This window comes from Perognathus longimembris, chromosome 28, assembly GCF_023159225.1.
Source record: "Perognathus longimembris pacificus isolate PPM17 chromosome 28, ASM2315922v1, whole genome shotgun sequence".
In the NCBI taxonomy this organism is placed as follows: domain Eukaryota; kingdom Metazoa; phylum Chordata; class Mammalia; order Rodentia; family Heteromyidae; genus Perognathus; species Perognathus longimembris.
In genome coordinates this window covers 59,856,248-59,959,883 of record NC_063188.1, presented here as the reverse complement: position 1 = coordinate 59,959,883, position 103,636 = coordinate 59,856,248, and the positions used below count along the sequence as shown (strand labels likewise).

The 103,636-nt window shown below is 44.3% G+C and overlaps 3 protein-coding genes and 2 pseudogenes across 3 annotated transcripts; 3 read left to right on the top strand and 2 right to left on the bottom strand.

Annotated features, from left to right (window-relative positions):
* The first annotated feature begins 12,348 nt into the window (after window positions 1-12,348).
* Window positions 12,349-22,377, top strand: Pin4 (peptidylprolyl cis/trans isomerase, NIMA-interacting 4). The gene is made up of 4 exons (XM_048336750.1): window positions 12,349-12,546; window positions 17,621-17,694; window positions 21,533-21,652; window positions 22,191-22,377. Exons 1-4 carry the CDS (start codon window positions 12,366-12,368, stop codon window positions 22,347-22,349), a joined length of 534 nt encoding a protein of 177 aa, XP_048192707.1. The 5' UTR covers window positions 12,349-12,365; the 3' UTR covers window positions 22,350-22,377.
* A 6,037-nt stretch (window positions 22,378-28,414) lies between these two features.
* Window positions 28,415-57,737, bottom strand: Ercc6l (ERCC excision repair 6 like, spindle assembly checkpoint helicase). The gene is made up of 2 exons (XM_048336491.1): window positions 57,603-57,737; window positions 28,415-32,535 (listed from the first exon to the last, which is right to left on the bottom strand). The coding sequence occupies exons 1-2, from the start codon at window positions 57,671-57,673 to the stop codon at window positions 28,896-28,898; spliced, it is 3,711 nt and encodes a 1,236-aa protein (XP_048192448.1). The 5' UTR covers window positions 57,674-57,737; the 3' UTR covers window positions 28,415-28,895.
* On the top strand, window positions 32,605-33,148 carry LOC125344033 (annotated as a pseudogene).
* Window positions 49,365-50,076, top strand: LOC125344032 (annotated as a pseudogene).
* Window positions 57,738-88,505: 30,768 nt separating the features above from the next.
* Window positions 88,506-93,878, bottom strand: Rps4x (ribosomal protein S4 X-linked). Its single transcript, XM_048336484.1, has 7 exons — window positions 93,798-93,878; window positions 92,922-92,999; window positions 92,337-92,517; window positions 92,029-92,126; window positions 90,463-90,634; window positions 89,747-89,904; window positions 88,506-88,718 (listed from the first exon to the last, which is right to left on the bottom strand). Exons 1-7 carry the CDS (start codon window positions 93,798-93,800, stop codon window positions 88,617-88,619), a joined length of 792 nt encoding a protein of 263 aa, XP_048192441.1. The 5' UTR covers window positions 93,801-93,878; the 3' UTR covers window positions 88,506-88,616.
* Window positions 93,879-103,636: the final 9,758 nt, after the last annotated feature.

Below are 103,636 nucleotides of genomic sequence, written 5' to 3'. Positions count from 1 at the left end.
TCTCTCTCTCTCTCTCTCTCTCTCTCTCTCTCTCACACACACACACACACACACACACACACACACACACACACAATGCAATAGGTGTCCTGTGCTGGATGGCAGGACAGGCTTCCACACTCCTGCTTCCAATGAGTTACTGGCTATGGCCTACCTCTGCAGGGCACAAATGTGAGTAAGGCATTTCTATACTACTGAGACATTCTTCAAGTAGTGAACAGCTATGTTGGCAGGGCTCCCAGTACATGGGCAAGAAGTCCTTCCTTGAGGTTAAATCTCAGTGACAAAGGTCTGTGTTCACCACAGACACTTTCTCCCATAAACAGCACATGCTAAATACTTACTGATGCCTTTTTGTTTGTTTGTTTGTTTGTTTTTGGCGAGTCCTGGGCCTTGGTCTCAGGGCCTGAGCACTGTCCCTGGCTTCTTTTTGCTCAAGGCTAGCACTCTACCACTTGAGCCACAGCGCTACTTCTGGCTTTTTCTATATATGTGGTGCTGAAGAATTGAACCCAGGGCTTCATGTATATGAGTCAAGTACTCTTGCCACTAGGCCATATTCCCAGCCCCTTACTGATGCTTTTTTGTGGTAATGGTACTGGGGTTTGAACCCAGGAACTCTTGCTGGCTAAGCAGGTGCTCTACTATGTGAGCCATACCACCAGATCTTTCTTTCAGTTAGTTTTTGGGATAGAGTCTAGAATTTTGTTTTGTTTACCCTGTAGCTTGCTTTAGATCACAATCCTATCCATGCCTCCTGAGGAGCTGGGATTACAGTGTAAACCACTATGCTCAGAATATTTGTTGAGACAGGGTCTTGCTAACTTTTTTGCTAACGTCTGGCCTGAAACAAAGATCCTCCAGATATCCACTTCTCAAGTAACTGAATTACAGGTGTAACCCACATCTCAGCCTTTAGTTCATATTTTTTTCAGATTGGGTGTCTCACTTTTTCCCAGGCTGATCTAAACTATGCTTCCTGGCATGACAGGTGCGTGCTAAGCCCAAATACTTATTTTCTTGGTACACTTTTGTAGGGTCTGGGTTTGAACTTGAGGTTTTATGCTTGCTCGGCTTGCTTGCTCAGCTGGTGCTCTACTCCTTGAACCACACCTCTAATCTGACTTTTTGCTGGTTAATTAGAGGCGAAATCTCACAAACTTTTCTACTTGGCTCTCTTCAATCGGTGATCCTACAGGTGTCAACCTCCTGAATAGCTAGGATTACAAACATGAGCCATTGGCACCTGGCCCCAAATTCTTATTTTTTAATGTCCCTTTTTATAGAACTCATCCATTCCATTCTCCAGACCAATTGCAGTTCATTGGATGAGGTTGACAGCTGTATTAAATAATCATCCCCACCCTGGGGCACAGGCTAGCCACCTCAATTAGATTTTTGTGTTTCACAGGCCCCATTAGTCCCCATTAGGAAACTCTTTCCAAGGCATCTCATTAGGTGTCATATGCAAATGGTAAATGGATCCATCATAAAATGCTATCATTAAAATGGTATTCACAGCTATCAAGCACCTACCACAGACAGGGCTTTGTATGCAAATCCATCCACTTCTTTATTTCTTTTAAACACAGGTGATGAAGTCCCACTGTAAGCTAGGCAGAGTCCTAGATGCAGGTGTAAAGCACTGACCAGTGCAGATGCCACGCCTGCTCTTTTGGACACCAGGCCCAATGTTCCTGACATTGCTTTCAGTAGTTACCATCCTGGCTGCAAACTAATCATACCTACTCTTCACTCTGCTCTAGGCTTCTCCTCACCTCTATCTTCTGCACAGAGCCCCGTGTATCAGGACCGATAAATACCCCAGTGGGCCACACAGAAAGCCCCTGTCAAGCCAGGTGCCATTAGTTCACCCCTATAATCCTAGCTACTAAGGAGGATCTGAGGAGCAAGGTTCAAAGCCAGCCTGTCCAAACAAATTCAAAATATTCTTATCTCCAAGTAACCACCAAAAAGCCAGGAGTGGAGCTGTGGCTCAAGTGGTGGAACACGAGCCTGGAGAGGAAAAAAAAAAGCTAAGTGGCAGTGTCAAGTCCCTGGTTTCAAACCCAGTACTAGCACAATAAAGGAAGAAAGAGAAAGAAGACAGAAGGGCTGGGAATATGGCCTAGTGGTAAAGTGTTCGCCTCATATACATGAAGCCCTGGGTTCAATTCCTCAGCACCACATACATAGAAAAAGCTGGAAGTGGCACTCTGGTTCAAGTGGTAGAGTGCTAACCTTGAGCAAAAAGAAGCCAGGGACAGTGCTCAGGTCCTGAGTTCAAGCCCCAGGACTGGCAAAAAAAAAAGAGAAAGAAAACAGAGAGGGGGGGATGGAGAGGGAGAGGGAGAGAGAGAGAGAGGAAGGGAGGGAGGCCCCTTCAACATCTTCCTTAATGTATCTCCGCTGAGAACCTTCCTTCTCCTTAGGCCTCCCCTCAGAGATTCCTTCCCTCAGCCAACACTTCTGCACATGGAGGTAGCACAGGCCTCTTGCTCCCTCTCCAATGCCGCTTCCAGACCAAGGCTGCTACACCTGTTAGGTGTAAACCTTCATCTGGGGTCTTCCCACCTCCCCATCATACCCAAATGCAGATCACCTCAGCATTCATGTGGAGGATTGATCCCACACTCTTTGTTTCTCATTCCTCCAATCACCTTCATTTGTGCCCCAGGTAGATATTTTTATGGCTTACAAGCAATGGACCACTAAAGGGTAACCTCTTCAATTCCCCTTGCGCTCTTAGATCTTTTTATTCCTCCCCTTCAATTATTTCATTACAGTGTTCAACCTTGTTGAAACTTACATAGTTCGTCATAAAAGAAAATATTCGAATATCTGATAAACATGAAAAGGGCCAGGTTCCCATGACTCATGCCTGTAATCCTAGCTACTCAGGAGGCTGAGATCTGAGGATCATGATTCAAAGTCAGCCCAGGTAGAAAAGTCTGTGAAACTCATCTCCAATTAACCAGTAAAATTCCAGAAGTGGAGGTGTGGCTTAAAAGGTAAAAAGCTAACCCTGAGCAAAAAAGTTCAGGGAGAGTTTCTAGTCCCTGAGTTCAAGCCTCAGGACTGGTGCGCCCCCCCCCACACACACACACAGGAAAGGGTGCCTAATCTCAGCCAGCCAGTCATGGTGGCTCATACCTATGATCTCAGCTGCTGGGGAGGCTAAAATAAGGAAGGTCAAAGTTCCAAGCCAGCCCAAGAAAAGTCATAGAGCTCTCATTTCAACCAATACCTAGGCACTGTGGTACAAACCTGTCATCCCAGCTACATGGAAAGCATAAATAGAAGGATCATAGTCCACACTAGACCCAGGGAAAAAAAAGAAGACCATAAACCAGGTGCTAGTGGCTCACATCTGTGATCCTTGCTACTCTGGAGCCTGAGATCTGAAGATTGAGGTTCAAAGCCAACCTGAGTAGAAAAATCCAAGAGACTCTTATCTCCAAATAACCAACAAAAAGCCAGAAATGGATGCATGACTCAAGTGGTAGAGCCTAAGCTGTGAGTGAAGAAGCCAACAGAGTGAGATGTCCCAAATTCAAGCCTTGATTCTTTTTTTTAATAAAAAATAAAAGAGAAATTCAGAGAAGCTTCCAATTTTCCAAGAAAAGAGTGTGCTGGGCTTCGCTCTACTCTCCATCCACGTGGGGAGAGGTCCTGGGCTTATCTATCTCTTCCGCGTGGGATCCATACTCACTCTCTCACGTCCCCCCCGGCCGGTAGGGTTTAGACGCGGGAGCAGGGTCCCAGGTGAGCCTCGGTTCACGTGTGGTGGCGAGAACCCCTTGCCTGCCAGCCCAAGGAAGAAACGGGCGCGTGGGGTCTCGGAGACCGTCTCTGGGGCAATTCTAATTTATTCAAATGAGAAGCCACAAAGATATACCCCAAAGGTGGGCACAGGAGAGGGACAACAGATTGGCCACGAGAGCTGTCCGTCAAGTGATGCTGGGCGGAGGCCCAGCCCCCAAGGATTGGGTTCCTGGGGTTCCCGCCATTGCACACGTGCTCGCCCCAGGAGCAGGGAAGGGCTTCTCATCCTGTTAAAGGTGGAAGAAGAGGGGATGGGCCAAGCCAGCTGTGGCCTCTTAAAGGCACAGCTGACCCCAACAAGAGTGGACAGCAATGTCAACCCGTATCCCTCCTTGCGTGGCAGAGTACATCAGAGCAGGGCCTGTCACAAGCTTTTGCTGCTAAAACAAAAAATACTCTTTCGTTTTGTTTTGTTTTCTGCCAGTCCAAGGCCCAGGACTGGCCAAAAAAAAAAAGCCTGGTACTGGGGGGAGGGGGGAAAGAACAACATGGGGTGTCTTTGTCCATTTTTGTGCTGCTATAACAAAATACCAGAGACTTACTAATTTAGAAAAACAGTTCTGGCAGATGAGAAGTCCAAGATCAAGGCTTGAGCAGGTGCTGGGGGCCTTCTGGCTGCCTCAGCGCATGTGCAAGGGTAGAGAAAGTGTGGGGGGTGGGGATGAGAAGAGGGAGGCTGTAGGAGAATGAGAGACTAAACTTCTTCTTCTTTTTATTTTTTTGCCGGTCCAGGGGCTTGAACTCAGGCCCTGAGCACTGTCCCTGGCTTCTTTTTGCTCAAGGCTAGCACTCTGCCACTTGAGCCACAGCGCCACTTCTGGGCATTTTCTTTTTTTTTTTTTTTTTTTTTTTTTGCCAGTCCTGGGCCTTGGACTCGGGGCCTGAGCACTGTCCCTGGCTTCTTTTTGCTCAAGGCTAGCACTCTGCCACTTGAGTCACAGCGCCACTTCTGGCCATTTTCTGTATATGTGGTGCTGGGGAATCGAACCCAGGGCCTTATGTATATGAAGCAGGCACTCTTGCCACTAGGCCATATCCCCAGCCCATGGGCATTTTCTATATATGTGGTGCTGAGGAATTGAACCCAGGGCTTCATGTATACGAGGCAAGCACTCTTGCCACTAGGCCATATTCCCAGCCCCTAAACTTCTCTTTTTAAGGAACATACTAGCTTAATTGCTTCTGTAATAACAGCATCAATACAATGAATAGAAAATCAATACTATCTGATCACCTCTTGAAAGTCTCGTTTCTTTTGGTTTATAATATTGTTGGTAGTATTAAAGGATTGAACTCAGGACCTAATGTTCACTAAGCAACACTCTAAGCACTTGAGCACCCTCAAAGCCCTCATGGTTTCAGCTTTTCAGACAGGGTCTTTTGTACAAGCCAGCCTTAGATCTAGATTCATTCGCCTCTACTTACCTACTGTACTCCAGCCCAGGTCTATGCTAGATCCCTTCTCCCAGTCTATGCTTCTGTGGCCCAGGAAGTTCAGCAGAGGTGGACACACTCCAGGCTGATCAACCAATGCCCTGATGTATAAGCCAAAGGTAACTTATCTATGTCCTGCACTGAGGCAGAACAGTTCTGGCACACTTCATGGTCCTGGGGTAACTGCCTGTTAAATGTGCATAGTAAACAGAAGAGCTTGGGTTCTTGAGTTTCTTTTCAGGAGTGGCAAAACCTGATGGCATGGTATTCTGGAGACTGTATTAGACCTGACTGTAGAGACTCAGCCTACCACAGATTCTAGGTAACTGGAAATTAAGGTATGTTTCTTGAATTCTATGAGTCTATTTCCTTGGTTCTGAAGTTGAAACAGTGGTATTTTTACAAATAAGTCTGTTGTGGAAATTAGAATTGGTTTGGGATATATCTCACTAGTAGAGCACCTGTTTAGTATGCATAAGACACCAGGTTTAATTCCCAGCACTAAACACACACACAAAACACAGCAAAATTAAAAACCCGAAAGAAATACTGGTTCATAGTATGTATGCCATTTGTGTTCATTGTTTTCTACTGTCTCAAATGAATATTGCCTCTGAAATAAACTCACCAGAAATCGTACTTCTTTTGCATAGACAAAGCCAGAAAAGCATAGAATCTTCTCTGAACCCTCCTTTGAAAACGAGTCATTTCACCTGGTGCTGGTAGCTCAAGCCTGTAATCTTAGCTACTCAGGAGACTAAGATCTGAAGATTACAGTTCAAAGTCAGCCGGGACAAATCTAAGAGAACTCATCTCCAATTAGTCTAAAGGAGCAAAAAGTCTAGAGTAGCCAGGTGCTGGTGCCTTACATTTTACTCCTAGCAATTCAGGAGGCTGAGAGCTGAGGATCACGATTCAAAGCTAGCCACTTTGATAAAGCCTGAAGTAGAACTGTGGCTCAAGTGCTAGCCTTGAACAGCAAAATCTCAAGGACAGTGCCCTGAATTCAAGCCCCAGTTCTGGCACAAGAAAGTTGGACTGGTGCCATGACTCAAGTGGTAGATTACCAGACATAAGTGAAAAAGCTGAGCAGAACTTGAGGCCCTGATTTTAAGCTCTGAAACCAACATGAAGGGAAAGGAAGGGAGGGGAGGGGGAGGGAAGGGAAGGGAGGGAAGGGAGGGGAGGGGAGGGGAGGGGAGGGGAGGGGAGGGGAGGGGAGGGAAAGGGAAGGGGAGGGGAGGGAAAGGAAGGGGAAGGAAGGAAGGAAGGAAGGAAGGAAGGAAGGAAGGAAGGAAGGAAGGAAGGGAGGGAGGGAGGGAGGGAGGGAGGGAGGGAGGGAGGGAGGGAGGGAGGGAGGGAGGGAGGGAGGGAGGGAGGGAGGGAGGGAAGGAAGGTAGAAAGAAACAGAGAGAGAGAGTGAGCAAGCCAGCCAGCTGCTGGTGGCTCAAACCTGTAATCCTAGCTACTCAGGAGGCTAAGATCCAAGGATTTTGGTTCAAAGCCAGTACGGGCAGGAAGCTGGTGAGACTCTTATCTCCAATTAAACACCAGAAAACTGGAAGTGGCACTGTGGCTCAAGTGGTAGCGCGCTAGCCTTGAGTTGAAGAGCTCAGGGACAATGCCTAGGAGCAAGTCCCAAGACCAACAAAAGAGACACAAAAGAGAGAAAGAAAGAAGGAGAGCAATGAAGGAAGGGAGGGAAGGAGGGAAGGAAAGAAAACAAAAGAAAAGGAAAACTGAAGAAAAACCAGTCACTCAAAGCCTCATTGCCACATTTCTGGCTTTTTCCCACTCTAGTTTCAATTTTGAAAAGTAACCTTTCTGTACCCTTGTTCCCAGAGTCTGGGCCCCAGTGTTCTCTATATATTGACCACTTATTAATTTGATCAACTAAATCTCTGTGTCTCTGTTGCTCCCAGTTTACCTGTGCAGAATATCTTAAACAGGAAAGACATTGTAGCGAGTGGGATGGGGCAGGGGGTCTGGGCCAAAGTATGTGAACCTCTGTCCTGGGCAGGGGGCTGCCAGTGACCTTCCCTGATTTTGCAGGTTTAAGTAACATATAGCAGCCTGAGCCTGAGGAGATAATTAGCAGTAAACACAAGTGGAGCCATTACTGACTGAGTTATCGCACACTCCAGCAGATGTTTCCATGGTTTCAAGGCTGAATCTTCCTCCTCCCTGCTCCCTGCTCTCTCTTCAGTTAATTTGTCACTCTGCTTAGCAACCTCCTCCACAGTCAGCCTCCCCTGACTGGTGCAGACTTAACCCTCTATAGAAATTGACTTTTTTCTTGTTTATTTTACAAATAGCATTTCTTGCCTCTGTGTGTGTGCACGTGCACGCCCGTGCGCATGCATGCATGCACTAGTCCTGGGCCTTGAATTCAGGCCTGGGCACTGTCCTTGAGTTTTTTGCTCAAGGCTGGCGCTCTATCTCAAGTCACAGCTCTACTTCTGGCTTTGGGGTGTTAATAGGATATCAGCGTCTCAAAGACTTCTCTGTCCTGGCTTGCTTTGAACCCTGATCCTCAGATCTCAGCCTCCTGAGTAGCTAAGGATTACAGGCGTGAGCCACTGGTGTCTGACACTGGCTTTTTTTTTAACCTTTGAATATAAAAAGTATACATTTCAAGAGCTATAAGAGAATATAATACAATCAAAAAAGTGAAAATAACTCATAAACTCACATTCCAAAATATTGAAAAATTTCTATTTCCTGCCCTATCTTTCTGGTGCATCTATACATAGCTGAGAGTCTATGTGATTTTTCATCTGAGTGTCTAAAAGTGTTTTTGACCTTGAACTCCCAGCAGACCTATGCCCATCTTTTTCTCCTGGGAGTGGTTGGCTTTGAATCACCACTTTGGACACAGGTTCACAGACTTATTATCATTGTTGTTGTCATCTGGTGGAACGCACAGAATGTTCTTATGTTCCCAGCACATTAGCCACATTCACTGGCCTTTTTATTTTTTTCCTTTTCTTTTGTTCCCATCCTCTTTCCCCTCCCTCCTTCCCTTCCTCCCTCCCTCTATCTCTCTTTCTTTTTCTTTTCCTCTTTGACAGGTCTTCCTAAATAGCCTAGGTCAACAAGCTGATACTGAACTCTTAATTCTCCTACCTCCACCTCCCAAGTGCTAGGATCACAGGTATGCAGACCCACACACAGCTTGCTTGCTTGCCTGCTCCCTCCCTCCCTCTCTTTCCTTCCTTCCTTTCCTTCCTTCCTTCCTTCCTTCCTTCCTTCCTTCCTTCCTTCCTTCCTTCCTTCCCTCCCTCCCTCCCTCCTTCCTTCCTTTCTTTCCTTCTTTCTTCCTTTCTTTCGCCAGGCCTGGGGTTTGGACTCAGTCCCTGAACTTCTTTTCCTCAAGGCTAGCACTCTACCACTTGAGCCACACTCCCTTTCCAACTTTTTCTGTTTGTGTGACACTGAGGAATCGAACCCAGGGCTTCATGCATGCTAGGCAAGCACTCTACCACTAAGCCACATTCCAAGCCCCCACACAGCTTTCTTGTTGGCTCTTCATTGGGATCTGGGAACTGAACTCCTATTTGCTTCATTTCTATTCTATTATGGCCATAGCCACTGGTCACAGTAAAAACAAACAAACAACAAAAACAGATTTAAAGGGGCTTCCTGGGTCTCATGGACATGAGGCAACACTCATTTTTAACCCTCCATTTCCCAACTGGACCTTGAAAGTCATTAGAGGGGTGGGAGTTAGCTCAGATGTCAGGGAGCAATGATTCTTGCACCACCGGATAGGTTTCTCTCAGTTGGTTTCTCCCAATATAAAACAGGATTTGTCCAGAAGTCATAGCAGTACTTTGTAAAAAAAAAAAAAAAAAAAAAAAAAAAAGCTCCTTGTTGTATCTGATTTGGGAATGAGTACAATCTCAGAAATACCTGACCTTCTGGTTTGGGCATGAGACCCCCTCAAGTCCAGGAAAGACTATATTCAAACTCAGCTCTGCTTGATATCTATGTTCATGCCTGTAATCCTAGATACGGTGAGAAAAGAGTCTTTTCTGTAAGTAGTTTCCTTCCTTTCTGTTAATCTTGAGAGAATTGTTTTTCTGAAGGGTTCTACTTTGGCTTGCCCCTTGTTAACTACATTTTAGCTACATACATCTTTTGCTTGTGCACTTTAATTCGAATCCTGCTAGAAGCTCCTTCAATTTTAGTTGCATCCTGTTAAGCCACATCCTTTGCAGATTGTAAACCTGATCTCAGTCAATGCAAGGAGAGGAGCAGAGCCTGCTGGGTCCTGTGTGCTTGCTTTCTAGAGTTTAGGCTGATGGTTCATAAGTAAACCTTGTATTGTCAATTTCTTTTGGAGTTGGTGTCCTCATTCCTATGCAGCACCCCAACATCCAGGGCTATTTCTAACACTACTCAGATGGCTGAGATTTGAGAATTGAGTTTCACAGGTAGCTGGGTGACATTGTCCATAAGGAAATGTGCTCATTACCTAATCCTTCTGTATATCACCTTTATAATAAAAATATTTTTTCAAATAGCTGAGGCAGAAAACTCTGTGGGACTCTATCTCCAACTAACCAGCAAAAAGTCAAAAGTGGAGCTCTGGCTCAAATGGTAGAGCACCAGTCTTGAGTTAAAAGATCAAAGGTGAACATAAGTCCCTGAGTTCAAATGCCCTCTAGCTGAACTTGTGCCATATGTCTGTAATACCAGTAGTTGGGAGGCAAGAGGATGGGAGAAGTCTAGGCCAGCCTGGGTGGATATTGAGACCTGCCTCAACAGGGGGGTGGGAAACAATTATGGTCTGGTCTAGAATGTAGTTCATGGGTAGAGTACTCGCCTGGCATTCATAAAGCCCTTGGTGTGTGTGTGTATGTCTGTGTGCGTCTCCTGGGGCTTGAACTCAGGGCCTGATAACTGTTCCTCAGCTTTTTCACTCAATGCTAGTGCTCTACCACTTGAGCAACAGCTCCACTTACACATTTGTTTGTTTTTTGCCAGTCCTGGGGCTTGAACTCAGGGCCTGAGCACTGTCCCTGGCTTCTTTTTGCTCAAGGCTAGCATTCTACCTCCTGAACCACAGCACCACTTCTGGCCTTTTCTATTTATGTGGTGCTGAGGAATCGAACCCAGGGCTTCATGCATGCTAGGCAAGCACTCTACCACTAAGCCATATTCCCAGCCCCAACTTAGGTTTTTGGTGGTTACAGGTAGCAATCTCACTGACTTTTCTGCCCAAGCAGCCTTGGAACTGTGATCCTCAGATCTCAGCCTCTTGAGTAGCAAGATTACAGACACAAGCGACTGATACGGGGCTGAAACCCTAGGTTTGGTCAACAACACTGCAGAAACAAAAAAAATGAAACTCTGAACTGAAGGAACTATGTATTCTGGCTGGCAGGCATATCACATAGTAATTGCCAATGGAGGGGGGAGGGCTTGTGGATAACAGGAAAGAAGCATCTCCACACAATTTTTAGTCATGTTTTATGTGCTTCACAAATGAGTTACTTTTTAAATTTTTCTTAATACACTGTAAAACAGGATTCCATTTCAGAGATGATGAAAGTATTTCAGAGAGGTAATTAATAGACAGTGACTTCGAGATTTGGAACCAGGCCATGTGGCTGCAGAATCCATACTGTTAATGACTTTCAGATGCTGCACCATCATAGGGCTTTTGGAAAACATACAGAAGCATACTCAACGATGTTGAGACTCACAGCAGCACATTATATTTTCTGGTACTCTGCAGCCTGCCTGTCTTCCAGATACATCGATTCTCCAGTACATGATACTATTAGGAAAAGGAATCATTCACATCTTGGTCTGTAACCATCCTTAAGGATATTTACCTGTACACAAAGCATTACCGTGTGTGTGTGTGTGTGTGTGTGTGTGTGTATGTCTGTCCTGGGATTTAATTTATGGCCTGGGTGCTGTCTCTGAGCTTTTTCTAAACTCAGAACTGGCACTCTGGGGCTGGGGATATGGCCTAGTGGCAAGAGTGCTTGCCTCGTATACTTGAAGCCCTGGGTTCGATTCCCCAGCACCACATATACAGAAAATGGCCAGAAGTGGCGCTGTGACTCAAGTGGCACAGTGCTAGCCTTGAGCAAAAAAGAAGCCAGGGACAGTGCTCAGGCCCTGAGTCCAAGGCCAGGACTGGCCAAAAAAAAAAAAAAAAAAAAAGAACTGGCACTCTACCACTTGAGCCACAGCTCCACTTCCCAATTTTTTTTTGCCAGTCCTGGGGCTTCAACTCAGGGCCTGAGCACTGTCCCTGGCTTTTTTTTTTTCCTCAAGCACTCTACCACTTGAGCCACAGCGCCACTTCTGGCCTTTTCTATATATGTGGTGCTGAGGAATTGAACCAAGGGCTTCATGTACAAGAGGTGAGCATTTTGCCACTAGGCCATATTCCCAGCCCTCCACTTCCTAATTTTTGATGGCTAATTGGAGGTAAGAGTCACATGGACTTTCCTCCTGGCTTCGAACCATGATCCTCAGATCTCAGTCTCCTGAATAGTTATGTTTACAGGCATGAGCCACCAGCGCCTGGCACCATCATTATTTTAAGCAGTGCCTTTTTGTGTGAGTAATACATGTATTTCAGCAGTACTCTACTGAGAATTCTGCCTCCAAGTCTTTGCAGAGTCCAAGAGGGAGAGAGGTGATACACACACACCTTTTGAACTTAAATCAAGTACAGCTGCAAAACAATTCTTTAAGAAAAAAAAAACCACCAGGGAGGGCAGGCTTGTGTGGGTGAAGATGGGTGGAATGCGTGCCACCCCCACAGCTCTCTGCTCTCTGTTCTTTTCCTTTGTTTGGCGGCCCCCAGAGATTGGCCAGAGACAGAGCCGAGGTACTGCAGAGGCCTGTGGCTCTCACCACGCACGCGTGGAGGAAGTAGGCTGGGGGAGGGGAGCAGAAGGAACCAAGATTCTGGGGCAAACAAGGGCGTGTGAAAGAAGTAACAAAAAACGCAGAGGCGGTCTTTCCGGTCCGGTTGCTACCTTTGTCTCCGCCCCGCCACCCCCATCCCAGCTTCCTACTGGTCAAACATCTTAAACCCCATTGGTCCAGGAGTCAAAGGATTGGGTCTGTCCCGAGCGATGCCTGTTTCCGGAGAGAAGGTAGAAAGCGTTGATTGCTATGTCTTTTTCAGGCATTGTTTAGGACATTCCACGGGGACTTTAAGGGGCTTTTTACAGCTTCCGGAGCAGTTGGGAGGTCAACAGCGAGTTGAGAAGATGCCGCCGAAAGGAAAAAGTGACTCTGGGAAAGGGGGGAAAGGTAGAGCCAACAAAAATCAACCACGGAGTGGGGGCGGTGGAGGGCAGAGGAAGGACCAGGTAACTCTCGGGGTCCGGAACGGAGGCAGCAGATGGCCAGTGATCTCACAAAGCTGCAACCAATGTCTGGAGTTGCTTAGGGAGGGGCTACCGGAGTTGTGGACGGGGTAGTGCGTACAGTTAAATACGATGCAGGAACCATCCTGGTGGGTAGTAGAAGCTGGTAGGTGTAGATTTTCGGAGGCGATATCTTGGGGCTGCTGATTCAAGGAGGATATTACAGCTGTAAAACTTAAATCCTGTCAGCTGGTTGCTTGGTTCCTAGCTACACAGGAGGATGAAATCTAAGGATCTGTTTGAAGCCAACCGGGTCAGACAAATCCGAGACTCTTAGCTCCAATTAACTACCAAAATGCCGGAAGTGGACCTGAGGCTCAACTGTAGAGCAGCGTCACATTTAAGGGAAAAAGCCAAGTGAGAACACACACACACTTTTCTTTGCCCGTCTTGGGGCTTGAACTCAGGGCTTGGGCTCTGTCCCTGAGCCTCTCTGTGCTCAAGACTAGCTAGCACTCTACCACGTGAGCCATTGCACCACCTCCGGCCTTTTCTGTTTATGTGCTACTGAGGAATCAAACCCAGGGCTCAATGCATGCTAGGCAAGCATTCTACCACTAAGCCACATTCCCAGCCCAACACTTGTTTTAAAAAATCTGGGCTGAGAGCACCTGGCTAGCATGTGCAAGGTCCTTGGTTCCATCACCAGAACTGCAGGAAAAATTCTTATCAAAAGCCAGCAATAGAAGGAAGCCTTTATGGTTCCCTTTAACACTCACAGAACAGCATGCTTTCCAGGATTAAGGAAGGACTCATTCCTTCCATTGAACACAAATGTGTTGGACACAGTGCTATGCTCTTGAGAAAGGACTTAGTCAGGAATGTTAGTACACACCTGTAATCCAAGCTTCGCGGAAGGCGTAGGGAATTGAGGTCTGAGACCTGCCCTGGGCAAAAAAAAAGGCAGACCTATTTGAAAAATAAAGGAGAGCAAAAAGGACTGACAGCATGACTCAGGTGGTAGAGTGCCTGCCTAGCAAGTGCAAGACCACAAATTGAATCTCCAGTACTGCATGGCTGAACGGCTGATTATACTCAAGTAATGGGGAAGATTTCTAATAACCAAAGTACTGTATTAAATGCAGTGCTGAGAGACATGTATGAGCTATTATAGAAGCTGAAGATATGCTTCATCTAGCCATAAAGCAGGAAAGGAAGCTTCCCGGGTGATGAGTTGGGCAGGTCATGGTGGGTGGTGGGCATAAGATAAAGCATACCAGACAGAGGGACCAGCAGCTTAAGCATTGAGGTAAGAAACATCAGTTTGGTATGTTGTGACTGGAGAAAAACCTCAAGACCTAGTAGTGAGCATTAGTACAGAAACAAACTAAATCCCAGAGAGTGCTATACATGGTACTAAGAAGGCTAGTTAAAGCCAGGAAGTGTTTTGAGATGGTAGAGGCCTGAACTAATGTAGTGGTTATAGGAAACCCAGAGGAGAGAAAGAAAAAGGGAGTGCAGAAGAAAGATAGCCCAGAGACTTAAGGAATTACTGTTTTAAAGGAAGAGGGTGTGGGACTAGGTGAGATGGCACACACTTAAGGCAAGAGGATGGAAAGTATGAGGGCAGCCTAGAATCCAAAGGGAGTAAAAAGTGAAGGGGGGGGTGGTAATGGCCTTGTGAACCATGGCAAAATGACCAAATGAGATGAGGGCTGGAAACAGCCTCTTTAGATTTAGAAATTAGAGCTGGCATTTGGCACAAGTGGAGTAAAAAAGGTAGATTGCATTGCAGTGAAAGAAGTGTTAGGTTGGGGATGATGTGCACTTATTGGAGAAGATTTTTATTGTGTGCCGGTTCTGGGGCTGGAACTCAGGGCCTCACACTGTCCCTCAGCTTTTTCTTCTCACTACTAGTGCCCTACCACTGGAGCCACACCTTCACTTCCAGATTTTTGCTTGTTGGAATCAAGAGTCTTCAAGATTTGTCTTCCCCAGGCTGGCTTCAAACCTCAGTCCTCAGATCTTAACCTCCTGAGTAGCTAGGATTATTGGTGTGAACTCCCCACACCAGGCTTCTCTGGAAATTTTTAATAGAAGAACAGAACTAGAATGATAGAGGAGGTTGAAGTATTAGAACATTTTGTTTCTTCAGAATGGGACAAACTTGAGCCTGAGACTGAAGTGAAGGATCCAGGAGATGAGGATAAGAATTACAAAAGAGAATTCTAAGAAAACAGAGTCCAGGACTGATTTGCAACCATTAGCCTTCAAACAGGAGAAGGGCACTGTAGGCCCTTGAAGTCCTGAAGAAAGAGATAAGATGGGTTTGTAAAACTCAGCAAGGAAGAGCTGGGTGCCTGTGGCTCACACCACAGCTACTCAGGAGGCTAAGATCAGAGGATCACAGTTTGATGACAGACTCAGCAAGAAAAGACATGAAACTCTATCTCCAATAAATTACAAAATAAATCCAGAAGTGGAGCTATGGCTTAAGCGGTACAGCACTAGCCTTGAGCAAAAGAAGCTCAGGGACAGCAACCCAGGCCATGAGTTCAAGCCCCAGGACCAGCACCAAAAAAAAAAAAAAAAAAAAAAAGACGTGAAATTCAGCAAACCCATGTAAGAGATTGGCTTAATAAAACTCTTTGGGCAGTAATATTTTCCTGGGCTTTTGCTGGGGTTTTCAGTTTCATTGCACATTTGCTTTGCACCTGTTCTGTGCCAGGTACTGCACTAAATGTTGGAGATAGAAGTTGCATATTCCTTGGGCTGGGAATATGGCCTAGTGGTAGAGTGCTTGCTTCGTATACATGAAGCCCTGGGTTCAGTTCCTCAGTACCACATATACAGAAAAATCCAGAAGTAGTGCTGTGACTTAAGTGGTATAGTGCTGTAGCTTTGAGCAAAAAGAAGCCAGGGACAGGCCCTGAGTTCAAGCCCCAGGACTGGCAAAAAAAAGTTTCATATCCCTTAATCAAAAAGCTCACCAGAAGTGTTTTAGATTTCAGAGTTTTATGGATTTTGAAATATTATAGAAAATCAGTTGAGCATCCTTAATCTGAAAAATCTGAAACTTGATATGCTGGGAAGTTTCAGATTTGGAAGGATTTCAGATTTTAAAATTTGTGCTAAGACAAATGTGAGAGAGCCTCTTGCTTAAAACGTTTCCATAATTCTCTATTCTGGGGTAAATTCCAAGATCCTGGCTGGGGATGTAGCTTGGTGATAGTGTGCCTGTCTGCCTTACAATTGCAAAGTCATGTCCCCCGCATGTAATGTGAAGTGTTTATTGAACACAGTGCTCAGTCCATCTGTAACTCTTAAGGAACACCAGCCTCCTAACAGTATGGATACTGCCTGTGATGCAGAATTCAGTAGTAAATTGGAAGGTACTGTCTGTGCTTGTTAATTGGAAAGTTATTGATTTTTCCTAGGATGACATTGATAGGCAATATTAGTAGACTCCTGGAATTTGTTCTTTCTTTTTTTTTTTTTTCGGTGGTCATGGGGCTTGAACTCTGGGCCTGGGCACTGTTCCTGAGCTCTTCAGCTCAAGGCTTTGACCACTTTGAGCCACAGCACCACTTACAGTTTTCTGGTGGTTAACTGGAGATGGGAGGCTCACGGACTTTTCTGCCCTCGCTGCCTTTGAACCACAATCCTCAGATCTCAGCCTCTTGAGTAGGTAGGATTACAGATGTGAGCTAAGGCGCCCAGCATTTTTAAGTCCTGGACTTAAACTCTGGGCCTGGGTGCTGGCCCTGTGTTTCTTTTGCTCAAGGTGAGCACTCTACCACTTGAGCCACAGCGCCACTTCTGGCCTTTTTTTTTTTTTTGAGTAGTTCATTGGAGATAAGAGTCTGGTGGAGTTTCCTGCCCAAGCTGGCTTTGAACAAGGATCCTCAGATCTCAGCCTCCTGAGTAGCTAGGATTACAGGCATGAGCCACTGGTACCCAGCTAATATGTTCTTTTTTTAAATTTTAAGTAGTTGTAGAAAGGTTTTTGAGTCCATAAGTCAGAGTATAAGTACAGTGCGTCTTGATCAGTTTCATCCCTTCCGTTGTTCTCCCCATCTTTCCCAATACCACCAATACCCTCAAGTTAAATAGTTCCATTTCTACATATGTACATTGAATATTATAACTACACTTGCTCACCATTCCTTTCTCCATTTGTCTGCTTTCCTTTCCCCTTCCTCCAAAACAAAACATGTTTCACCTTCCTGCTATTCAATGAATGAATATATTCTTTAGCCAAATATATTCTAAATAGATTCTTGGGGATTTTACTTATTGGAATCATGAGTACTCAAAAACAAAGTTGCAGTATGTATTAGGGAACTTGTAAGAGGTTGAGGTTTTACCCTTAGAAGGCAGGACTTGAAATTGGATGCAGAGAATCTGATTGTGGGGAAACACCTATGTGTCCATTTTTTGTTTTGTTTTTTGCCAGTCCTGGGGCTTGAACTCAGGGTCTGAGCATTGTCTCTGGCTTCTTTTTGCTCAAGGCTAGCACTCTACCACTTGAGCCACAGCACTACTTCTGGCTTTTTCTATATATGTGGTGCTGAGGAATCAAACCCAGGACTTCATGTATACGAGGTGAGCACTTTACCACTAGGCCATATTCCCAGCCCCCTTATGTGTCCATTTTCTGGGAGGATTTGTGTAGGCCACATTTCCTGGTTTAAGAGAAGCAAGTGAGGACCAGGTGCCATTGTCTCATGCCTATAATCCTAGCTATTCAGATCTGAGAATTTCAGTTTGAACCCAGGCAGGGAAGTCTGTGAGGCTTATCTCCAAGTAATCACACATACATACACAGCTCAGAGACAGCGTCCAGGCCCTGAGTTTAAGTGATGACATGGGTTTGTTTGGCTTGACATAGTTCAGCATGGCAGACTGCCCTTCTGAGCTTGGTGCTATATTGAAGGTTTCAGCATGTGCTGGGGTTTAGGCCTTTCTATAAGGTCAAAGTGCAGCTTAAATGAAAACCTGTCATCTCTTCTCCAAAGGGGGTACAGCTTCTGGGAGTGACAGCGCTGACAAGAAAGCTCGGGGCCCCAAAGGTGGTGGCAATGCAGTAAAGGTGAGTTAATTCACTTGTTCCTTTTTTTTTATATATGGCATATTAAGTGCTGTATGTGTGTAGATATGTGTGTTTTGTGTGTATACATGTGTTGTATATGCTCATATTGTGTGTGTACATATGAGTGTGTTGATATAAAAAGCAATATGAGCTGGACATTGATGGCCTACACCTGTAATCTTAGCCACTCAAGAGGCTGAGATCTGAGGATCATAGTTTGAAAGCAGCCTGGGCAGGAAAATCTGTTAGACTCTTATCTCCAATAAACTACTACAAAATTGGAAGTGGAGCTGTGGCTTAAGTGGTAGGGTGCTAACCTTGAGTGAAAGGCTAAGGGATAGTGCTCAGGCCCTGATTTCAAGTCCCAATACCAGTATGTGCACACACATGTACACACACATGCGTGCGCACACACACACACACAACGACAGAGTGCTTAATTCTTTAAATTGTTATTATAAAGGTGATGTACAGAGGGGTTACAGTTACCTAAGTCAGGTAATGAAAGATTGCCTTTCTTTTTTAACAATGGCACCCCTTTGCTCTGTCCCAGTTTATGCTTCATTTTTATCATGGAGGCTAACCTAACACATAAACCCAAGATGACACAATTGGAAAACAGCCCAGTCTTATGTATGCAATTTTAAATATTTTCTCAAGTGCTTTTTCTCAGGCATCCAGAATTTCTTCGTACTTTGAGTATTGTTCCATAAAATATATTGACTTAGATGATCTTAGTGAATGATTTCTCAGGAAAAGGTACTGTTTTATGAAACCAAGAGCTTAGGTATGTGTTCAAAGCACCTCTGTTGAATAATCAGGCCTCATTAGAAGGCTTCCTACTGGTAAGCTACAAGCCAGGGCACTAACCATGAAAATGAGAGTGGGAAACAATTAGGAAATAATTACAAGAAGTTTATAATATAGCTCTGGAAGGGTGTTTGCTATGAGAAAATTCAGTCTGAAAACAGAACTATGCAGCTTGTGTTGTCGAACAAGGGGATTTCCATGTGTTAGCTAGGATATGGGAACATACAGCTTGACTCATTCATTCAGGAAGGATTTAGTGACATTTGCCCCCATGCCACACCGTGTACTAGACTTTGATAATGAGAGTGAGCAAGACACATAGACAGAGGGATGTGGGGCTTAAATTCCCCATCCCCCCTCTTTTCCCGGGGAGATGCCAAGTCCCAAATTGTGAGGGACCGTCGGCTCTGCTTCCCCTGCCCACAGGAGAGACAGAGCGTGTCCCTATTGGGCTAAGCTGAGCTGAGGTAGGATGCTGAAACCTCCCCCCGTCCCCCTCACGTATCAGGAGCAGACACGGGACAGAGATTCCGGGGAGCTGGTTCCATGTTCCACCAGTCTCAAAGGGTTTTATTCAAGGGAGGGGTTTATATAACAGTAATGGTGGGCAGGAAGAGGAGGGACTAACTGGTATTAACGATTGGCTAATGGGATGTCTATCAGGTGATGTCACGAACTTTCTCTAATGGGCGGAGACCACAGCCCCCCAAGGACCGGGTGGGTCTCCGCCATTACACACGTGGCCAAGCCGAGAGGCAGGAGCTGCTTTACTTCTCTTCTGGTTGAGGCCGGAAGGTGGGAGGGGCTACCTTCCACACAGCCCCAGGGCTGGGGGAAGGGCAGCATCTCAGGAACTCTCCTCGCCCTTCCCCCTTCAAGGCCAAACTGAATCCCCAACAGAGGGAGAGAATATGAGACAATGATATAGGACCTATTCTATCCATCTTGCTTTTCAGGAAACCTTGCTCCAGAGAGAGGAAGATAGGAGGCATAAATCTGCTTTTTTGTTCTTGTCCTCTTTTTCTGTATGAGCATCTAATTGTGCCCAGTGAATTCTGGTGTCCAAAGAAAAATTTTCATAAAACATGACCCCTAAGTATAACCCGGTTACTTTATCTCATGTTCTTTCAAAGAAGTAATCATTGTCACGACCTAGGGTTGTTGGTGGTGGGTATCTGGCTATTTGGAGATTAATAAGAGCTGACTTGTTGGTCTCCAAAATAACACTTAAAAGGGGTGTTCTAGCTGGGTGCCAGTGGCTTATGCCTGTAATCCTAACTACTCAGGAGGATGAAATCTGAGGCTTGAGGCTCAAAGCCAGTCTAGGCAGGAAAGTCCGTGAGATTCCTATCTCCAATTAACTATCAAAAAGCCTGAAGTCTCATTATTTTCCTGTCCAAGCTCTATATAGTGATCCTCAGATTTCAGCCACCTGAAGAGCTAGGATTATAGACATGAGCCACTGGTGCCCAGCTCCTTATCTGTAAGGTATAAGGCAGAGATGTATATCACCTACAATCACACTGTAGGTGTAAAACAGCTTGTTTTGGTTAAATGAGACATGGGAAATCCTGCAAAATATAATATAATAAAAGTCAGCTTGTGGGGCTGGGAATATGGCCTAGTGGCAAGAGTGCTTGCCTCATATACATGAAGCCCTGGGTTCGATTCCTCAGCACCACATATATAGAAAAATCCAGAAGTGGCGCTGTGGCTTAAGTGCTAGCCTTGAGCAAAAAGAAGCCAGGGACAGTGCTCAGGCCCTGAGTTCAAGCCCCTGGACTGGCAAAAAAAGGAATGGTTGTTAAAAGTCAGCTTGGGGCATGGCTCACTGTTCACTGGCAAAGAGGCCCTGAATTCAAAGTCTACTGTGACAAAAAGAAAAAGACAAAAGAAAATTTAAAGATAGATGTTTTGTTTTGTTTGGTGCTAGTCCTGAAGCTTAAACTCAGGGCTTGGATGCTATCTCTGGTATTTTTTGCTCTAGGCTAGCATTCTGCTGCTTGAGCCACAGCTCAGTTTCCAGCTTTCTGCTGGTTAGTTGTTCGGTGTCTAACAGACTTTCCTGCCTGGGCTGGCTTTGAACCATAATCCTTAGATTTCAGCCTCTTGAATTGCTAGGATTACAGTTGTGAGCCACCAATGTCCAGCAAGATATTATTTTTATTTTTAAAACCACCACTTTATATAAACATAAGTTAAATGGAATACTGGTATAGTTATGAGTATTCTAATATTTGAAGTCCGTTGTGTTGTACACCTGTAATCTTAGCACTTGGATGGCTGAAGCAGGAGTATTGCCAATTCAAGGCCAACCTGGGCCACATAGCAGCTTCAAAGCCAACATAGGCTATGTAGAAAGATTGCCTCAAAAAAGAAAAATTCAATATGTAATAACTTTTCACCTTTAAATTATGAGATGGCTTTATACAGAAAGCATCTGTGGTTAAAATATTTCCTAGTAGATTTTTTATGCCATTCCCCATGCTAATGAAAGCATAGCCAACAGTTATTGAATGCTAGTTGCATTGTCTTTCCAATCCTAGGTGAATATCAGGTACAGTTATCTCAGTGTATGTGGTGAGACACTTGGAGTTCTAAAAACCTGGGTGCATGACTGAAATGGTAGAATACTTGCTCATCTAGCAAGAGAGAGGTTCTGGGTTCAGTCCTCAGTACTGCCAAAACAGCAACCATTTATCAGAGTTAGAATTGTATTCAGAACTAAGACTCTGAGGTATTATTTTTCCCTCTCTGCTATCACTGAGGTACATGGTAAAAGATGGGGGAGTCCCACAGCCAGGTTCCCATTTTCCATCTAAATGAGGGTTCTGAGATGTCTTCAGATAGGAAACAGGTTTATGGTGATCACCCAACCAGGCAGACTTGCATGACTTTCAATTATTATGAGTTAATATGTTTGGTTTGTTTTTACTGGCAGGAATAATCCAAATGTCACTGGTGTATAGAGAGAAAACGTTTGGGTCTCCAAGTATTAACATGGACATATTTTCTTTTTCCCTTGTAGGTCAGACACATTTTGTGTGAAAAGCATGGCAAAATCATGGAAGCCATGGAAAAGTTAAAATCTGGAATGAGATTCAATGAAATAGCTACCCAGTATAGTGAAGATAAAGCCAGGCAAGGGGTATGTTGCTGTTAGCATTTTAAGTTTTCTGTCCTTAAGCTCCAGGTAGATCATGTACATAAAGTCCTACACTTGATTCTTAGCATTGCAAAGAAAACATAGAAGCAGGGCTTATTTCATTGTTCTGCTATCCATTTTAACCACATCTCAATGTACGTATCTTAAAAGCAGAAATGTCTGACTTGTGGGGCTAGGATGATAAGTCCAGTAGTAGGACACTTGCCTGGCACATGTGAAGTCTGGGGTTCTATTCCAGTCACCACAGAAAAGGAAAAAATGTCTACATTATAATAAAAATCACCTGCATCTAAATGTAGGCATAACCAAACCTTTGCAGCTAACTTCACATTCCACAATATTGCAAGTGCTTCTGTTCAGCCAAGGGTTAATCCAATTCTGGTTTGTCCGTGTTGGGCTCCTACATGGACCAACTGAATAACCCTAGTAAGCTTCATGTTGGGAAATACCCTCAAGCTACAGGACAGCTTATCCCATTTCAGGACCATTTGAAATATCATGTTATCTTTGGGTTTTGCAGGGCGACTTGGGCTGGATGACCAGAGGGTCCATGGTGGGACCCTTTCAAGAAGCAGCGTTTGCCTTGCCCGTGAGTGGGATGGATAAGCCTGTATTTACAGACCCACCAGTTAAGACAAAATTTGGATACCATATTATCATGGTTGAAGGAAGAAAATAAAATCGTACAACTGAATAAGTTTCACACATTTTGTTTATTTTCTTTAAAGATGTTAAATACTTGTGCTTTGTGATCTGTTGGTGTGAGTTTATAGGTAGAAAACAGAATAATATATAGGGCAGTATATGCTCTAGTAGATTTCAATCAGTTCTCATAGACATACTTTTTTTTGCCAGTCTTGGGGCTTGAACTAAGGGCCTGGGCACTGTCCCTGAGCTTCTTTTCCTCAAGGCTAGCACTTTACCACTTGAGCCACAGTGCCACTTTTGGCTTTTTTTTTTTTTTTGCTTATATGGTACTGAGGAATCGAACACAGTGCTTCATGCATGCTAGGCAAACACTCTTAACACTAGGCCACATTCCCAGCCAGTCATATACTTTTTAATGTGTGTTCTCCTTCCTCCCAAGTATAACTCATACATTAATTCAGAAACATCTTTGTGAGGGAGATCTCAGCTCAGACTGTGCCAACTAAAAACATTGGCTATCAGAAAGATTAACTAGTATATGAAAATCATAGGGTAAGTTCCCATGCAACCCTTTTGGACTCTTATGTCCAGTTAACCAGATACGTAGTAGTAGCTCCATTGTGTAACAGAGTATATGACACCTAGAGACCATTCAACATTAATTCCTTCCCTTTAAATAAACATCTTTTGAGCCAGGCGCTGGAGGCCTATAATCCTGGTTACTCAGGATCATGGTTCAAAGCCAGCCCAGGCAGGAAAGTCCATGAGACTCTTCAATTAACCACCAAAAAACTGAAATGACCCTGTAGCTCAAAGTGGGAGAGCACTAGCCTTGAGGGAAAAAGTTCAGGGACAGCACCTAAGTGGCCCTGAGTTCAAGCCCCATGACCAATTTCAGTTAAAAAAAAGCACTTAGTTCTTCCATGTGTGGTTTGTAAAGACTAAGCAGCCATTCACCAAGTGCTGAGTAAAGGGACAAACATCCACATAAAAACATGACTCCTTCATCTTCAGTGTGTGGGTTATATGTATTATGACTCTCCCATGGCTAATATTCTGCATATGTATATTTAACCATTTTAATTGTGATATATAAAGGATAATATACTGCTTCTCAGCTACATCTTACATTATACATTATATTATTCCAACTTATATATGAATCTAATTTTGCCTAGAGACTGAAATTCCCATTTTGGAAATTTCTGAGCACCTTAAGAGCTTTAGGCCTCTGTGAGATTTTCCCCACTGAGCAGGTATGCTAGTATGACAGAAAGGGTTCAAAATAAGCTGGGTGTTCTTGTTGTACACCTACAATCCCAACACTTTGTTGAGGGGGCAGGGGAGACAGAGCAAAAGGATCATGAGTCCAAGATCACTCTGAGCTACAATGAGACCCTGTCTAAATACCACCCCCAAAAAGGGAGAAAAAAGATGCTAAAATAGTAAATGAAGTCAGATGCTAGAGGCTCACCCCTGTAAACCTAGCTATTTAAGTTGCTGAGATCTGAGTATTACAGGTCAAAGCCAGCCAAGACAAGAAAGTCCATAAGACTCCTGTGTCCCAATTAACCAGCATAAAGCCAGAAGTGGAGCTGTGGCTTAAGTGGTAGAGTGCAAGTCTTGAGCACAAAATCTCAGGGACAACACCCAAAGTTCAAACCCCAGGAGTGGCACCCCTCTCCAAAACAAACCAAAAGGTAAGTGAAGAAACTACATTCACTTAGCTTCAAATAAGCTAAACACACTCAAATATCCAGGGGTACAGTGGTAGGGAGGGGTTCAAACTCCAGCATGGCAAAATAAACAATTAGGCTGAATACCAGCAGCTCATGTCTGTATACCTAGTTACTGAGGAAGCTAAGAAAGGATCACCGTTCAAAGCCAGCCTGGGCAAAAAGTCCATGAGACTTCTAATTAACCACCAAAAAGTAGTACAGTGAAACTGCAGCTCAAGTGGTAGAACACCAGCCTTGAGAGGCAAAAAAAAATCTAAGGAACAGTGTTCAGACCCTTAGTTCAAGCCTCAGTACCAGCATACACACACGCAATTTTAAAAATTTAGTATCTGTCTAAATTAAAATATTCTGAAAATCTTGAGGCTTTATAGCAAGAGATGCTACTGAGCTAGAAAATTTTGCTCAAGACATTGGCTTAATCAGGGTTACATGTGAATTTGTTGTATGGATGTCACCAAAAGAGTAACTGGAAGGCAAGCCAGAAAAACAGCCTAAGTCCTAAGTCCTGTGAACTAGGGAGAGGGCAGGAACAGGTAAATTAAGAGCAAGTAGGGATCAATGAGCCTCTAACACCAAGTTTCACTTTAGGAAGTTAGCCTCTGGCTGGCAACTAAGGGAGGGAGTTGGTACAAGAAAAAAATTAAGGATTTCTACATGTTATAGCAGATGCATTTAACTAAGGTTTCATCTCAGTGAGTTCAGTGTTTAGACAACAAATATTTATTGTAGAAAAATAATTGTAAATTAAACCCACTTAAGATCCTACTTTTTATCTGATTGGTACAGTTCAGACATTTAACGTATTGCTGGTGAGCCTATTCATACTAGTGAATAGGTATTTACTAATGATAGGAATATAATTAGAGCCTCTGGAGAACAATTTAGCAAAACCTATCAAATTTATAGATGCTTGGCCCAGCAACTCTAATTCTAGGAACTTATGTTCGTGGGTATAATCACATATAAAAAGTACAAGGATATTCATTACATCATTATTTGGAAGCAAACTAAACGCCCAATAGATGATAAATTATGGCTTGTCATATCTCTGGCTATAACTTGGATAGAAAAGAAATATATTCATTGGGTAGGGGGTGGAGTCCCAGTGGTAGAACACTTACCTAGCATGCACAAGGTCCTTCCATCCTTAGTAACACAAAAAATGATGTGAGAGAAAGACACTCTGGGAATGGCATCCAGCATGGGGACAGACAGGAAGGAAAATTTTTACCTCAGGCCCTTGGAGTCTTATCTTTTTGTTTCATGGAGCCCTTTGGCAGTGTGTTCAAACTTACAGATTCTTTTTCATGTTGATACAATACATATAACATATAGGGATTACCAAGGTGATATTGAAATATAGTAACTAAGCCTGTGTTCAAGCCCCACCCAGTACAAGCACAGAAAATAACTGCTTTGGATACTATTTTAACATGGAGGTTTTCCCTAAAGCCCTGTCATAGTACACATTGGAACAGAAAGTGCATTGTGATGGGCTGGGATGTAGCTCCATACTAACAGTTTATCTAGTATGCACAGGTGTGATCCCCTGGAAAAGAAAGATAAAACAGAGCCTGAATTTCCAAGTATTTGTGTGCCCAATGGAAAGGGCTGAAAAAGATGTGTGCAGCTTTCTGCCTGCATTGTTGTGGGAACCCACAGGTCATGCTGGGATAGACTCAGATTCAGACTGAATTAAGGACTCAGTGTTATATCAGAATTCTCTAATGCTATATTCAGTCACATTATACTAAAATACAAGTCACAGTTGCTCTTATTAAAGTTTTGTTTCATCAACTTGTTTAAATTTCAGCTTCGTGTGTGTGTGTGTGTGCGCTTGCGCACGCGCATCTGTCTATGCCTGTCCTGGGGCTTGAACTCAGGGCCTAGGCATTACAGTTAGCACTCTACTACTTGAGCCACAGTTCCACTTCTGGCTTTTTTGGAATTTAATTGGAGGCTAAGACTCTCATGGACTTTGATGCCCAGGCTGGCATTGAACTGCAATCCTCAGATCTCAGCCTTCTGAGTAGCTAGAATTATAGGCAAGTCACCAGCACCTGGTCTTCAAACAGCACTAAACTAATATATGAGAAAAGAGTGGGTATTTTAGTTAAATTTTACAAGCCACTTTCATGTGTGATAGGATAGGAAATACTAGCTAAGCGCAGTAGAGTCCATCTTATAGTTCTCAGGAGGCTCTGGAGACTTGTTTGAGCCCAGGAGTTCAAGGCCAGCCTAGGGAATCACCTGTTACCGTTTCTCTTATGTTGAGGCCAGAGATTTTTTTTTTTTGGCCTGAGCACTGTCCCTGGCTACTTTTTGCTCAAGGCTAGCACTCTACCTCTTGAGCCACAGCGCCACTTCTGGCCTTCTGTGTTTATGTGGCGCTAAGGAATCAAACCCAGAGCCTTGTGCATGCTAGGCAAGCACTTTAGCACTAGGCCACATTCCCAGTCCCTCAGCACATTCCTGAGCTGCTTGTAGGCCCTTAGTTTTTAATCCTGTACTCTAGCACATGGTCTAGTACTCTAGCTGGTACTCTAAAGGCAGTGTCTTGTCCTTACAATTTAGGTGGGAAGAGGTAGTCAAAAAAACTTTGTTGAATGAATGGCTCTTCATCCTCATGTTATTCAACACCTGTCCCCTAACATGTTGTTCCACACTTTGGAGTTACAGCAATGAACAAAGAATGAATCCTTGCCATCATGGGAATATAGTTGGAAAGTTGGGAGTTTTTAGAGGCACAGGATTGGAAGCTTTATATGGGTGGAGGTGTTAAAAAAAAATGGTCTTTGTCCTTGGTTCCTGACACATAGCTGTGTGTGTATGTGTGTGTGTATGTGTTTGCCCATGTTAGTGCACATGCACCTGTAATAGAGCTTGAACTTGGCCCTTTCTCACTTAGCTTTCTCAGCTTTTTTGGTTCAAGGCAAGGCTGGCACTCTGACCTGAACCACATCTTCTGGCTTTTTTTGGCTAGGAAACTAGAGATAAGAATATGATGGACTTTCCTGCTGAGGTTTTTTTTTTTGCTAGTCCTGGGGCTTGAAATCAGGGATTGGGCACTGTCCCTGAGCTTCTTTTGATCAAGGCTAGCACTCTACCACTTGATCCACAGCGCCACTTCCAGATTTTTCTGTTTATGTGGAATTGAGGAATTGAATTGCAGGGCTTCAGGCAAGCACTCTGCCACTAAGCTACATCCCCAGCCCCCAGGCTGGTTTTGAATAACAGTCCTCAAATCTGAGTCTCCAGAATAGCAAGGATTATAGGCATGGGCTAATGGTGATGACTATCTCTTTTCAGTATGCTGTAGATAGCAAATGGCTAGAGGCCTGAGAAAAGCTTGAAGACCCAGGCTGGTAGCCAGAAGACCAAGGTTCAATTACAGAGATGGGGCTGAACCTCAAGGGCTGAAGACTGAATCATGTCTACTTAAATGAAACTATCACAAAGCTCCTAAATTGTTCAGTCTCTGGTCTGCAAAAAATAATGAGTTTGGAGAGCCTCAGCTTAGGAGAATGATATATCCCAGTGGGCATGGAAGACCTAGGCACACAACTGTTGTTAGTACTAGAAGAAAATAATGGTTTCATGTATTTTAGTGAATTTAGGTAAAAGCTTAAAAAAAACTTTCATGCATTACTCTATCACCATGGGCAGGTCATAGTCTTATACCACCCTAGAAATTTCCTCAACTGAAAAACTAGAAATGTTATCCTCCTTCTACCTCAAAGGATTATGGTAAGGAACCATACACCAGTGGCTCATGCCTGTAATCCTACCTACTCTGAGACTGAGATCTGAGGATCATGGTTTGAAGACAGCCCCAACAGGAAAGTCCATGAGAATCTTATCTCCAGTTAACCACCAACAATCCAGAAATGGATCTGTGGCTCAAGTGGTAGAGTGCTTAGCCTTGTACAAAAAAGCTCAGGAACAACACCCAGTGCTCTGAGTTCAGGCCTGAGGGCTGGTATGCACATTTCTTTTTGTAAAAAGGATTACGGTAAGGATTAAATGAGAAGCCAGTGTAGATAACTAAATATGCCATAGATACCTCAGAAGAAATTGTTTCTCTTCTCTGGCGGCATAGTGCAGACTGCTATGCTACCCTTGGTGTTTCTGAGAGGGAATCAAAATCCTTCCTGGTTTACAACCAAAGGGAATGTGATAGTGTGTATCCAAACACAAGCAGAGATGCACTGAAGAAAGTGAGTGGAAAACGGCTAACTGGTCAGTCAAGTGACTCTATGGAAGGCTGCCAGCAGCAGAGAATGACAGCACCGGTACCTTTTGTGCACTAAAAGCATTAAAAAAAACATGTTAATAGGGATGCCTTAGATCTGGAATGCTGATGACAAGCTCCTACTTGAATTTCACTACAGATTCTGTATGCACCTGAAATACCATCTCAGTGAAAGAAAGCAAATGAAAAGAAAAAAAAATTGAGAAAAGTAACTTTAATTTTTTTTCTCAATGGATAACCAAGTGATGATCCCTTTCAGAGTAAAATTAGTAGAATCATTTTACAAAAACCTTAAGTATCCATTAATAAAGTAAAACGAGTAAAATGCTTCAGTTCTGATGTTGATGGAGTATGCCTACAAGAAAAATAGAAGAACACTGAAGTGAAGAAATATTTAATCTAGTGCATAGAAACCAGAATATAACTAGGAAAAGAAACCATAGGGTAGGGGTGAAGTTGCTTTTTGAAATCTTTCTTGTTTTAAGCATGAGTGCTTCAAGCGCTCAAATAACCTAATTGTAAGAAGGAAAAAAAATACTTTATATTCAGCTTCAACTTAAAATGAAAGGAACAGGTTATAAAGTTCTCAAGTGTTGCTAAGTTGCTTATACAGACTTAAAGTCATGAGCATGACTTCAGGATCTGCACTTTTTATGTCAAGTGCCTTAACAAAGCAGTCGAGCGCCTCCTGTATTTTTCCGCACTCTTTCAGTTCTTTCCCACGAGCCACAAGAGTCTCATAGTCATTGGGAGCCTCCACTGCCACCTCCTGGGGCAAATCCACTAAAGGTTCAGCAGATGGAGGCTCAGGAGCAGCACCAGAAGAGGTCAGCAGAGCAGGAGAACCAGGCTCAGACATCCTTAGCCCAGTAGACTTGTCTTGGGAAGGTGGTATTTCACTAGGAGGCTGCTCTTCTGTGCACTCATCACTGCCAGCTTCTCCTTGGGGATCAGCAGCAGCACCTTGTGCTTTACAGTTATCATCAAGTTCTTCTTCCATATCCTCCACATGGTCTAAAGCCACATTAATCAGAGACCTCCTAGAAGCCAGAGATCTTCTAGAGCTTGTGGATTTATTTACACTCTCAGGCAGTTTAGGTGAAAAGAACCTTACAGATTGACTGGTATTTTTGGGAGTTGAAGCATCAAATTGTTTCACAGATGTAAATTCAAAGGGAGATGTGCTGAATGGACTTGTGCTTGAAGTACCTTTAAAAAAATCATCCTCATCTTCATCATCTGAAATTATCCTTCTAGCTTTGCTTCTGGTGTTAACATTAACTACTACTTCTTCTGTTTCATCTTGCACTGACTCCACTCTGGAATTAACTGCAGAACCACATGGGCTCTCTTCTTTCCCAACATGCTCCAAAGACTGATGGGAGAGATTTTGTCTGTTGTCTGCAGAGTCTTCCAGGAAGAGATTAAAATTACATGCATATTGTGGTGGAGATGCTAAAGCTTTTTCTTTTGCATCAGCCTCATTTTCTTGAGCAACCTGCAGTGCGCTATGAGATGCTGACAAGCTGTCATGAGATATTTCAATAATGGATGTATTTGATTCTTCACTTTTATTTTCCTTTGTCACGGGATTAATGGGCCAGGGACTGCAGCTATGTAAAACCTCAGTATCCTGTACATCTAGATTTGGCCCAGGCTCAGCTTCTGCTCTGACTGATTGACTAAATGAAGGAGTCAAACTTCCCCGGGGACTCTCTTGCAGTGATTCTTGCTTAGGCCTCTCTTGTAATGCCTCCTGCACAGCCTCATCTTCAATTCCACAGACTTCTGCTGTTCCCCCTGAAGATTCAGTCCACATGTCTTCTGCACTTCCAACCCCCATGGGTAAAGTAGTTGCAGAGTCAGCATCAAATTTATTTTCATATGGGTGACAGCTATCTTGCATCATGGTAGCATTCACTGCAACACTGGAAAGATCTTGTGGCTCACTCTCTTGGGACTGATCATCAAGGTGTATGTTTGCCATCTGAGAACCGATGTCATCTCCCTGGGTATAATGAGTAGTTATAAAAGGTGAAGGCCGAGGCTGTGATTTGTTCAATTCAGGGCATCTCTTCTTTGTTTGAGAAGGTAATGAAGATGCTCTCTGCCAGACCTCCTCATTTTCAGTTCTTTGTTTTCCCACTGTATTTTGAGATTCAAATTCAACAAGGAATTGAGCTTTCTGAACTCTATGTTGAATATATTGAGATTCTTCTATCACGTCAAGCTCTTCTTTAATAGAGAGATCATGTGTGTAGATCAAGTCATGGTCTGAGATTCCAGCAATGCCCAGAGAGTGCAGGTAGGCAATGTGTTCATCTAGCGTCTCATCAGATTTCCTCTGAGCAGCATGCAAAGACTGAAGCTGCAGCTGGGTTGCAGAGTTCTGAAGATCCTCAATTGTAAAGAGCTCTTTTAATTCTTGTTTGGTAAAATAGCGGAATGGATTCTTCTTATCACCAGTTGTCTGTCTGATTAATGAGTCCTTGAAAACCTGCCGTCTGTATATTTTTTCCTCTACCGTCCCACAAGTGATTAGCCTATAAATCACAACATTTTTTTTCTGTCCAATTCGGTAAACTCTATCCACAGCCTGAGCATCAGTTGCAGGGTTCCAGCTAGGGTCAAAAATGACCACTCTAGTGGCTGCGGTTAATGTCAGGCCAACACCGCCTACAAGAGTGGTAAGCAGGAAAACAGAGTACTCTTTATTTTGCTGAAATAACTGAATTCGTTTTTCTCGTTCCCAGAGACGAGTAACTGTGCCATCAATTCGCAACACCTTAAAGTGCTTACTCTTTAAGAGGCGTTCAACAATGTTTAGAATTTGCCTTGACTGGGAAAACACCAAAGTCTGATGCCCTTCATCTCGAAGCCTCTTTAGCAGGTCCATCAAGAATATCATTTTTCCAGATTCTTTCATCAGTGTTTCATCAGTTACATGATCAATGTTGTGCACTTCTGAGGAATCTTCTTCATTTATATCTTGAGCAGAGAACTTGACATTCGCCAGATTCAGCAAGCCATAAACCCGTGCAGACAGCAGCCTAGGATGATCACACAATTTCTTTAAGACACTTAGTTCAGCCAAAGGAGAGCGAGTCTCCATTAACAACTCCTTGATGTGATCTAGAGATGTGAATTTCCTATAAATTTCTTCTTGCAGAGGTACTAGATGTATCCATATGATTAAATCATTTTTCCTGGAAAGGGATGGCATTTCACAAATGGGATCAGCACCTGCAGTGTTCTCATTGGGTCTCACCTCTGGGTCACTTGGCTCTTTCTTCTGTACTTCTTCTTTATTCCTCCTGAGAAAATAGGGCTTTATGATTGCCATTAAGTTTTCAGAGATCTTAAGTCCCAAGGCTTTTTCCCCTGGGGTAGCATCTTTCTCTCTTGCGCGAACAATAGGATGTTCATACTCCATTTTAAAAGTTTTTAATGTTCCTAGTAAGGATCCTTGGCAAGCAAAGTCAAACAGAGACCACAATTCTTGCAAATTATTCTGGATTGGAGTTCCTGTAAGGAGGAGGCGATTCCTTGCAGGGACAGCACGAGCACAGATTGCTGTCTTCGTAGAGGAGCTTTTTATTTTATGGGCTTCATCAAGGATCACATAGTCCCACACAAACTCTTGACCACTAAAGCTTGTAAGGTGCTGCCAGTTATTGATTAACATTTGGTATGTGGTGATAATGATGCCATTCCTTTGTTGAATTCGCCAGAGGTTTCTGGTACGTTCATCCTTGCTAGGACCATGAAAAGTCTTCACTCTCATTCCTGGAGTCCACTTGGCAAACTCTTTGATCCATGTGTTGATGAGACTGGTTGGCATGATCAACAGCACATGCTTCACAAAAGAAGCATCAAACATACCAGAAAGGAAAGCAATGATTTGAACAGTCTTCCCTAATCCCATATCATCTGCCAAGATACCCCCTTTTTTTCCATCTCTATAGAGGCTATAGAGAAAAGCGACACCTTCCTTCTGATACTCAAAGAGCTGGTTATGTAGTTCTCGGTAAAGCAGCAAACCTGAGTTGCACACGTCTATAAATTCATCATTTTCTTCTCCTGCCAACTCCTCCAAGGCCTCCTGTAGTTTTTGGATTCTGCTCATCACTTTTTCATTGGGAAAAATGTCCTTTGCCAAATTGAAAAGTTTAAGCGCTTCTTCCAAATCTCCATTTTTAGCTGCTTCTTTGGCCTCTTTCACATATCTACAAAAAAATGTTTTAAAAAATTACATGGAACCAAAGATGTAACTCAGTGCAAAGCACTTTCCTCACATGCACAAGGCTCTGGACTCAATCCCCAGCATTGTTAAAATGAGAGAGAAGAAAAACATCACACACACACACACACACACACACACACACACACACAATTAGAAAATCAGAAAGAAAGGTAACAGGTTAAGCATTCAACTTAGGAAAGCTCTAGGGTCCATTTCTGAACCCAAACTATAGTTAGGCTTTAACACCCTCAATTCATAGACTGTGTTTCCAAAATGGTGATGGATGTGGACACCCCAGGTGGTACCAACAGTGGCAGTGGCAAGAAGAGCTTTGAAGTGAGAAAGTGGAATACAGTAGCTTTGTGGACCTGGCATATCGTGGTTGATAACTGTGCCATCTGCAGGAACCATATTATGGATCTTTGCATAGAATGTGGAGACTAACCAGGCGTCTGCGACTTATGAAGAGTGTATGGTTCCATGGGGAATCTGTGATCATGCCTTTCACTTCCACTACAACTCTCACTGGCTCAAAAACACAGCAGGTGTGCCCTCTGGATAATAGAGAGTGGGAACTCCAAAAGTATAGTCACTAGAAAAAGAATTCCTCAATCAAGCCTATTTTGTTATTCATTTAGTGGCTAGGCCCTCTTTACTTAATTATGCACTAGCTAGAAAGGAGTCTTTTCTCCTTTGTCTTTTCAGTTTGCTGTTCCTGCAGCAATACTGCATTCTGGGTCAAGTAAAGTCCAGTTGTATTCTTAAAAAGGGGGAGGGGGCTGGGAATTAGGCCTAGTGGCAAGAGTGCTGGCCTCATGTACATGAAGCCCTGGGTCCAATTCCTCAGCACCGAATATATAGAAAAGGCCAGAAGTGGCGCTTTGGCTCAAGTGGCAAAGTGCTAGCCTGGAGCAAAAAGAAGCCAGGGACAGCTCAGGCCCTGAGTTCAAGCCCCAGAACTGGCAAAAAATAATAATAACCCAACCTAGGTCAGGCATGGTGGCTAACACCTATAATCCTAGCCATTTGGGAGGATTATGGTTCCAGGCCAGCCCAGGTAGAAAACTGTGAGACTTCATCTCAATGGAAGAAGCTGGGCAATGTGGTGCACATGTATCATCTGATCTATAGCAATGGGAAGCAAAAAATAGGCAGATAGCGATTCAAGGGCCCACCTACCAGGCAGGAAGCAAGGCCTTGTCTTAAAAAAAGAGAAAAAAGCACAAGAACAGAAGGTAAGGCTGGAGAGAATGCCTGCCTAGCAAGTGCAAAGACCTGAGAACAACCTCAGTTATGGCAAAAAAAATTAAAAATAGAAACACCTTATGATCCATATCATTTCTGGGTATATACAAAGTCAGTTTACCATGGGAACACCTGCATACACATGATTACCGAGGCACTATTCATAATAGCTAAGTTATAGAATCAGCCTGTTGACCATCCACAGATTAATGCATTAAGAAATAATGCTGGGGGGCTGGGGATATAGCCTAGTGGCAAGAGTGCCTGCCTCGGATACACGAGGCCCTAGGTTCGATTCCCCAGCACCACATATACAGAAAACGGCCAGAAGCGGTGCTGTGGCTCAAGTGGCAGAGTGCTAGCCTTGAGCGGGAAGAAGCCAGGGACAGTGCTCAGGCCCTGAGTCCAAGGCCCAGGACTGGCCAAAAAAAAAAAAAAAAAAGAAATAATGCTGGGGGCTGGGGATATGGCCTAGTGGCGAGAGAGCTTGCCTCGTATACATGAGGCCCTAGGTTCGATTCCCCAGCACCACATATACAGAAAACGGCCAGAAGTGGCGCTGTGGCTCAAGTGGCAGAGTGCTAGCCTTGAGCAAAAAGGAAGCCAGGGACAGTGCTCAGGCCCTGAGTCCAAGGCCCAGGACTGGCCAAAAAAAAAAAAAAAAAAGAAAGAAATAATGCTGGGGCTGGGAATATGGCCTAGTGGCAAGAGTGCTTGCCTCCTACACATGAAGCTCTCTGTTCAATTGCCCAGCACCACATATATGGAAAACGGCCAGAAGGGGCGCTGTGGCTCAGGTGGCAGAGTGCTAGCCTTGAGTGGGAAGAAGCCAGGGACAGTGCTCATGCCCTGAGTCCAAGGCCCAGGACTGGCCAAAAAAAAAAAAAAAGAGGGGCTGGGGATTTGGCCTAGTGGCAAGAATACTTGCCTCGTATACATGAAGCCCTGGGTTCAATTCCCCAGCACCGCATATACAGAAAAGGGCCAGAAGTGGCGCTGTGGCTCAAGTGGCAGAGTGCTAGCCTTGAGCAAAAAGAAGCCAGGGACAGTGCTCAGGCCCTGAGTCCAAGCCCCAGGACTGGCCAAAAAAAAAAAAATGTATCCAGTGCCTAACATATGAAACTGTAACCTGTCTATACATCAGTTTGATAATAAAAATTAAAAAAAAAAGAAGGAAAGAATGCTGGGTGCTGGTGGCTCATGGCTATAACCCTAACTGTACGCTGACTGAGATCTGTGGATCATGGTTCAAAGCTAGTACAAGCAGGAAGGCCTATGAGACTGGTATCTCTGAATAACCACCAAAAAGCTGGAAGTAGAGCTATGGCTCAAGTGGTAGAGCACTAGTCTTGAGCAAAAAAGAAGCTCAGGGACAGTGTCCAAGCTTTGAGTTTAAACCAGAGCTAACACACACACACACACACACACACACACACACACACACACACACACACACACACACACACACACACGAATAATGGAGACTGGAACACATACACAAATGAATAATGGAGCATGAAATCCTCTAACATTCAACTAAGTCAGAAACAGAAAGACAAGTAGTGTGTGTTTCTCTAATATGTAGAAACCAATCAAGAAAAAAAAAATTGACAGGATCTAAAAGATATTAGGGATTGGGAGCAGGTTGGAGGGAGAGTGTGGGGGACAGGGTAGAAGAATGAGGAGTGAATGTAACTCTTACATAATGTATACATTGTAGAAATATTGGTGAAACCCAAGGAGCTTTACAATATGTATTACTACAATTTCTTGTGCCAGTGCCAGGGTTTAAATTCATGGCTTCATGCTCTCACTTGGCTATTTCCACTTGCAACTGACACTCTACTACTTGTGCCATGCCTCCAGTCCAGCTCTATTATTTGGGGAAATCCAATTAACCACCAGAAAACTGGAAGTGCTGCTGTGGTTACAAGTGGTAGAGCACTAGCCTTGAGTAAAAAGAGTTCAGAGACAGCACCCAGGCCATGAGTTCAGATCCCACAACTGACACACACAAAGAAAACAACTAAGAAGATTCAGCTGGGTGCTGGTGGTTCACACTTGTAATCCTAGCAACATAAGAGGCTGAGATCTGAGAACTGCAGTTCAAAGCCAGCCGAGGCACGAAAGTCCTTGAGACTCTTATCTCCAATAAACTTCAAAAAAAGCTAGAAGTGGCACTGTGGCTCATCTAGCTTTGAGCAAAAGAAGCTTAAGGGCAATCCTTAGGCCTTGAATCTAAACTCCAGGCCAGAATCAAAAAAATTAAGAAATTCAAATACAGTGTGCCTTTAGTTAACAACTTATAAACCGTCTGTTGAGCAAGACTCCAGTGGCTCATGCCTATAATCCTAGCTACTCAGGAGGCTGAGATCTGAGGATAATGGTTCAAAGCCAGCCCAGGTAGGAAAAGGCTCATATTTCCAATTAACTACCAAAAAGCCAAAGTGGAATTGCGGCTCAAGTGGTAGAGTGCTAGCCTTGAGCAAAGAGGCCAGGGACAGTGCTCAAGCCCTGAGTCAAAGCCCCAGGACTGGCAAAAAAGATGCTGAGCAAAAAGAAGGTAGGCATGAAAGAATAGAGGCCAGCTAGGCATGGTGGCTCACTCCTGTCATCCCAGATAGAAGGGAAGTACAAACAAGACAATCCAAGACAGTCTAGGCATAAACATGAGACACTATTCAAGAAATAACACAAGCAAAAAGAGCTGAGAGCAAGGATCAAGTGGTAGAACACCTGACTGGGAAGTATAAGGCCCTGAGTTTAAAAAAATAAGCAAACAAAAAAACACCTACTTTCATAGCAGAGCATTACAAGGCCCAATAGCTATACCCTTAGAAACACATAAGATGATGCTAAATGAAATGAACTCCATGATATGGAAACAAGTGATATATCACAGTTATAACTACTTTCAACGTCCTATGTGTATGTGTAGTTTCTATTATTGATGATGTTTTGTATCACCTTCCTATGTTTGTACCTACACTATCTCTGTAATCTTATCTGAGTATATTGGAAACCGTGTTTACTGGTATTGGAAGTAGGAAATTCAAAGGGAATACCAAATTCGAGAGACACAGGGTAAAAAAAGAGAAATAACTACAAAAGCAATACTTGCAAAACTGTTTGGTGTAAGTGAACTGAACAAAAGGGGGGGAGGGAAAGGGGGGGAGGGAGGGGGGCATGAGGGACAAGGCAACAAACAGTACAAGAAATGTATCCAATGCCCAACGTATGATACTGTAACCTCTCTGTACGTCAGTTTGATAATAAAAATTTGAGGAAAAAAAAAAAAAAAACACCTACTTTGCCCATAGACATCTGCTTCTCAGTTTGAGTCACACAAAACTGGCATTCATAGGTCAACATACTGCAATATGGCTTCTTAGGCAACTATTCTCACCAGTGGCACCAAAAGTCACCACATTGCCAAACTCATTGACTATTTCTTGTTCCTTTTCATTCCTTGGCTGTTCTGCATCATTCATTCCTTCATTCATGATCTTACTTAATAGGCCCTGTTGGCTTCAAACTTGTGATCTTCCTACTTTAGCCTCCTGAGTTCTATGATTGCAAGCATGCACTATCATGCCTTGTTTCTGCTCAATTTAAAACTACTGATTGGAGCCGGGAATGTGGCTTAGTGGTAGAATGCTTGCCTAGCATGCATGAAGCCCTGGGTTTGGTTCCTCACCACAGAAAAAGACAAAAGTGGTGCTGTAGCTCAAGCAGTAGAGTGCTGGACTTGAGAAAAAGAAGCTTAGGGACAGTGCCCAGGACCTGAGTTCAAGCCCCAGGACTGGAAAAAAAAAAGAAAAAGGAAAAACAAAAATTTTAGGCTGAATCATGTTCCCTAGAATTTCATTTGGGCTAGAACCTGTGAATGTGACCTTATTTGGAAAATCAAATTAAAATCAAATTAAGATGAGGACATATTAAATGTGATGGGATAATCCAACATAACTTGTGTACTTAGAAGATGCAGACTAGGTCACAGAAACAAATAAGAGAATGCCATATGAAAATGGAAGTAGGCAAATGTATATATAAGCCCCAAAATGCTCCAAGGATTGTGGGTGCTCCAGAAGCTAGAAAGAAGTTTAGAACAGACTGTCTCTTATAGCCTCTAAAAAGAAGCTATCCCTGCTGATGTCTTGATTTTATATTTCTAGCCTCCATGACAATAAATTTGGTGGATTTAAAAATTATGATAATAATACATAACACATATAACTTGCCTTTTTTGTATATGTACCAGTACTGGGACTTGACTTCTGGGTTTCATTTTCTCCCTTAGCTTCTTTTGTGTGTGATCAAGGCTCGTACTCTACCACTTGAGCCACAGCTCTGCTTCTGGCTTTTTGGTGGTTAATTGGAGTCTCACAGATTTTCCTGCCCTATTTGGCTTCCCAGCTGGATCCCCAGATCTCAACCTCCTGAGTAGCTAGGATTACAGGCATGAGCTACTCTCACCTGGCCTGAACATCTTTTTATAATGGGACTGAAGTTTGAACTGAGGACCTCTTATTTTCTAAGCAAGCACTCTACTAATAAGAAGGAATGGTTAAATGATAATACTGAAGTAACATGTGAACAATGATTATCAATGTGTGAAAAGGCTGATAGGCAAATGGATATTCAAAGGATGCTAAAGCATCTCCAACCTATTACTTCCTCATCCAAAGTAAATGCAGCTTTGGAAAAGGAAGGATCAGACTGACCACTGAAGCTTGTGATCCATCTTAACATTATTGACAGCATGAAAACTAGACATTATTTGCTTGCTGATATGATGCAGAAAGTATATAGATACACCTGTGAAGTATTCCTGCCAAAGAAACTAAGCCTTAATCTCCTCAAGCCTTTACATTTAAATTACAAAAGACAACAGAACCATCTAAAGGTACTACAAAGAAGCCATTAGGCTAACTCACATCTTTCTTCATTAAAAGAGGATTAAAAAGGATTAGAGGGGCTGGGAATGTGGCTTAGCGAATAGAGTGCTTGCTTAGCATGCATGAAGCCCTGAGTTCAATTCCTTAGCACCACATAAACAGAAAAAGCCAGAAGTGGCACTGTGGCTCAAGAGGTAGAGTGCTAGCCTTGAGCAAAAAGAAGCTGGGGACAGTGCTCAGACCCTGAGTTCAAGTCCCAGGACTGGCAAAGAAAAGACTAGAGGGGCTGGCAATGTGGCCTAGAGGTAGTAGAATGCTCACCTAGCAGGCATGAAGCCCAGGGTCTGATTCCTCGACATCATATATACAGAAAAAGCCGGAAGTGGCGCTGTGGCTCAAGTAGTAGAGTGCTAACCTTGAGCAAAAGAAGCTCTGGCACAGTGCCTAGGCCCTGAGTTCAAGCCCCAGGACTGGCAAAAAAATGAGGGCTAGAGTGTAGCTCAACAGGAGAATGCTCACCTTCCTTGTTCTAGGCCCTGGGTTTGATCCCCAGCATGCCAAAAATAGAGAAGTAAATTTGTGCTGGTACCAGGGCTTGAACTCACGGCTTGGGCACTGTCTCTTAGATCTGTCTCAAGGCTGGAATACCATCACTTAAGCCACAGCTCCACTTCTGTTTTTTTGTTTTTTTGTTTTGGATTTTGCTAGTTAATTGGAGATAAAGAGTAGCTCAGATTTGTCTGCTGGGGCTGGCTTCAAATGTCAAACCTCAGCCTCCTAAATACCTAGTTTTACAGGCATGAGGCACCAGTGCCTGGCTAATATTTTAAAGGCTCAATTCCTACCAAGCGCAGCCTGTAAACCAAAACTTTCTATAGATCTTGATCCCACCAAAACTGATAAGTATATGTGTGCACGCATGCATGCACACACACACACACACACGCACATACACACAGTTTTTTGTAGTACTGAGGTGTGAACTCAGGACCTCAAGCCTGCGAGGCAGGTGCACTTCCAGAGCCAAGCCTCCAACTTCCCTATTTGAAAATGTCTGAACATGGCCTATGACTACCTAGGAATCCATAAGAGGCATGTGACAGCTGGGGGTGGAAAGCAGGAGCTATAGGAGGGATAGGAGCTATAATGGTTCACAGGACAGGACTGTAGTGGCTATAAGAGTGCAGGACTTATTTAATTCATTTATATCTTCTTTGCTCAGCTTGAACAGTTTATATTTCTCTAAAAATTCATCCATTTCTGTAGTTTTTCTTCTTTAATGAGTATAGGTTCTGGAAATAGTTGTTTATAATTGTTTGGATGTCCTGGATGTTTGTTGTAATTTTTCACAATAGCCAAGATATGGAAACAACCCAGATGCCCCACTACAGATGAATAGACCCAAAAATGTGGTAACTGTACGCAATGGAATTCTACACAGCTATTAGAAATGATAAAATAACGGCATTTGCAGGGAAATGGACAGGTCTAGAAACAAATCATGTTGAGTGAGATAAGCCTAGAGCACAGAGACAAACAGCAGCATGGTCTCCTTGATATGTTGGTGTTAGAAATAAATAACAAAGAGACACAACAAAGAAAGCAGGACCCAAGGTACCAATTCACAGGGAAACAAAAAAAAAGTCTCCAAAGGGAGACCAAAAAAAGTCAGTAGTGGGAGAAAGGCACCCAAAAGTAAAACACAAACACTAATTCATATGTATATAAGTTAATATCCAGGCTGAAAAGAACTCCAAAGATAAGGGAGCAAGGGGCTTCTTTGTAATTAGTCTTAGAGAATTTAAAGGACCCTATACCTTTACCTCACAAAAGGTGAAAGAAGCTGGAAGGAGGGCACAGAATGAGTGGAAAATGGGAGGGGGAGAATACAGTAGAAAGGGCCCAACTGCTGCAATGGACACTGATGAGAGCAAACTAAGCATTCTCAAGGGCGGCAGGGAGGAGGGAAGAAATTAGATAAAAAGAAGGAACAGATTACAGTAAACAAAAGAAAAGAAATGTATATGTATATATCACCCGATCTGGAAGGAATTGTTTTACTATTAATAATCATAGAGATCATAAGCATTGTAGACTAGATTGACAATTTCCATCAAGGAAAATATTTTTTTTTAAATGAAGAAAGCAAGGGGGTAGGTTGGGGGTTGGGGAGAGGGAAGGAGGGAGAAAAATGAGGTAGGGGGTAACAAGTAAGACAAGAATGTATATGTATTCACTACCTTAGGCACGTAACTGTAACCCCTCTGTACATCATCTTGACAATAAAAATTTTTAAGAAAGAGTGCAGGACTGGGTCTGGGAATGTGGCTTAGGGGTAAGAGTGCCTGCCTATCATGCACGAAGCCCTGAGTTCGATTCCTCAGTACCATATAAACAGAAAAAGCCGGAAGTGGCTCTGTGCCTCAAATAGTAGAGTGCTAGCCTTGAACGAAAAGAAGCCAGGGACAGTGCTCAGGCCCTGAGCCCCAAGCCCTAGGTAGGACTGGCAAAAAAAAGGAGTGTAGGACTGATGGGAAACTAAACTTCCTGTTGAACCAAAGTACACATTTACAAGAACATAATGGAAAGAATACCTATGATGACTGTGATGCCATGTCTATAAATTTACTATCTTCAGATGGTTATGAATTTATTGTAAAAAAGAGAAAGTGCACTAAAATCAGGTACTAGTAACCCACACTGTAAAATCCTAGCTATACACACACACACACACACACACACACACACACACACACACACATGCATGCACATTTAATGGCTCAGGTTAGTCTACTGAGAACAAAGTTAATGAGAAATCAATTTGAAAGAGATCCCTTCACATGTTCTTTTTAAAGTTGAGTGCAGTGAGTCATATCTATAATCACAGGTATTCAAAAGACAGAGATTGAGGGCTGGGGATATGGCCTAGTGGCAAGAGTGCCTGCCTCAGATACACGAGGCCCTGGGTTCAATTCCCCAGCACCACATATACAGAAAACGGCCAGAAGCGGCGCTGTGGCTCAAGTGGCAGAGTGCTAGCCTTGAGCGGGAAGAAGCTAGGGACAGTGCTCAGGCCCTGAGTCCAAGGCCCAGGACTGGCAAAAAAAAAAAAAAAAAAAAAAAGACAGAGATTGGGAGGATCACTTTGAGGGCCAGCCTAGGCAAAATGTTAGCAAGATTCCAACTCAAACAAGCAGGTAGTGCTGGGCACTGGTGGCTCATGCCTGTAATCCTAACTATTCAAGAGACTGAGAGCTCAGGATCATGGTTCAAAAACATCCTCAGGCAGGAAAGCCTGAGAAACCTTTATCTCTAGTTAACTGCCCCAAAAAAGCTGGAAGTGGAGCTGTAGCTCAAGTGGTAGAACACTGGCCTTGAGCAAAAAGGCTCAGGGACAGCTCCCAGGCTGAGTTCAAGCCCCAGGACCAGCACAAAAAAAGCAGGTCAAAAAATAAGCTGGGTGTGGTGGTATACACCTGTGGTCCCAGACACATAGGAGGCCAAGTGTAGGAAGACTGGGGTCCAGGCCAGACCATGGAAAAAACTCGAGACCCTATAAATAAACTAACTAAAGTACAAAAGTTCTGGATGTATGATAGAAAGAAACCATGAGTTCAAAACCCTAGTCCACCCCCCATAAAAAGTATACATATATTTTACCTACTACACCAGCAGCTCCAAGGTTTCCAAATTCTCAACTGCACTTGAAACTACACCACAATTGCTGGTGACTGCAGTCCAAACCCCAGGACTGGCAAAAAATAAAATAAAATAATATAAAAACTAAACACAGAGCTTCCCTGTAGCCCAGAAATTCCACTCTTGGGCATTTATCCAAAAGAACACAAAAAGGCCACAATAAGGCTGTTAGCACAAGCAGATTTACTGCAGCATTGTTTACCACAGCCAAGATATAGAATCAATCCAGATGCCCCTCAGTGGATGAATGGATCAAGAAAATGGAATTCTACTCATCCATCAGAAAGAGGGATAGTGTACCATTCATAAGAAAATTGAAAGTCTATGAAAAAATTATATTAAGCAAAGTAAGCCAGACCCAGAGAAACATAGGTTGTATGGTTTCCTTCATTTGTTGTAACTAGAATGTGCCTATAAATCTACAAGTCTACAGGGCTGGAAATATGGCCTAGTGGCAAGAGTGCTTGCCTCGTATGCATGAGAGGCCCTGGGTTCGATTCCTCAGCACCACATATATAGAAAAAGCCGGAAGTGGCGCTGTGGCTCAAGTGGCAGAGTGCTAGCCTTGAGCAAAAAAGAAGCCAGGGACAGTGCTCAGGCCCTGAGTTCACGGCCTAGGACTGGCAAAAAAAAAAAAAAGTCTACAATTAAACATACTAAATGGCAAAATAAAAAAATAAATAAACTGGGACATGATAAACTATACAGGTCTCTATGTATTCACAAAGACTGAGACCAAAGGAGGATATTCTTAGGAGGATCACATAGGCATAATAGCTATGTGCATCTGACCATATAAAATAGTATTTATCAAAATCAACTCCAGGAAATGGAAATAAGAGTTTTTTTCTTCTTTGTTTCCATTTGTCTTCTTTGTTCCTTTATCTGTCTTTGGGAAGGTAAGGGGGAACACAGAAATGGTGTGACAAAGGCTGAAGGGTGAACAAATGCAGCAGTGATACTCGCTAGACATTATGTTGAAAATGAACTATACAACTTGTAGATGGGAACAGGAAAGAAAAACTGTGAGAGCAAGGGAAGGGGTGACACTATTCAAAAACAAATGTAGGGCTGGGAAGATGGCCTAGTGGAAAGAGTGCTTGCCTCAGATACATGAAGCCCTGGATTCGATTCCTCACTACCACATATATACAAAAAGGACAGAAGTGGTGCTGTGGCTCAAGCGGCAGAGTGCTAGCCTTGAGCAAAAAGAAGCCAAGGACAGTGCTCAGGCCCTGAGTTAAAGGCCCAGGACTGGCAAAAAAAAAACCACAAACAAACAAAAAAAAACCAAATATACTCTTTATCTGACTTATGGTAACCATAACCCTTCTGTACGTTACCTTTACAATAACAATAAATTTTTAAAAAAAGAATCCAGGCACAAAGAGAAAAAAAAACGGTTGACCAAAATAAATCCCTCCTCCATTAAGTTGTATGCCAGTTATGTTATCACAGAGACAAGAAAGTCTGACTAACATGATCAACAGTTCCTCTATTCCCACTTTGCTTATTGGTAAGGTAAAAATATAGTCTGAATGCTTCCTCTCTTTGCGCCTGAAGGCAATTCAAACCATCCAAGTTTCAGCCCCTGCACAATAACTTTACTATAGCGCTACCCTCCTAACCTGCCACAGAAACCCAAGCCTACAGCTTTTCCCTACTCTCAACCAGTTTTCACATCAGTTCCAGACACTTGCCTCACTTTCCCCAGAAAGCCTCAATATGTGTTTAACAAACTTTTATATCTTCTTGGTTTTATGTATGTAATATCCTAAATCTTGATATCTAAACTAAACTTTTAGTGGGAGGAAGTCCTGTCTGAGTCTGTTTTCGTAACAAAACACCTGAGGATGGGTTAATTTATATACAAAGAAGGTTTACTTAGACTCACAGTTCTGAAAGTTCAAGAGAATATTGCAGCACCTACATGCTGGTGAGGACCACATGCTGCTCTATGCCTGGCAAAAAAAGTGGAAAAGGGAAAAGAGGTGGGGTGGGGGGGAACAAAAGGAACTGTTCTAATAGGAAATATCTCTCAAAAACTATGGGTTGGGGGATGGAGGCATGGCTCAGTTGATAAAAATGCTTGTCAGTGAGCAAAAGTGGCCACATGTACCAAGTTTGAATCCCTGTCTTAGAACAAGAAAAATAAAAGAAAACTGTGTTGAACTTAGTCCCCTGTTGGGGTTTTTTTTTGCCCCTCCCGGCTCAGACTCTTCCTTCTTTCTTTCCACCCTCCTTTTTCGCCCTCTCCCCTAATCACCCGACCTGCAGGTAAGTTAAGAGTGGAACGGGGGGCCAGCTCCGACCTGACGTGCACAGGATCTGCTGCAGATATGTGATCGCCTCCTTACGCTAGAAGTCTGGCAAACATATGCAACGGGGTCAGCTTCTTAGAGCGAACTGACTTTATTAAGAGAAGGACAAGGGGAGATGATTCCGAGGGAGGGGTTTGGCCAGGATGTCGATAGGCTGAAAGGTATCACCTGACCCCCAAGGGCTAACGTCACTGGAGCGCACAGGGCTGGCTAGAAGGTTGGGGGGCTGTTTGCCCAACCGGTTCCTCTGGATTCCAATCCAGAGGGGGTAGAAGGGCCGCATTCCCCAGGGCTGGGGGAGGTGTATCAAGCCCCTTCCATCAAGGGGAAAGATGGATCCCAACAGTCCCCAATGCAATACTCAGAAGAGACTTTTGCAAAATGATTAGGTCATGATGGCTCTGATCTAATCAATGGACAAATTCACTGATCAAGTCATAATTTGTTGGAAGCATTGGAAGGTGATGGAAACTAGGGTACGGATCTAGTTCAAGCTTCATCCAAAGCAGGCTTATGGGTATGCACCAAGTTAAAACTTGTCCACGGTCATTTCTTCCTTTTCTCTGCTTTCTCAAGCTGCCTTATAAGGTAAGTAGCTTTCCTCCACTATGCCATGCCACAAGTGAAGAACAATGGAGCCAGCTGACCATGGCACTGAAAGTTCTGAAATCTGACCTCAAACAAATCTTTAAGTTAGTTTTTCCAGCAACAGAAAGCAACGAAGACAGGAGCTGACTTACTTTTATGAGAGCCAATCCCTTCATGAACACAGAACCTCCATGACCCCAATAATCTTTTAAAAGCCCCACAACTCATAAATAAAACAGCAATCAAAAAAGTGAACCTCAACATGACTTTTAGTGTATGTAAACCATAATCAGACCATAGCAGGTGCTGGTCTTTATCTCTGCAAGGTGGCCAATACAGGAGCAGCCATAGTAATTGGTAAAAATGAAGTACATGACAGAACCATGATAGCAAGTAGAGTTAATGGAGAAGATAAAAAATTTGGAAAAATGGGCTGAGAATATGGCCTAGTGGCAAGAGTGTTTGCCTCATATACATCAAGCCCTGGGTTTGATTCCCCAGCACCACATATATAGAAAACAGCCAGAAGTGGCGCTGCGGCTCAAGTGGCAGAGTGCTAGCCTTGAGCAAAAAGAAGCCAGAGATGGTGCTCAGGCCTGAGTCCAAGGCCCAGGACTGGTAAAAAAAAAAAATTGGAAAAATGAAGGAGGAGGTAACAAGTTTGATAAGAAATGTACTCACTGTCTTACATATGAAACTATAACCCCTCTGTACATCACTATAACAACAAATACATTTAAGAGAAAATAAAAAAGAGGGATTAACAAACTGCGAATATGGAGTACTAGGGAAAAGATCTATATCAATATTTATTTATTTAAAAGTCATATTGATATGCTCTACTGCAAAATACTATAAGATTTCCTTAACATCAACATAGTATATAGTGAATAGATGAACTAGAATTTAATCTAACAATTTCCCTATCAGTCAGTATATAGACTAGACTAAGGATATAGTTCAGTGCTACAGTACTTGCCTAGCACTTGAGAGGCCCTGGGTTCCATTCCCAGCACAAGGGAAAATATGTAGATTAAAAAACAGCTATCACATGGGGCTGGGAATATGGCCCAGTGGCAAGAGTGCTCACCTCACATACATGAAGCCCTGGGTTCAATTCCCCAGCACCACATATATAGAAAATGGCCAGAAGTGGTGCTGTGGCTCAAGTGGCAGAATGCTAGCCTTGAGCAAAAAGAAACCAGGGACAGTGCTCAGGCCCTGAGTCCAAGGCCCAGGACTGGCAAAAAAAAAAAAAAAAAAAAAAAAACAGCTATCACTAGAAATACTACAATAATTCATATACACATGTACATGTTTACACACACAAATACATTTGTCCACTCATGTAAGTATTTGAAGAAGAAAACACTAGAATTTCTAACTCCAAAGAAAACTGGGGAAAATGAGGGAGGGGGTAACAAGTTTGATAAAAAAAAAAACGTACTCACTGACTTACGTATGAAACTGTAACCCCTGTGTACATCACTTTACAAGAAGTAAACTAAAAAAAACAAACAAACAAGAAAGCTGGGCTAGGATCATGGCTCAAGTGGTAGAGTGAATGCCTACTAAAATCACAGTCCTAAATTCACACCCCAATACTGCCAAAAATAAAGTAAAAATAAGACCAGTGTGGTGGCACATACTTGTAATGTTAGCATTTGGGTGACTAAAAAAGGACTGTAGTTCTATACCAGCCAAAGCAAAAGTTATTAGCAAGATTTTACCTCAAAAGCAAGCCAGGTGATGTTTTCTATTTTGTTTTTTGCTAGTCCTGGGGCTTGAACTCATGGCCTGAGCATTGTCGCTGGCTTCTTTTTGCTCAAGGCTAGTAGTCTGCCACTTGAGCCACAGCACCACTTCTGGCCTTTTCTATGTATGTGGTGCTGAGGAATCGAACCCAGGGCTTCATGTATACAAGGCAAGCACTCTTCCACTAGGCCATATTCCCAGCCCCGCAATCCAGGTGATATAAGCCTGCAATTCCAGATACTTGTGAGGCAAAGGTCAAAGAACCAAGGTTTGAGACCAGTCCAGGCAATGTTAGGAAGAGAACCTACTAAAAAACTGAACATAAAAGGACTAGAAGATGGCCATGAGATTAAAAAGAAAAAATGGATCAAGTGATAACCTGAGTAAAGCATTAAAAAATGGTTACTTGTTGTGGGCTGGGAATATGGCCTAGTGGCAAGAGTGCTTGCCTCATATACATGAAGCCCTGGGTTCGATTCCCCAGCACCACATATATAGAAAATGACCAGAAGTGGCGCTGTGGCTCAAGTGGCAGAGTGCTAGCCTTGAGCAATCAAAGAAGCCAGGGACAGTGCTCAGGCCCTGAGTCCAAGGCCCAGGACTGGCAAAACAAAACAAAACTAAACTAAAAATGTTTACTTGTAAGGAATACTGATTGGATTGAAGACTAGTGTGGTGTCCTTGAATTATCATTCATTAATTTATTATTTCATTCACCTAGAGATTCGGCCTCACTCCATTGCCCAGGCTGGCCTCAAATGACTGTCCTCAAACAATTCTGCTTCAGCCTCTGTAGTAGCTGGAACTATAGCCATGCATCACTTCACTGGTTTCAATGGCTATTTTAAATGGACATTTCCTAACAGCCAGCAATCCCATTTCTAAAGTGTGTACTTAATAAAAGTATACAAAACTCATAAGTTACTCATTACAAAAGTTAAATGACAAAAGAAAAATCAATAAGCCAAGTGAATTAATGTAGAGAACATTTACACTTCAACAAAACAAAAGAAAATCTCCAGGCATGAGTAGCTCCAGCCTGCAATCCTAGCTACCCAGAAGGCAGAGATCTGAGACCCATGGTTTGAAGATGGTCCTAGCAGGAAAGTTTATGAGACTCTTATCTCCAATTAGCCACCAAAAAGCCAGAAATGAAGCTCTGGCTCAAGTGGTAGAGTGCTAGTTTTCAGCAAAAAATCTCAGGGACAGTGCTTAGGCCCTGAATTCAAGCTCCAGGTGTAGCACAAAAAAGGGAGAAAGGAAGGAGGAGATGGGAGGGGAAAAGAAGAGGGAGGGGAGAGAAAGAGAACAAGAAAGAGAGAAAAGGAAAAGAAATTTTAAAGCGGAGTGTGAGTGTGGTAAGGCATTGAAAACCTGTTATTTCAGCCCTGAAGAAGCTGATGCAGGAGGGATCCTAGTTCAAGGTGCTACCGCTAGGCTACATAGCAAGACACTGACTCAAATAAAGAAACAAAAAGCTGAAGTGGTATATCATGTATGTCTATAATTCCATCTCACTTGGAAGGCTTAGGTGGGAGGATTAATCCCTCAAGTTAAAGACCAGCCTGAGCAATGTAGTAAAACCCCCACACAAATAAAAGGTTTAGACTATGAAAAAGAAAAAGCACAGAAGACAGAAACTGTCTTAAGCGGGTTGGGAATACGGCCTAGTGGCAAGAGTGCTTGCCTCCCATACATGAAGCCCTGGGTTCAATTCCCCAGCACCACATATACAGAAAATGGCCAGAAGTGGCGCTGTGGCTCAAGTGACAGAGTGCTAGCCTTGAGCAAAAAGAAGCCAGGGACAGTGCTCAGGCCCTGAGTCCAAGCCCAGGACTGGCAAAAAAAAAAAAAAGAAAGAAAGAAAGAAAAGAAAGTGTATTAAGCAATTTATGGAGTTACCAAGGACAGAGACAATATTGTAATGGAGATGGGGCTTCTAAAAAAATGGGTGTTTTGTGTAAAAGAAGGTTTACAGAACGGTGGGGGGGAATAGATGGAGATAGAGACAGAGACAGTGAGTGGGCAACAGAATACATGTGCGGGCAGAGAACAGGCCAGTGATCTACAGAGAGTGTAACCAAACATAACAGAGAGAATGAATATAAGTAGGCCCCTGAAACAATGGGTCACTAGTCGTAGGAGGTAGCCAGAGAGGACACAATGAGCAGTAGATAAATGGCAGGGATGGGAAGGACAAACATAGACAAAAAGATGCCAATAAAGGGAAAGAGTGATGAATGAGGAGACCATATAGGAGAGTGAAAGAGTGGGAAAGAGAGGAAAGGATGTTGACAGGTCCTAAGATGGCTGTGGGGCTAGTGCCTATTGGCATAAATGAAAGGGAAGTTACATCAAACCCTGAAGATGAAGACACATTGGGGAGCTCCAAATTTAACTTACAAGAAGTTAAAGAGGATGGGACCCGTAGGAAATCACAGAAGCCACAGATTTTCTAACAGAGGAGTCAAAAACTGAACCAGAGGTCAGTGTAAATGCATATGAAGAGTGTCTTTCTGGAACTGCCATTAATACATGGAACAAATGTCAGGAATTGCATAAAAACATTCTAAACAGAAAACATCAACTGCAAGATTAAGTGGGAGACAACGAAAAAGATTAAGTTGAAGAATATAAACAAACTCAGGGAACAGTACTGAAATGAAACTCAGTGGAAGGAGCTTACTCAGTATTTTGAAGCCATTGCTAGATGTGAATCTACTATGAAAAAGAAAACAAAAAGTCGAAAAGTCAGGGGGGAAAAAAGAAGACAAACCAGGTTGTGGAGGAGTACAATGCTGAAAGGCTGAAAAACTCAGCAACCAGTTAGCTATTTGAGGGCTTAGTGTAAAAATTGCCAAAGCAATTGCCTGCCACAAGTTTTAGAAACTAAAAGAGGCTGAAAATTCACAAGCTGCTAGAAAGAATAAACTGGAATAGGGGTTTGAAGCAAAGACAAGAGGGGAAAGCAAAAGCAACATGGGATATATGTATGTAAGCTTGCAGCAGGACTCTTAAGAGGCCTCACATGTTCAAATTACCAAGACTTTCCTGCTTAGGCTAAATAGGTCACAAATTGTCAGAAGTAGGAAAAATGTATATAAGACTTGGGAGATGGGGCTGGGAATATGGCCTAGTGGCAAGAGTGCTTGCTTCATACACATAAAGCCCTGGGTTCGATTCCTCAGCACCACATATATAGAAAACGGCCAGAAGCGGTGCTGTGGCTCAAGTGGCAGAGTGCTAGCCTTGAGCAAAAGGAAGCCAGGGACAGTGCTCAGGCCCTGCGTCCAAGGCCCAGGACTGGTAAAAAAAAAAGGAGTTGGGAGTTGATCACCAGCTCCATCTTCAACATTTTCTAAGGAGTTTATTCTATTAAAGTGTTATTGTGTAAAAAATATAAGCATATATAAAAGATAGGATTTTAAAAAATTTATTTGCATACTGTAGTATAAAATCAATTGGCTTTGGGGCTGGGGATCTGGCTCAGCGGAAGAGCGCCTTCCTGGCGAGCACAAGGCCCCGAGTTCTGTCCTCAGCTCTGGGGGGAAAAAAACAACTATAGAAGACCAAAAAAAACAAAAAACCAAGGCAACGGCAAAAATCAACTGGCTTTTCATCTGTTTGGTATAGCCAGGTCCTTGTGCATTCTTCTCTCTTCTAGGCATAATTATACTTTTGGGGGGGATTGTGTTTTTAGGATTGTAACTATCTTTACAAATAACTTAATGACACAAAACAATGACTGATTCCTTTTTGGAGACAGTAGAATAGATATTTTATGGTGACATTTATATATTTTCAGATGAAATAGTTATAAAAGTGGGGCCAAACCTATGGGGAGGGTAACTTGCATTCAGCTTTGCTTAGAAATGCCCTTCTAAATATCTTTCAGCCATGGCATACTTTGGATGGTCCTTAGCAGAGGATATGATAGTTTGTATAGTTGGATTAAATAGATAATTACAATTCCAGATTTAAAAAAAAAAAAGAAGGGCTGGGGATGTGGCTTAGTGTTTCCCTAGCATGCATGAAGCCCTGGGTCGAATTCCTCAATACCACATTAAAAAAAAAAAGCTTGGGGATATAGCCTAGTGGCAAGAGTGCCTGCCTCGGATACACGAGGCCCTAGGTTCGATTCCCCAGCACCACATATACAGAAAACGGCCAGAAGCGGCGCTGTGGCTCAAGTGGCAGAGTGCTAGCCTTGAGCGGGAAGAAGCCAGGGACAGTGCTCAGGCCCTGAGTCCAAGGCCCAGGACTGGCCAAAAAAAAAAAAGCTTGAAGTGGTGCTGTGGCTCAAGTGGCAGAGTGCTAGCCTTGAGCAAAAGAAGCTCAGGGACAGTGCTCAGGCCCTGAGTTCAAGCCCCAGGACTGGCAAAAACAAAAACAAAAAAAAGGATACTAGGTAAAATGGGCAGTATACAGAGAAGGTGAGTGACAAAGAAAAGTGACAGAAAGGGAGGAAACTGGGTGACAGAGAAAAAGTACAGGCAAGAGAATGGATGTGTGGGGAAGAGGAAACTGGAAAGAATGAGTTACACAGTAAGAGGAAGTCTGAGAGAAGGCAGTGACATAGAGACAGACAATGCAGGGATGAACAGAAGAACATCCCTCCCTTACAGTAAGCATAATACTAGCAAGTTCTTGTAGGCGGCGTTAGATGGACACTGAGAAGGAAGGGGCTCCCCTGACATTTCTAGCTGCTGCACCTGAGGATGACATCAAGCCTAGCTCAGTCCCTGCCACACACCAAGAGCTCGTAGACTCAATGGCCAGAAGCTTCTACCTGACCCGGCTTCTACCAGCCCTCTCTACAGAGACCAGCTCCTGTGGTCTTCTTTTCTGCCCTGGCTCCCTAGTGCCCTCTGTAGGGCCCTACAGTTCAGGGTCCAGGCCACTTCCCTCCTGGCCTGCAATCCAGAGATGGTTGCCTGCTGGCCCTGAAACCCCACAGCAGCCCCGACTAGAGACTAGCATCCCCCTTTTCTGCTATCCAGGGGGCTGTACTGTTTCTCCCAGATCTGTTCTTCCCTAAATACCCTCCTTTAGCCCTATAGTACCAGTCAGAGTTTCTACATACCTAATTCACTCACTAGCTAAGCATCTTATTTCTCAAGTGAATATATTAAAATTCCTGTTTTGCCAGACGCTGGTGGCTCACAACTGTAATCCAAGCTACAGGAGGCTGAGAACTGAGGATAGTGGTTCCAAGGCAGCCCAGGCAAGAAAGTCCATGAGCCTCTTTAATTAAACACCAAAAAAGCCTGAAGTGTAGTTGTGGCTCTAAGTGGTAGAGTACTAGCTTTGAGCAACAAAGCTCAGGGACAGGACAGGCCTTCTTAAGGTCAAGCACCAGGACTGGCACACACATACCAAAAAATTCCTTATTTAATACAGTGAATGGTTTCCATCTGTGGCTGAACTCAAAAGACAGTGACAGGGAGAGAGGGTGGGCAATGAGACTGGATGACAAGGAAAGCACAAGCACCAAAAAAAGATTGAGTGGGGATGGGGATGTGGCTCAAGTGATTGAGTGCTGCTTAGGAAGCCTGAGGCCCTGAGTTCAACCCCCACAGCCAAAAATAAAGACAGGTGATAGAGACGGAGGTAGAGAGTGGGGGACAAACTAATGGAGACCATAGGTGACTGAGAACAGGGCAAGGGGACACAGTGGGATAAAGAGGGTGAGAAGACAGAGCAAGTGGATGGCAGAGAAAATAAACAGCAACTGGGTATGTGGTACTGAACAGATGAGTGTCAGAGAGAAGTAGGTGACAGGTAGAAAAATGGAAGGAGCTTGAGCAGGCAGACAAGAGAGGAGCTGGTAGGCAGGCATCACCAAAGGAGAGCATGACACAGTGTGATCATTGTGAAAGAAGATGCTGTATGATAAAGAAATATATGTACCGTGGTGAGGACACAAGAAGGATAATAGAGATAAAATATGATCAAAGTGCATTATATATGTATCTAAATGTCATAATGAAACCCCTTACTCTGAACAATTGTTTTATATATGCATATATACACACACATATATATACATATATATATATATATAATTTAAACTATCAACTAAGCCAGACGCCTGTGACTCATACCTGGTAATCCTAACAAGTTACAATGCTGAGATCTGAGGACTATGGTTTGAAGCCAGTCCAGACCAAAAAAAAAAAAGTCTGTGAGACTCTTGTCTACAATTAACTACAAAAAGCCCAAAGTAGAGCTGTGGCTGAGGTGGTGGAGCACAAAAGCTCAGGGACAGTGCCCAGGCCCAGGCCCAGCAAACAACAACAAACATCAACTAAAGTGGGGCAAAACTAATAGCTGGAGAACGTGTTAAGAATATACTAAACTGCTGGGTATGGTGGTGCACACCTGTAATCCCAACTACTCAGAGGTGAAGACTGGGAGGATCTCAGTTCCAGACAAGCTTTGACAGAAAGTTAGCAAGAGCCTATCTCAAAAACAAGCCAGAGTTGCTCACTGATGGTTCATAACGATAATCCTATCTACTAGGAGTTGAGACCTGGAGGACAGTACTTCAAAACCATCCCAGGCAGAACCCCCATCTGTGAAGCCCCATCTCTAATTATCCAGCAAAATGCTAGCCTGGAGGTATGGCTCAGGTGGTAGGGCACCAGCTGTGAGCAAGCAAGCCCAGTGAGAGTGTGAGGTCCTGAGTTCAAGCCCCGGAACCAGCCTTCTCTTAAAAAAAAAAAAATTCCAGGCATTTGTGGCCTATAGTCCCAGCCACATTGGAGGTGTAGAAGGATCAGGGTTGGCCCCAGGGGAAGAAAACCAATTCTATCTGAAAAATAACTTATGTAAGGACTGGGGAAATGGCTCAAGTAGTACAGCACTTGCTTAGCAAGCAAATGGCCTGAACTTTAAGCTCCAGTACCAACAAAAAAGAAATATGCACTGATGTCTGCCCTTTGGGGCACTATACACATTTTCAAAAATTAATTATGAAAACACTGGCATCTTTAAATTTTCCCAAAGTCAAAAACGAAAATTACAGAAATGGGTACACTCTTTCTATTGTTGATATTGATAATAGCCTCTCTATTTTGAGAATGTCCTTGTCTTTGAGAGCCAATCAAATGTATTTAAAGTAGGGTTACAATTGTACAACTAAAATTTTTGTTTGTAGATTTCTTGTTGTAATTTTGCTTCTACAATACTGAGTTCTAACACTTGAGGTATACCCTTGGTCCTTTTATTTTTAAAGGTAAGATCTCACTACTCTTGACCCAGGCTAGCCTCAAACCTGCAAATCTCCTGATGCAGCCTCCCAAATAGCTGGGATTACAGGCATAGGCCACTACACTTGTCTTGTATATTTTTGTGTGCCTTAGTTTGAAAAGGCTTTCTGAAACTTTGTATTGTAAATAGATGCTTTACCATGATTTAGAAAGTTTATTAAAATGTGATTAAATATTAAAATGAAAGCCCAAGCTATTCAATTATTAGGGATAATTCAAAGCTAATGTATTTCGAGAATGTATGTTTGTAATACAATTGAGCTATTATAAAATACAAAAATAATAAATTTAGAGATCTCTATTTTGTGCCAGTACTGGAGCTTGAACGCAGGGTCTGGGAAATGTCCCTCAGCTTTTTCACTCAAAATGTGAGCCACTGGTACTCGGCTGGAGATTTCTTAAAAGACAAAAAACAAAAACAAAAACAAAGGCTAGACCTGGTGGCTCACACCTGTGGAACTATCTACTCAGGAGGCTGAGAGTTATAATTCAAAGACAGCCTGGAGCAGGAAAGTCCATAAGACTCTTACCTCCAGTTAACCACCAAAAAAAGCTGGAAGTGGAGCTATGGTTCAAGCAGTAGAACACCAGCAATAAACAAAAAAGCTAAGGGACAGGACCCATGCCCAAGTTCACACATACGTACACACACACATGCACACACGTACAAAAACAAAGAAGAGAGCCTGTGCAAAACATATGAAACCAAGTTCCAGAGTTCTCTTTCAATGCTTACACAGCAGCATCAGATAAAGAAAGGGACAGAAAGGGAAGGAAAAAGAGAGAAACAGGATAAGTAACTAGGGTTGTGTCAAGGACTAAAGCTGTAAACAGAGAGGAGATACATGTGGAGTGGGGGATATGTGGGGGGCTTAGTGAGGACAGGAGAGACAGAAAAACTAGGAGAAAAAAGAAAGCAATTGTGACAGCTGAGGGGGTCATGAGATAAGGAAGTCCTGAAATGGATTATGAGAGAAGACAGGATTATAGGAGGAGGGGTGATGGTTGTACGTAGTGGGAAACAGGGATTGTTTAAGAATGCTCAGTAGAGAAGTTCTGGGAGCAAGCGAAGTATGTCAGAATAAGAAACAGTTCTAAGGGAACAAACAGTGCAGAGGCCCCTCCCAGCCCCCCCACTCCCCCCTCAAGTGCTTAGACAAAGAAGAGCTAAAGGTCCATTTTCCAAATGAAAAATTAAGGTTCAAAATAGTTAAGCGAAACTTGCTTTTGTTAAGCAAGGTAGTTAACAGCTTGTAATTTCTTTGTTTTTTGTTTTGTGTTGTGCTGTGGGTCAAACCTGGGCTAGTGCTCTACCACTGAGCTACACTCCCAGTCAGTCATCTGAACCTAAAATGACCGAACTTGAGTTGAGGATGTGGCTCAGTGGTAGAGTACTTGGCAGTGCATGCATGAAGATCTAGGCTGTAATCCCCAGACCTGTGAAAAATAAAATAAAATGACCCAACTCTAATGCCAGTACTCTACTAACATATGGAGATTGTTTACTTGGTATAGCTTTAGTTTTTCAAAATAAAAAGCTTGGAATGTGCCTCTGATCATATAAAATATATTCACTGAAATGAACTCTAAGAAATGGAAACAAAGGGCTGGGAATATGGCCTAGTGGTAAAGTGCTCGCCTCGTATACATGAAGCCATGGGTTCAATTCCTCAGCACCACAGATATAGAAAAAGCCGGAAGTGGTGCTGTGGCTCAAGTGGTGGAGTGCTGGCCTTGAGCAAAAAGAAGCCAGGGACAGTGCTCAGGCCCTGAGTCCAAGCCCCAGGACTGGAAGAAAAGAAGAAAGAAATGGAAACAAGAAGGGTTTTTGTTTTGTTTTGCTGGTCCTGGGGCTTGGGCACTGTCCCTGAGCTTCTTTTGCTAATGTATAGTACTCTAGCACTCGAGCCACAGGGCAATTCTGGCTTTTTCTGAGTGGTTTATCGGAAATAAGAGTCTCATACACTTTCCTGCCCTGGCTGGCTTTGAATCGCCCAAGGATTTTTTTTCTCTTACAAAAAAGGGTTGGATGGGCTGGGAATATGGCCTAGTGGCAAGAGTGCTTGCCTCATATACATGCAACCCTGGGTTCGATGCATCAGCACCACATATACAGAAAACGGCCAGAAATAGCACTGTGGCTCTAGTGGTAGAGTGCTAGCCTTGAGCAAAAAGCCAGGGACAGTGCTCAGGTCTTGAGTTCAAGGGCCAGGACTGGGGAAAAAAAACCTTGAAGTTACACAATACTGTGAATGTACTTAACACTACTGGACTGCACACTTAAAAATACAGATGGTAAACTTGTTGCTACCTGTATTTTACAATTAAGAAAAACTAAACCCATGGTTGACAATGTGACTTAGGGGTAGAGTGTTGCCTAGCATGCATGAAGCCCTGTGTTTGATTCCTCAGTACCATATAAACAGAAAATAACCATAAGTGGTGCTGTGGCTCAAGTGATAGAGTGCTAGCCTTAAGCAAAAGAAGCTCAGAGATAGAGCCCAAGCCCAGAGTTCAAGCCCCAGGACTGGCAAAAAAAAAAAATGAAGGCTGAAATGTGGCTTAGTGGAGTGCCTGCCTAGCATAAATGAAGCCCTGAGTTCGATTCCTCAGCACCACATAAACAGAATAAGCCAGAAGTGGTGCTGTGGCTCAAGTGGTAGAGTGCTGCTAGCCTTGAGCAAAAAGAAGCTCAGGGACAGTGCTCAGGCTCTGAGTTCAAGTTCCAGGACTGCCCCTCCCCCCCCACAAAAAACCAACCCCTACATCTCCTAGATTCCACTCTTAGCAATCTGGTGAATGCTTATTCATTTTAACACATCGTTCAAATGTTTCCTTCTCGGGTGAGGTATTCCATTGCTCATTGGTCATTTTATTCAGACACTCATTCTCACCTTTAAACTACTGCTCAGCCCAGTATCTTAAACAATTTAAAGCAGCTATCAAACATTGAAGTATACCATTCCCACTACCGGAGTAATTTGGGGGCTGTGATTTTTCATCTCTGTGTATGTTAGGTTCGGGGATTGTTAGAGTAGGAAGATTCAGAAAAGGTTTAAGCAGTTTACGTTCGACTGTCCAGGAGCTAATGCACCCCTGGCCAAAAAGTAGCTGCGCCGCGGTTTCCCAGAATGTGGTCGGTGTACGCAGTCAATTTTCATACCCTACTCGGAAAGGGCGAAAGAAGTGTCCCACAAGGCTCCGCCACCCCGCTATGCGCAACCCGAGGACAAGGCTCTGGGAGCTATACCTGCTCCAGCATCCCAAACAAACCTCAGATAATGGGCAGCCTGTCGTGAGCTTAAATTCTGGCCTTCCGTGGAGCTTCGGGACGCCTCCATCATCAAACTTAGTTTTCAGAAAGCAGAGTTGTAGCTCGAATTTCGCTCGTTAACATTCTACGCATGCTCCGTTTACTAGCGTACGGGCAGGCCAATCGTCTGCCTCCAGGCCAACCAATCCGCAGGGCGCTCCAGCGTCGACGTCAGAACTCCGCGCGATACGGTAGTGGATCTGCGCCTGCGCCTATGCGCGCGCGGGAACTTGGAGGTTGAAGCGGTTAGCGCAGCACACCGCGGTGAGGCGCCTAGTAGACTGCGTCATTGGATTTTCAGTCCGGTTGAAACCAAAATGCTGGGGGGCCGGGGCGTAGCGGGGAGTACGCATGTGCGTGCACGCGCGCGTTCGCTTGCACGTATACGTACACACGCACGTACACACGCAGGCACGCGTTATTCTTAGAGTGGCAGAGGACCATTATTGCTTCCTTGAACGGCTCGCCAGTTCCTGACCCTGAGCATACTTTGAATCCAGATACCCAGAGACATGATGTCTTTGTGATATAAACAACATTGCTTACTTGCAAAACTTTGGTGTAAGTGAACTGAACAATTCATGGGGGAGAGGAAGGGAAAGGGGGATGGGGAGGGGAAATGAGGGACGAGGTAACAAACAGTACAAGAAATGTATCCAATGCCTAATGTATGAAACTGTAACCTCGGGGCTGGAGATTTGGCCTAGTGGCAAAGAGTGCTTGCCTCGTATACATGAAGTCCTGGGTTCAATTCCCCAGCACCATATATACAAAAAATGGCCAGAAGTGGCGCTGTGGCTCAAGTGGCAGAGTGCTAGCCTTGAACAAAAAGAAGCCAGGGACAGTGCTCAGGCCCTGAGTCCAAGGCCCAGGACTGGCAAAAAAAAAAAGTGAAACTGTAACCTCTCTGTACATCAGTTTGATAATAATTTTAAAAAAAAAAACATTGCTGGAGGTCTTCAAGATCAAAACCAAAGCTCTCATTTAAGAAATAGCCTGGTCCTGTGGCTCACGCCTGTAATCCTAGCTACTCTGGAGGCTGAGATCTGAGGATCGAGGTTAAAAGCCAGTCCAGGCAGAAAAGTTTGTGACACTCATCTCCAGTTAACTACCAGAAAACCGGAAGTGGAGCTGTAGCTTAAAGTGGTGGCATGCTGGCCTTTAGTAAAGAGCTCAGGGACAATGCCCAGGCCCTGAGTTTGAGCCACATGATGGACAAAAAAAAAAAAAAAAAAAAAAAAAGCCAGAAATGGAACTGTAACTCAAGTGGTAGAGCATTATTATCCTTGCACACAAAAGCTCAGGGACACCGCCTGGGATGGACAATAAATGGATAAACAAACAAGCCAGGTGCTGGTAGCTCACTCCTGTAATCCTGGCCATTCAGGAGGCTGAGATGTAAGGATTGCAGTTCAAAGCCAACCCTAGCAGTAAAGTCCATAGGACTAATCTCCAAATAAGCACCAAAAAGCCTCAAGTGGAACTGTGGCTCAAGTGGTAGCGCACTAGCCTTGAGTACAAAAACTCGGGATTAAATTTAAGACTTTGTTCCCTTAATCTTAAGGGAAGTAGATGGACAAGCTTTAAGCTTGAGTCTTTCCATCTTGGCAGCCAATTGTCATGCCTCATTTTCCTTAGGCTACCTTGCCTCACTAGGTCTAGCATCTAAATAAATAAACCTTCTGTTAAGAGGACATTTGGTGGGGGTGGTTTTCTGTTTTGTTTGTGTTGGTACTGGGGCTTAGATTCAGGGCCAAGGTGCTGTCCTTGACCTCTTTTTTTTCTTTCTTTCCTTTTTTTTTGTCAGTTGTGGGGCTTCAACTCTGGGCCTAGGCACTGTCCCTGAGCTCTTCCGCTCAAAGCTAACACTCTACCACTTTGAGCTAGAGTGCCACTTCTGGTTTTCTGGTGATTAATTGAAGATAACAGCATCATGGACTTTCCTACCCTGGCTGGCTTTGAACCATGATCCTCAGATCTCAGCCACCTAAGTAGCCAAGATTACAGGTGTGAACCATTAACACTTGGCTTTGAGCTTTTTTTTCCCCCCAAGGCCAGTGTTCTACTTCTTGAGCCACAATTCCACTTCTGGCTTTTTGGTGATTAGAGATACAAGTCTCGTAGACTTTTCCTGCCTGGCTTGGCTTCACACTGCAATGATGTCAGCCTCAGATGTCAGAGTGGATAGGATTACTGGTGTGAGCCTCAGGAGCTCAGCTAAGAGGACATTTAATGTACTTACTCTTATTTTCCTGATGTAGAAACTGAGACTCAGAAATAAAGTGACTTCACCTAAGGTTTTTGCTTTGGAAAATAGAGCCAGAACTCAATAACAAATGGATGTAGATATGGCTCTGTGTTCTTTCTCTGTCATGTTGCCTATTTCTTAAAAGAAGGGCAAGAGTGGGGGGAAATGAAGTGAATGAGGTAGTTGGACACCAGGTTATGAAGTTTAACCTGTTGAAGTACTTAAACCACATATTTTCCTTCATGCAACTTTGAATTTATATATACTAGGATCTGAATGTCACCTGAAATTGATGTGTTGAAAGTTAATCCACACGATGGTAGCAGTAAGTGTGGGACCTTTTGGGAGTGCCTTATTAGGAAGGCTCCATCTTCATGAAAGACTCCAAGCCTTATTTTAAAAAAAGTTTTGAGATCACTGGTTTATCCCTGTTGTGCCAAGTTGCGAGATGACCACCAAGAAGGCCACCGAGACTCAGACGTTACGAAATGCAAAAGCAAGGCAAAGCTTTATTCAAGTGAGCTGCAACTCGGGCCTCGTCCTACCCACCTACACAGCGGAGGTTAGGAGGGAGCCCTGAGCTGTGATTACACAGGGCTTATAAAGGCAAAAAACAATCAGGTGTTCAAGCAAGCAAGATTAGGACACAGGTACAAATCTGATTGGCTCAGGGCTCGAGGCACTCTGGGGGCAGTCAGAGTTAAGCATTCCCAATGGTTAGAGTTCTAGACCGACTGGGCCCTAATGGGCTTGTCCTGGGTTTGTTCACGGGGCCTGCTTATCTCAGGTTTGCGTGGTAAAGTGGGGCCTGACTTCAAAGTCTGGCTCTTCATTTCCTCCTTTTTCTCTTTGGTACCTTGGGAGCCAATCATGGCTCCATTCTGTCCATTTCAATGGCTTGCATGTCTAGGGGATGATATAGAGATAAGGCATGGGCCAATAGGGCCCAAAGTAGTAACCAAAAACACCTGTGGGGGGGCTGGGGATATAGCCTAGTGGCAAGAGTGCCTGCCTCGGATACACGAGGCCCTAGGTTCAATTCCCCAGCACCACATATACAGAAAACGGCCAGAAGCGGCGCTGTGGCTCAAGTGGCAGAGTGCTAGCCTTGAGCGGGAAGAAGCCAGGGACAGTGCTCAGGCCCTGAGTCCAAGGCCCAGGACTGGCCAAAAAAAAAAAAAAAAAAACACCTGTGGTCCCTTGGTTTTAAGGGGGGGGCTGATGGGTGAAGATCATCTTCTGTAGCTTCTTCAGGCTGACTGAGGGGTGTTGACCTTACCTAGCCAGGAACCTATAGCCTTAGTCTACTTCACCAAGGGACTGCAGGATTACTGCAAACTGAAAATTAACTTTCAGCTATACAGACTTACCATTAGCTGTATAGTGTTTAGTATCCAAATGTAAGCAACAAAATAATACATAAACTTCTCAGCTGTGCTCTAAGGGTCGGGTGGCTATACCCGTATTCTTGAGCAAGCCCCAAACTACCTAAAATAAGGAGGCCACCTCACTTTGGAGTGAGGTGCCAAAATAACATCAACAGTAGCCAGGGTAGAAGGCAAAAAGAAAATTATAACAATGTTCAGTTTAAGTTCCTTTTCTTGAGGCGAAGGTGAAGCGGCTGAGTTAGGTGCTTGGAGACCTCCCATATTCCACTACGGTAGTCGTCGTCCAGGGAAAAGGGGTCAGCTAGCTTGGCGTGGGAGCAATGGACCCTAGTGGTGATGACGTCTACCTTGAGGGTGGTGGGAGTAGTCAGTAGCACCACGTATGGGGGTTAGGGACAGAAGCAGAATCATATAATGCCTTAAGTAGGGGTCACATATTCTTGTGCACGAGCTGCAATCGAGTTTACACAAAAATTCAGCATCATCCAAATCAGCAAGCAATTCAGTCTGAAGACTAGGGATAATGGGCGGGAGGTACCCATACATTATTTCAAAAGGAGTAAAGCCAAGCTGACAGGGAGAATTTCTTCCTCTAAGCAGAGCAAAAGGAAGGAGTGACACCCAGTCTGCGCCAGTCTCTAAGGCCAATTTTGTCAAGGTCTCTTAGAGTCCGATTCATTCTCTACCTGTCCTGAACTCTGGGGTCTATAAGCACAATGCAATTTCCAATTCGTCCCCAGTGCAGCGGCTATTCCCTGACTTTTGAGACAAAGGCCGGTCCGTTGTCTGACCCAATGGTGGATGGGAAGCCATACCTGGGTAGGATTTCTTCCAGGATCTTCTTAGCCACTACATTCGCAGTCTCATGCATTGTTGGATAGGCTTCAACCCATCTTGAAAAGGTGTCTACAAAAACTAGCAAATGTTTGTATCCAAATTTTCCAGGTTTAATTTCCGTGAAATCTACTTCCCAATACACACCTGGCCTATCCCCACGGAGGCGAGCTCCTTTAATAACTTGTCTATTGAGGGCATTGGTGAGCTGACAGGCCTTGCAAGTTTTAACAGTATCTTCAATAAGTTGGTCTCCTTGTCTAATTTTTACTTTGGAGTGTCGGAGCAAGTCCTGCATTCTTCAGGTTCCCATGTGAGAGGCTCGGTGGATTCTCTTAAGGATCCCTTTACCCACCCCTTGTGGCAAGATAAGTTTCCCTTCACAAGTTTTCCACCAGTCATTGTTTCCTTCTCTGTCTGGGGTTTTATGGGCCATGGGAATCCTCCCCATCCACTCCAAGTCTTCCTGGGAATACTGGGGCACAGGAGGCAAAGCTTGTGGCCCTGGGTCTACTAAAGTTCTGCTCTGGGCTGAAGGGCTGCTTCCTTAGCTGCCTGGTCGGCCAGATTATTCCCTCTCCGGTGGGGCCGGGGATAAGTCTCCAGGCCGCTTCTTGGATACGATCTCTCTCCTCAGTGGTGAAAAGGACCTGTAAAAGCTGTCTACAATCATCCCAAGTGGGCTGGTGAGTGAAAAGTATGGTTTCAAGCAAGCGAATTAAATCCTGGGTTTTTTCAGAAAAGGGGGCATTTTGGGCATGCCAATTGTAAAGATCACTAGTAGCAAATGGCCAGTATTGGAATTGTTGTCGACCATCTGCATCCACAGGACCTATAGGGCGTAGGGGAAGGGCAACAGAATTAAGAGATGTAATTCTTCAACGCCGGCGAGTTGACTGGGCAGGACCCTCCGGAGCGGAGGGCACAGCTGAAACATCTTCCTCAGAGTCCTCCTCTGGCGTTAACTGGTGTGGGGAGTATAGAGGGGGAAGCATTTCCTCCTCCGTGCTTCCTCCCTGGAGGACAGGTGGGTACAATTTCTTCTCTTCTTGGTTTCTCTCTTGTCACCCCATGTCTTTTGGGTGAATACTGGGGTAGGGGAAGGAGTGTAGGAGGTAGTCGGTAAGAAAGGCCGAACCCATGCTGGAGTGTCCCTGTCAACTAGTTCCCTCCAGGTGTCTATAAGGAATCTGGTCTAGATAGCCTGAACAAGGGGCTTCGATTAGGCTTTGTAAAGTACTGATCTTAACTATATTAAAGCTCCCCTCAGGTGGGCCATTCTGCCTTACACAGGGTGATCCATTTTTCCTCCTTAAGGGTCACTCCTCGGTTCTGAGCTATTTCCTTGACTTTCCTCCAGTGAGCTAGGGTCAAATCTAGGGGGCTAGATGGAGATCCCCAAGATAGAACGTTAACCATAGCTCTGATCAGATGTTTAGTTCAGAAGGCTAATAAAAAACAACAACACAACACACAGGCCTGAGAATAAGAAAAGTTATGAGTTGGAGATCTCCTAGGTTGGTCCATAATCCTTCTCCTGCTAAACAGCAGGAGCAGACCTAAGTTGGCCCAACCTCCTGCAAGGGTGCAGGAGGAGTGGACTCAAGTGGACTCAGGTAAGAGTGGAGAGTCTCCTAGGTTGGCCCACAAACCTCCTCCTGCTAAGCAGCAGGAGCAGACCTAAGTTGGCCCAACCTCCCGCAAGGGTGCAGGAGGAGTGGACCCAAGTGGACTCAGGTAAGGGTGGAGAGTCTGGGGCGTCCCCCAGTCTCCCTGGGAGTCTCCCTGGGATTGCTGAGTAAGCGCGTCTGCTTCGACAACCCCTTTAAGAAATAAACAAAAGCAAAACAGACCAATTACAGGACAAGACAAATGAACAGTGCTGTTTCCTTACCTTCGGAGTCTGGGGTCTCGGGGGTCTCTGGGGCGATCCCAGACGAAACCCCAAATGTTGTGCCAAGTCGCGAGACGACCACCAAGAAGGCCACCGAGACTCAGACGTTCCAAAATGCAAAAGCAAGGCAAGGCTTTATTCAAGCGAGCTGAAACTCGGGCCATGTCCTCTACACCGACACAGGGGAAGTTAGGAGGAAGCCCCGAGCTGTGATTACACAGGGCTTATAAAGGCAAAAAACAAAGTTACAACAACCAGGTGTTCAAGCAAGCAAGATTAGGACACAGGTACAAATCTGATTGGCTCAGGGCTCGAGGCATTCAGGGGGCGGTTAGAGTTAAGCATTCCCAATGGTTAGAGTTCTAGACCCACTGGGCCCTAATGGGCTTGTCCTGGGTTTGCTCACAGGGCCTGCTTATCTCAGGTTCGCGTGGTAAAGTGGGGCCTGACTTCAAAGTCTGGCTCTTGAATCCCTTGTTTGCTCTTCTGCCATTTAAATACACAACATTCCTTCCCCTGAAGAAGAGGATTCTAAAATGAGGCACCATCTTAGGAGAGAAGCCCTCACCAGACAGCCCCTCATCTTGCACTTCCCAGTCCCCAGAACTGTAAGAAAATAAATGTCTGGCAAAGTGCTGCAGATGGCTCATGCATGTAATCCTAGCTACTCAGGAGACTGAAATCTGAAGATTCTAGTTTGAGGCTAGCCTGAGCAGGAAAGTCCCTGAGGCTCATATCTCCAATTAACCACCAAAAACCAGGAAGTGAAACTGTGGTTCAAGTGGTAGTGCCAGCCTTGAGAGAAAAGGCTAAAGGACAGCACTCGGGCCTTGTGTTCAAGCCCCCATCCTGGCACCAAAAAAGAAAAAGGAAAGAAAAGGAAAAAAAAAAAAAGAAAACAATCTTGTTTGCAAATTACTCAGTCCATGATACTTTGTAATAGCAGCAAAAATGGACTAATACAAGGAAAGTTGAGTGCCCAAGTACCCCAACAACCAGAATGATGAGTAGGAGGAATAGAGAATAGGGGAGATTTCTATAGAAAGGAAAAGAGGGGGCTGGGAATATAGCTTAGCGGTAGAGTACTTGCCTAGCATGCAGGGAGCCCTGGGTTCCATTCCTCAGCACCACATAAACAGAAAAGGTCGGAAGTGGCGCCGTGGCTCAAGTGGGACAGCCTTGAGCAAAAAGAAAGCCAGGGACAGTGCTCAGGCCCTGAGTTCAAGCCCCCAGGACTGGCAAAAAAAAGGAAGGAAAAGAGGGATAGGAGCACACACACAAAAAAACTTCATTTGACTGGCCATGGTAGTTCATGCCTATATTTGCAGTATTCAAAGAGCTGGATAGAAAAGTAATGAGCTCAACTGAAGGTACATAGCAAGACCTTGATTCAAAGGAAACAATGAGGTTGGTGTCAGATACTGAGTTTAAGCCCCAGTCTTGAACAAAGAAAGAGGGAGGGGGAAGGGACAGAAAAAATTTCATCTGGAGTCTAAGAAAGTCATCTCTAATTGTGCTTTGGCTTGAGGACTGCCATCATTATTTAAATACTTAGAAAGCCAAGGGCTGAGGATTCACACCTGAATCCTAGCTACTCAAGAGGCTGAAGTTTGAGGAACACAGCTTGAAGCCAGCTGGGGCAGACAAATTCATGAGAATATTATCTCCAATTAACCAGAAAAAAAAGCTAGAAGTGGAGGTATGGCTCAAGTGGTAGAGCACCAGCGTTGAGTGAAAAAGCCAATGGAGAGTGTGAGGCTGTTAGTTCAAGCACTAGTATGGACACAAAAATACAAGCATACTGCCAGGCGCAGGTGGCTCGCACCAGTAATCCTAGCTACTCAGGAGGATGACATCTGAGGATCGTGATTCAAAGCCAGACTGGGCATGAAAGTCTGTGAGACTCTTATCTCTAATAAACTGCCAGAAAACCAGAAGTGGCACTGTGGCTCAAGTGGTAGAGAGTGCTAGCCTTGAGCTGAAGAGCTCAAGGACTGCGCCCAGGCCCAGAGGTTCAAGCCCCACTGACCCCCTCCCCCCAAGAAAAAAACCATACATACACTAGGAGCTGGTGGCTCACACCTGCAATCCTGGCTACTCAGGAGGTTGAGATCTGAGGATCTCAGTTTAAAGCCATCCCTGGCAGGAAAGCCCATGAAACTCTTATCTCCAATTAACCATCTAAAAGCTGTAGCGCTCAGCAAAAAAAAAGCTCAGGGACAACATCCAGGTCGAGTTCAAGCTGACAAAAAAAAAATGTATACAAACAGATCTGGGTTTGCTATTGTAGGCAGCTGTCCCTCTATGAGCTATCATGAAAAGCTAGAGAGAACTTGCAAAGGAACTTGGTTACCCTTTCCTTCTCTGCTTTCCTACTGCCAATGATCTCCAAAGGCCCTGATCAGTTGGAAAGAATGTCTATCTCCCCCTTGCCTGTCTTTTTTTTCTGGTCCTGGGGCTTGAACTCAGGGCCTAGTTGCTGTCCCTGAGCCTCTTTGTGCTCAAGGCTAGCGCTCTACCACTTGAGCCACAGCTTCACTTCTGGCTTTTTCCAAGTACTTTATTAAAGATAATAGTCTCACCGGGACTTTTCTGCTCCGGCTGGCTTTGAACCACGATTCTCAAATCTCAGCCCCTTCAGTAGCTAGGATTACAAGTGTGAGCCACTGGTGCCCTGCTCCTTACCTGCCTTTTGGCTACTGGACTTTCTCAGCCCCATTGTCGCACAGCTGTAGAGTTCCTTCCAATCCCCTAAGAACTGCAGTTACATTTTCCTTAGTGTTTATACTCTTTATTTTTTTTGTCTTTCTTGGGGCTTGAACTCAGGGCGTGGGCACTGTCCCTGAGCTCTTTTGCCCAAGGCTAGCACTCTACCACTTTGAGCCACAGCACCACTTCCACTTTTCTGGTGCTTAGAGATAACAGACTCACATTTTCCTGCCCAGGCTGGCTTCAAACCTGGATCCTCAGATCTCAGCCTCCTGAGTAGCTAGGATTACAGGCGTGAGCCATTGGCTCCTGGCTTTATTCCAACTCTTAGCTACTATTTTTTGTTTGTTTGTTTGTTTTGGTCAGTCTTGGGGCTTCAACTCAAGGCCTGGGTGCTGTCCCTGAGCTTCTTTTGCTCAAAGCTAGCTCTGTACCACTTGAGCCACAGCGCCACTTCCAGCTCTTTCTGTTTATGTGGTACTGAGGAATCAAACTCAGGGCTTCATGTATGCTAGGCAAGCACTCTACCACTAAGCCACATTCCCAACCCCTTAAATACTAGTTTTTGTGCTGGTACTGGGGCTTTAACTCAGGGCCCCATGCTTTCTTTGGCTTTTCCACTCAAGGTTGTTGCCATATCACTTGAGCCACACCTCCATTTCCAGACTTTTGCTGGTTAATTGAAGATAGGAGTCTCTTAGATTTGTCTGTCCAGACTGGCTTGGAACTGTTTTCCTCAGATCTCAAACTCTCGAGTATCTAGTATTATAGGTGTGAGCCACTAACACTGGGCATATTGTTAAATTTTAAAATCAGGCATATAAAGAATAATATAGTTGGACTCCAGTGGCTCATGCCTATAATCCTAGCTACTCAGGAGGTTGAGATATGAGAATCATGGTTCAAAGCCAGCCTAGGTAAGAAAGTCCCCAAGACTCTTATCTCCAATTAAGCACTGGGAAAAAAAAGCCAAAAGTGGAGCTGTGACTCAAGTAGTAGAGCTCTAGCCTTAAGCACAACAGCTCAGAAATAGTGTCCAGGTCCTAAGTTCAAGCTCTAGGACTGGAAAAAAAAATAGTATAAATATTATACTGATTCAAAAATAAAACTATACTGACATAACTGTGAATTTTTTTTGTACTGAGGTTTGAACTCAGAGTCTTATGTTCTTACTTTTCTTTTTTGCTCAAAGCTCGTACTTGACCAAGAGTCATGCCTACATTTCCAGCTGTTTGCTGGTTAATTGGAGTTAAGAGTCTCCATGACAGGGAGCTAGGCATGTGGTAGAGTGCTTGCCTAGCATGCATAAAGCCCTGGGTTCGATTCCTCAGCACCACATACACAGAAAAAGTCAGAAGTGGCGCTGTGGTTCAAGTGGTAGAGTGATAGCCTTGAGCAAAAAGAAGCCAGGGACAGTGCTCAGGCCCTGCGTTCAAGCCCCAGGACTGGCAAAAAAAAAAAAAATGCTAACTGGGAATGAATGAGGTAACAGGTGACATTTTCCAAAAAGAAATGTATTCATTACCTAAGTTATATAACTATAACCCCTGTGTACATCACCTTTATAATAACAATAAAAAATTTAGAGTCTCAACTACTTTTCTGCTTAGTCTGGCTTTGAACCACAGTCTTCAGATCTCACCCTCCTGAGTAGGTAAGATTACAGATGTGAGCCACCAGCACCCAGCAACTAATGTTTTTTTTTGTTGTTGTTGTTGTTTTTGTTTTTGTTGGCTGGGGGGCTTGGACTCAGGGCCTGGCTGCTGTCCCTGAGCCTCTTTGTGCTCTAACGCTCTACCACTTAAGCCACAGTGCCACTTCCAGTTTTTTAAGTGGGTATTTAGAGATAAGCTTCTGACAGGGTCTTTTCTGACTGAACTGGCTTCAAACTGCCATCCTTAGATCTCATCCTCCTGAGTAGATGAGTGTGAGCCACTGGCACCCGGCAAGTAATATTTTTAATTACTAATATTAACCTTCAGATCACACATTATATATACAAGATACATTCAGAATAACTAAGAAAGAGTTAAACAAACTGCAAGGTTCCGTGAAGTATTAAAGGCTGAAGGCAAAGGCAAAGAAAGAGCTGATACAGGTGCAAGGAAAAGTCTGAGGGGACCTGATGAAAATTATGAACCACAGGTGCACAGCTGTTATAGAGAAGAATTGAAAAATCCAGGTCAGGGTGGCAGGCAAGGTTTTTGTTGTTGTTTGGTTGTTTGGTTGTTTTTTTTGCCAGTCCTGGTGCTTGAACTCAGGGCCTGAGCACTGTCCCTGGCTTCTTTTTGCACTCTGCCACTTGAGCCACAGCGCCACTTCTGGCCATTTTCTATATATGTGGTGCTGAGGAATCGAAGCCAGGGCTTTAGGTATAGGAGGCCAGCACTCTTGCCACATTCCCAGCCCAAGGTGGGCAGTTTTGAGTCTCAGTTTGAAGGGGGCTGTATGTCGAGAGCCGGAATAACTGGCTGGAGCTTCAGGACAGTGGCTAAGATCTGGTCCTGGGGCTTGAATTCAGGGCCTAAGTGCTGTCCCTGAACATTTTGCTCAGGGTTGGGGCCCTACCACTTGAGCCACAGCAACACCTCCATTTTTCTCTGAGTAGTTTATTGGAGATAATAGTCTCATAGACTTTCCTGCCTGGGCTGCCTTTGAACCTTAATCCTTAGATCTCAGCCTCCTGAGTAGCTAGGAAAACAGGTTTGGGCCACTAGCACCCAGCTCACAGTGACAGTTTTTTTTTTCCTGATGACAATGCTCAACTGAGTGTGCCTGCCCACATCTCATTCTTTCTTCTATAATCCCAGGTGAGGGATTATACATCCTACATGACTGATATACTGGTATGTCTGGTGTTTCTTCTATGTTTTGATATTTCTACAAATAGAATTATTTATTGGCACAAAATCAGTTTATGCCTCATGCTGTATTGGCAGATGGTGACTGTTTATTTGTATAAACAGGGTATAGAGTCATTCTGCTTTGGCACTTAGACTCAAAATGGAGTAACTCAAACATGAGTTTTTGTTATTCTTGTTGTTCTGTGGTGTTTGCTTTTATCATTTTTCCCCTTTTAGGAGGATAAGGGGAGTGCATAAAGGGAGGGAGGAAGGATGAACAAATGCAGTTATGCTATTCAGTATACATTCTGTGGGAAATGACCTATGCCACTGTTGTGCCAAGTCGCGAAACGACCACCAAGAAGGCCACCGAGACTCAGACATTCTGAAATGCAAAAGCAAGGCAAGACTTTATTCAAGCGGGGCTGCAGTCCGGGCCTTGTCCTACCCACTGACACAGCTGCGATTACACAGAGCTTATAAAGGCAAAAGACAAAGTTACAACAATCAGGTGTTTAAGCAAGCAAGATTACGGGTACAAATCTGATTGGCTCAGGGTTTGAGGCATTCTAGGGGCGGTTAGAGTTAAGCATTCCCAGGCAGTTAGAGTTCTTGACCGGCTGGGCCCTAATAAGCTTGCCCTGGGTTTGCTCAGACAACAAAACAGGGGCTGCCTGAAAATGGGGTTTACTTCAACTTCTTCATTCCCCCTTCACAACCTGTGGGCAGGGCAACTTGTGAAATGGTGACCCCTCTGTACAATACCTTATTTTTTTTTTTTTGCCAGTCCTAGGCTGTGAACTCAGGGCCTGAGCACTGTCCCTGGCTTCTTCTTCTTCTTCTTCTTTTTTTTTTTTTTTTTTTTGCTCAAGGCTAGCACTCTGCCACTTGAGCCACAGTGCCACTTCTGGCCATTTTCTGTATATGTGGTGCTGAGGAATCGAACCCAGGGCTTCATGTATACGAGGCAAGCACTCTTGCCACTAGGCCGTATTCCCAGCCCCTGTACAATACCTTATTAATAACAATAAAATTTTATTTTAAAATGGAGTAACTCAGGTCAAAATTTGTTTACAAATTGGTCTGAATCCTTTTATATTTGTGCTTAGCTTGAGTTAAGCTAGCACAGCCTGAAGACTTCTATGCTTTCGTAGTAACCTAGAGCAGACCCAGTCTATTCTCCTCATCTAGCATGTGTGAGGCCCCTATGAACATCATAAGAAAATCTTCTTCCCCTCTCGCTGCTTCTTGCTGGCCATGAGATGAAACCCTCCTTGGCTGTCAGTTCCTAGTGCCTTGGTGATCTGCTGAAGCACATAGGGGATAATCCTGAACCTAAGCGAAATAAATCCCACGCCAGGTTCTGGTAACTCATACCTATAATTGTAGCTACTCAGGAGGCTGAGATCTGAGAATTGCAGTTCAAAGTCAGCCTGGGCAAATGAGTCTGCAAGACTCTTATTTCCAGTTAACTACCTAAAAGCCAGAAGGAGAAGCATGGCTCAAGTGGTAGAGCACCAGCAATGAGTGAAAAAGCCAAATGAGAGTGCAAGTCTGAGTTCGAGCCCCAATACACAAAAAAGAGGGTGTGGTACAGAAAAAAAGTAATAACTTGGACAATAAGGATTTCATCCCTGCTTCCAGATATCCAGGAAGCCCTCCTCACTTTCAGCTAGCTATTCTGTAAGGTAGATGGGGTTTTAAAGCTGGGGAAAGGGAGTTGAGATGAGAGGGTTTGGGGAGAGTGGGAGAGAGGGTTGAGGGGATGAATGCTTATGATAAAAGAGCAGTCAACAGCTGGAAGTCATCTCCAACTCTGCCAGTAGGGGGAGCCATAAACTGAATTTTCTGAGAGTGGCAGCATGCCTGGCCCTCTGAGCTAGATAAATTCCATTATTATTATTTTATTATCATCATCATCGTTATTGTTGTTATATTATATTTTTATTATCTTTAATAGGTGTACAAAGGAGTTACCACTCAACAAATTAGTTTATGAATACAATGCATCTTGACTGATGTCACCTCTTTTATCATTTTCTGTCCCTCCCCTCAATTTTCTTAACTTCATAGGATATGCATTAAATGTAATGACTGCATTCTCCCCCACTTCCTCTCTTCATTTACCCCCCTTCCCCCCCCCCCCGCTTCCCTTGTCTCTCCCTCACACTTTTTTTTGCCAGTCCTAGGGCTTGAACTCAGGGCCTGAGCACTGTCCCTGGCTTCTTTTTGCTCAAGGCTAGCACTCTACCTCTTGAGCCATAGTGCCACCTCTGGCTTTTTCTATATATGTGGTGCTGAGGAATCGAACCCAGGGCTTCATGTATACGAGGCAAGCATTCTACCGCTAGGCCATATTCCCAGCCCCCTCCCTCACACCTTTAAAGTACCAGCTTCCTGGCATTCCTTTTGTTGGACTGTTCAATTTCTAATTGGAAATACTTCAAGTCAGCCCAGGATGAGGTGGAATGACAGTAAGTGACGTAAAGGAGGAAGTTAAGAGTTATATTATCTGCAGTATCTCTGTCCTAAATTGAAAAGTCTTTAATGAAATCTGCCTTCCAAGGTTGGAGTGAAACAGCCAAAGGGTAGGGAATCCTTTGAAAAGGCAGTGCCCCTGCCGAGAGCATAGCATTTTCCGTGCTCTTTGGGCCACCTCACCCATGCTCAATACCTCACGACTGTCTCCTGTGTCATCCTTTCATATGAATTTTGGATTTATATAACAAATTGGCTATAGAGCATCTCATATTGGAAGCTCAAACCCAAAATGGCACTGAATTCATCTCTCACCCTCAATATCCTCCAACTCGTGAACAGAACTACTAATACCTTAGTTATCCAAGTCAGAAATTTGGAGGAGGAACTGGCGGAATAACTTGATAACAGTGCTTGCCTAACCTTGAGGTCCTAAATTCTATCCAAAGCACAGTAAAGGAGGGGAGAGGGAGGAAAAAAGAAAGGGAGTGAAGAAGGAAGGACATTTTGAGGCTTTTCTCTCATTTGTCCCTCACATTAAATCTACTACGGGCCCTACCTCCAAAATACATCCCCAATTCAGCCATTTCTTTCCATCTCCACTGCTACCACTCTGGTCTAAGCTACAATTATTGCTTCCCTGGACGACTGTAGTAGCATCCTGATTTGTTTTCCAGCTTGCCCACCCTCTACTGTCTGATCTCTGCCCAGAAACAAAAGTGATCTTCCAACAACACCAGATTGAGTACATCAGTGCTCATGATCCCATCTACAACAATTCAATCATTTCCATTGCTTTCCTGATCAAGTCCTGCCTCCTCATCATGTCTGGACTACCTCTAGCCCCTGGTATTTCCCTTCACAATCCTGACATGTATGTGCATACACTCTCTTCTTAAACCATTTCCAACTATCCATCCTCATTCAGGATGTGAATATCTTACTTTTCTTTTTTTCTGTGCCTGTCTTGGAGTTTGAACTCAGGGCTTGGGCACCTTCTAAGCATCTTCTCAAAGCTCTATCTCTTTAGCCACAGCTCCATGTCTGGGTTTTTTTTGCCAGTCCTGGGCCTTGAACTCAGGGCCTGAGCACTGTCCCTGGCTTCCTTTTGCTCAAGGCTAGCACTCTGCCACTTGAGCCACAGTGCCACTTCTGGCCATTTTCTATATATGTGGTGCTGGGGAATTGAACCCAGGGCTTCATATATACGAGGCAAGCTCTCCTGCCACTAGACCATGTTCCCAGCCCCTGTGGTTTTTTTTTGTCTGTTGTGGGGCTTGAACTCAGGGCCTGGACTCTGTCCTTGAGCTCTTTTGCTTAAAGCTAGTACTCTACTACTTTGAGCTATAGTTATACTTCTGGTTTCTGGTTGTTAATTGGGGCTATGTTCTCACAGACATTTCTTGCCCAGATTGGCTTTGAACCATGTTTCTTGAATATCAGCCTCCTGAGTACCTAGGATTACAGGCATGAGCCACCAGCACCCAGGACACTTTCGGCTTTTTTGGTGCTAACTTTGAATTGCAATCTTTAGATCTCAGCCTCCTGAGTAGCTAGGAATACAGGCATGAGCCACCAACACCCAGCTCTTCCTTTGCTTTTTGCCTCTCCATTTCATACTCCTCTTGCTTCAGCTTAAGTCTCCATTCTTTCAGGAATGGCTCTGATCCTTCTTTACACCCACATCTCTCACATCTACCTTTATCACTGGATTGTTTCCATGGAATTTAGCTTCCTGGTAACCTGACTTGTTTCCCTCATCATCATGTGAATATCTTACTTTTCTTTTTTTCTGTGCCTGTCTTGGAGTTTGAACTCAGGGCTTGGGCACCTTCTAAGCATCTTCTCAAAGCTCTATCTCTTTAGCCACAGCTCCATGTCTGGGTTTTTTTTGCCAGTCCTGGGCCTTGAACTCAGGGCCTGAGCACTGTCCCTGGCTTCCTTTTGCTCAAGGCTAGCACTCTGCCACTTGAGCCACAGTGCCACTTCTGGCCATTTTCTATATATGTGGTGCTGGGGAATTGAACCCAGGGCTTCATATATACGAGGCAAGCTCTCCTGCCACTAGACCATGTTCCCAGCCCCTGTGGTTTTTTTTTGTCTGTTGTGGGGCTTGAACTCAGGGCCTGGACTCTGTCCTTGAGCTCTTTTGCTTAAAGCTAGTACTCTACTACTTTGAGCTATAGTTATACTTCTGGTTTCTGGTTGTTAATTGGGGCTATGTTCTCACAGACATTTCTTGCCCAGATTGGCTTTGAACCATGTTTCTTGAATCTCAGCCTCCTGAGTACCTAGGATTACAGGCATGAGCCACCAGCACCCAGGACACTTTCGGCTTTTTTGGTGCTAACTTTGAATTGCAATCTTTAGATCTCAGCCTCCTGAGTAGCTAGGAATACAGGCATGAGCCACCAACACCCAGCTCTTCCTTTGCTTTTTGCCTCTCCATTTCATACTCCTCTTGCTTCAGCTTAAGTCTCCATTCTTTCAGGAATGGCTCTGATCCTTCTTTACACCCACATCTCTCACATCTACCTTTATCACTGGATTGTTTCCATGGAATTTAGCTTCCTGGTAACCTGACTTGTTTCCCTCATCATCATAGAAGTTCTATGAGGGACATATCTGTCTATTTCACAGTTAGAGTCTCACAGAGTTTAGCACAGGACCTACACACAGAAGTATATTGGTTCACTGTGGCTCAAGTGGTAGAGTGCTAGCCTTGAGCAAAATAAGCTAAGGAACAGTGAGTGCCTAGGCCCTGAGTTCAAGCCACAGTGGCAAGAAAGAAGCATATTGGTAAATACTTATTGGTTGGGTAGATGAATGAACAGGTAGATGATTTGTCAATTTAATCTAAAAGCTGTACAAAGGACATTCGACTTAGAACGAAGCTTTGACTGGGGACACTCCAAAGCCATAGTAGTGACTAGGAATCAGGGAAGCAGAGAGGGCCAAGCATGTCCAATCCCAGCCATTCTTCATGCGAATAAAAGGTATAGGGTCTTAGGGGCAACTGAGGAATCAAGTAGGGATTAGGATTAAGTTTATCTACAGCCCATCCAAGTCCTTGGCCCTCTGCCCAGATCTGAGTCAAGAACTGTATGTCCCAGAGAACTGGCTTGCCCGCCATCTGCTGTGAGCATAAAGAGCCTAGGGGCCCTTGTGGGATGGTTTGTTCCACTTCATCAAGAGGGGCAGAGTGATGCTGGGAATATGGCCTAGTGCAAGAGTGCTTTCCTCCTACACTTGAAGCTCTCAGTTCGATTCCCCAGCACCACATATATGGAAAACGGCCAGAAGGGGCGCTGTGGTGGCAGAGTGCTGGCCTTGAGCGGGAAGAAGCCAGGGACAGTGCTCAGGCCCTGAGTCCAAGGCCCAGGACTGGCCAAAAAAATGAGGGGCAGAGTGAGAGAAACACAGCTGGGGACCTTGGCCAGACTAAATCTCTGAAAGTGTTGTTAGAAGGGCCAGATACATGACACCAGGGCATGCTGAGAACCTGGCAAGTTCCAGAACAGAGATCCCCTCTCCTAGCCTAGCCCCACTGTTCCCAGAACCATGCCTTCCAGCACTGCTTCCCATGAAATCCATGCTTCATGAACAATGGCTTGATGCTAGGCCCTTGCTCCACAACAAGATGTTTTTCTTTATTAATTACAGGAACCCAGGCTCAGAGAGATGAATTGCTATCTGCAAGGTTCTGCAGCAAGTACATGGCAGATTCAGTGAGAGCAGGACCAGTCCCCTAGTGAATGGTTGCCCAGGCTGCTAAGAAATAATTTTGCCAGGCTGGGGATATGGCCTAGTGGCAAGAGTGCTTGCCCCGTACACATGAGGCCCTGGGTTCAATTCCCCAGCACCACATATACAGAAAATGGCCAGAAGTGGTGCTGTGGCTCAAGTGGCAAAGTGCTAGCCTTGAGCTAAAAGAAGCCAGGGACAGTGCTCAGGCCCTGAGTTCAAGGCCCAGAACTGGCCAAAAAAAAAAAAAAAGAAAGAATTTTGCCTATCAATGAACAGGTAGGTAGCCTGAGAATAATGGCTAGGAGCAGATATGTCTAAGATATAGCTTGCTCTATGGTGAGAACACATTTATCTCTGATACACATCGTTTCTATGAGATAGGACGTGGTCAGGGAGTAGTCAAGTTGTACAATGGATCAAGTTTTAGCGTGGATACAGGAAAAAATGGGCTCAGTTGTCATAAAAGAACAGTTCAGAGTGAAGCTAAGAAGCCAGGCAGATCCTCAGCAGGAACACTAACAAATTGCCCCTTGCTCTTAAATATCCCACAGCATGGGCATTCATACACATTGAAAGAGCCAGGTGCCAGTGACTCACACCTGTAATCCTAGCTAATCCGGAGGCTGAGATCTGAGGATCTCATTTTGAAGCCAGCTGAGACAGAGAAATCTGAGTCTTTATCTCCAATTAACTAGTAAATTACAGGAAGTGGAGCTATGGTACAAAATGTAGAATTCCAGATTTGAGAGGAAAAGCCAAGTAAGAGCATCAGACCTTGAGTTCAAGCCCAGTACTGGCACAAAAAAAATCTGATGACACTTTTTTTTTTTTTTGCCAGTCCTGAGCCTTGGACTCAGGGCCTGAGCACTGTCCCTGGCTTCTTTTTGCTCAAGGCTAACACTCTGCCACTTGAGTCACAGCGTCACTTCTGGCCATTTTCTGTATATGTGGTGCTGGGGAATCGAACCCAGGGCTTCAAGTATACGAGGCAAGCGCTCTTGCCACTAGGCCATATCCCCAGCCCTCTGATGACACTTTTCCTAGTCACACTTTCTCTAAAATAGAGACCTCTGCCACTTGTATGCTTTACTCACTAGGATTTAAACTTTAATTTATTTTATCCAAGTGTATGTGTCTTTCTAATCCTTTTTGTTGTTGCTGCTGCTGTGGTGGTGGTGGTAGTGGTTGTTTGGTTTGGTTTGATTTTTACTACTCCTTAGGCTTGAACTCAAGCCTAGGCCTTTCCCTCACCTTCTTTTGCTCAAGGCTAGCACTCTACCACTGGAGTCACAGCACCACTTCCAGCTTTTTTGGTAATTTATTAGAGATAAGAGTCTCATAGAGGGCTGGGAATATGGCCTAGTGGTAAAGTGCTTACCTCGTATACATGGAGCCCTGGGTTCGATTCCTCAGCACCACATATACAGAAAAAGCCAAAAGTGGCGTTGTGGCTCAAGTGGCAGAGTGCTAGCCTTGAGCAAAAAGAAGCCAGGGACAGTGCTCAGGCCCTGAGTTCAAGCCCCAGGACTGGCAAAAAAAAAAGAGTTTCATAGACTTCCCTACCCAGGCTAGCTTTGAACGTTGATTCTAAGATATCAGCCTCCTGAGTAAGTAAGATTATAGGTGTGAGCCATGAGCACCGGCTGTGATATTGTTAGAAATAACTGTTTCTCAGTTCATTTCCCTTTGCTCTTCATCTAGCACATGAGCTCCATGTCTGTGTCCAACATGCAATACTTCCAGCACATAGACGGTGCTGAAAAATATCTTGGCAGTGAGTGAGTTATTCAGTAGCACTCCTGTTTTCCAGGCTTTTCCTGGTGAAGCTCTCAGATTTGGAGAGAAAAGAAGAGACTGGAGAAAGAAGGATTCTTTCCCACCTTCCTGAAAGGAGCAAAACTGATTTTAAGGACTTGAGGTGAGGTCTATGTCTAGCCAAATAATTAGCAAAAAGTCTTACTTATTCATTAGATAATGTTTCCTTTGACTCAGGGAGCTGTCTTTGAATTATCACCTTTGAATTAATGTGAGTCACTGCAGGCAACATAAGAGCCTTTCTTTGTCAATATTGGCTGCCTCAAATCTGTCACTAATTCCAGCTGGCCTTGTCCCAACCAATCTGAATGAGCAAAAGGCAAAGTGAATATAATTTGATCAGTGTTTCTGCCCCTGCACGATGAGCTTGCAATGTCTCTGTGGGCCTCCTCCTTAAAAGGTGTCCCAGGGGCAGTGATTTTTGCAGGAAATAAAGGAGGGCCAGCAGGAACCTTGCTTCTGTAGAGGGGAATCTGGCAGTCTGTGGCTCCAAGCAGAGAGTTGGGGAGAAGGGAAAGGCAGCAACACAAGAAAACAATCGTTATAATAACAGCCAGCTTATACTAACTGGCCTTCGTTTTATAGTTTACAAACTGTTCAGGCTCTCAGCTCATTTCTGCCTGGGTATAGATTATTATGGAAATGGGTTAGTATTCCTGTGTCACTGCAGGGACAACCGAGGCACAGAGTGGTCAAGGCTGTAGAAGCAATGGCCTCTATGCAGCTCACTGCCTTGCACATCAGTGCCCATAGCCTGGCTCCCTGCCCGATCTCCTGTTGTCACTGAGCCTAGCTGTGCCAGGGCTGGTTGCTATGGCATTTCTCGAATGTCAGAAGTGCCCAGGAAGCATACAAATCGACCTGTGTGAAACATAGTCCTGTGCAAAACAGCTTCCAATTTACTTGTAATAATTACCACCCCCAGATTATAGCCTGTGCCCGGGCAAGAAAGGAGGGGATGGTGGGGGAAGGAGAAAGGACTTGGAGAGGAAGGGAGGGAGGGAGGCAGGCACACCAGGTAAGTGGCCTTGCCAGGTCTGAGGTCTCAAGTATGAGGGTCAGGGAGACAAAAAGAGACAGTCCTTCTGGATTCGACATTGAAGAGGACTATGTCATGTTGGAGTTTGGAAACTTGAATGGTGACTTCCTTATCTCCACTTAACCACCAAAAGGCCAGAAGTATAGCTATAGTTGAAGTGGTAGAGCTCCAGATTTAGAGGGGGAAAAGCTAAGGAACAAAACCTGGATCCTGAGTTTAAGCCCTTTGCTGCTTAGGCTGGCATCAAACTGGATCCTCAGACCTCAGCTTCCTGGGTAGCCAGGATTACAGGTATGAGCCACTGGTGCCTGGCTTGTTTTGTTTTGTGATGTGGTGCTCTGTTGCTGAATCTGGTCTCAAACTCTTGTGCTCAGTCTTTCCACTGCAGTCCCCCAGTGCTGGTACTACTGTAGCTGGCTTGTGAAGTTTAAATGAGATGATTCGGTGAAGGAATAGAATAGTGGTCCCTAAGTACTTGTTCTTCCTTGACCTGCAGGAAGCTGGAGAAGCTTCAGAACAGATATAAGACAAGAGAGGCTGAAATGGATGAATGGGATTGTGTAAGATGCAGAAGCAGATAATGGACTACTGGCTCTGAACTCTCACGAGAGGTCAGAGCCAGTGGCCAAGAAGTACTTAGGGAAGACTTGGGGTAGGGAAGGCTAGAGGAGGACATGATAGGGAGCACTGGGTAAGGAGAACTTTTGATGGAAAGAAAAAAAAAATTGTGTGCAAGGAAAGAGGCCCCAACAAGGGGTGAAGGGGTGAAGAGATGGAAGGTCAACCTTCTTCCTCTCCAGCTCTGTCTTGGATCAGTGCTGGCCCAGAGGGCCTTTGAAACTTTCTGAGTTACAGGATGAAGCTGGTCATAACAACAGCACACAAAATTCCCAGCACACTGAGGAGTTACTGAGGTTTTTTTTCTGTGTGGAATTCCACACAGCAAACATCTGGCTTGGATACTGGCCAGGACAGACCTTCCCCCACCAGCCATACACACATTGATTGCAAACACATGGCCCCCAAGGCAGAGGGAGGCTCTGAGACCCATCTTTGCATTCTGACCCAAATTACCTTGGCCTGGGGCCTGCCAATGTGGGGGCTCCTTATTCCCTTACTCAATGTACAAAAGCATGGAACCCTTCCCCCTCCCCCACAGAACCACAAACAACAACCCCTCCCCCATGGGAGGCTCTGACAACAGCCTGATTGGGCTCCCATCCAGCCTCATTCATATTAGTTATGTGAACTTGGACCAGTCTCTTGACTTCCCTGAGCTCTTACTTCCCACCTCTCTAAAGAAGGATGTAAATGATACATCCTTTCCAGGCTTGGTGAGAAGCAAAGCTCCTATGGGATTATCTGAGACCAAGACTTAAAGGTAGTAAGCACTGAAAAGAATATGAATGTTGCCTTGTTCTTCCTCGCCCCTAACCCACCACTACCATTATGCGATTCAACATAAAAATGCCAAACAGAAAACAGCAAGAATTTCAGTCTAACCAAGTTCAGATTTTTTTCCTGTGATTACTACTTTGATGGAGTTCTTTAAGATATCACTTATCACATTGTTCTCCAAAACATTTTGGTTGTTGTCTCTACTTTACGAATTCCCTAAGCATTTTTATTGAGCTATCAGGCTTGGAGATATTTGGAAGCCATAAGAGACCAAGTACACTGTTGTTGGCCAGGATCAGCCAACACTCAATAAATTTTACTACCTGCCAGGGAATGTTCTAATTGATTTTATCCTTACAAAAACCGTATGAAGTTAGTACAGCTATTACCCCCTTTTGCAGAAAACTAAGAATCAGAGGGATGAATTGACTTGCTCAGTATTGTAGCTAGTGGACGCTGGTGGAGGTTTAGAATACAGTCTTGTTGCAGAGGCAATATGCTTACTGCTATACTGTATATTTGCTCTCAATTTCCATGGGGCAACTGGTTTGAGAAACCCTAGGCTATGAAATACTGAGGATGCTCAGAACCCTTAAACATAATGGCATAATAGGGGCTTGGGATATCTCAGTGGAAGAGAACTTCCTAACATGCACTATACCCTGGTTCAGTGCCTAGCACCCCAAAATAGAAGGAGGGAGGGAAGGAAGGAAGCTAGGCAAAAGGAGAAAGATTAGCAGATAGGGAAAGATGGTGACAGATAGGGAGAGAGGTAATGTTACTCTCCTCTTTCGAGAAACCCTGGGAAACAGACAGTGGCCCAGTAGAGACAATGCCCATTCTCCCTAAAGACCCTGGGAAGTCAAGATAATGGCTCTGATGAAAGCAAAGCCTCTGATAATCATGGAGCAGACCCACACAGGGCACAAGTGCCCCTTCCTCCGGTGTGAGGTGCTGACCCAGCCAGATACTAGAACAGCCGAGTCTTGCTCAAAGGGACTGGAAAAGAGTGATCCCATATGTCTTTAGGAGTGTAAGGGGAAGAACAAAATGGAGGGACAAAGGGTGACCAAATGCAGCAGTGGGGGCTGGGAATATGGCCTAGTGGTAAAGTGCTTGCCTCGTATACATGAAGCCCTGGGTTGGATTCCTCAGCACCACATATATAGAAGACGACCAGAAGTGGCACTGTGGCTCAAGTGGCAGAGTGCTAGCCTTGAGCAAAAAGAAGCCAGGGACAGTGCTCAGACCCTGAGTCCAAGCCCCAGGACTGGGAACAAAAACAAAACAAATAAACAAATGCAGCAGTGGTACTCACTCGATACTATGTTGATGGCTGGGAATGTGGCTTAGTGGTAGAGTGCTTGCCTAGCATACATGAAGCCCTAAGTTTGATTCCTCAGTACCACATAAACAGAAAGAGCTGGAAGTGGTGCTGTGGCTCAAGTGGTAGAGAGCTAGCTTTGAGCAAAAGAAGCTCAGGGGCAGTGCCCAGGCCCTAAGTTCAAGCCCCAGGATGGGCAAAAAACGATACTATGATGAAAATGAACTACACAACTTGTGGGTGGGATGAGAGGGAAAAACTGTGAGAGAGGGAAGGAAGGGGTTCCATTGCCCAAAAAGAAATGTCTTTTTTATCTAACTATAACCCCTCTGTACATCACCTTTATAATAACAATAATTTTCTTTTTAAAAAGTGATCCCACTAGCCTATATCTTGCTACCAATTTCTGAGCCTTTTTCTTGGTCTTGTAGACTGAGAAGCCTGCCATCTCCCCCTTCCTCTCACCAGGGAAACAGGTAGACAAGCTATCATACATCATAAGGCAGCCTTCTCAGCCAGAAGGCCTGTCTGGGGACTTGTACCAACCAATCAGTAGCTAAGATACTTTCCTCAGCTTTCCTGGCTTCTTACTGTCATTTTCAACTAAACACCTCTGCTCACAGTTTTCCTGCCACATAATTATTTATTTGGTAGAAGAAAGAAAGGACCCCAAACTTCAAGACCTTTGAGGGCTCATCTGGGGTTTAGGAAACCCTTAAAAGCAGAGACTGCAGGTCCGTGTAGTCCTGAAAAACCTAGAGATGAGTGCCGAAAGAGTGACTGTTGATCAGTCCTGAGCCTCTAAGGGATCTCCTCTTGTGAAGTGACCCCTCCCCCCACCACTAGCAAGTCCAATCCTCCAGGCTTCCTTTTCTACCACATGAGCAGCAGGCTCTAATGCCCTTGACAAACGTAGGATGCCTTTCTTCATTCTCTGTGGGGACTTTGCCTCCCCTAGGATTGCCAGTCCATGCTGGCTCAATATATGGGGATCACAGCCTTTGTGCCATCTGTCTTTCCTTTGATTAGTTTTGCCTTTTGAAGGAAAGTGTAGGCTCTAAATAGGGGGCATACCCTAGTCATGTCTCCTCCCATACTCCTATAGTTCACCCTTGAGCTAGGAAATATCTCAGGAGTCTAGATAATGGCCTTGGTGGGAATTCCTGTGTTGGTTCTTGTTAGGTTTTTAAAGTAGGTAGCTGGTAAAGGAGAACGCCACGTGGTATTCAGGCAGGAGAGAACGTTTATTACCGAACTGCTGGCCTATGGCCAAGATGATCCATGGCCGGAGAGAAGGGAGAGAGAGAGAGAGAGCGACCCCCACCCAGCCCTGCTTTATTTAGGGCAGGGGCAAGGGGTGTGGCCAGGTGGATTAGGAGGTGACCTCAGGGAAAGGGGAGGTAACTGCCTCCAGGTCTGCTGGTTACCCAGGTAACTGGGTGGAGACTTAATGAGGTGGGGGCATCTGCATGTAGCCCTCAGGGAGAGGACCTAACAGTTCTTACTAGACTTCTTGATTCGTTAGTAACAGTGGCTTGAGGGGCTGAAGAAAGGACCTCCATTAGCTGTCCTGGCCCTGGCCACTGCTCTCTTGCCTCCAGGTGGCTGTGTTACAGAGTGGGTTTTTGTTTTTCCCCAGTCCTGGGCCTTGGACTCGGGGCCTGAGCACTCTCCTTGGCTTCTCTTTTGCTCAAGGCTAGCACTCTGCCACTTGAGCCACAGCGCCACGTCTGGCTTTTTCTATATATGTGGTGCTGGGGAATCAAAGCCAGTGCTTCATGTATACAAGTCAAGTACTGTTGCCACTAGGCCATATTCCCAGCCCCTACAGAGTGTTTTTTGCAATTGGCAAAAGCAAAAATACTTAGGATAAGGAATCCACAAATCTCAGGCAAGGTCATATAGGCCCCAGTGGCCCAAAGCCTGTATGAGTAGGTGTCAGGAGTACAAGGGGGAAGGATGCTCCTGTGTAAGGCCAACAGGACCCACTCAAAGACATGGGGGCCTTGAGTTATGAGTTCCCTTTGTTCAAACTCAGTACCTGATGCTTTTGCTCATTGGTGAGCACTCTATCAACTGAGCTACGACTCCAACTCATTTTCCTTTCTTTGTTTCCTTCTTTTACTTTCTCTCTCTCTCTCTCTCTCTCTCTCTCTCTCTCTCTCTCTCTCTCTCTCTCTCTCCCTCTTTCTCTCTCTTTTCCTTCCTTCCGTCCTTCCTTTTTTTATGCTGGTACTGGGGCTTGAACTCAGGGCCTGGATACTGTCCTTGAGCTTTTTTCTCAAGGTTAGCCACAGCTCCACTTCTGGGATTTTTAGTAGTTAATTGGCAATAAGCAAATTGAGGCCCAACTAGGGAATACTTGAAGGTAAATTTTTAAAGAGTTCTCTATCCAGGATGTTTTTAGTCATGCATGTGTGGCCCTGAGTTTAAGCCCCAGAGCTGGCTTGATAAAGAGACAGAGAGACAGAAAGAATGTGACAAGATTAAAGACAAGCTCTGGAGATGGGGGTAGTAGTGTAGGAGACTGAAGTGGGAACATTGGAAGTAGCTTCTTGCACAGGTGGCTGAGAAGGTGGAAAAAGAAGGGTCTCTGTTAGGACTAAGGCAGCATGTCGACAGGACCAGGACAGCCTGCCATGCCTAAGGTGACACCAGATGACTGGTGTACAGCAACTGGCTCTTCCCACTTAGCCAGATTTTTGTTACATTATTTAGAGCTAAAACCCTAGCATTACCAAAATAATTTTAAAGTATGAAAATATATTAAATTTTAAATTAAAATTTTCATATATAAATTTATAGTGAGCTGGGCGCAGGTAGTTCACACCAGTAATCAAAGCTACTCAGGAGTCTGAGATCTTAGGATTGTGGTTTGATACCAGCTCAGATGGAAAAGCCTGTGAAACCGTAGCACCAAAACCAACCAAAATGGGAACAGAATAAAAATCTTATTACTTTCTAATTATGTCACTACACATCTATCTATCTATCTATCTATCTATCTATCTATCTATCTATCTATCGTCTGTCATCTATCTACTTTGTGCTGGTCCTGGACAGACTCAGGGCTTGGTTGTTGCAGACCATGAGGTGCCAGGAGCTGGCAAGGTGTGAGCAAAGGCTCCTCCACGCCATTGTCTCCAACTCTCAGGGCTACATATGTTTGCCCTTTTCATTTTGAGGAAATGCTTCTTTCAGCTTCTGAGCCTGGCGGCTTATCTGGGGAGGCATGGTAGACAAGGATTGATTGAAATTGAGGAAGGATGCCTGCTGTCTGCACTTTTCCCAGCAGAGGGTCCTAGGATAGTATTATGCAAACTTGTGACAAATATAGAAGGTGTATATAACTAAAGACTTTAGCTGAAATAAACAGAATTGTGCCATTCAGCCTTCTCTCTGTCTTCATCATCAATCCCCTTGCCCCTCGGAATCCTTGTTTGTGCTGCGGCTGGCCCGCGTCACTTGAAATCTGGCCTTTAGTTTTTTCATTCAATACTAGTGCTCTACCATGGGTCACAGCTCCATGTCTGACTTCTTGGCAATTAATTGGAGATAAAAATCTCATGAACTGGAGCTAGGGATATGGCCTAGTGGCAAGAGAGCTTGCCTCGTATACATGAGGCCCTGGGTTCAATTCCCCAGCACCACATATACAGAAAACGGCCAGAAGTGGCGCTGTGGCTCAAGTGGCAGAGTGCTAGCCTTGAGCAAAAAGAAGCCAGGGACAGTGCTCAGGCCCTGAGTCCAAGCCCCAGGACTGGCCAAAAAAAAAAAAAAATCTCATGAACTTTCCTGTTAAGGCTGGCTTTGAACTGCAATCCTCAGATATCAACTTCCTGAGTAACCTGTGTACTGCTTATCGCTATTCTTTTTTTTTTTGTCAGTCCTGGGGCTTAAACGCAGGCTTTGGCTCTGTCCCTGAGCTTTTATACTCAAGGCTAGTGCCCTGCCACTGGAGTCATAGCTCCATGTCTGGCTTTTTGGTTGTTAATTGGAGATAAGTCTCATGGACTTTCCTGCCCAGACTGGTTTTGAACTTCAATCGTCACATCTCAGCCTCCTGGGTTGTTGAGATTACAGGCACCACTAGTGCCTGGATTATCTATATTCTTGAGGTGTTACCCAGGTCTGCTGAATGTGTGTGGTGAAGATGCTATATAATGGGCTGCTATGGTACATAGCTCCCAAACTCCCTGTTTAATGCCATCATTAACTTAAAAGCACCTACATAAGTGGCAAATATTACAAATCACGACTTAATTGTTTTATTGATGGCCTAGTGTTAAGAAATGTTGCAGGACTGGGGATATAGCCTAGTGGCAAGAGTGCCTGCCTCGGATACACGAGGCCCTAGGTTCGATTCCCCAGCACCACATATACAGAAAACGGCCAGAAGCGGCGCTGTGGCTCAAGTGGCGGAGTGCTAGCCTTGAGCGGGAAGAAGCCAGGGACAGTGCTCAGGCCCTGAGTCCAAGGCCCAGGACTGGCCAAAAAAAAAAAAAAAAAAAAGAAATGTTGCACAACGTGTTAGAAAGGCAAAGTAAACTTAGACACATATGTAGTTGAGCAAGGTAGAACACAGTTGTAATTCCAGCACTTGGGAAGAGAATCATGAATTCAATGCCAGCCTGGTTTAATTCTTTAAGTTTTTTTTATTATAACCATTATAACACAAATACCAAAAATAAGAAAATATTTTCAGTATTCAAAAAGTTTTATCTAACGTAGCAAAGAAGCAGCAAATATCACAAACAAAAAGTCAAGTTCCAGTATGTAAATCATTGTTACATTTTTTTGTGAGTCTGGGTCCTGGGGATTGAACATGGGGCCCTGGGTGCTGTCCCTGAGATTTTTGGGAGTTTTTTGTGGTTTCTTTTTGGCCAGTCCTGGGGCTTGGACTCAGGGCCTGAGCACTGTCACTGGCTTCTTTTTGCTTAAGGCTAGCACTCTGCCACTTGAGCCACAGCGCCACTTCTGGCCATTTTCTGTATATGTGGTGCTGGGGAATCGAACCCAGGGCCTCATGTATACAAGGCAAGCACTCTTGCCACTAGGCCATATCCCCAGCTCCTGTCCCTGCGATTTTTCATTCAAGCATAGCACTCTACCACTCTGAGCCACAGTGCCACTTCCAATTTCCTGGTGGTTAATTGAAGAGTCTCACAGACTTCTGTGACTAGGGCAATCTCAATCTTCTGAGTTGCTAGAATAGGTGTGAGCCACCTTTTTGGTAGTGCTGGGGTTTGAACTCAGGGCTTCACACTCGCTGGGAGGCACTTTACAACCTGTACTATTTCCCCAACTATTTCTGTTTTTGAGTCTCACTGTAAGTTTAAGGCTAGCCTGACTTAGTCTTGAACTCTTGATCTTCCTGACTCAGTCTCCTGGGATTACAAGCACGCACCCCCATGTCTAGCTCATCTTATGTTAGTGCGAACAAAATTATCAACCAACATACTTGTCTGCTATGTGGCTTAATTTCATGGGGCTTGAACTCAGGGCCTGGGCACTGTCCCTGAGCTCTTTTGCTCAAGGCTAGTGTCCTAACACTAGCCATTGCCCCACTTCGTTTTCTGGTGATTAAATGGAGATGAATCTTATGGACTTTCCTGCTCAGGCTTGCTTTGAATCATGTGCCTCAGATGTCAGCCTCCTGAGTAGCTAGGATTTATAGATAGGCATGAGTCATTGGTGCCCAGTCTGGAACTAACATTATTTTGGTAATTGCAGAGAACCCTAAGTTGGCTATGGATACAAGAGTTTGGCAAAAATAAACTAAAGTGCCAGGTGCTGATGGTTCATGCCTGGAATCCTAGCCACTCAGGAGGATGAGATCTAAGGATCAGGGTTCGAAGCTAGCCTGAGCAGAAAGTCTGAGCCTCTTATCTCCAACCAACCACCAGAAAACTGTTGGTGGTGCTGTAGCTCAAAGTGGAAGAGTGAAAAAGCTCAGGGACAGTGCCCAGGTCCTGAGTTCAAGCCCCACTACTGACCAAAAAAAAAAGGGAAAAAAATGTTTTGAGGGCTGGGAATTTGGCTTAGTGGTAGAGCGCTTGCCTAGCATGCATGAAGTGGTAGGTTCAATTCCTCAGCACCACATAAACAGAAAAACCTGGAAGTGGACATTGTGGCTCAAGAGGTAGAGTGCTAGCCTTGAGCAAAAAGAAGCAAGGGACAGTGCTCAGGCCCTGAGTTCAAGCCCTAGGACTGGCAAGTTTTTTTTGAGAAACTGACCACTGAATTCCCAACCGACTATTATTTTTGTTTTTCTTTGTATCAGCAAACTTTATACATTTTTCCTAGAAAGCTGGTCCTTTAAACATTTCATCACAACACTGATTACAAACTACTGCTAGAAAAGCTAAGAAAAATGCAGGAGCATGACCACAGGAGGCCCCAGGCACTCAGTTTCTTTTCCCATGCACTGGTGGCTTATGCCTATTCAGGAGAAATCTGAAGACTGAGGTTTGAAGCCGGGAGAGAAAAATCTAAGTCTCTTATCCCCAATTAACCACCAAAAAAGCTGAGGTGGAGCTGTGGCTAAAGTGTTAAAACACCAGCCTCGAAGCATCCAGGCCAGTATTTCCTGATACTGAGTTGAAACCTCAGTATCAGGAAAAAAAAAGGCTCAGACCAGGTGGTAGTAAAGGTGAGCCGTGGCCTGTACTATTTAGAAAGGCAGACATGGGCTGGGAATAAGGCCTTAACCCTAGAAAAGCAAACGCTGTAACACTTGTTTCTTGGGGAAAAAATTCTTGCCTGTTGCATGCGAGGCTCTGGATTCCATCCCCAACAACAAAAACTGAAATGGAGCCCAGTGTCAGTGGCCTATAATCCTAGCTCGGAGGCTGAGTTCTGAAGATCAAGCCAAGTGCTAGTAAGTTCATCCTGGTTACTCATAAGGCTGAGATCTAAGAATTTGCTTGGGTGGACAAATTCATAAGACTTCACCTGCAACTAGTTATATGATCTCACTGTGGCTGAGGCATACCTAGCCCAGCCTGTTTCTTGGTGTTAGTTGCAATCCCTTTCTCTTTATCACAAAAGACTGAATCAGAAACTATCTCAGCTTGTCTAGAGCTCATTCTTCATGTTACAATGTCAAGTAGTAAATCGTGATAAAGAACACAAAACCAAGAACAATTAATCATACCATCATCATTTTTATTTAAAAATCCTTTGATTCTTATTTCTGATGCAATAGCTATCATTTCATGATTATTTCCAATGGCAAATAGAGACAGTAAGTGAAATTCACCCACTGCTCTGTTTGGCTGCCAGCCTCTTGTCCCTCTCTTCAGCAATGGTGAGGCGGATCCCCTTTCCTCGGGGAAGAGAAATCCATGGTTTATTGCCCTGAAGGAAGAAATAAAATAAGCATTTGCAACCCAGTCCCACAGAATTAAAGTAGTACACCTCAGGAGGATCTTTTAATCTCCTAGAAAAACATAGCTGCATGAGGAAAGAAAAAACAGGCTATATTGGGGCAGGGTTAGGACTAACAAGTGAAAAGTCAATAAGCTTGATCATCCTGGCTCATTCCTGTAATCCTAGCTACTCAGGAGGCTGAGATCCAAGGATCATAGCAAGAAAATCCACATGATTCCAATTAAACTACCAAAAAAAGCCAGAAATGGGGCTCAAGTGGTAAAATGTTAGCATTTAGCAAAAAATAAATAAAAACAAAAACTCAGGGATAGTGCTTAGGCCCTGAGTTTAAGCCCAGGACCAGCACACCAACATAAGCACACAGGCACGCATGAACGCACACACACAATAATATAAAAAGTCAGAGGGAAGTGGTGCTGTGGCTCATGTGGTAGAGCACTAGCCTTGAGCTGAAGAGCTCAAGGACAGCACTCAGGCCCAAAGTTCAAGCCCCACTGTTGGGATCCATCTTCCCCCTTGATGGAAGGGGTTTGATGCACCTCCCCCAGCCCTGGGGAATGCGGCCCTTCTACCCACTCTACCTCCCCTAGCCCTTGGGGGTCAGGTGATACCTTTCAGCCTATCTACATCCTGGCCAAACCCCTCCCTCGGAATCATCTCCCCTTGTCCTTATCTCAATAAAGTCAGTTCGCTCTAAGAAGCTGACCCCGTTGCATGTGTATGTTGGAGGCGGGCACGCATCTGTGGCTGATCCCATGCACGTCAGGTCGGAGCTGGCCCCCATTCCACTCTAACTTACCTGCAGGTCGGGTGATTAGGGGAGAGGGCAAGAAAGGAGGGTGGAAAGAAAGAAGGAAGAGTCCGAGCCGGGAGGGGCAAAAAACCCCAACATTGTAACGCCCTAGCCCCCACGACTACCCCCCCAATACTTTAAAAGAAGCATGCCTCCTTTTGTCAACTAATGATAGCTTGGAGAAGAAGAAAAACTGACTTACTTTGCCAATAACAAAGATGTTAGAAAGTCGAGTGGCAAAGCTGTTGCCATTGGCATCTTTCACATGAACCACATCGAAAGAACCTGGGTGTCTCTCTCTGTTGGTAATCACACCAATTCTTCCCAAGTTAGCACCTCCGGTTACCATACACAGGTTACCTAGGCAAGAAGAAACCACCTGCTTTATTTCAAGCCCTGTACTGTGCAATCTTAACTGCCCAAAGCAACATAATATTGAAGAGGCATGCTATCTAGCACACCGAGCCCTGGGCTTTACCTCAGGCAGAACACATTCCTATAGTACAAGCCAGGACACCCCTGGGGCCTCTGCAAATGTAAACTCTATCTACTCCAAGGACCTTGTCAGGTCCTGACCATCAAATGCCTTAATGGATGCTGCTGTATTTATATTTCCCACAGAACATGTGAGGCCAGACCAGGCAGTTATGTCTTACAAAAACCAAATCACCCACCAACCCTCAGGAACAGTGCCCAATCTCTGAGAGTTCTTTCTCTAGCACAGACAGATTTACAGTTTTACTTTATACTGTGCATCTCAGCCACAGATTTTCAGACGTGAAGATGCTACAGATGAGTAAAAAAGCACCAATCTGTACCCAAGCTAAACAGCTTACAATGCTCAACTGAGTAAGAAAAACAAAAACCTGTTCTATCTAGTCTTCCAAGATGCTATGCTAGGAGGCAGAGGATGCTTACCGGTGTCAAACTTGATGAAATCTGTTATCTTGCCAGTCTCCAAATCAATTTGAATGGTGTCATTGACCTTGATAAGGGGATCTGGGTAGCGAATGGTTCGAGCATCATGAGTCACCAGATGAGGAATTCCTTTTGTGCCCACAAAGATCTTTCTTACTTTGCATAACTTGTACTGGAACATAGAAAGGGCAAATTTAGTTGGGTTCCTATGCATTATATTCCCAAGTGGATCAGAGTTCTTTTTTCAGGTCTGGAGCCACTGGCTTGAAAATGCAAACAACAGCTAAAGATAACGAGTCTATACAGCCCAACAGGTGTTGAACTAAAGCACTGTTCCTGAAGAGCCAGTCCCATATTTCTCAGCCAGGATATTATAAATTCCACTGGCTTCCATGATCATTCCCACTACTTTCCTTGGGCTCTTGAAATCTCCTGGGCCCAGGGAATTCTTTCACTTGCAGATTTCTCCTAATTGGGGGGCACCCATACTTGAACTCAGGACCTGAGCACTGCTCATCATTGGCCTTTTCACTCAAGGATAGAGCTCTACCAGTTGAGCCATAGCTCCACTTGCTTTTTGGTAGTTTTAACAAGGGATAAGACTCTCATGGGCTTTACACAGCCTGGGCTAGTTATGAACCATGCCCCTCAAATCTCAAATCTCCTGAGTAGCTAGGATCACATTTTGCCTCATAAACAGCAATTGTATTACCAGTTCATCTAATCAGTAAATATTTCACAAAGCACTTCAGTTTTGGATCTTCACTTCCTGATAGCTTTACAACAAATTGTGTTACTAAAGAAGCCACTGTGGGCTGGGGATATGACTTAGTGGTATAGTGCTTGCCCAGCATGCATAATGCCCCCTGGGTTTGATTCCTCAGTAGCACATAAACAGCATTGCTCAGCATTGGCAAAAAAAAAAAAAAACCACTGGACAAGCCCTTCACCACGCTAGTGCCAAGACAGCTCACAAGATAACCACACCACCCAATGAAGTTAACCAATGATTCAAGCCTCTGAAAAGCAATCACAACAAACTGAATTAAATATAATGTAAGAGTGCACCTTTATTTAGTTGGCCATGGGCTTCTACTCAAGACTAGCACTCTACTACTTTGAATGACAACTCCACCTGTGTTTTTTCCTGGTAGGTAATTGGAGATTAGTTTCAAGGATATTACTGCCACTGCTGGCCTCAAACCTCAATCCTAAGATCTCAGCCTCCTGAATAGCTAGGATCACAGACATGAGCCACTAGTGCTCAGCAGGCTGCAATTTTGTTATGTCAAACCTCAAGTATTATCAGTCTCTACCAACATTCCTATAAAACAAAGCTAGATTCACAAGTGGAGCAGGGGCCAAGAGCTAAAATGGACTGATTGGACCAGATTGGTTTCCTGGTCTCTTTAAGTGTCTACTATGTATGAGGCCCTGGGTTTGTCCCCAGCCCCCAAACAAAACATGACACAATCACATACAATAGAATATTACCAATTATTAACTAGCTCAATCTAGGATTCAACTTAGAACCAAAGAATTCCAAAGTAAAGTCATCATACTCACCTTGGCCTCCTCAGGTGTAATGCGGTGAACAGCAAAGCGACCCTTGGTGTCATAGATCAGACGGAAATTCTCCCCAGTCTTGTCAATGCTAATGACATCTAATATCAAACAGTAACGAGATTACTTACTCTCATCAATTTTCCAACATCATGTGAAATTTAAGTTTTGAGAAGTCAAGAGATCTGTGATTTTTAAGACCACAGGGGAACCTTGTCCCAGTCTACATAGTTCTCCAATTTCTAAACTGAGCACTTAGTATAACTGCCATGTGGTGGAGATTAGTAAAGCATCTAGCACTGACTGCTTACCCATAAAACCAGCAGGGTAGGTGATATCAGTTCTGATTTTGCCATCAATCTTAATGAAACGCTGCATGCAGATTTTCTTGACTTCATCTCCTGTCAAGGCATACTTAAGTCTGTTCCTTAGGAAAATGATGAGAGGCAGACATTCTCTCAGCTTGTGGGGACCAGTGGATGGACGAGGAGCCTGCAAAATTATCAACGGTCACTTTCCAAATATCACTGTCTGAATTGACTTAAAACCCACCTCAGCCTTTAAGTGCATGAAGACACCAAAACTACCTTGGGCACTTACACAGAAGGAATTTTATCAAAGGAACAGGTTCACCAATTAAGATCTGAGTTCATGCACGCAAGTGTAGTGTTAGATCAATGTATTGGGGGCAATTGTGGAGTACAGGTAGATAAACCAGTGGCTCCAAAAGCAGAGAAAGCCAGGAGTCTCTTCCATTAGCCTGGCATATAAAGTGAAAAATACATTCCATAAGACCCTTCTACAAGTTGTATAACTCGGTGATGCGCATTGCTCTTGCACGTGCAAGGCCCCAGGCTCCATCACCCTTCCAAAGGAACACACGCGGGGATACTTACAAACACACCGGTCAGTTTGTCCAACATCCAGTGCTTGGGAGCAGCTACCCGCTTCAGATGCTTCTTGGGACCACGAGCCTGAAGGGAAGTTTTATATTGCAATGTTGTGACATGGTTTCAGCTTACTAGGAATCTAGTGTGTACGTTCTCAAGATTCCTCTTCAGTAACGTGTTAGAGATGTTCTGATAAAACGGACAGAAGGTACTCGGTATGGCACGCTACATGTGCAGCAAACCACACTCAGCTTTATAATGCCCCAAGATTGTGCCATTCCTATCTCCCACAAGTCAACTACTGCAATGATAGCATTCTGTAAGTGTGCCGGCCTACAAAGCAATATTGCAGGGTTTTAGCGCTTCAAACCCAAGCGCGCTGCGGCACTGGCCCAGAATCCCATCTCCGCTGCTCCTAGATCGATTTAGCCTGGGCGCGACCGCGTTCCGCTTTCAAAGGCGGAAGGCAGCTTTTCAAAGCTCCTTGCTGACGCTTACCAGCCACACTACGTCAGCTTAGGCGGCGGTGCCAACCAAGCTAAGAAACGCGGTGCTGATTTGACTGGGGCTCGCCGCCTGTGCCCCCAGACTACGCAACGCTCCAGTCCGGGGAGCAAGGCCACTTCTCCCTGATGTGAGAAAGAAGGTCCAAGCCAAAGTCCTAGGCCTTGCAACTGGTGGCACCAGTGGCACTTCTCACCCCCCAGTCCCCAGACCAGGGCTCATCCTGGCCCTGGAGCCCACTCCAGCCAACTCTAGGAGCTGCATTCCCTTTGCCTTCATCCCGCCGACCCCCACAGAAGCCCTGAAGCCCCGGACACTCCTAGCCCCGGGAGGATGGAGGTCGATGAAACCCTAGAGCTCAGCGAAGTGCTACCTTACCATGGCTGCGCTAGGAACGGAAAGAGGCCCGCCTTCTTCCGGCGCTCAAAGAAATTAGGGTCGGAGGCTGCGCGCGCCGCGCTGGGGACTGGGACGCTCCGCCCAGTGGCATTTTCCCAGCCCCATGCTTCCCTAGCCCGCCGGTGCTCTCTCTTGCCATCTACTGGTCCGGAGGTCAGCGATCTCGGGCTCCGGGACCGCATGGGGAGAATGTCTCCTAAGGGTAAATACTCTCTCCCCCGTTTTCCCATCCTTCCTCCTCCCACGGGCGTGTTGAATGGTTGCTGCGCTTGTGAGTATAAGTGCTGGGAACTCAAAAGATAAGCAGATAAGATCCCTGCCTTCCAGGAAAATGTAGCTGCGTCGAGTTCCACCTATTTAATACTAATCCCACATATATTTAATGCTGCTTCTTTTTTTTTTCTTTTTTTTGACAGTCCTGGGGCCTGAATTCAGGGCCTGAGCACTGTCCCTGGCTTCTGTTTTTGCTCAAGGCTATCACTCTACCACTTGAGCCACAGCGCCACTTCTGGCTTTTTCTATATGTGTGGTGCTGAGGAATCAAACCCAGGACTTCATGTATATGAAGCAAGCACTCTTGCCACTAGGACTCTTGCCACTAGGCCATATTCCCAGCCCCTTAATACTACTTCTTCAACATACTTTGTATGTGTCATCTTCCAGATTCCCTGCAGTCAGCCATTCTCATTTTTTTCCAGTCCTGAAGCTTGAAACCAGGGCCTGTGGCCATCAGCAGTTCAGCTCAAGTCTAGCACTCTAACACTTGAGCCACAGCTCTACTTCCAGCCTTTTCTGTATATGTGGTACTGAGGAATTGAACCCAGGGCTTTATGGAAGCTAGCCAAGCACTCTACCGCTGAGCCAAATTCCCATCCCCATCCTCATTCTAAAAATTGGGAAGAATCACCAATGTAATCTGTGTCTCTGCAGACTGCTGAAGTCATGGGCTGGGGAAGATGGGAGGGTAGAATCCAAGCTTGAACCCTGGTACCCTACCCACCCCTTCCTGTACAGTGCATTTGGCACTTGCCACGTAGTCTCAGGAAAGCAAGGGAACATTTGAAGTATTCTGTTTTTCTAATATATATTGCTTCTGCTATTTCCCTACTTTAAAGGTGCTCTTGATTTTCCATTTCTAGCAGTGAGGAACAGGTGTGGCTCAATCACCTATCATCTATGCCTTCTAGATTGTGGGTAGCAACACTCTGGGCTAATCCCAAATCACCAAATTCCAGTCACTCCCACACTATTATGAGAAGAATCTCTCTCTCTCTCTCTCTCTTTCTCTCTCTCTCTCTCTCTCTCAATTCCTCTCTCCCCTCATTCCCTCTCTCCCCTTCCTCTCTTCCCTCCTTCTCTCTCTCCCTCTCTTCCCCACCCTTACTCTCTGTCTCTCTCACAGTTTTGAAGCAGGTATCACTAAAGGTCACCTTCCACCTTGAACTTTTGATCCCCCTTCCTCAGTCTCCTAAATGTTGGGTTACATCCTCATGCCAGGCTCACTATGGGTCATGTCCTAGTTTTAAACAGAAGACTCCCTGCCCTCCTAGTTAATACTATCCAGTTAAGAAGAACTAACATATTTTTCTTTTGTCTCAAGAAACAAACAAAAGAGACCTGGATGCTTGGTTCATGCCTGTAATCCTAGCTACTAAAACTAAAGATTGGGACTATCATGGTCTCAGGTCAGCCCAAGCAGAAAGTTATTGAGATACCCTCTCAACCAATAGCTGGGTTCAGGGGTATGCACCTGTCATCCTAGCTACCATGGTAGGAAGTACAAATAGGAGAATCACTGCCTATGCCGGCCCAGGCAAAAACAGAGACCTTATCTCAAAAATGACCAGCACAATAAAAGACGAGACATAGTTCAAACGGTACAGTACCTGTCTAGCAGGAACAAAACACCTTGAATTTAAACTCCAGTGCAGAGGAAGAGGAGGAGGAAGAGAATAAAAGGAAGAGGAGCAGGAGTAGGAGGAAAGATGGGTGAGGATTAGGGAGAGTGAAGGGGACAAAACAAGATAAAGTTTTGTGGTTTTCCACCAGGATGTACCAGGAAGATGGTGCAGCCAACAGAACTGAGGCAGGACTTCACTTGGGAGTTGGAGCTGATCATGAAAGTTCCAACTAGAGTGGACCAGAACAAGATAAATAGCTGCTTGGAGCTGCGCATCTCAATCAAAATGACAGATTTTGTTAGGTGAGGTGTGTGTGCAAGATGGAGTTTTGGTCTCTTGCCTCCTGAGTTAATGGCTGGTTTGCAGCTTGGAAACCAATGTAACTTTTTCAGGACTTTTCTCTCTCTTTCTCTCTCTCAATTTGTATTTATGCACAAATGACATTATAACAACAATAAAGGAAATTTGGAAAGTGCTAAGTTAATTGCAAACAGTACCTCCCCAAACACCCTAAACACGTCATCTGTATTCATTTGTCTCCACTCCTGTTCTCTTTTGGATGAGGATGTGTGCATGCATACTTTTACATAATTTAAGTTCTAGCATACAGACCAATTTGTATTCTGCTTTTATTATATTAGAAACAATTTTCAAGTCACTACATAATCATCCTAATTACCATTTTAACAGCTGCATCATATTCCACTAAGTGATTAGCCCACAATTAAGAAAAGTTTTCTGTTGTGGGACATAGAGTTTTCTGCACTTTTCTCTTTATTGGGAATGTTGCTACAGTGGATAGCTTTCTTCCTATAGCGTTTGCCTTCAATTAGACAATTGTTATAGTATGAATACACTCTTTCAACCAACGTTTATTGAGTGTTTGCTTTGTGCCAAGTTGTATATTATGAGCTGATGATAAGGTGTTTAAAAAACAGTTTTTTTGTGCCAATACTGGAGCTTGAACTCAGGACCTGAGCACTGTCCATTAAGCTTTTTCACTCAAGGCTATCACTTGAGCTACAGCTCCACTTGTGGCTTTTTAGTGGTTAAGTGTTTCACAGACTTTCCTGCTTAGGCAGGCTTTGAATTGCGATCCTCAGATCTCAGCCTCCAGAGCACCTATGATTAAAGGCATGAGCCTCTGGCATCTGTCTTAAAAGCCATTTAAATGTACATTTTAAAAATATATTTAAGTAGTTGTACAAAGCGGTTTCATTTCATATCAGTTCGTGAGTACAATACATCTGGATCAATGTCACCATTTCCATCATTGTTCCCCATCTTTCCTAACCTCACCCATCCCCTCAAGTTACCTGCTTCCATTTTCACATATGTGGACATTGAAGATTAGGAGTGTATTTACTCCTTTGAACAGCATTATAGTTTAACAAAATGGATACCAGAAAGCTGAAAAATGTGTTGGTGAGCGGGGGAGGCTTAAGGGGAAAGGAGCAAATGAATGGAATGTGCCAGCTTTATTGTTGTTTTTAATCTCAAAGAACCAGTATTACAATGGGAGAGGCTAGTCAGGGAGGTGGGAGGGCAAGCTAGACATAACTCATGGGAGAAAAGCTGGTGAAGAAGTGGGATGGAACTCAGAGGGCTGAGAAATTGCCAGAATCGTGAACTGTAGCCCATAGGCAGACAATAGGCTTGTGTGAGTAAGAAGAGGATCCACCTTTATGCATCAGAGAGGTAACTCCGGGGAGGGGGGTATGAGGGACAAGGTAGCAAACAATACAAGAAATGTATCCAATGCCTAACGTATGAAACTGTAACCTCTCTGTACATCAGTTTGATAATAAAAATTTGAAGAAAAAAAAAAGAAAGATAACTCCGTACTTCTCCCTACAGGATGGTTGCAGGCATTGTATGAGTGGCTTGGGTCAGAGGGACCTAGGTAGGGATTTTTTTCAACAATCCAAGCAAGAGTGTAAGGGAGGCACTGGTGGCTCATACCTGCTGGTTGGAAGGTTAAGATCTGAGGATCATGGTTCAAAACCAGTCCAATGAGGAAATCTATGAGAGTCTTTTTTTATACCAGTCTTGGGACTTGAACTCAGGGCCTGAGCTACTTCTTTCTTTCTTTCTTTCTTTCTTTCTTTCTTTCTTTCTTTCTTTCTTTCTTTCTTTCTTTCTTTCTTTCTTTCTTTCTTTCTTTCTTTCTCTCTCTTTCTTTCTCCTTCTCCTTCTCCTTCTCCTTCTCCTTCTCCTTCTTCTTCTTCTTCTTCTCCTTCTCCTCCTTCTCCTTTTCTTCTTCGTCGTTGTCCTTCTCCCCCTCCTCCCCTCCCCCTCCCCCTCCCCCTCCCCCTCCCCCTTCCCCCTCCCCCTCCCCTCCCCCTTCCCCTCCCCCTCCCCCTCCCCCTCCTCCTCCTCCTGTCCTGGGGCTTGGGACTTTTTGTTCAAGGCTAGCACTCTACCTCTTAAGCCACAGCACCACTTCTGGCTTTTTCTTTTTATGTGATACTGAGGAATCGAACCCAGGGCTTCATGCATGTTAGGCAAGCACTTTACCTCTAAGCCACACTCTCAGCCTTCTTCTTTTTCCAAAGAGAAATTATTTAATAATCTAGTAAAATAGTATGTCATTGAGAAAACCTAGATTCCCTGAGCTGCTTTTGCTCAAGGCTAGTCCTCTACCACGTGAGCTACAGTTGGCCTTTTCTGTGTATGTGGTACTAAGGAATTGAACCCAGGGCTTCCGGTATACTAGGCAAGCACTCTACCATTAAGCCATATTCCCAGCCCTTTATAGGTAGTTTAGTGGAGGAAAGAGTCTCATGGATTTTCCTGCCAAGGCTGGCTTCAAACCTGGATGCTCAGATCTCAGCCTCCTGAGTAGCTAGGATTACAGGCGTGAGCCACCAGTGCCTGGCTTCCATGAGAATCTTATCTCCAATTAGGCAGCACAAAGCTGGTGGTGGAGCTGTGGCTCAAGTGGTAGAGCACAAGCTTTAAGCAAAAAATCTAAGGGACAGTGTCTAGACCCTGAGTTCAAGTCCCAGTACTGGCATTAAGAATTTAAAAACTGGGAGCAGGAGACTCAGATCTGTGATTATGGAACTCAGGAGGAGTGGGCAGAATGAGGACATTGTAGGTGAAGTATTGGCAGAATCAGACTGGAAATAATGAACGTGCAGGGGTAAGTGGCCAAGAGGTAATTAGGGTATGTTTTGGGCTTGGTAACTTAGTATGTAGTCACTGGAACCAGGAGGTGACAGAGGAGGAGTATCCTTGGGGAGGAGAGCAGGAGGGTGGTGTGAGATAAGGGGACCATTAGCTTGGAGGTGTCTTATAAATAGACACAGCTCTGAACTGTGTGCTTGGCTTTGTGGAGGCTGAGTTGGGAGAATTGGTGTATCTATGGTCAGTCTCTGTGAGTGACTGTCAATCACCATTAAAGAGGGAGCAATGGGTCTGGGAGGTGGTGTAGGGGCTGCATGCTTTCCTAACATGCCCAGGGCCTTGAGTTTGATCCCAGCACCTAGGGGAAGGGAAGAGGAAGGAAGGAAGGGAGAAGGAAAAGCACTAGGTTAGAGATCTATAGCTTTTCCTAGTAACGTGTGTATCACTGTAAGACCCACCCCTGGCAGGGCTCCATGCAGATGTCCCCCAACTGTTTAAGTCTGAACCCAGTACCTGCGTTACCTAGGTAACTGGCTCACCTGGAAGCAGTAACCTCCTCCTTCTCTGAGGTCACATCCAATCCACCTGGCCATATCTCCCACCTTTTCCTATATAACACAGCTCAACACGACCCCACTCTCTTTCCTTTTCTCTCTTACTCTCTCTTGCTCTCTTTCCCTTCTTCCTCCCTTCTTCCTTCCCCTCTGTCTCCCTATGCCTCCATCATGTGTGGGCTGGCAGTTTGCTCTCTCCCAGTAAACTCCTTTCAGCCTGCACCATGTGGCGGGTTTCCTTTCTGGCGAACCTTACAATCACCAGAAAGATTTCTCAGAGGTTCTTTGCAATCTTCCTACACTAGAACCTCTTGGGTAATTACTTTTTAAAAACTTTTGCTAATGCAATTTGTTTCATTTGCACTAAAAAACCCATCAGTGTGGCTGAACATTTTGCCATATGGTGTTTACTCATGCCATTTTCTCTTGTGTAATGTGTCTCAAACATTTATCTTCGGAAAACGTGGGTTTGGGGTTGATGTGCATGAATGCTTTATAAAATGTAGAACTTAGTCTCTTGTCGTATTTGACGCAAGTATTCTTACCAATGGTTATTTTTCTTTACTCTATGTGTGTGTGCTGGTACTGGGGCTTGAACTCACGAACTCAAGCTCTTGCTTGGCTCTCTTGCTCAGGCTGGGGCTCTACCACTTGAGCCACACCACTAATACTGGCTTTTTTCTGATTAACTGGAGATAAGAGTCTCCCAGATTTGTCTGCTCTGGCTAGCTTTGAAACTCAATATTCAGCTCTCAGCTCCCTGAGTGGTTAGGATTCTAGGCATGAACCACCAGTATTAGGCCTGCTTCCCCTTATCCCACCCCCCCTCCCCCTTATCCCACCCCCCCTCCCCCCCCCCCGTAATGAGGTTTGAGCTCAAGGCATTGTTGCACTGGCTAGGCAGATGCTGCTCTACTGAATCCACACCCTCACACCCTTAGCTGTTGGGTGTTTTTATTTTTTTTGTAACTTTTTTCAATGAATCAAGTTTCAAGATTTTCTACAGCTAAATCTGTTGATTTTTATCTCTCCAAGGTTAGAAAGCTACCATTCGTTCAAATTTCTACTCATCAATTCTATTTTTTTTTTTTTTGGCCAGTCCTGGGCCTTGGACTCAGGGCCTGAGCACTGTCCCTGGCTTCTTTTTGCTCAAGGCTAGCACTCTGCCACTTGAGCCACAGCGCCACTTCTGGCCGTTTTCTGTATATGTGTTGCTGAGGAATTGAACCCAGGGCCTCATGTATACGAGGCAAGCTCTCTTGCCACTAGGCCATATCCCCAGCCCCTCATCAATTCTATTTTAATTACATATATTTCATTCTTGAAATTGATTAAGATAAATTGAGGGGCTGGGATTTAGTTCAGTAGAAGAGCACCTGCCCGGCGAGTGCAAGGCCCCAAGTTCGGTCCTCAGCTCTGGAAAAAAAACAACAAACTATAAAAGACCAAAAACAAAACAAAACAAACCCCCAAAACAAGGCAACGAAATTGATTAAGATAAATTGAATAAAAAATTCTTATTTTTCCTCAAAATATTAGATAACCAATTTTCTCACTACAATGTGCTAAATGATCTTTCTTTCTTGTGTTGTTTAGTAACAACTACTTTGGCACATAGTAAGTGTAATCATATAGCACATTGTTCTATTTTTGCATTCTGGAGACAAAACCTAGGGCCTTGAACATGTATTCTACCACTGAGCTACATCCCCCAACCTACTCCTTCATTTTTATAGTTCCTTATCAATTTACTATTGGGAGCCAATGAACCAATACAATGTGCTTTTCTATCTTTCACACAGCTGGAGACAGTGAGGCTGAGGGGATAAAGCAGACTGAATCTTTGAGCAAGGGACTTCACCTCTCTGGCTTACAGGTCTCTTGTGTGGAACACAGGAAAAACAACAGAGTTGGCCTGCCATATCCACAGGTGCTACATGGAGTCAACCAGTGATGGATCTTGAAAATATTCAAGAATAAAAAGTATCTGTGCTGAACATGTACAGACATTTTCTTGTAATCATTCTTTAAAAACCACAGTGTAGCAATGGCTTACACTGTACCACTCACAGTGTACTAGAGACCATAAATAATCTAGAGATGTTTTAAAGGATATGGGAGGATGTGCTTAGGTTCTGTGTAAACATGGTGCCATTTTTATAAGGGAGTTGGGCATCCTTGTATTTTGGTCTTCACTGGGGGACCTGGGTGTCACTACCCTTGGATACCAACTGGAGACTGTAAAGATCAGAAATGAGCCAAGTGGGGCTGAGAATATGGCCTAGAGGCAAGAGTTCTTGCCTTGTATACATGAAGCTCTGGGTTCGATTCCTCAGCACCACATATATAGAAAATGGCCAGAAGTGGCACTGTGGCTCAAGTGGCAGAGTACTAGCCTTGAGCAAAAAGAAGCCAGGGATAGTGCTCAGGCCCTGTGTTCAATTCTCAGGACTGGCAAAAAAAAAATGAGCCAAGTGCCAGAGGTTCAGGCCTGTAAACCTAGCTACTCAGGAGGATGATATCTGCCCTGATAGGAGCCTCCCCTGCCCAGATAGGAAAATCTGTGAGATTCTTATCTCATTTGGCTCTTTTTCTTAAGTATGTTACTCTACCGTTTGAGCCACACTTCCATTTCTGGCATTTTGCTGGTTAATTGGACATAAAGGTCTCAAGAACTTTTGTGCTTGGACTGGCTTCAGACCCTAATCCTCAGATCTCAGACTTCTGAGTAGCTATGATCACTGATGTGAATCACTAGTGCCTGACTTTCTTTCTTTTTCTCTTTCTTTCTTTTCTTTCTTTCTTTCTTTCTTTCTTCTTTCTTTCTTTCTTTCTTTCTTTCTTTCTTTCTTTCTTTCTTTCTTTCTTTCTCTCTCTCTCTCTCTCCCACTCTCTCCCTTCCTTCCTTCCTTCCTTCCTTCCTTCCTTCCTTCCTTCCTTCCTTCCTTCCTTTCATGCTGGTCCTGAGGCCTGAGGCTTGAACTCAGGACTGGGACTCTGTCCTAAGCTATTTTGCCTGAGGCTAGTAGCTCTTTACCACTTGAGCCACAGCTTTACTTTTGGATTTTTTGCTGGTTAATTGGAGATAATAGTCTCCTTTTTTTCCTGCCTGGGCTGGCATTGAACCAAAATCCTCAGATCTCAGCCCACTGACTAGTTAGAATTACAGGTGTGAGCCACTGCCACCTGTTTTTTTTAAATATCTTTAAGTAGTTCTTTTCTATCACAAACATTAAAAATTGAGCTATACTTCAGCCAGTCAGTATATATTATTTCTTGGCACTACTGGAGTTTGAACTCAAGGGCCCCTGACTTGTTGGGTTTGCTTGTTTTGCTGGTTCTCTACCACTTGAGCCATATCTCTAGCTCTTCTTTTGTCTGGTTATGTTGGACATGCAATCTAGGGAAGTTTTTCTGCTAGACTGGCCTCACACTTGGATCCTTCAGATCACAGCCTTCTTAGTAGGTAGGATTACAGGTTTGAGGCATTGGTGATGGCAGTGTAATTAGTTTAATACTTACCCACGATAGTATGTATCAATAACTTATTTTCATTGTCAAGTAGACTCCCATTGTATTGATAAAGTTTAATTATTTATTCATCTGCAGATGGACAATCGGATTGACCCAGGTTTTGGATGATTACAAATAAAACTGGGCTGAAGGTATGGCTCCAGTGGTAGAGCACCTGCCACCTGCAATCACAGGTCCTCAATTCACACACCGGTTACCACTGGCCATAAGAGAGTTGAAGTTTTAAATTATATTTTGTAGTTGTAGAGGGGCTAACATTCAACTTGTCAAATTACGAGTATAATGCATCTTGATCACTATTACCCCTTTCACCATTCTCCCTCATCCCTCCCCAAACCACTCATTCCCTCAGTTTTCTTAGTTTCAAAGGATATGCATTAAATATTATGACTGCACTCTTCTTCCACTTCATCACTTCATTTTGTATAGAGTTATATTTATTTTGATGCTGCTACTGGGGCCTGAACTCTACCTTGTGTTCACATTTGGCTATTTCCACCCAAGGCTGGTAACTCTACCTCTTAAGCCACACCTCAACTTCCAGCTTTATTTTGTGTGCTGGTCCTGGTGCTTGAATTCAGGGACCAGGTGCTGTCCTTCAGCTCTCTTTTTTGCTCAAGGCTAGTGCCCTACCACTTTGAGCCAAAGCTCCACTTCTGGTTTTCTGGTGGTTAATTGGAAATAAGAGTCTCACTTGCTT

What these genes read in the sequence shown, in the direction of transcription:
- Pin4 (XM_048336750.1), top strand. Translation starts at nt 12,366, where the DNA reads ATGCCTGTTTCCGGAGAGAAGGTAGAAAGCGTTGATTGCTATGTCTTT. An exon ending in CTCTGGGAAAGGGGGGAAAG is followed by an intron (nt 12,547 to 17,620) that starts GTAGAGCCAACA and finishes TCTTCTCCAAAG; the next exon opens with GGGGTACAGCTTCTGGGAGT. An exon ending in AAGATAAAGCCAGGCAAGGG is followed by an intron (nt 21,653 to 22,190) that starts GTATGTTGCTGT and finishes TGGGTTTTGCAG; the next exon opens with GGCGACTTGGGCTGGATGAC.
- Ercc6l (XM_048336491.1), bottom strand. Translation starts at nt 57,673, where the DNA reads ATGATGGAGGCGTCCCGAAGCTCCACGGAAGGCCAGAATTTAAGCTCA. An exon ending in CAGGCTGCCCATTATCTGAG is followed by an intron (nt 32,536 to 57,602) that starts GTTTGTTTGGGA and finishes ATTTTTTTGTAG; the next exon opens with ATATGTGAAAGAGGCCAAAG.
- Rps4x (XM_048336484.1), bottom strand. An exon ending in CTACCCTGCTGGTTTTATGG is followed by an intron (nt 92,127 to 92,336) that starts GTAAGCAGTCAG and finishes GTTTGATATTAG; the next exon opens with ATGTCATTAGCATTGACAAG. An exon ending in TTTCATCAAGTTTGACACCG is followed by an intron (nt 89,905 to 90,462) that starts GTAAGCATCCTC and finishes CTTCTTGCCTAG; the next exon opens with GTAACCTGTGTATGGTAACC.